The sequence below is a fragment of the Ciconia boyciana genome, chromosome 16 (genome assembly GCF_034638445.1).
Source record: "Ciconia boyciana chromosome 16, ASM3463844v1, whole genome shotgun sequence".
NCBI classification, from domain to species: domain Eukaryota; kingdom Metazoa; phylum Chordata; class Aves; order Ciconiiformes; family Ciconiidae; genus Ciconia; species Ciconia boyciana.
Genome location: NC_132949.1, coordinates 11,593,806 through 11,723,926, shown reverse-complemented (window position 1 = coordinate 11,723,926; position 130,121 = coordinate 11,593,806). Strand labels below are relative to the sequence as shown.

At 49.6% G+C, this 130,121-nt stretch overlaps 2 protein-coding genes across 2 annotated transcripts; both read left to right on the top strand.

Annotated features, from left to right (window-relative positions):
• The first annotated feature begins 26,051 nt into the window (after positions 1 to 26,051).
• Positions 26,052 to 53,799, top strand: TEKT3 (tektin 3). The gene is made up of 8 exons (XM_072881169.1): positions 26,052 to 26,173; positions 46,633 to 47,240; positions 47,795 to 47,878; positions 49,477 to 49,547; positions 49,785 to 49,928; positions 51,188 to 51,410; positions 52,329 to 52,483; positions 53,583 to 53,799. Exons 2-8 carry the CDS (start codon positions 46,662 to 46,664, stop codon positions 53,797 to 53,799), a joined length of 1,473 nt encoding a protein of 490 aa, XP_072737270.1. The 5' UTR covers positions 26,052 to 26,173; positions 46,633 to 46,661.
• A 7,910-nt stretch (positions 53,800 to 61,709) lies between these two features.
• On the top strand, positions 61,710 to 81,150 carry PMP22 (peripheral myelin protein 22). Its single transcript, XM_072881321.1, has 5 exons — positions 61,710 to 61,867; positions 62,828 to 62,925; positions 64,124 to 64,214; positions 75,391 to 75,531; positions 79,530 to 81,150. The coding sequence occupies exons 2-5, from the start codon at positions 62,848 to 62,850 to the stop codon at positions 79,694 to 79,696; spliced, it is 477 nt and encodes a 158-aa protein (XP_072737422.1). The 5' UTR covers positions 61,710 to 61,867; positions 62,828 to 62,847; the 3' UTR covers positions 79,697 to 81,150.
• The last annotated feature ends 48,971 nt before the right edge of the window (positions 81,151 to 130,121 follow it).

Here is a 130,121-nt window from a genome sequence, read left to right as displayed (position 1 = left end):
AACTTGTGTGATGGAGCCTGCAGGCACCTCTGACAGTGTGTCCATCTCTGTTACAAAAGGTCCATCCTGTGCATCACGCAAGGCAGGGTTCAAATTGGGCAAAATGCTGAGAATACTCAAAGACTATACCAGCCTGTATACCTGAGAGGTGGCTTCTCCATCATGAGCACTGGCATGGAGAGCATGTAAAAAGGAGCCAGGAGGCTCTGGAGAGGTGGGATGGAGGGTGCCCAGTTTAGCTGTGTGTGCTGGTACCCCCAGTGTGCTCACCTGCTGGTAGGGCTCTGCTGGGGATGTGTGCCCTCACATTTCTCTGGAGTTTCTAACTCTGGCAAATATGGTTGGGAATTTTTGTCATGAAGACAGCAAAAGACACCCCTTCCTGCAGGGGTGATTCCTTCTAATTTCAGGTTCCACTTCTGCAGGTTCTGAACTGGTGTCAGATCATTTCAACTTTTAATTAATTTGAAATGGTATTTTCCTTGCGATGGTAGAAAAAAAATTGTAATATTTTTCCATCAAAATTAAATTTGCTTGAGGAAGCCATTTGCCCTGGAAAACTTTGCTAAAGTTATAAACAACTTATCTAATAATCAGGAGTATTTGCTGCTGCATCTACTGCGCTGTTCCCAACTGCTGCTGTCGGCTCATGTGATTTTGGCCCAGATGGGGCCAGTGCCACTCCCATGCTTTGGGAAACAGTGTTGGGCCTCTGCAGGAAAAAAAGTAAGTAATTAGAAAATGCAACAAAAAAGAGAAATTACCGCTTTCTATGGATGTATAAATAAACTTGTTCCCTGCCCTATTTTGAGCCCCAGGTTACTCGCAGCCCTCGTGCCTGTGCAGGCATAGACGCAGCTCGTCACGAGCCCTGTGTTTAGCAGTGTCTCGCCTGCCAACCCGCAGCTTTGGTCACAAGCCACGGAACTGGGAAGGAATAAATAAACCTTAGTTTCCAGCTCTTCCCTCTGACTTTTCTGTTTGTTGCGAGGGATCCTGGAAAAGGGACGCGGTGATGTCGTGTGCTTACCTCCTTGCTGACGTGGTGACTACAGAAATAGTTGGGAGCCCCAGCCGGGGCTGTGTCGTCTTTCCTGATCGTGGCTGGGGGGGGCGGTGGGCACTGTCCCCCTGTGCCCCCTTGGCATCCAGCCTCCTGTGCGGGGGGCTGCGTGGGGCACCATCTGTAAGGGGGGGTTGATGGCTTCTATTTAAGAGCGTCCATGTATGTAGTTGACACTGGGATGGCGTTGCACGAGAGTACTGAAGCAAGTGGAAGAGGTGTAAGATGTGCTGTGAACCACTGTCCAAGCTTCTCAGGATTACTGGTTTGCTCTGCAATCCCCTATTCCCAGCGAGGGGGGGTAAGGCACTGATTTCTCTCTGGGTTTGCTCTAGGCTAGCTCTGCCTGTGCAGAGTATGCTGAAGCAGGTGTGAATTGTGCGTGCTTGCGCAGCTCGGGGATAGTGAGAAGGAAAACGCCCACCTTTTGTCTCCTGGTTGCACAGGGGCTTTACCAGGGCTGGGATCTTCTTCATACCTCTGTGTTAAACCATTTTCGCTATTATGCCTCCTCCTGTGGGGAATGGCCTTCTCGTTCTGCAGGTGAAAGACCAGCGTTATTTATAGGCAGTTCTGTGGTGAGAAATGATATAGAGAAGGGTTGAAATCATCCCTAGAGAGCCAGAAATGGTAGCTGAGGTGACTGAGAACATTTTTGTTTTTCTTTTGCGTGTGCAAGCATTTGCACATGTGCTCAAACATGTTAAGAGTTCACTGCGGGAAGGTGTCCCAGGGCATCCCTGCAGCAGCATCTTTTCGGGTGGGGAACCCTGTCCCATGGTCAGTTTGAGGACTGGTGGAGGTGTTGTGGGCTGCTCTTTGCTCTCCTGTTTTCCTCACTGCATACATTAGCTGGTTTTTTGTCTCAGTTTCTCTGTCTCTGCAGTAGGGACAGTAATATGTAGTTGGATTGGATTGTGCACGTGCACTGGAGTCCAAGCATGTTAAAGCTGCCTTGAAAATGTTCTGGCAGTACAGCTTTCTGTGGCAAAATGGCCAGAGGTGTAAAAGTTTCAAGGAATTGAATGATTTTGTCATTAAAAATAGTTGAAAATGCATCATGTCTTTAGAGAAGGTTGAAGTGCTGCTTCTCCATAATGAATTAGAGTAAAATAGAAACAGGCAAACCCAAGTGTTGTAAAAAGCACTTGTAGGAAAAAAAAAAGGGGGGGAGGATGGGACCCAAAAGAAGAAAAAACCAACAAAACCAAATGTGCTGGCTTTGGTAATTCTTAAAATGAGCTTTTCAGTAACTTCATTTTATGGGAAATTTTGACTTTTCTGTTGTTGTCACTGAGGATAAAAGGGATCTCTCCAGAGCTGCAAATTTGCAGAATGGTAATTCTGTTTCAGCTTGTACTGCCCACGAGCATTAATAAAATACCTTGAGGGCTCAGTTCAGCTCCAACTGAAATCAATCGCTATTATTTTGGAGCCCCAAGGCACAGCAATGCATGGCATCGGTGAGCCCAGGGCTGCAATGGAGAGGGTGTAGGTGGCACTGGGGATACCAAGAGGGCTCATCACGTTGGTGAGGTCGTGCAGGCGCAGGGATCCCTGCCCACATGCCGGGTGCTAGAGCAGGGCAGCAGCACAACGTTGGATGTGGCACAGAGGAACACTGGGGACCTGAGGATGGGAGGAGATGTAGGGGGTCTCTTGGGGTTGGGGTGGAATTGACCCCCCTGCATCTGTCAACAGATGTGGCAGCACCTACTTTGTTATCATAATATACAACTGGGGGCCCAGAGCTAATTGCAGCTCTAAATGACTTCTATTATGCTGTGGTTGCTCCTTGCCTGCTGTATTGAAACCAGATGCTCAGGTCATTAAATAGATATAAGCCAGGTGCTGACTGCCTTATTTAAGCAAAATACGAATTGATTTCCTGCAGGAGTGTGTGGTCATACATATGCCAGCACCCAAGAGTGGGACGAGAAGGCTAGGGAGAATGGTGGCTGTTGTGGCTTGGGGACCCCTGGTGAGGCTTTTAGTATTGCTTTGGGACTTGGCTGATGGATTGACTGGATGCGAAGCTGCTGAGGCTTTGGGGTAGTTACTGTGCTCTAGACCTGCTCCCCTGAGCATGTCGCCAATGTGTTGCTATACACTTAGAAAAGTGTCTCTGGATGAGACACCTGCCCTTCTGAAAGGCACATGGATCTGACTGTGGCACAAAGGTGACAAACCCTCAGCAGCATGTGGTGCTGATTCTGGGAGGATACTGTGGTCTAGCCCCTAGATCAGGTCTGTGCAGTGTCTCTGTGCCTCTAGCCCGGTATTTTAACCTCACAGGTGGAGCTTTTAGTTGGAGGATTTGTCACTGAGAACCTTTCATCTCAGAGCACTTTACCACAATCATGAGCGCAGCAGGTAGAAATTAGAGTCGGTTGTGAACAGAGCTAAGAGTTGCCCAGCTAACACCAAGGTGTTTCTGAAATAGTGTTTCTCAACAATTTTGTGCCTGCATTCACCACTGGACTCATCTGTCATCACGTAGCCGCCTGTGCCAGCAGCAGCTCTAGGCAGGGACGTGCTCACTGCCGTTACCCTCTGCAAGTGCTCATGTTTGAACCCTGGAGGAACTGAGCTGCTGCCAGCAGTTACAGTGAGTTCCTGGCTCGTGCCAAACGCTGCCAGCAGTGCTCAACCTGTCCTCACCACCCTGCGCAGACAGAGGGGAGATGCTGCAGGTGCCAAGGTGATGGAGCTGCTGGTGCCTGCTGCTCTCTGATTTTTGCAGCTCTTCACGAAGCCTGTGGTGAGTGCCACGGGTGTCACAGCCTGCTGCAAACTGCCTTATTCTCACCAAGATGTGGATTTCTTTCCTTAGAGGCAGCTTGGGGTGGGTTCTGTGGGCTTATATGAAACTGAGGGGGAAATTGGAGAGAACTACTTGCTATTTGGCTGGAAAGACTGAACCTGGGTACCTGGAAGCCTCTTGGAGTAGTATCAGACCTCAGGTGAGCCTAGGGCAAAGCTGTGACAGCCTGGACTCAGGCTGTGCTCAGTCACTCTTATTGGAATCAAAGGGCAGTGGAAAACCTGCCATTTTCATGCAAGAATTCCCCCTCCCCAAGTGCTGCTCTGTCTGTCCTCCCAGGCTACAAAGATGCTTTTTTTCCTTTCCCCAACATTTATGCTGGGTGCAGTTGTGCTGCTCTGGGTCTCGGGAATGACTCCGTCTCAGTAGGAGCTTGGTATGATGTCAATGTTTCAAGTGGGTGAAGCAGAGGAGGCAAAAATAGACATTTAGACATTTTTCCAGTTATGCCTTTTTGAAAAGGAATATTTATAGCTCGGTGCATAAACACAAGCTCTCTTTGTGAATCTGCTACCAATTGCAATGCCGTGCTCAGCCAGCACATTACCCCTCGGACCCTCGCACTCTCAGGCTCAGGACCGATCTAGGTGGCTTTGACCTCTTTGCAGCGGGAGCCTTCATCTCCCCATTCCACAGCACAGCACTGGAAGTGTTTTCCAGTCTAGGCATGAAGCACCCGCAGAGATCTTGGAGTGCTTGGGGGCTGGATCCCTTGCAGCAAGCTGTCCTGCCTCATCTCCAGGCTGTGGATGCAGCACGCTGGAGTCTGAGCCACAGTTTTGTGACTAACTCTGAAGCGTAATGAGGACTGTGATCAGGATCATTTTATCAGGCTGCTTATCGCTGGGTGCCGAAGGTCCAAATCGCTGCATTCCACTTTACCTCCGTTTCCCCATCTATAGAAGTTGGATAATGGCCTTTAACACACAGTTTAAAGTGCTTTGAGTCTTTTTCACAGCAATGCTACCAGAAGCACCTCTCAATGTCTGACCTTGGTTGCAAGGAGTTTTGGGTCTCAGTTCACATCATGTGTTGTTAAAGCTTTCTAGCTACTATTTTCTCCACTGTTTCAGCAGGAATGGAAGGTCAGATGTACATGGCAGCTGAAGAGGTTTTCAGAGGCTGGTGCTGGCTCTTCAAAAAACGTATTTTTCAAGAAGACTGTCCTGCTGCCACTCTGCAAGAAGCACTGGCTATTTTTGGCAACGCTCGTCATTCCACTCTGCAATCTGAACTGCAGAGAGATGGTGCCCTGAAGGGCTTCACCATGTGATGCTTGCCAGAGTGGCTGGGGTTTATATGTTTGCATTTATGAATCTGTTGTGATACTTTGAATAGCAGCTTGGTGGAGGGTTAACACTGACTTCTGCGGGAGTAAAACTCCCAGGTCTTTGATATGAAAAAGATGCATGGGCAGACAGGTGGGGCTGATAATGTCTAGATGCTGTGGGAGTCTCTGCAGGTGGATGGTAGTCAGTGCCTTGCAGGATCAGGCTCCTAGGATCCAGGGAGATTTAACTTTTGCACCTTAGAGCCTTAAAGGCAGGAAAAATAACCCTAATGAGCAACAGACTGAAAGCCTGGCATGTTCTGTCATGCTTGCCTTGACACGTGGCTTCGAGGGTGTGCCTCCAAAACGCTGCCAGAGATTTCTATCTCACCTCAAACTATTTTTCATCACACCTTGGTCTGATCTCTGGCCTGCTCTTCAAGCTGCTTGAGTGGAACAATAAACTCCATTCCTATGGCTTGTCTCACACTGCCTAGTTATGTGCCATCTCATCAGGTTCCCCATGCGGCGCCTGCAGGCTTGTTGCAAGCTCCGAGGTCAGCGCTGCCTTCCTTGCTCATGCATCCCCGCTCTAGCAGCGAGTGCCTCTGCATCAGCAAAGGCATTTTGATTCCTCCCCTGCAGATGCAAAGTCTGGGAAGGTTTAGTACATCAGCCCTGTTTGGATTTCCTGAACTGCTGTTCTGCATCGAGCTGTAAGCTCTGGGTGCAGGAAAACTGTCTGGGTGGGTCACGTGTTATTTGCAGTCTGTGGGTACTGAGGGATAGCTTGGAAATGCAGTTCTACCCCCAAAACCCATCTGCTCCAGTGAAACCAACACTTCTATGGGGATTTTGCTTTGTTCCCACTTGCATTTGGGTTTAAGGCTCATCTGGATATCGTAGCATGGATGGGGATCATAGGAAGGAGAGCCCAAATGCTGTAATTCCAGTCTTTCCAGGCTGATCATTCTTCTGTTTCTTCTCTCCCTGTCCTCCCTATCTCCATCTTTCAGCTGAGCCGCTTGTTAGCACAGTGAGGACAGGAGCAAAGCTTAAAGGCTGGATGAGATTTCCCTGGCTCATGTAAGGGTGAATCCCTATGTCTCATTCTCACAAAACTCTAAGGATAGCCACCTTTAGTCCCTGTCTTCAGTGGGTGGCATCTGCTTCTTTGAGTCCAACCTTACTCCTGCAGCGGGAATTTTGGGTGTGCGATTTGGGTTGAACAAGGGATTTTTCCACTTTTCTCATAATGGAGATTTCTTACTAGCTAAATGGAACTGTTAGATGCTTTTTTTTTTGAAGTTTTCTTAATGCACAGTAGATGCTTTCTTAAAGGTGTTACAGTTTCTTCTTATAAATCTGAAAACCACAAACTGATTTTGGTTTGGTTTTGACCACAGATTTTCAGTTTTTAAATAGACAAATAAAATACTTCTTCCCAATGAGCCTGGGGAAGGAGAGCTAGACTTTCTCCTAGATCTTGAGCTCTGCTGGTATGAGACTCTGCATTATCTGTTTAGGAAGCATAGCATTGAAAATAAGTGATGCCTCTGCTAGAAAGTGCAGGTGATCCGTTGAGCTGAAGGCGCACAGGCTGTGAGCCAGTTCCAGAACTGTAGTCCTTACTTAGGGAAAAGCTCCCACTCAGTACTATTGCTTTTATTTTTTTCCCAAACAGTGATGATTAGGGTAAGCAGATAATGGATTGGGGTAAGATTAGGGTAAGATAATGTGTGAGCAGGTTCAGCTGAAGATTTGTGGCAAGCCTTGTTTGGAGGAATGCATATGTGGCTGTCCAGGGCAGAGCTGCGGAAGGGTCTGCCTACTTCACCGTCCTTTCCTTTCACAGCAGATGTAACATTTGCTCTGTGGGGAGCAGGGAAGATGGATTTTCCTGTGGTAGCAAAGATGGGGATGAAGAGACTGATTTGGTGCAGTGCAGTAGCATCCCCTGCGATGGGGTGTGCTGGTAGGACTGCTGGGGGCTGAGGAGGTACCAGTCCCTTGCTCCCTGCAGTGTGCAGAAGTGGGGAGCTGCTGCAGGGGGGCTGGAGCTTCAAAACACCAGTGGGGAGAGGGAGGAGGCCATCAGATCACTCGGTCCTTGCCTGCAGAGGTGGGACCAGCTGCCCTTGTGGGGAATTGCAGTCCTACCTCTCCCCATCCGCCTCTGTGCTCTCTGCTTGACTGCGCTGACTGCATGCAAGGGGCTAGTGAGGGGCTAGAGGGGACTGCACATGCAGGAAGAGTGGTGGCAGTTATATTTTAGCCCATGGTCCTCTCCATATATGCCAGATTACTCTTTACAGTCATTAGGAGCCAGAATCAGACCTGTTGCTCTCCAAACACAACTCCCTAAATGCCAGTGAGATGCCAAAGCCATGATGGAGGATGACACAGAAGGCAGCAGCTGGGAAAAGTCTTTTGATTTGCAATCAGGGTTGACAATTCTTGCAGGACCCCTGCTTTGCGGGGGGGAGTGGCTGTGCCCAGGCCTCACACGAGGGCCTGCAGCCTCTTGGTAGGGTGTGTGGAAGGTGACTGCTGAAGGTCTTCTGTGGTCAAAAGATTTCCCTCCTTGGTGCTGGCATCCTGGGCTCCCTTTTAGCAGCCTCAGTAGATAGATGGCATTCCAGCCACCCACAGAAATTGTCAGCTAAAGGCAGCCAGAAGACTGGGGAGTTTATAAGTAAGTCATGTGCCTGTCTGCCATTGCATCCTACACTTGGTGCTGCAGAGCAGAAAAGAGCTCGTCGTATGTTACTTCTGTGCAAGATGCTTTGCCCCTTCGTGGTCTTCCCCTAAGGTGGCTCTTTCTTGTTTGACTATGTTGGACCTCCAAGAGTTTACAAAATGCTTTAAAAAGAGCAAATGGTGATCTTGCCTGCAAAATTCAGCAGAGGTAACGACATCCAGGCCTTTAGAACTTGCTGTCTGAAGGCATGGTGGGGGTTTTAAAGGGAACAGATCCTGCCACTCTCAACCTACAGCCCTGCCCTACGAGCTCAGTAAATTCATCAAAATATGGTATAAACTCTGCTGGGGAGCTGCCAGCCCCATGTATGTGGCTGCAGTAGCAGAGCCTGCATGCACCAGAATCTCTTTGCATCTCGGCACCAAGGCGGTGAACCATGTGGGTCTGCACCGCTGCCGGCAGCCCCGGGCAGCAGCAACTACTGCTAGCAATGACCTGGACTGATAATTTATTTTCTCAAAGGGGTTGTACCTGAATTTGGGGTGCTTTATAGCAGGGTGACAGCCAAGGCAAGCCCTGCTCTGATGCTCACCATGTTACTCCTCTGTTTTCCTTCTAACCATGCGTGGATCCATCAGCACATTTCCTGGAAGATGCTGTAGCAATTAAATTGACATTGATCTCTGAGCTGGAAGCGGGCTCTGCTATTAGCTGAGGCTGTTAGCAGGGCCGTGGGGAGCTCAGCATGTTGGAGCTGAAAAATATGCTTGGGGAACAGAAACTCTCTGTGGCCACCCCAGCTGTCCTGGGCTGCTGGCCAGACTCCTTCGGGCAGATTAATGGCAAAGTACAATGACGATAACAAGAGCTATCCTTTCCAATGGAGAGCTAATCCACAGCAAGCAGGGCTCTAGACTTGCTGATTCACTCTCTAATGGACAAACAGGGATGCTTTGCCCAACTCCAGCGTCTAGACGAAGCGGGGTGCACAGGGAAAGGTGCTGCTGTGAAAAGCCGGGCAGTTTGCCGTGGGGCCATGTGGATGCGTGTCAGCACTTCCACTAGAAGCCCTCGTCCTTGGAGGATCTGATAGCGTAATGATGCAGAAAGGATAGGGTGAGCCTCTATAAAACCTGGGTGATGCAGGAGTTAGAGGAGACTTGTAATGGTGGCCTTGAAACCAGGTAACAGCAGTTGTGGTGTTTTGCCTGTCTGCACAACGGTGCGATTGGAAAGCTGTTTGCTTGGCAAGTGGGAGCAAGCAGAGGCCGGGTCACTCCCCAGGGAGAGAAGTTTACTGCTTGCTTGATTGTTATGGGAAAGGCTTGCAGAATCCAGTGTATGATGCTCTGTTTTGCATAGGGCTTTGGATGCCTAGTAGCCCTATGCATGCCCTAAGCATAGTAGCTTAGCAGGGAAAAATGCATCCTGCTTGGACAGGCTGGTCTGAGGGGACCCCTGAAGAGCCTCTAGTCAGCGGGACAGGGAGATTTCGTAGCGAGTTTGGTGCTTGCAGCCATGCATCTCCATAGTGATGCAGTAGGATGGGTGAAGATTCATGCTTTCTACTGTCTTTTAAAACTGATTTCCACCTGTGAAAGAGGTTTTGTGGTGAAGGCAGTCGGTTGAGGAGCCTGAGTCTGTTCCTGCCCCTGCAACAGAGTCAGTTCCTTCGTCTGGTGTGAGCATAGCCGGGCTGAGATGAACCTGGGCTTCGTGGAGGTCAGTAGCATTTGGCCCGTCCCTGGTGCAAGAGTCTTTGCTGGGACGCAGCAGACGCAGCGGTTTGGTGCCTCCTGGGAAGTCAGGCCAAACTGAGGGAAGGGCCATCTGCCTGGGGCTCGCTCTGAAACCACGAGGTACCCCAAAGCCTGAGACAGATTCTGGTGTCATTTGCAACTCCTCATTTCTAGGGCATTCAGAGTGGTATTGGTACAAGAACATAACATCCAACAAAATGCAATTTTTGACTTAAATACCTGTTTTATGGGGGAAAACCAAAACAGTTTTAATTAAAGCCAAAGCTCAGTGGGATACTCTTCACCACGGATGGCCATCACTCCTCTAGTGACATTCCTGGTGTGGTCATGCTCAGCTTGGCCATGCAGAACAGCTCTAGGTCTCACTTTCCTTTGTGCTGACTTTAACCTTAAACAGCTCCATTTACTGAGCTGCTGAGGACCCATCAGCTTCCCATCCAGCCTCCCGCTTTGCTGACTGCAGGCGGGCTGGCCCAGGGCTGAGCGGGCAGAGCTGGCAGGCAGATATGGCAGCAGTTTCTCCAGCCAGGGATTGAGAGGTAGGATTTGAAGTAGGTGGAGAGTGAGTCTTCATGCAGAAGTGAACTTCACTCCAAAATTTGGCCACACCCTGTGCTTCCAGCACTGCAAATGAGGCAGATCAATTATTCTGAAACAGAAGGTAAAACTTATGGGTTTGATCCATTGAATATAGCTCCCCTGGCTCTGTTCCAGCCTCTCAGTTTGCACTGCAGCTGATGCGCTCCGTGCTGTGGACTTCCTCTGGGATTAAAAGCATCCTGCTGTAAAGCCTGGAGCAAGAGGGTTGTGGCTGACGTGTTTGTTTTGGTGTCAGACTCCCTTGGGCCTGACCCTGCAGCCTGGCTCATGTTAAGGCTGAGCTCCTCCAGCCCCACAAGTTGGGCTGGGGTCTGCTTGGTTGGTTCACGTGGAGAACTGGGGATGTCCCAGGCTGGGGACATCAAGGTTGCTACATGTTAATGCTCTTGAGATGTTGGGTATATAGTCAGTAAACACCAGCTGTAGCCTTGTGAAACTGAGACAAGACCAGAGGTGGGTGGAGGAAGAACCAGAGCCTGTGGTTAAGGATGGGACAGAATAGGAAAAACTGTGTTTAACCCTTCCTTGACTGCATTTGGCTTGTGAAAGCAGCTCAGTTGCTCCCTGGTCTTAGACTGGCATAAATTAACCTTGTTAAAGAAAGCAAAGACATAATGAGGGCTGATGGGTATCTAATAAAAGATGAAAGAGCAGAGACAAACCATGTGTCTGCAAGGAAAACCCCTCAATTTCTCAAGGCTGGCAGCATCTCATGGGGCTCAGAGCAGCGGCAGGTGAGGGCTGGGCAGGAGTAAGAGCTCCTGCACTTGGAGCTTGGTTTTTCAGAGCCTGAGACTTGCAAACATAGGGACTGGAGGAGGCACTTACAGCATTGGGCTTTCATGGTCTCATGTACTGGAGTGATCTGGGTAGTGACCCATGTGGTGGAGGTTGGTGTGGGGCTAAGCCCCAGGCCAGCTCAGTGGTCCCAGTGGTACCCAGCTCTGCCTGGGATCAACAGGGGCCCAGGCAACAGGTGGAATTTAAGTTGTTCATATTTAATTTGTAATTATCTCTTATTACTTCCCCACCTCAAAAGGAAACTCATTTCATTTGATCTGTCTTAAAGGTCAAGATATGCTGGCTGTGCTGTCAAACAGACACCTGGCAGGAGCTATGCAGGTTCCTTTAGGTGCCCCAAGATGCACCAAGTTAATGCATATGGGAAATACTCATTTCTGAGAGTCTTGGCAGCTCTCAGTGCCTCTCCTACCTGTTTGTCTGCCAGCATTTACACTGCATTTGTAGCTGTAGGGATTTTTTTTTCCCATGGTGTGGAAAGAAGCTCATGTCCTGCAGGGTGCAGCAGTCCCAGCAGTGGGATGGGGCTCCAGGACTGCTGGATCCAGCCTTGCTGAGATGGGTGGTGCGAAGCAGGGGCTGTCACGCCTCTCTCTGCCTGCTCTTTCCTTTGGCCAACGCCGCTCAACAGCGCAATGCCAGTGTGAGGGTTGGGGTGTGAGGAGCATCTGGAGATCAGACCTTACATCACTTCAGAGCAATACCTGTCAAAGTTTGTGATACATAAAGCTGGTATTAAATTCATTGCAACAGCTCAGCTACTGCTATAAGCCTCAGTTTCTCCCATATGTGCCCCTGTTGCTACAGGCAGGAGTACAGCAATGGGCTCTCCAGGATAGCCCCTAACACTGTGCCACGGTCCCTCTCGTGCCTGGACATGTCCCTGAGTTCTTTTCTCTCCTGCAGTTTCCTGCTGCTCTCCCAGCTGCTCTTTCACTTTTTCTCTTTTATTTTTCATACGGATCCCTCCACCCCCCCACCCTGAGCCTTGCCTAAGCCTGTGCTTATGCTCCCACAGCTCTGCAGGTGCTGGTGGCACTCCTGGGAGCAACTCGGTGACGGTTCCGAGTGCTAAGATGCCCTCTGTGCTGTGCTCCCTGGGCACAGGGGACTAGGGCTACGTAGGAAGAGATTTTTCTCGACTACTGTATTTCCTGACAGCTCAGTTTCTTTTCCTGCAGCAGGACAGGCTGAGACTGGTACAAGTTTTCTGGAGAAGCAGAGCCAAGACGTAAAGAGGGAGCCCTGCCTGGGAGGGACAGTCCCACAGTGAACTTCTGCCCCCGATCCCACCTCAGGGAGGAGAAACCTTTCTTCAAAGTTATGTCAGAAGAGGGACGTGCTGAGGAGAATTTTCACTTCTTCAAACAGCCGGGTTTTGGACAATTTTCAAATGAGTTCTGGTGATGAATAAGCACTTTTGCTGTGGAAAACTCTTCCTCCCCCTCCCTGTAGCAGTGCAGTCCTCCAAGACTAATGGCCACATTGCCCGAATTCCAGGCGAGCCACCTCGCCTTCCCTCCCCATCCCTTCAGTGCACCATTGCCTGGGGCTGACGCAGCTTTTCTTGGGGACAGAGGACTCCCCGGGGGCTATGGGTGCCTCGCCCCGGGCAGAAGGACCCTCTGCAAGCTCCCAGCCAAAAGCTGCTGCATGTTTTCTGACATTTCTTTTGGTGGGGTTGAACCTCTGGTCTTGTAGCTGGTGACCAGCTGGGGTCACGCCGAGTGCATCATCTCTTACAGTTTGACTGAGGTCATCTTAGATGCGTTTGTGTTGCCTGCTCCTTTCCTTTGTGGCAAACCAGGGGTTTCCTGTTGATGTTGGCGAGGGTGTGGGTGTCCCAACAGCATCAACACCAATATCTCCTGCTCAGGGCTTTTCCCTGACCCTCCAGGATGACTGAGTATCTCCCCATGTGCAACCTCAGGCCATTAAGGAGGCATTTCAAAGGAGGCGTTCTGCCTCCTGTTTGCAGCATCCCGCCCTGCTGTTGTCCAGGCATGGCACCAATGTACTTGCAGAAGCTTTGCTAGGGCTGGTTGGTTTGTAAGATTGATGTTTCCTGGGCCTTTCAGGCTCCAGCTCTTTGCCTTTCCTCCCATCGCTTTCACTTTTGCCTCTTTGTGGTGTGGTGTTGTTTGTTGTATTTTTTTTCTTTTCTTCATCTGAGGGCTAAAAGGGTGACTCCCAGCTGAGGAAAGCTTGCAAGGACATAATCCAGGCCTTTAGAAAAAGCTGTCATTAAACATCTACGTGCAGCTTCCCCTAAAACATGTAATGGCTGTTGCATTAAGAGGTGGGGTAAAGCAGAATATCCCTAGAGCAATATAGCTCTAATCATACAGAGGCTAAAAATGGGCAAGAAAACACTCCCAGGGAGTCAGTCCCTGCTGCAAGTCCCAGCAGATAATTGTTTTTTTGCGACATGCCTTGAGCATTAATGTTAAGGGATATTTTGGATCGAGAACTGGGAACTGATCCCAGCGTGCTGTAGCCTTTGTGAGAACTCCTGGCAAGCACTTGCTCTTCTTGAACACAGAATATTTGCAAGTCCCGCTGAGCTGCCTTCCCGTGAGGAGCGGCGGTGAGGGTGCCGGGCTGCGTGCATGGATATGTCCCTCTCTGCTGGGCTGGACGGGGCTCTACGAGCACCCAGCCCACACTGTTTGTTCACCATAGGGTCACGGAGCTAAATGCTGGAGGTTTTCTCTCTGAAATGCAATCTCCTTATGAAACACGGTTTGTGTGATGGGGGATTGGTTTCCCTGCCATGACCTGCCAAATGGCAGGGTTTGATCTAGGCAGCGGGCTGGGGAGTGGGCTATGAGCAGAGGAGGAAAAGGGGCAAATGGCATGGACTTGCCAAGTGTCTCCTCTGTCCTTGCCCTGGCTGAGGTCCTGCTTTGGTGAAGAGATTTCTGCACCAAACACTCTGGACTCTCATTTTGTATTAATTTGAAAGAAAAATGTGTGTCTAAATCTCAAACACAGGCTCCTTGGTGCCTAAATCCCTTCTGAAAGTGGGTCTGGGGTTCTTCTGTCACTGGTGGGGTGACTTCTCTTCCTTTCCTCTGGCTGTCTGCAGGTCTCGGGTGGCCCTGCAGAGAGGGAGAGCAGGCGCCTCTGCTCTGAGACAGGGAAATATGGCTTGTCTTTGGAAGGGGCTGAAGCTGGGGATGAATGCCCCACTTGAATGCTGGGGTGTTTTTTTTTAATCTTATCTGAAACAAGGAACCCAATTTTGGCCAGCAGTTGGATTGAAACACAGGCTCTGTTTCAGGAGCTGTCCCCAAGAACATCCCCGGTTTTGCTCAGTGGAAAATTCATTAGCAACATGTTTGATGAATGAGGCTCTGTTACGACACAAATGTTTCAGAAACCAGCAAAGCCCCGTTGGGTTATGTAGGATTTCATGATGCTACATAAACATTCAAGAGGGCGAGCGAGCAAGCTGGTGGGTGGTGCTGCCGAGCGTGGCTCTGCGCAGCCTTTGGTGTTTTTCCTGTTACCCTTTTAGACTTCCTGAAGTGCTCGTTGCTGTGGCAGCAAGGGCAGTTTGGGCTGCAGAGTTTGTGAATGAGCACTTTGGTAAGGAACGGGAGGGCGGGAGAGCCCGGCCGGCCGTGCACATGTAGTGCGGGCAGGTGCCGTGCTGCCTGCGCCGCAGCCCTGCCAGCCCCGTGCCCTCCGACCGCAGCCTCCCCGCTGCTCCTGCAGCTCTTCTGATGTGCAGGGCAGGTCTGTCCAGTTTGTTTCTCAGTTGGGCTTTGACCTCAGCCTCCACAGTTTTGCTTTCAGATTCCAACCAACTTGGATAATTTTTTTTTCCAGGCTTTTTTTCCCCTGCAAAGTTTCCTCATGTTAAAGGGAACAGAATCTGGGGTCTGAATTCTTTACTTTCCCAAACAATTAGTTTCATATTGACTTAAGCTCAAATATGCTCTCTGCAATCCAACGTAAAGACCTGTGGAGCCAACAGCTCCTTCAAAGTGCTTTGCAGTGTTAGAATGAAGGACTAGACCCTGCGTCCTGCCCCGATACTTGTGAGCAGCTACTCAAGTGCGTGGTCCTTGAGGACACCAGCCCAGTGTCAGAACAGGTCATCACAGGGCTCCTCGGGTAATTGCACTCATCAGCTGAGCGAGGCTGACACATCAACTGGAACAGAGCATGAGAAATGAAGCTCCTTTCCCTCGAGGTGGTGGGCTCTGCGTTGCGCCGGGGGCTGCTCGGGGCCCTGCCAGCCTGGCTGCTGATGGCAGGTTTGCGTTTCTGTACTTGGCCGCTTTCAGCAGCGTTTGCGTCTGGCCCCGGCAGCGCTGAGCACGCTGGTCGCATTACCCCGACCTTCTCATGTTACAGGGCTTTTTTTTCACTGGAAGCTATAAAAAGCCTGTAGTGAAATTAAAACCACAACGTAACTCCTGACTTTGCTGGAGGGATGTTTCTTTTCCTTTATAAATGGAGCAGAGGATGAGGAGAAGGGGTGTGTGTGGCAGTGCAGGGAGCCTGTGTGCGTGCGTCAGAGGGAACAAAGGCTGTTGGGGCTGTGTCTGTCCATGTTTGACCCCCATGCTCTCACCACCAACTCCCCAGGGAACCATGTCTCCTTACTTAGCAAAGTGCCTAAAGTTAGGTGAGACAAATCTGGACCACTGAGTCATTTAAGTCCAAACTTCAAGTGTCACATAAGCAGAGACCCTCAGAGGTACTCCTGGGTGGATATTCTCCAGCTATGCTTTCCTGGGCATGAGGCATGGCTGGTCCAGACTTGACTGCATCTGCAGGATATTTATGGGCAGAAGGGGTCCCTGCCTGTGTGGCACGGTTTGTCACAGCTTCTACGTAGCTTCTGATGCCTCCCTCTTTCCCTTCCCCTCTGCTGATGTTAGTCCATCGCAGAGGTATGTGCAGATGCACACGTTCACGTGTCGTGGACCAGCTCCGGGAAGGCGATGCAGAGCCCTTGGGACTCCCCAGCCCGCTGGCTGTGAGAGCCCTGTGCCATCTCGAGATGGCCTTGGTGAGCTGGAGTGGGGAGAGCAGGCATGCTTTAATGAGGCAGAGCATGTAAGGAAGAGGGAGGATGCAGAGTGAGGTCCGTTGGTGGAAATAGAAATGAAGAATATAGGAATACGCGTCACGTCTTCCAAAGAGTGGTGGGGTGCCTTGCCGTGTCCCTTGAATTCCCAGGTATTTAAATTAGTGGTGTGTCTTGGAAATAAGCCAAAAAACCCTGAAATTGAGTTGTTGAAAAAGCTTACTAGGATTTTTTTAACCCCTTTGGAAAATGTCAATCTCTTGAACTCTCTCTGACCTAGAAACATTTTTGTCGAGAAGGTTTCTAAGTTTAAGTAGACGGTCCGAGGGAGAGACGGACTCCCAGACTGGCCTTGGGATGGGAGCTGCACCCAGGCGTACCCAGCTCTGTGTCCTTTGAGCTGAGGTCTGCCATGCCCACCTTCGTGAGATGTCCTCATTGCCCTTAGATGTTCCTGGGAGGGATGGTGAGAAGGCCTGAAAAGGGTGAAAGATGTCCCAGATTTCACCAAAAAAGCCCTGGAACAAAACCAAGCCTGGGAACCTCACTTTGTTCCCACAAATTACTGTTTCTCAAGCTGTCAGAGCTGCAACCCCATGAGATGACCGGGCTCAGGAGGGAAGGACTGTAGATCCCCCTGGCCCACAGTGTGGGGGAAAGACGGGGATTGCCCACGTAGGACAGTCTCCGGGAGCAGCCTGGCTGCTTCATGGGTAATGCCCTGCCCCAAGGGATGCCGCAGCATCCTCTTGTCTTCTCCAGTCTCAGCTCTTGTTTCTCCCTGGGCTGGCAGGACATGGAGGTGCTAAGGTGGCAGATTTTTCTCATTTCTCCTTTTCAGACCCTCTTTGCTGCCTCTTTTGCCCAGCTGGGACCTCTTGGTGGTGGCACGTATCCCTCTGCTCACCCGCTCCCCGGGGCACGCTGTACTTCACTTGCACCTGTTGTTCCAGCTGTGTCCTGCTGGCACAACCCAAGGCACAGCTTCATGAATCACCACCCGGCCCGTTGCGTGGAATGAATTTAACTGTTGCCATCCGTTGCAGGGAGATGTGACCTTTGAGGAGGCTTTGTGGGTGGGCAGCGATGCCCTGCAGGGAATGGCATGCCCTGCCCTGCTGACGCTCCTGCGTGCGCTGTGCCTTCTGGCTTCAAACCCCCAGGCACCTCCGGGAGCTCTTGCTGCTCCTGGCCTCTCCGTTCCCATTGCTGCAAGCGTGGCAGAGGGAAACCTCGTGTCTGGCAGCGCAGGATTTATCTGTGTGTCCCGCACGGGGCCGGGGCCAGCTGGGGTGAGAGATTATGGTGCAAGTTGTCTGCTGGGAAGTGCAGAACGCTGTGCATCTTGTGCATTTCTGCACAGGCTTTTAACTCAAAAATAGTTCCCAGCCTTGCTAAGCCACACATCTCCTTCCCACAGAAAGCTAGAAGTCTGCAGCAGAGATCTTGTGACAGTAATTTGCCTCCAGCTGTGGCCTCGGTTACATCCTCTGAGCACCACCATCGGTAGTCTACCTGTGTAGTGCCATTGCTTGCTCCCGTGTGAACCTGCCTTCACGCCTGTCGTCTCTGTTAGCAAATGCCACCATGGGCTGGAGGCCATCGGTCTAAAATCAGTCCCTAAACCAGAGGACATGTGGAAAATTCAGGTGACAATTAGAACAGATAGCAACTAAATGTTCCAGAAATATGGGTATCACTTGGTATAGTAGGGTCATACAGCAGCATGCTGCATAGGACTGACTGGGCTTCCAGCTGGAAAACCTGGGTAATACATGGGATACAGTACTTTATTTAGACAATAAATACTGGTTCTTCAAGAGGTACACAGGGAACAGGGTGGATGCTCTCCACCCTTTTACTCTTTTCTCTTTGAGAGCCTGAATCAGTACAGGCTGTGCCCTTACCAGCCTGCAGGTAGCCCCTCATTGCTGCATCTGCTCTTGAAGCCAAAGGCTGGTTCCACACAAGCTGGGCCCCTGGTTTGCAGTAATGGCAGTGTTGCAGCTGTTATAAAATACAGTATACCTGCACTCATGTTCACGTATCTGATTTTTCTACTTCTAAAGAAGGGGAGGAGAAGTGAATAACAAGCACTGCGAAAGCTCTTGTCGCTTGGTGAGGTTGGAGAGACTGGAAGATGTGATGTGAACGCAAACGTGTCGTTCTTGATTGTAAGGGCAAATCTGTGTGGATACAGCTCTTGGTAAAGTCCGGGGTAGAAGTGAAAGATACTTTTAAAATTAAATACCAGTGCTTTTCAATTGCAATTTAAATTTTGGAAAGGGTGTCTCTTTTCAGTAGTCTGAAGGTAAGGACGTTGTTGTCTCCAGTGTTGTGGGACTTCCAGTGAGCAGGTTGTGCTTCTGGGGCCATTCTTGGTGCTGGAGAAATCCAACCTCCTCTGAACTGTGCTTTTTCTTTCCATCCCATCACTTTCAGGCTCTGTTTTTGCTTAGGACCTGGGTGATCTGGGGAAGGGGTGTGTAGATGGGCAGAGAGGACCTGAAGGACAGGGACAGAGCCTCAGAAGTTGAGACCCACCTTCTTATTTGTGTCTTTTCACTTGTGGTGTCTAAGGGCTTGTTGTCCTGCTATGCTCCGCTAAACCTTTTCTTCTGGTTTCTCTTTCTTTTTTCCTATAAAAAGTTTTGAGGGGGTCAGCTGGACATACCCCAGCATGGTATTGGGGGGTCTGGAAAAGTCCCTAGATGCTTCAGGGGAGCTCCAAGTGGCAGATGTTTTGAGAGCCATTACTGAACCAGTTCCTTGACATGGAGCTAGGGGGAGGTACCGTCTTTCAGATGAGATAAAGTCAAAGTCCTTGTGACCCTTAAATTCTAAGATGCTTTTTGCAAGAATAGAGATGTTACGACTATTTTTATGGCCAAATGCTTGTACACCTTCCTAGTAATTTTGGTCCCAGCTATTGGAGTCTGGTAGCATTATAACATCTGCTACTTCTTCCCCAGAGATGTCTGTGCTTTCTTTAGCATTGTGTGGTGGTTGCAGGAAAGATACTATATTCAGTATCTTTCAAGCAATTCAGGAACCTTTGGGACGAGAGGCATTAATTATGTAAACGACAGTGGTGAGGGATTTTCATGGACAGGAGCAAGTGATTCACTGAGGAGTTCCCTTCTATATCGCCCACACGTGCTGCTCTAGTTCCTGCTGTGGCTTCCTTATGTCAAGTGAGAGGGTTGGTCTGACAGCAAAGAGGTTGGAAATAAAATCCATCCTGGTGGGAACTCCCACACTGGTGCAGGATGGAGATGCCATACCTGGCACTGTGCTCCATGCCTGGCCTGGCTGGCAGGCAGGGAAGGCACATTGTGGTGGCCAGTGCTGCCTGTAGACAACTCCTCCAGATCCTGTTGTGGCCCTTCGAGCAGATAAGGGCAAGCAGATGCAGAAGTGAGATGATTTTCTTGGCCCAAAACATGCTGCATGTCTGGGATTCCCTCTAGAAATGCAAAATCTCTTGCTTTTGCCTCAGTGCAGCTTCATTTTCATCTCTGCAGGAGAACAAGTGATTAAACCCATTAGCACAAAGCATTTAGAAGATGTCACCATGAACTATAGAAGAACCAACACTTAATACATTAGTCCTATCATCCCCCTGTTGAAATGAAATAATCTCCCAACTGGTGTTGTACTGCTGTCGTAACGTTTGAACACCAGCCAGTCTCACCACCTCACTCTTGCAGGCAGCTAGTTTTGATGTGTGGGAGCTTCTTTGCAAGCACAGAGATAGGAGGAAATCACTCAAGTGTGCAGGAAGTGGAAAATGGACCGCGAACTCCCCTGGGGACCGCATGGGTGTGGGATGCTCTGGGCTGCAGCATTACTGCCGGGGGGGAACCGCTGTAAGCGGGCACGATGGGAGAGGTGGCCACAGCACACTTGGCTGAGTGGGAAGGGCAGCCCTGAAGACCAGGACCCAATCTGCATCACCTTGGGACTTCCCCACCCTGGTATATTTTTGTTGTTGTTTCCTCTTTCCCCTGGTAAAACTAATTTTCCTCCAGAAACCTGCATTTCACCATGCATGTGTTTTTAATCACATGTATGTGATGAAGAAAACAACCAGAGGTGTTATATGTTACAGCCTAATTCATGGGCCCCCCCCCCTTTTTTTTTTTTTTGTAGGGCTGCTGTTCCACACCTAAGGCTTCTTGGCTTTGATTTTTCTCTTTCATGAATTAAGCCTTGGGGGAAGGAAACTGTTGGATAATACAACCATTTGTTTTGGCAGTTGCCTGCGGGTGCCGGCCCTCCAGCCTTCCTGAATGTGTACTCAGATGTGAACTGCTCAGCCCAAAGGGGCGGCAGGGCCTTGATCTTTAACCTTAATAAAAAGCTGGTCGAAATAACAATAAGCAAAGGAACCAGTTTGCTGGTGTTTGCTGTGCTCTGCCAGCTCTGAAATGCAGACAGAGGCCAGCACCGAGCCGCCTCCTCCAAGGGAGACCTTGTCTCCAAAGTTGGGGTTCCTCATGCCTCGAGGTCTACCACTGCCGAGCCCCACGGCCAGTGTTTGGCCTCTGCTCAGGAGGGAGCCTTTGCCCGCAGGCTGCCTGCATCACTTTGCCATAGCTACAAAGCCATGCTGAGCATTTCTTTGTAGCAAACACGGGAAACATCCTAATTTCTTTATGACCCCCGGTTCATAACAAAGCTGGGTCCTGTCTGTGTGGATAGGATCAAGTCCTTTTGTAAACCGTTGTTGTCATTATTACTCTAAGCCCTGTTATCACAGTATGAGACAGCAGAAGCCTATAACAGGCTCCTTTCCCCAACCCCTGTCGTTGTGCAAGGCTACCCTGTGACTTTGGGATGCCCGAGCACAATAAGCTCTAAGAGGAAAGGATTTCATTTGTCCGGCCCTGCGAGAACAGAAATCTCCTCCAGAGAAATCCCTCCTGTCCTAGCTTCCTCTGCCCTGCACACTGCAAAAATAAGACACCTAAACTTTAATAAGGATGTCTGGAGTTCCTATCCCTAATCTTCTTGCAGCCCTTTGTGGGGTGGATGTGGTATCTCCTGCGCTCCTACCCTGCAGCACCAGGGATGGGGGTAACAGGGACAACTCATGCTTGGTTAAAGAAGCAGAGGTCTGTCACTACAAGCTGGGAGTCTCCCCGAGATGCTGCATGGGTAAGACTTTTATAATGCTGCCCACACCTCAAGACAGCTTTTTAGGGCTAATGAACTAAAGGTAAAATATTTAGATGTTTCCCTCCCAGGCGGGGTGCCTGGAGGGACCAGCCAAGGCTGTGTGCTGCCCTGGTGAATGGGTGGCTGTGCATGGGCCGATCCTCGCTGGGATCGGTGGGGTTCGTGTCACCAGTGGTAATGCAGGAGAGCTCCCCAGGGAGTGCCAGTGCCTTTGGTGCGACCTCGGTGCGTGCCGGGAGCGTCACTGTGCCAGCTGCACTGTCTTGGAGGCATGCAGGAGGGGCTGGGATTTATGCGTGGGCTCCACCTCCGATTATCCCAATAAACCATTTTGGAAGGCTGATACCGATAGATAAAGTTGCAATTATCCCCCCTCCCCAACCCATTCTATCTGGGAGGTTTCTGTTGGTTTTGGGGTCCTGATCCCATAGATGGCATGCATGCTATTATTGTGGTGCTTTTGTACAGAGATTAAAATAATTTGATTCAGCCATTCCAAATAATGTTATTAGCTGCAGAAAGATCAGAGCTAGTTAAATGTGAATATAATTCCATTAGAAAATGTTTTCATCAAAAATTATTTGGGGGGGGACGACTGAAGAGATGTAAGGTTTAAGTCAGAAGAAAGCTCACAATTTCTTTCTTCTTTCTCTGTGTTTTTTCCCCTGCTTGTTTATCTGTAGAGGTTTTTTAAAGGTGTTTTCACTGTGTTGCATAAAGGCCACTCCAGAAAGCCCTGGTGCAGTTAGCTGAAAAAGCCTGTTATTGACTCTGATGGTGCAAGGTTGGGCCCAAGGCAACTCTGCCAGCTCTTGTTAGAGCATTTTCCCCTCTCTGAGACCCAGACCAATGCTCACTGACAACCTTTGAGCTAAACGCACTTTTGACAGAAACTATTGGTGCAAAAGACGCAGAGCTCAGCAAGCTGCTTCCGAATCTGCAGCGGCGTTTGGGACTGGGTTCCTCTTACTTCTGGACTTGTTTCTGCCCCCGTTTGCATTTTGGTCAGCTGGAAAGGCTTGCACAAAAATCTGCTTGCTGGCAGTACAACGCCCGTGGGCAGCTTCAAATAGCATCGATTCAGATACTAATTGCAAGCAGCCTGCTGCCTGCCAGGGCACTGCCTGCTGCAATTGCAGCCCTGTGATGGATGGCAAAGTAGAGTGTAAGTGAATTAGGGAAAGCAAAGAACATAATTAAATAAAATTGACGGCACAGTTAGATCTGATCTGCATGAATGGAGTTCTGGATGCCAGCCTGCATCCTAAGGCTGTGCTTTGGGTGCTGAGCCCCTTTTTGTGAGCACATAAGAACATACCTGAAAAACAAGGATGCAAAAAGGGGTGTGCATGTGCGTGCTATGGCCATCACAGACCACTTTCCTATAAGGGTAGTTTATTTTTTTTTTTCCAAAACAGGGAAATCCTGTTGCGACATGACTGAATAGCTCGATGCATGGATCCCCAACCTCGCCTTTAGATGTCACCTGCTGTGCCAACACCTGAGACACGCCTATGGGACAGCGTTGTTCTGTTTCCTGTACATCAGTGTCGGAGAAACTTCCCTCCTTGACAACCATTTTCAGGTCAGTGTGTTGCTTATGCTATATGTGGGATTCAGTCGTGAGTGATGGCCACGACCCCAAGCCAGCAGTGTCTCTGCACAGGTCCTGTAAAGGGTCCTAAAGCCTGGGAAGGTCCAAAATGCATTGAAATAACCTTCAGCTTCCTGGTGGTGATGGTGGTTGTTAAGCTTTGGTGCAGCGAAGGCTTTTTTTGGTGCAGCAGGTCAGAGATGACAGTGCTAAAGTAACGTTCCTATGTAGCTGGTTGAAATGCGGGTGAGGTTTCAGGGCTGCAGCCGTGCCTGCAGGAGAAGGCTTTCCTCTTGCAGGACTGGCAGATGTGTGCTGGGCGGCATGTGGGAGCAGGTTTCTCTCTTCTTATGAAAGACCATATAGGAGACCACTTGGCACAGCTCAGGTGATGTCCTCGTGTACCTAGGCTGACCTCAGTGTCACCTTGGGTTGGCAGGGACCTGTCAGCCTATCTGTGTGCCACAGAGGGACATGTGAATCGTGTAGGGACAGCAGGGTGCATCTCTGTGAGCATTACTGAGGGCCCTGCCCTTGCTGGCACCCTCCGGCTTTCTCTTACTTTGCCTGTGACACGCCACAGACATCCCTGGACGAGGTCACGGCTGGAAGCTGGGGTGACGCTGGGCACCGTGTGGGACTGCTGGGGTGGAGCTGTGAGCCCTGCTCCCTGTGCCTTGAGCCTGCTGACATTGTGCAGCTGAGTACCTTGAAGAAGCTGCTGCAACGCAAAAGGAGTCTGCTTTTGCTCTGGAGACAGAGATCTCGCCCTGTGTGAAGCAGGAATCGTGCTGCTGATCTGCTGGAGGTCTGCTGCTGAGAAGCACGGGCAAAAAGCAACACAGAATTTACCAGTGTCTGTGTTTTTGGGTGGGTCAAGGGGCGGATGCGTGCTTGGCACTTGGCTGTGTGTGCATCATAGGGGAGAGCGGCACAGGGTTTGCACCTCACAGCGGAAGAAAAACCCATTTTTTCAGTAATGCTTCAGATAAGTAGAAGCCAAATACATGTCTCTTTAACCAGGGCCTCTTCAGTTATATTAGGAGTTTGGGCTTTATAACATTTTCCACTCTGAAGTGCGTTTCTACGTGCTTTCCATTGGGGTTTCCTAAATGCTCTGCAGACAATCTCTCTCCAGCCCCTTGATGCAGGGCACCGCGTTAAACCCCCTGGCCCTTTGCCCGATCTCATCTCTGCAAGCAGCTCCAGTTACACCAGAGACTGGTTCTGCTGGGCACAGTGGGAGTCCCGCTGTGTTTGTCGTCAAATAGGTGTGTTGAGCACGTGGCAGGATTGGGACCTCCTGCACCCATCAGATAAAGCAGCGTGCCGTGCTTGTGGGAAGATGCTGCTTTATATGATGATGTTAAATGCACAGAGGGAAGAATTATTTCTGATTTAGCCACCTCAGAGCTGGATGTCTCATCCACTCCATCCTTCTGGACTTACTTTATAGTCATTGGAAGGAGACCGGTACATCTATCCGTTTCTTAGACACCTACCAGGTGTCTCCTGGTGGACACTGCCAGTATGGGAGAGGCTGGGGACTGGGCCACCAGCTGCCACGTGAGGCTTCAGTGCAGGTGGCCCGAGGTAGGAGAGAGGAGCCCCACTCTCCCGCTAATGGCTGGCTAGGCAGAGCCCCGTCCCTATGGAGCCCCATGCCATCCCTCCCTCCCCAGCACGGCCGTGGATGCTCCGCCATGCTTTGCTGCCACGTCCTCCTGGCATTCCCAGAGTTGTTTCACTGGCAGAGTCGGTATCCCGAGCCTCCTTTTGGGACACCATCCGTCATCCCCTTACTGCCCTGGGTGTCTCGGCAGGAGCATGGGGCTGGAGGCTGGGACAAGGGTTGCCTCTTCTCTCAGGCCATGGGGCTCTGCAGGAATGCGCTAATTGCTGCTGGAACAAAAGCCGCTTCTGTGCGGCGGGATGCACGGGTGTGCTGATCCTTCCCAGGCCCTGCGCGAATGCTCCAGCGGTTTCTGCCGTGTGCTCCGCACGCACTCCTAGCATATTTGCAAAGGACTTAGATTTATCTTTTCTCGTGCTGTTCTACTTAAAAGGCATACTTGGGGCATGCCAAGAGCTCGCCTGGAAAAAGCATTTCCTTCTCCTCCTCTTTTCAAATACAGAGAGCTGTTCACTCAAATCTACCTTGAATAATGCTACCTGAAATTTCAAGAGGTTTTCTTAAGAAAAAGTACCCCATGCTCTCCAGCCGTTTACTGCTGTCAAGTTTACCAGGCTCCCTGGTGTCTGATGATTCAGCAGCACTCCTTGCTCTTTGATACTTTTTTTTTTTTACCTGTGTTTTTTTGCTGAGGCAGCGTTTTTTCCCTTATCTCTGCACCAGCGCGTTTGGGCAGGTCACGGTGCCTCTCCTCCTCCTCCTCTCTCGGTGGAGATCAGAGGCAGCGGGTGCGGCTGTGGGTGCCCTGAGTAATGGCACAAGCATCCCACAGCCATGCGCTGGGATTTCCCCAGGACCCTGGAGCACTTCAGCAGCCTGTTTTAATCCCCCAACACCGCTGCTCAGGGCAGCAGGGAGCAATTTAGTGGCAGCTTTCTGGAAATTAAAGGATGCAAAGAGGAGTTAGGGCAATGCAGCGGCTTGCCCAGGGAAAAGGAGAAAAATCGCGTGCCGGTTGTGGCAAGAAGGACAGTTTAAGTCACCCTGGGAAGTTTGTGCCAAGCACGTTGGATGTGGCTCTCTTTCCAAACACTCGAATTTTTGCATCGTGGTTCAAAAAGTAGAAGGCATTGGTTGCAGAAAGCCACATATATGGAAATAAAAAGTGAGTGTGTGCAGGAACCAGAGAGCTGGCCCATGGGTACGTGGGCTGGCGGTTCGGCTGGTGCACCCACGCCTGCAGGGCTACTGGGAGGGGACGGGAAAGGGGTGGCTGTGTTGTGCAGGCAGAGGGGTCTCTGGGGAGGTGGCTGGGCTTAGACAACAGGAAAAAAACTTCTTTATGGATGAGCCCTCTCAGTGCCAGACCCACCATCCTGGGGCTCTCGGAATGCCCCAGATGCTGCTTCAGTTATTAAAACCCGCCTCTGTACAGAGATGGGGTGCTGAGGTTTGAATGCGAGAGTCCTGCGTAAATCTCTCACTGTGTTCCCCTTCGCCAGGACGCGTGTCCTCGCAGCGGGGAGGAGGGAGGGACGGGGTGACGCGCTCTTTTGTTTCTATGTTTAAAATTCCGTCAAGCCAAGGCAGGGGCCAGGCAGCCACGGTGCGGGGAGTGCTCTGCTGGAAACGTTTGTGTGTTGTTCCTGAAGAGCAGGCAGAGAGGAGCTCAGCCAGGGTGAAACTCATCTCTGCGAAAGAGGTAAAAGTGACGTTGGCTCTGGCATTGCTCCTAAGCCCTTATGGTGTGTTTTGTACATATGCTGGCACTTTATGAGCCCTCAAAATAAGCTGTCACCAGTCCTGAGATTAGGCTTTATTGCAGGTGGGGCTCATAGCAATGTCGCTGGCTGTGTTTGCCTAACGATGTCCATCATGTTTTTATTTGATTATAATCTTGCCAAAGCGTGGCCATTAGCATTTACATTTTTCATGCTGTGTGTCAGCTCCCTTTTCTCTTTTTGGAAGCTTTCCAGGGAAGGGTTTAGCTGTTGGGAAGAGCAGGGTTGGGGCACTGCCCCTCGTACATCTGACCACGTCGCCTTTCAGCAAGCTCCCTGGCACCACAGTGTGCGGCCCTGCCTGTGTCTGAGTGAAGTTCTGTGCCAATACTTCTATTTTCATAGACTGCTTATAAAAACCCTTGGACGTTGTGCTCCTCACCTGGTTAAGAGCCGTGCCTGAGTTTGCAGTGCCCCCCCCTCGGCGCTGCCGCCCTGCTGGGGCCGTGCTGTTGGTCGCTTTGGGGGATGCAGGCATCTTTCTGTGTGCAGAAAGGCAGAGGCTGCTTTTACTGCAAAATGCAATTTTCCTAGAGGCAGTGCAGGACTGGGCCCTGCCTTGTACTCCATCCTTGTCTCCGTTTTTGGGCTGGCTGGTCACCAAGCTTCCCTGTGTGGGCAATGTGTCCCTTTAAGCTGGCATGGTGCTGCCCCATTTGGGCTGCACCCAGATCAACCCAACCTTGGAGAGTGGTTCCCGGTTCTCCTTTCCCTCGGATTAATGCAGGAATGTCTGTCAGCAGCTAGCATAAGCTGCAGAAAACCAAACTCATGCTTACTTCCTGCAAAAGATAAAGGTTTAGCCGCAGGCTGAGAAGGAAGATCTCCCATGGCCCGGGAAGGGGCAGAGCAGACACGTCGGTGGGATGGATGGATGGGTTGTACAGCAGGGCTGTTCCTGGAAGGCACCAGCCTGGTCTGGCTTTGCTCAACCTGACTGTGACAAATGCAGCCTAATGTAATTTTTTTTTTTTTTTAGTGCAACATCTGGATCTTGCTGTTAGGGAGCTTTACAAATGGCCGAGGCTGGCAGACAGACACACAGATCACTATTGAGCTGCCAAGCCCAGGGGAGAGCATGCAGCGTGTTAGCTGGTGAGAGGGTCCCAGTGCAGCGTCTCTGCCGAGCTCTGCACCGCTGGTGCCTGGCTGGTTCGGTGATGCTCAGCGCAGGGCTCCGGGGTCTGGCATCCTCCGGCAAAATCCCGCCTGCCCCCGGCGTAGCCCAGGGGAGGGTGTGGAGCTGCCTTGCGGCTTTCCCCATCCCGCGCACCAGCTGTCAAACAGGTGCTTTTGGAAACGTCATCCTTGTTTTTTATGGGAAGTTGGTCTTATTGCAGATGAGACCCGTGTTGCGGTCACAGGCAATGGGCTGCCAGGGGTAAAATACCCTTGAAAGGCAGCTTGTTTTGGAGGCGGTGAAAAAAGGTAGCTCTCTGAGTGCCAAATATCAATAGTTGCTGGAAGAAAAGAGCATTTTTGTTGTTGCAAAATGGCCTGTAATGCATAGGTGAGTGCAGGATGTCAGGGCCCTCATGGGAGAGGGCAGGGGCAGGAAGACCTGTGCTGCCCTGCAAAAACAAGCCCCGAGGGCCCCCCTGAGCCCTGAAGGAGACTCCGAGATACCTCCTGGCACCCTCAAGAGATTTGCCCTTCCCTCTTGGCCATGGGGTGTTTCCAACAAAGCGGTGTTTGCTACTGAAAAAACCCTTTGAAGGCAGAGAGAGCACCGAGCACCGGGTGCTGTAGAGCAAACAAAAAGGGAATTTTCTGTCACTACAACTAGTCTGCAGTCCTGCTCCGTTCAGAGGTGGTTTTCATCATCTTTTGCATCCTCAGGATCCCAGCGTGCAGCAAATCGCCCTCACTGACTCTTTCTGCACTCCCTTTTTTTTTCCCCCATGTCTCCTTGTGAAATCAAAGTATTTAAAAGACCTTGTGGGTGTGTATATCTATCTATATATACATATTTCTTATCACGTTGCATCCAGCACAGTCAAGTCACATAACAGGCCTATTGCCTGTTTTGTTGTTACAGAGAAGTAGAGATTTTGCTTGTCAAACTTAGCAGAAGTTAGTTATTTAAGTCAGAGTTGCCCATGGAGAAGTGAATGGGGATGAAATTGCTCTGAGCCTCTCAGTAGCCAACTTTTTCTGTGCCAACTTTCAGGATTGGAGTATGAGGTTGGAAAAACATGGTCTTAGTTTCTGTCTTTGTTGCTTATCTATTGGCACAGCATTTTAACATCAGCAAATAAAAGATGGGTGAGGGTGTTTTGGGGATGAGTAGGATGGGAGTATCTCAGTTGTTAAAGCCACTGAAAAATTATTCTCAGTATAATTTTCCATATGAAAAAGCAGGTTAATTGAACTTGAGCCATGTGGTAGAAATGTGCTGATTCCAACAACATTTTCCAGCAGCAAAAAAGAAGTTGAAATATTTTGTTTGGACAGCATCAAAACTCCAGCAGAAGCAGAATGTATCTGTTCTGTCACTTAAATTAATTTCATGTAATGTATGCCATAAATTTTAATATTTTATTGTCTTTATAGATTGTATAATTCCATGCGCATGTAGTGCGTAATTTAAGAAATGCATAGGAATTAAAGGAATAATGAAAAGAGTCACTGAAGTGAAACACTGTAATGGCCCTAAATTGATTGCTGGAAGGAAATGTTGTTTCTTGGCAAACACAAGTATTCTACTTTTTATGCAGAATCGGAATCAATCTCCCCCTTAATGTCAGGATTTCCCAAGTAATGGAAATTGCAGCTCCCAGCCAGCTCTGCTTAGGATGTCGTCTGTGTTAATTATTCATTGGAGTCAGATAGAATAGGAGATAACTTAGAGGAAACCTGGGATAACACTGCTGCTTTAAAGCCTTGTCACATCCCCAGGCTGGCCGGGGACACGGAGCAAAGGAGGATGCCCAGCTCGCAGTGCCTGGGGATGGACAGGCTCCTCCGACCGAAGGTCGTGGTCTGCTGGTGGAGGGGTGGTGGGTGTTTCCGACCCCGCGGGGCTGGAGGATGCCGAGGCTCTGTGTGTGTCCGCAGAGACCCACTTTGAATGCTGCAAAACCCTGATGTGAGCTGAAGACCCCAACAGCTCGTCGCGGCTCTTGGCTCTGCCTTGCAAAGGTTCAGCCTGCGGCTGCTAAAGCAATAACGGGGCTGCTGCTGCCAGAAGCCAGAATCGGCTTTCGCTTGCTTCGTTTAGCAAAATACTGAAATCCTTACAGAGTGTGCGTGCGTATGAGTGAGGTAGCAGCAGTCCGTGCTGGTTTGCACGGGGGACCCCCAGGGAAGACGTGCGTGGTGGTTACTCACCTCGGCTGAACATTGCCCGGTGATGGGGAAGCACGTAGGAGGCACCCATGGCCTCGGCGTGCTGGTCCTGCACTGGCTCTCTCCGGCACCCGATGAGAAAGAGGCAGTGCCAAGAATTTATTTTCAAGGTTTCCAGAAAAATTGCTGCATTGGTATTGCTGTTGGAAAGGGAAAACGTGGAGGAGGGTAGGACCGAGAGCCCAGGGCCCCCCGGTACTGCGCAGTGCCAGGGCTTTGCTGGGGCCAGGCAAGCCCCGACTGCCACGTTACGGGGTCGGTGCCGAGCCAGCTGCGCAGGGGTCGCAGGAGGCTTCTGCGGAGGAAACACGGCGGTTTGATACAGCCCCCCTGCAAACCGAGCTGCTTCCTTGGTCCAAAACTTGCTGCCTCTAAGTTTCTGCCATGTAATTTCATCTAGCCATTTTGAAGGAAGGTTTCGCTACCAGCTAATTTGATTTTACGGTGAGCACTGAGATGTTTGGGTTTGTTCCTTTCAAGCCCCTGGATTTTGGAGTCCTGTGGCTACGTCAGCACCTCCGCTGCTGTATGAAACCAGCAACCTTTCCAGGTCCTCAGGATAATAGACTTGAAAGACAAGGTGAATACATATTAGTTTATACAGTTTTCCAGAAATCTTACTGCATTGTTATCTGTGAAAAGCCACGTTTATTTTTGCATTTGAGACACCTTTGAACATCTACCTTGCAGCCCTGTGGCTACCTGTAGCCCTGGGGGAAACCTGCCTTAGGGAGGAAATGTGCATTTCGTTCTCAGGTTAAGCTTTGAGTGTTGTTATGTTGAAGGAACAGAGTTGCCTTGTTGCCCCAGGATGGGGTAGGAGAGCCCGGAGGCTGTGGTGCCTCAGCCTGGGACAGCGTGGTCTAGCCTGGAGGTAAAAGCAGTCGGTGGGACTCTCCTCCAGCCTCCTGCCTGATCTCTGCAGGGGGCAGGGGCCCGTGCTGGGGCAGCAAACACTGCCCTAAAACCAAGAGATGTCCCCGGGGTCCGCTCCCAGCTCTGCCTGGGAGCTGCTGCTGTTGGATTCACCCACTCACAAGTGATTCCTGGTCCAGGAGTGATAATTGCATGAGAACTTTTCTGATAATTCTGTGACAAACTTGTATTCACCTTGAAAAAATAGCATCTTTTGCATCAGCAGTACCTTCCCAAAAATGTTTCAAGGAGGAAAACAACTTTAGGTTTCTCATAAAGGCCTCCAACATCAGCTGAGCAGGTTTTATTTTAATTTTTCTTCTCCACAAAAGTTTCCATTGTGTCCAAAAGCCGTTTTCTGTCAAAAAAGGCTTTGATGGAAAATATTTTACTAAATCTATTCAAAGCCAATACAAAGCGTTGCCAAGAGAGGAAATATCACCCGACTTCCCAGAGCCTCAGGAGGGTGGTTGGGTGGTCCTGGTGCTGGGGCAGTGGGGCTGGGCACATCACAGCCCCCGGTAAATGTTAAGCTAACAAATAAATCTGCTTTACTCAGCAGTCAGAATAGAGCCTTCAAACTGGGGTGAAGCTTTCTAAATATCGTTTGGCATGTTTTCTTTAAAGGAAGGAAGGATCTTAATTCCAGCATTCCAGTCCAAAATAGATGTCTCTAAGAATAGCCCTTCCCCATCACGGGGCAGGATGCCGTCAGGAGGAAAAAGGGTTGGGGGAAACGAGAAGTGCTTTCCCTAAATAGCCGGGCTGCAATTGCGAAGTGATGGGTTTCAACTCTGACCATGGGTGATCGCCCCAGGAGCATCCAAGCCCATTGAGATGGCTCAGAGCTGCCGACGGCCCCTTGGACCGGGGACGGGAGCGGCTCACTGGCTCCTTGGGTTGATGGAGCCGTTCCTTAGAGACCTGCCGGCCGCCCTGCAGTGGACGTGCATTGGCGTCCTCCACCCCGCTGCCGTCGGAGCCCATCGCGTGGCCGGGGCGGGCGCACACCCGCGGGGCTGAAGCCTGGAGCAAGGAGACGATGCCCCAGCCGTGCTCGGTGTGTCCTGACAGAGAGAAGCGAAGGCATCCCACGGAAAAAATGAGGTTGGGCAGCGTGACCTACTGAAGTCTCTTCCACCGTGAGTTATCCTATGATCAGGTGCTACCAAGCTGGAAGGCTTGTGTGCGTGGCTGTATGTGTCTGGGGTAGGGAGGACTCTTGTTCCCATCTCTTTCGGTTTAAAAAGTGCAGTGCTAGAGTACCCCACCTCCCATAAAGTTCTACAAAAGATTGGATGGATGGAGTCCGTAGTCCCACCCCCTTTTCTCTAGAAAATACAAGTTTGCATCATTTGAACAGTTTTGACTTTAGTATTACCCTTTTGGGGTCACATTTTCTATGCAAATATGAGGTTTAGAGAGGCATCTCAGAGCAAGAGATGAGTTTCTCGTATAGCCTTATGACCCCAGGAATTGTGGTTTTAAGAAAAATACTCATTTTTATGGAGGTCCTAATGAAACAATAAAAACTGACAGCAACAGAATTTAAATTTCACAAGTTATAAACACCCTCAGATGCTGAGAGCTTAACACCTCCTGGAGGTGCAAGCTGCATCTTCCCAGTTCTGATGTACTGTACTTGTTCCTGGTGCATTCCTCCCGGAATTTGAGGCTTTTCTCTGTGCGACATGGGTGTCGCATTTGGATTGAGCTTCTCCCCAGAAGTCAACAACCGGACTCAGGTGATACTCAACACTAAATAGCATAATCCCAAGTTTTTCAGGAGCATGTGTCAGACCTTAATTATCATGATATCGGCTTTACAGAATTGCATCTTTAGTTTAAAAACAACGTTTTTGGGGCTGCCATGTGCCTGGTGGAGGGTGTCATTTGTCCTAGTTCATGTCTCCATGTGAGCTGGCTGTGCAGGCTCCCTTGGCACTCAGCGGACTCAGGCAATTTTGGGGCAGAATCACTCCCTGCTGTGATGGTATTAAATGTATAAGAAAGCAAATGAACTGCCTCTGCTTTTATAACCCAGCTTTACAACTGAGATGATTTATGTATTCAGGTGGGTTGAAAAATGTTGGCCTAAAACCAGGCAAAACCTGCTGGGTTTGGCCAATTACTTGCTTTGTATTTTGGGCCCTTCTCAAATAAAACTCAAGGTAGGTGTAACGAAACCACAAAAACCCAAATCTGAAAGATAGCTTGTGCAAAACCCTGAAAAGCCCCCAGGAGCTGAATCTCACGCTCCAGAAAGAGGGAAGAATAATAAGGTGGAAAAATGTGAGCTCCACCAGGCTGCAAACCTGAAACCCTTTGGTCCTTGTTTGCGAAAAATCAAGCCAAGGAGCCGAGATCCTGCCAAAATTTCCGCTGCGGAAAGGGCTGGTCCAGCCTGAGCTGCCTCCTTCCTGCTGCTCGCACACACCGAGGAATAAACCCTCTGCAGAGATAAGAAAGGAAGAAACACTGCCACCGAGATAAGGCTTCAAACACGCGTCTGCGAGTCCACGCTGCGCACCCGTCAGCAGAGGAGGTCCACCTTCACCGGTGGGTCCTGGGGCTGCAGCTCTCCCCTCCACGTGGACGCAAAGGTCTCATTTTAGTGACACAAATGGCGTTTGGGGGCATCTTTGTTCAGGGTGGCGAGGGTGACGCAAGCCAGAGTTTGCTTGCCAAAGGAATATGGACTACCCTTGAAGCAGCCAAAGGTTTTTGATCCATGCGATGCTCCTGCCCTTGTTTTCAGACCCAGCTGCCGAAGTGTGTTTGAGAAAACAAGGACATGAAAGTGCTAGGTTATCTCCTTTGATCCCCTCCTCCCCTCCTTTTCTGTTTTGGTTTTGTTTTGGTTTTTTTTGAATCATCTCCAGGAGATCAGTCAGTTTTACTTCTGTATGTCTCCCTTGCAGATCACCCAGAAGATAAAATAAAAACCCTAGGGCCAGCGCATGCGGTCAGAGGGAGCAGAGCCGTGCAGCAGTGGGGTGGCCATGGCATGTATGCCCAGCTCTCGCTATCACCAAGCCACCCACCATTTATTTTTCCCCTGCTCTGAGCCCAGATTTTATTCACCGATGCCTCTAATTGTACTCGGGAATCTCTCTGCTCTCCTGAGCTCCTGAAGAACATCCCTCCTCACCCCCCAGGTAGGGTAACGTGGTGCTCATGGTCTCCAGCCTTGCGCAAGCCCATCTGCAGGCAGAGCTGTAGCCTGCAAAGCAATAGATAAATTACTTATTTCCCAGTATTTGCGCCTCTCTTCCTTATATTTTGTCCCTGAAAGCGGGCATGAAGGGCTTCTCCACAACAAAGCACGTGGCCCCACATGCCTGCGCTGGGTTTTTATAGCTGCTTGGCTCAGGATAAACATTTTTTTCGCTCTAGCCTGGAAGTCTCTTTTTAAGGAGTCGCTGCCCGTAGCTGCAGCCCCAGCAGATATTGCTGCTAAACCAGCATCGCTGAGAAACTCTCGCAGGTCTCGCTGCGCTCAGATGAGTGCTGGCCCCACTGAAAGCCTTGAGTTTTGTTACTGGTTTCTCAAGTTTTACTGGTCTCTATAGGTGCTCTGGCTTCTATAGTTGTCAGTGATTGCAGACAGTCAGGGCAAGCACATCACAAAATCGTTTCTCAGCAAAGGGTGGGAAAATGCAAATTTCCTGGCATACTTTTCCAGCTTTCATTATTTATTGCAAATCTCTTCTGGTAATTATATGCTTCATTATCTTTATCTGGTTTTATCTATTTTCACTTTCCAAGGTGAAATCAGGGTGTTTTGTTTTGCTTTATATAGCTGATGGACAAAGGTAGATCATGTCCTGGCTCGGGCTCGCCAGCACCGGGGTCCCTCCTGCCCACCCTCAGGTTTATTTGTGTGATGAGTTTCTGGGTGCAGGACATCTCTGTCCAACTCTTTCTTTCCGAGGACTGTTGGGGACACTGGGAAAGCCCAGCCTGGCTCTCGGGTCACAGGAAAAGCTGCTGTGGAGTGGGTGCAAAACAGCAAGTGAGAGGCTGCAGGATGCTCTTGTTAACATCAGCTATCCATGTCTTGTTACTCGGAGAGACTTGTGCATCTGTTAGTGCTGCATGATATCAGGCAGAAAGCATTTATGTGCAGGTTTTTTTAATACAGGTTAGGAAAAAAAAAAAAGGTTGAAGAACAGAACGGGTGGTGTCTACCATACAGCCAGTCTGTGTTGGGTAGGGGATGAGTCCCTGCTTGCAGATCTCTATTTAGTTGAGCAGTGAGGACTGAAGGACCCAACCTGTGCAGCAGGTACACTGCTGAGGCTCCAGCACCAGAACTGCAGCCTGTCTCCACGAGGATACCCTCACGATTCCCCCATGGCGTGCAGATACCTGGCACAGCTTCCCCTGCCTGCCTTGGGGAGGTACCTGGAGGAAAGGGCTTTGGGGTCATTGCAGATCTTTTCGTGCACCAGCCAGCTGTCCGAAGGAATTTACCCCGGGGTAAACCCCTGGGGATGGGTTTTGCAGAGCTCCCTGCAGCGCAGCAGAACGAATCCTACTGCGCACCCACAGACCAACAGAGAGGTGGCTTTGGGGAATTTGTGGCAATAAGGAGGTCCTGTCCTCGGGTTGGTGGTACCTGTGTGTAAAGCACGCGGGCTGTGTCTCTGGGGAGGCTGCTCATTCCCCGACTGCTCTTCACCCCCATCCGTGTCCCAGCACTGATGCAAAGCCTTTGTGCCTTGTATTATAATTGTGTAAAGCAAGATTCAGGAAGAAACAATGGGATTTAGAGGAAAACTGAGAGGCTGGCACATCGCTTTTGGGGATGCAGGTGAAAATCCCAGCTGTCGACTCAAACCCCACACCAAAATGGCCCATAGGTACCTTTTGGAGAAAACCTTTATGAGGGTTCAGTGTGCAGAGACCTCAACGACTTTCATCCTCTTACCTATTAGCCTGAACTAATTTATCTCTCCAAAACATGCCAGAATTAACCTTTTTCTGAAGGCTGCTTGGGATGCAATCAGAAAACACCTTTTGCTTAAACTGCTTGAAAATATTTGCCACTTGCAGGGGAAGAAACCCATTGATTCAACCCTGCTTTTCCATTTTCTTTAGCAGGCACCGCGTACTCCATCTGGCTAAGTGGACCACAGTGTTCCAAGGATAAAAGTTACATGTAATATGAGATAAAGTATGAGGCAAATATTTACGTAATGAAATCTTAATGATAGTTCTAAAGATCTGCGGCAGGGCATGGCAGAAAAGAAATGCTCCTCTTGCTGGCTTGTCACAGGGGGAACAGATGCACAATGAAAGACACTCGCAGGGGCAGGGAAAAAGGGGGTTTTATTAGGAAATTTGATCTGCCCTTTCTAGCAAAAAAAAAATAAAAAATCTACCAGATGATATCAAGTAATTTACGGGATCTAATCTGATTGCAGCTGTCTTAATTATTTGTCAGCTTTACATGGGAATGGTTTCCCTTTGTTTTGAAGTAGTAAACGTCCTCCGTAATCCTCAAACCCCAGCGGCTGCTGATGTATGGAAACCAGAGAGTGATGCTGACCTAAGCCACCGAGGGCCCCGAGCGTCACAGGCTGCAGCTGGGAGTGGATCCAAATTCATCCCATACTTCGCTGGCTGATCCATCTCTGGCATCCTGTGCTGGGACAGCTATAAGGGCCGGTCACAAATGTGGTAAGAAAGCCAAATTTTCTGAAAGGAAAAGACGCTTCAGATTCAGGCTCCAATTCCAACCTAATATTTGGCCAAGCGAGGTAGGCTGCTTTATTGTCCTTATCCAGCAACTAAATGTAGTTGGAGTTTTTCATATTGCATATCAAAATGGCTCTTAAATACATGCACATGCTTATCAGAGCTCCCAGTGGCCAAATCTGATAAAAGGAAATTTCGTTTGGAGTTAGACAATCCCTTGAGTGATCCTGAATGATAAGTGATACTGAAATGTGGAATTATTGCTTCATTTTTAGCAGAAGTAACTCTGTAGGTGAGCTCTTGCAGAAGCGTTAAAATCAGTCAAGCACAGTCCGGGCGGTATTTTAAAATGAATTGTAGTTACAAGCACTTAGCGTGTTTTGTGTGTATGTTACGGACAGACCAGCCAGGGCTGCCTGCGTTTTGGAAAGCTCAAATAAAAGCAACTGGTATCTAAATTGTTGTGTTTTGGCTGCAGCCCTCTGAGGTCCCCTGGGCAGATGTATGGGGCTGGAGCTGGGCAGGTGTTCCCTCTGCTTTTTCTCATCTGCGTACTCAAGCCGGAGTATCTAGTTGTATCCTCAGCCCAATGAGGGAGAGGGCCTGGGAGAAAGGATGGGGCGAGAACTGGCCACCTTCTCCCCCTGGCCTGGGGGGGTCAGGTCACCACACACCCACGTCTCACCTTGTTTATCGAGAGTATTTTTTCCTTGAGCAGGCTGTATTTTTCCCAACCTGGCTGTACCACGTGTATCAGCAGAGCCTTGCTCACGGCTCAGCCGCAAGGTGCTGCTGCTGCAGAAACAGAACGGGTGCACTCCGGGAGCTTAAATGCAACATCAAGTGGCTTCCAATGCTGTGCCCAGCAGGTTCGCTGCAACCATTTCTGCAAGGAACATTTGCTGCATTTGCTGAGTATTTACTGGGGTAACTGTGCACTGGGAGATGTTTGTCTTCCCCCTGAGCTGGACCAGTGCGACAGCAGTGGGGAAGGGTACCCCAGACCTCTCCAGTGCCTTGCTAGCACCGCACTGCACTGATGGAAGTGCTACAGGGACCTTTCTCTTTTGGAGCTCCAGTAGTCTTGGGGGTAGCTAGTCTGTTGGGATTATTTGGTATTATTTCCCCATGTAGGCAAACCCTACAGCCCAGGAATCGGGGGCTTTTCTGCAGCAAAGGCTCCTCTCCGTTTGTGTCCTTCTGAGCAGCAGCAAAAGGCAAGCAAAGGCTTGTGCCACGGGATGGTGCAGAGGCGCATCCCTCCTTCGCAACAGTTTACTGTCACAGGGAAGAGTATTTATATGACCGTGCAAAGAGCAGCCTGGCAGTGCTGCAAGGGGAGCTGAAAAGTGAGGAGAGAGAGAATTTTTTTTTTTTTTTCTTTCTTTTTAAAAGCAATTTCCATGAAGGCTGTTTTGTTTTTTTTCCCAGATGAGCTTTCTGGGCACTTCCACAACGGGACTGCATTCAGCCCTCGCTATTTCTTGAGCAGGCAGAAGCTGAGGTCATTCCTATCGGCTCTGCAGACTTTGTGATCCTTTTGCTGTCTGTGAAATAGTAACCTGAATATGATGACAGAGGAAAAAAGAATACAGTCATTCTCCCCTCCCCTTTCCAACCCAAGCCCTTGCCAAAGCAGTAAAAAACTTTAAACAATAGCCAGTCATGACATAAACCAGTCCTTGAGCAGCCTGCCAAAATTCACCTCAAGAAAGTAGGTCCAAAAATAAACACTAACCTATAAAAAGCCCCTCAGACTTAAAGATAGTCTTCCCATTGTGCTAATTGCTTTCACATCTGGCTCAGAAATGAGGAGTGTATACGAGCGTGGAGAGGCCACCAATAACTCACTTCAGCTAAGCACAAAAGCATGTGCGTAGCATCAATCACGCGAGCCATCTATTTCTACTCAGCAGATCTCAGATGCTGGGGCTCAGTTTTAAGTTTGTGTTTAAACTGCACTGAAATAATGGGGCTGGTTGTGATGTTAATACGCAGCACATGGTTAAATGCTTTCACAGGTGGGATATTTTGCCTGGTTTCGTTTCCCTTTTTCCCCCCTCCATCAGTTATCGGACCACAGCGCTGTCAGCTCTGAACAGTTTTTGCCTGGCCTCCTCCTTGGAAAGAAGTCAGCCCCCAGGGTGGTTGGAAGGTTGCACCTTTGATAAATCGAGGGCTACAGCAAGATGGGGCATACAAAGGAAGACTAGCTGGGGACGCTTTCATAAGGCCTTTTCTGTGTCCAAGGAGGTGACCCCAAAACGTGACTTTGTGTGAACTTGGTTGGAAGAACAAAACTCCCATCGGGCTTCTGGCAGGTCCCAGGGAGCCAGAGATGTGGTGTGATGCTCTGCATCCTCTGCTCTGGGCATGCGTTCATCTGTTTTCATGCTGATGTCTAAACCTTTTATATGACTGTGAATCAGTGGGTGTGCACAGGACTGTCTTCTACTTGCTTGTATGCCTATTTGTTTGTGTAGTTGATTGAATTTTATGGTGTGAGCAACCCCTTTGCTTGTGGGATGCAATCTAAAGCACACCTTCCCTGCAGCCTTGGACTTTGCGGTGAGGCAAAATCCCGACCCTGTCCCTGTGAGCCCATGGTGTATTGAAGTGGCTACAGGAAGGCTCTCCCCTAAATCACTGGGTTTTATTTCTGATAGTTCCCGATTGAAAACGATTACATTTTCTGCGATCACAATTGCTGTGATTACATGAGTTATCTGTGTCTTAACCTTGTGGATGTGCAGAACAGCCTGCCCGGAGCATCTGTGGCTTGGTGGTTGTGACTCATCACGAGAGCTCAAGGAGGGATTTGTAATGATTTATTCATGTCACATTTATTGTTTGGAAAGCTCAATCAAACGCTGTTATGGTTAGACTGAATAATTCATCTGCCAGTCTACTTTTTGATCGCTTTATTGGTTTCTCTCTTTGTTAAGAGCCTCATGTTTGGAGGTGAAGATCACCTTAGTCTAGAGGCAATTTTCTGTGCTTGATATCCTTGGAAACCGAAAGTTCAAGGGTAGATTTTCAGTAGGTCTGGCCTTGCTGAAGGACTAGGGGTGTTTTCAAGAGAGTCCGGGTTCATCTATCCTGGGTCAGTTAGATGTCCAAGTCTGGGTATCGCTCTGAGCATCTCCTATGGGACACGGAAGAAATGCACCTTCCCTTGTACTATTTGCCTAATCCTAAAAAACCCGTCTAAGACAGTTTAGCTAATGGCCTCTGGGGAGGCCTATTTCTTCCTACTGACTGTAAAGGAAAATTATTTAGGTTGCAATGTCTAAACTTAGGTGAGGTGACTCCCGTTCAGCATGTCCCCCATGGGCCAAACTGGGGCAAGTGGGCTGCTACTATATGTCACGTGTAGCTCCCAAGCATCCTGAGCTCCACGGCAATTTTGTGTGAGGACAGAGGTATGTCAGCATAAAATGGCATTTGCGTCTCCACACGGCATGTCTCGCTGGTTTAACTCCATCGTTTTCCCAGTGTCTTTGAGAAATTTGGTGAAATTTCTTCCTGTAGATGAGAGCCGATCCCTCAGCTCTGAGGCAGGGCTGGAGGTGGGATGTGCTCACTCCATTAGGAAGGGGGTATGAGAGGGGTGGGAATGGCCACCCCTGCCTTTGCACCAGGGAAATGAGGGGGTCGTGGGCAGGACAGGGCAGAGGTTTTGCTTTGCCTCCCCTCGCTGCAGCCTGCCCTTGTCCGCTTGCAGTTGGCTCAAACATATCCCCTGAGTTTATTGACAGGAAAGTCACATCTCCTTTTCCACCGTGAACTTCGGCAGAAAACGCAGGTTCTGGGAAAACGATCACTAACCCCCTAAAGAATGTTTAAAAAAAAAAAAAAAAGGGCACATGAAACACATACATAAGGAATGATTCACTTAGGTAACTGTCACGATTTGTGCAAAATATTTGGACTGTTGCTCCTGCCCCTTTCAGGGCAACAGGATACATACAGCATGCCTCCACCTCAGAGAAAGAAAAGGTTTCACAACACCCATTTTTAACAGTTTTTCTATGAATAGCTCCTGTGTCAGAACTGAGCCCAGGACGAGACTGCACATACTGATGTGCTGACAACATGAGGTGGTTTCTCAAGCCTTTGCCAACACGTGCAGACAGTCCCGGCTGCACTGCAGCATTAACTGTGGGCTGATTCTTCCCTACCTTATGCTATATTTATTCCAGTACAGGCTCATGGACGTTGCAGAGGTCATCCCACCTTAAACCAGAGCAAAGGAGAGGAGTCACGTCCTGCTGGGGCAACCTGTTGGTGGACCGCATTTTTGTAGCCATTTAAGGATACCAAGGAAGTGACTCGAGTGAGTTGGAATTAACCACAAATTTGAATTTGGCATTGCCCCTTATTTATACGTGGATATGTGCCCTGCTGGGGCTCAGCTGTCTACCTGCAGAGCACAGAGAGGTGCCTGCTAGCAGGCTGGGGAGCTGGCTTTTCTAAGTAGTCCAACCAGCAGGATGGTGGCACTTCCAGGTGCTGCATGGGGCTGTGGAACAGCCGGCACAAACACTTGAGCTTCTCCAACCATGGAAAAAAAGACATAACCTCTTTGAGGGGCTGTTGGCAGAGGAAGGGAGAGCCCCAGATGATCTCCTGTGGCTGCCCATATCCAAAGCTCGCTCTTTCTCCTTGCCAACCTGCTCAGCCTCCTCTCCTTCTCCTCCAGGTTCGGTGTCCGACACCCCAGCCCTCCTCCTGCCAGTCCCAGCCTCCGGTGTGGCAGCGGGGGGCTCAGTGATGGCCATAACCATCTTTTTCCACTGGCCTCATGCAGAGATCAAAGTAGCCCAAGGCCTCACTTCGAGAGTCCTTGGCACTCCGTGTTTTATGGTCAACTCATAACTTTCGCCAGAACACGGGAAACCCAGTAAAACCCTGGAAAGCCTCACACGTTTCCCAGCCAGACGGACCCTGCTGCAGGACCGTGCCAGCAGCTGCAGCTATGCGTGCAGCTCGTCCCTAATAGCCAGACTTGGTTTCATAAATAGATAAAATGTTGAAGCCTGTTTGAATCCCTAAAGCAGCCCTGGGCCAGATGGGAGCGTGCGCTGCTGTGAGCATCCTTGTCCTTCGGCATGACAGCACAGGCTGCACCACACAGAGTTTAATTTTTTTTTTAATTCTCCATTAATTAGGGAGACTTTTGAAAATTATTCTGCTATTGAATAGACAATTGATCCCTTTCAGGCAGGTATGGTGTTTATAGGAGAGAGAGTAATATTCCAAAGTGGTGTGAAATTTTGTGACTGGGCAATGTTATGGGTACGTGTAGGCTCATGACGGATGCTATAAAAGATCTGGATCTGGGTATTTTCAGAAGCGTAGCTTATGATCCAGCGTAATGCTATATTAATAGACAGCAAGAATGTAGAGCTGCGACAGACAGAGCAACAGCTTTTGGCAGTAGATTTTGTCCTTAGGTATCTAAATGTATCCCTTGAAATTCCAGTTTAGTCAAATAGGCGAACCTGGGCTGATGTGCTGAAAATTAGCACCCTTGCTTAACATCAGCCTCACGTTTTCACCCTTGTTTTTCTTGTTTGATTCTGAGCTAAAATGGTCAAGACTTTGGGACAAACTGTGTTCCCACGTCTCCATCAAAACTGGATACGCCCTGCCAGAGCCAGGAGTGGTAGTTTTGTAATTTTAGTGAATTTACTGCTGTTGGAGTTGTACTCGCAATTAAGGTATGTGGTCTAATGACTTGAGTAAGTGAAGGTGATGTGAATAGTCCACTTAATTTGGTGTGGTACCCAGAGCACGAGGGATTTGGGGACCATTTACTGCATGCAATTCATAACTTCTTGCTTGGGAGTCACATAGCTTGTTTTACCTGTGCCGGTTTTCTGTGTCTGCAGCTTTTTAGGTACCTCATTAGCCCTTCACTTGAAAAGCCACCCCAGATGCTATGGTGGGACCAAAGCTTCATCAATTTTGATGTCCCCTGCCATCCCTCTGCATCGCGGTGCTCATGGGTGCTTCCCGAGGAAGTCCCTGGTCTGTGTGCTTTGCAGAGCACCCATGGGCCATTTACAATATTATCTAATTATTATTGCTTAATTTAGCAAATACTTCAAAAACGGTGTGGTTGCCTACAACAATTAGTGGTGTCCCTTGTCATGCAGTGATTCATCTGAACAAAATTAGCTCCGGGCAGGGAGTGAGAGCGGGTATAGATGGAGGCTGGGAGGGTGCAAGGACCAGAGAGCAGGGCTGGTCCGAGGGTGTGTGCGTGTCCTGCTGAGGGGCAGAGGTTGGCTTGCTGTAGTTGAAATTCTTTTGTCTGGTTTAGCTATAGAAAAGCAACTTGCGTGCTGAACTTTTAATTTCAGTTTAAGTTGATTCTTTACCCGGCTAAAGCAAGACGTGTGTTTAAAGTGAAATCAAAGTGTGCTAAACTTTGTATACATGAAACAGTTTGAGTTATCTTTTATGTCAGATCTTTGGCAGCAGAGGCATGGCTTTCTCGTGGAGACCAGCTCCGTATGTGTGTGCACGGAAAGCAGGAGCGGTGGGGCAGGGTGAGCTGCACTCACGAGAAGCTGTAAAACATTTTGGTACCATCTCAGTCTGCAGCTGCAATAGCTGGGAAAACCAGAAGAAACTGAAAAAGGCCATGATAATGCAGATGTATCAGCCCGATATATTTGATGAACCATCCTCATTGCTGACAGTTAATCCAAAGCGGTAAAGTGAAGTAAATGAAAATGTTTCCTCTGGATAAAGTGGGACACAGAGGTCCTCACAGCAGACCTGATGAGCATTTTCAAAAGTTGGAGAAAAACCTCCTTGGGTTAGCCAGAGTAGCTGTGCTAACCACCGGCACTACCAGGCTCCTCCTGTTACAGTGCCTTTTCTCAGTTTAAAGCCTGAAATAACTGGGAAAGGGCCCTCTCCCAGGAAACGTTCCTGATGTCACTGGGTGATGGGTGCACGATGCCATGGTGCTGCGTGAGGCTGTGCCGTGGTGGGGCTCCTGGGGACACCGTGCATCTCCTGGGGACACCTGGGGTGCCATCACCCCCACCTGGGTGTACCTGCCTGCCCCAGCGAGGCCTCCGCTCGGCCATGGGCTGGCCCAGGAGCACCAGTGCGGGCACCGGGTTGCCCAGTGAGGACACTGGTTTGCCCATGGGTAGTGCTTCGTTGCCCAGGGGTGGCACTAGGATGCCTAAGGGTTGTACTGGGTTGCCCATCGAGGGCACTGGGGGTTGTCCAGGACAGGATCAAGTTGCCCAGTAAAGACACTAGGTTACACAAGGTCTGCACTGAGTTGCCCAGGGGTGGCACTGGGTTGCCCCCTGAGAGCACTGAGTTTATAGGATCATAGAATATCTCAAGTTGGAAGGGACCCATAAGGATCATCGAGTCCAATTCCCTGCTCCTCGCAGGACTACTTAAAACTAAACCATATGACTAAAAGCATTGTCCAGCCACTCAACAGTTGCCCAACAGCTGCAGCTGGTTGCCCAGGGGCTGCACAAAGTTGCCCAGCAAGGGCAGTAGGTTGTCCAGAGCAGGAACTAGGATGCCATGTGAGGGTATTTTCTTGCCCAGGGGTAGCACTGGGTTGCCCAACAGCTGCATCATGTTGCCAGAGCAGCTGCAGGGAGTTGCCCAGACAGAACCCGGTTACTGAGCGCCCTGCGCCCGTGGCAACGCTCCCCTGGTCCTGTGTCGCTGATGGCACCCGGGACGCTGCAGCACCTGGTGGTGCTGCTACCGAGCCCAACAGCACAGCGGTGAGTGCAGCCCCCCTCGGGCACCCCCAAGCCTCCGGAGCGCACCCCGCACCCAGGCAGCTAAGGGTGAGCATGTGCTTTAACTGGAGGGAAGGACTAAAAAAGCAGGTATTTCTCCTAATCCCCCCACTATCTCTTATATAATCCAAATGTGCCCAAACTAGGTGGTCGGGGGCTCCCGTTGAGTGTCCGTGTTCAGGGGTGGCAGAAAGTGTCACCCTGGGATGTCTTATCCTGGGGGGGGGTGCAGGGGTATTTATTTCAGCTAGAAACACAGGGAAATGTAACCCTGGTCCATTCCCCAGTTTTTTTTCCTCCCTTTCTTAAACATGTGTCTGTTAGTATCTGAAAGGGAATAATTTATTTGCAGGGGTGGGAGCCAGGAAAGCTGTCTCCCACTCTCTGAATGCTGTTTCTCAGGTATAAATAAGTGGCACAGAGCTAGGGAAAGTGCAGTCGTTTATCCCTAGCAGGGACAAAAGGGCTGAAGTGACTGGTTTGTGGGAACCGGCACACACAGTGGTTTTTGTTGGACCTGAGCACAGACATTTCATCCTCGGTTCTGCCAAACTGGCTCAGAGGGTCGTGTTTGTGAAAGCTTTTTTGCTAAATTTGAGGGTGTGATTTTCCCGCTGCCTATCCCACAGCCTCTTCGGCCAGGCTGGATCCTGGGGTGAGACTCGCTGCCCACAGCTGTGCTGCTCTCAAGTCAGGTACTGGGGCAGCCCATGCCAGCATGGCCAAAATTGGGCAAGGCTTGAAAATACAGTCCTCAAAGTTCAATGATTTCCCAGCTGCAGGCTGTGCACTTTTCCCCTCTGACTCATCCCTATTTTTCTCTGGTTTGCCCTAGCTAAAGGACCTGTTATTCTCCTGCATTCGCAGTTCGTTTATTTAATAGCTGCATTTTGAGACACTGTTCATCTGAACGCATCAAACCATTACAGGAACGGGTGACACACAAAGTCTCTTAGGTCACCTGTCCCCATAGTTGGATGTTGGAAAACGTGCAGTTTAATGAGTTGTGTTGTCTGCTCATCACCTGGTGTAAACGGGCATGGCTCCAAGAAAGTCAATGGGCTGTGAGCGTCTGGCACTGAAGAGGGTTACCCCTGGTGTACGGTAATGGCAGCTCACAGGCAGAGCCTGCCTGTCTCTGTGTGCCTCCCACCTATTGCCTTTTCAGCTTTCCAGTAGGAAACCGTGACTCGTTGGTCCTGCCCTTGTGTAGCCAGAGGCGTTCCTTGTTGCAGAGGTGACTAAAATGAAAGAAACTCTCTTCCCCAGGGGTTTTATGGTTTTAAAAATAAGCCGGCCTCTCTCAGCTTGCCTACACATACAAATTGATCAGGGTAGCCCAGGACGAGCATTTAAACCTCAAATCATGTGATTGCTTGTGTGGATGCTTTGTTCTAGAATAAAAGCAAGTTTATTTCACGCAAACATCCCATTTTTAAAGGAATAAAGTTTATTTCATGCTGTCATAAATGGGATTTAGCACATGCTTCGTGTCAAACCCCACTCCCATGCAGGGATCTTGTAGGGCACTGGTGTTCTAATCTTTCACTGGGGCTCTGAGCCAGGCTGGGAGCAGTGGGGACAGGATGGTGTTCAGGGAAGGACAAGTCCCTGCAACACAGCAGCTGGCTACAACAGCCATAGGGACTTATTCCTGCCAGTGGGTGACACTTGTAACCTTGCAAGAGCTTCATACCAAGCACAACATACCCTCCTGAGTGTTTGTCCTCAGATTAGGTGTGTTAGGTACATTTGGTGGCCCTCTGCATTATATTTCTGATAACAATTGACTGATAACCTCAATCTGAAAAGAGCAATAGCATCCACAGTGCCGTATGCAGTTACTGGTAGCAAAATCTTCCTGTGTAGCCATTCCTCCTAGGGTTACGGCAAGGCTGGCGTTTACGAGCTGCTCTGAAAAGACACCGTGGGATATCTCCTTTCCAAGAACGTTTATTTTACATCGGGTGAGCCACAGACATTTTTCTTCCTTTGCAAGTCAAGAGATGGCTTTTCTTTTTTGGTTGAAGTAGGTGGGGGTTTTTAAAATCTGTATATAGTCCTGCAAAGCTCAGCTCACCTGCTGACTCCTCACTCGAGCATTTAATGCAAGTAAAGATAGAGATGATGAGGAAAGAGTCCCTCACCCACAAGTTGTGCTGGGTTGGTAGCAGCTGTGTGTCCAAAGCTATCGGGGCTGGTAATGGAACTTTTAAAGAGAAAATTACATCTGGAGTACTATAAGATTAGTAGATACACCAGCCAAAAGAAACAAATTAACAACAGAGAATCAGCAACTACAGTTTCACTGGACTGACAGATTTAAGGAAAATGAAGGCATAGTATCTGTCATTCCCCTTAGCAGCCGTGGTTTGTTTCTCTCCGCATTTCAAGACCTGACGCTAGATACTAACAACAAAGTCAAATCCTTATATACACAAATGCTTGGGATGCTGTCAGAAGGGATTTTCTTTCAAGAGTTTTAGGCCTATACAGACGATGTGTGGGTGCTGTGTGCATCACCGTTTGTATTATAAGTTGCATCTGTTGCTGTAAGAAGTAATGCAAGTGCAGGAGCTTACTGAGTGGGGCTGTCTTCTTCTGTCTCCTTTGTGCAGGACACGTACCTGAATAGCAGCATTCGGGAATGGAGCTGGTTGGCTCTCCCTTAACAACAATGTACACCCATCCAAGATCAACACCTACCAAGTTTCTGCCTGCCATCAGCACCATGGCTTCAAGCTATAAGAACCGTTTTCCTTACTACCCCTTGCCTCAGAGCTTCAGCCTACCCTGGATGCCCAGCTCCTACTACAAAACAGCTGCCATCAACCCAACTTTGGCTCCTTTTTCCAAAAGCTCCCAGGGGTTAACCCCCAGCAAGATGCTTCCTTTTGCTTCCAAAAGAACAACCCTCTTCACCCGGTACACCCCTGATGACTGGTACATGTCCAGCCTGACCAACTACAAAGAGTCGGAGACTTCCCGGCACAATGCGGAGCGTCTGAGAGCCGATACCTCCCGCATGATTCAGGATAAATATCAGCAGACAAAGAAAACACAAGTAGAAAGCACCAAAAAACTGGGAGAACGTGTCAATGATATTGAATTTTGGAAATCGGAGCTGTGCCGTGAGCTGGATGAGATGATCGGGGAGACCAAGGCACTCACAGACACCAAGGAACGACTGGAGAGAGCCTTGGCCGAGACAGAGCCCCCTCTCCAGGTAAGCACTGTGTCCAGTGGGCTGCAAGCTGTAGCCTGCTGCTGAAACATCTGCAGCCATTCAAATGTCTAATTAAGTTTCACTGCAGCTCCGTAACGTCTAGAAAGTTTTTATTAAGAAACCATCAGTTAAGTTAGTAATAAACAAATCCCTTGCCATCTGCTGCATCCCCTATCAGCACGAGTTGAGCACATCAGAACACCATTTGCTTAACCAAATATTTTTCTAAGCGGTATATCCAAAATCCTGGTTTGGGAAACAAAAGCCCGTGTCTTACTACGAGGCTCTGGTGCGGTCAGCATCAAGCCTGACACAGGTCCCTGCATTCAGCTGTGGTTGCACCAGACACGTGTGCTCCCTCATGTTGATTTAAAGCTGATGTTGCAGCTCGGCTGCTCATTGTCAGCTAAACCAGCTGCCCTGGGCACTTTTTTCCCATGCTGCTCTCTCTGTGCCCACCTATAATTTATTTTGCCTTACATTACTTGAGATGGGGACCATCCCTATAGGGAGTCCTCCCCCTGCAGCCAGCAGTGATGGCATGTCCCCAACAGGTTGCTCAGGAGTGCTTGCTTCACCGGGAGAAGAGGATGGGCATCGACCTCGTCCATGACAACGTGGAGAAACAGCTCTTCACAGTAAGTTTGGGCAACACAGATCATGTGTTTAAGCTGTTTTTACCCAACCTGCCCTAAAAAGGTTTTGCGGCCCTGTTCCCTAACTGGCTCCTTAGTGCTGGTGAGGTGCTAAACTCTTCAAACCCCCCAAACCTGCTGGGCCAGGGGACGGCGTTCCCCCACGCAGCAGCACGCCCACACGGTGTGGGTAAGACTTGCCCTTACAGAGGAAGAAATAGCTGAAAATCAGCTGTGTGTTTGTGTAGCATATCGGGGTCCTCTGTCCCTCTTCAAGCAGTTTGTGAGACTGTCCTGCCTTTCAGAGCCCTGCCGGAACAGGATCTATATGTGTCTGTATCACATATGTATGATATAGCTATATATCTATATCAATATCATATACGTATATCTCTCTCTATATCTATCACATGCAGATATGGAGATATGGATAACAGCGTGTGCCTGACAGCTTGTCTGGTTTTCCCAACTATGTTAGTTGGTCTAATAAAAGATATTACATCTACCTCCAGCTTTGCTTTGCTCAGAGCAGCGTGGCTGCAGTACGACTGCCACTATGTGTGGTTAGGCAATGTATTTTATAGAAATCATAAAAACATGCACTCCTGCCTGCCTTTATATAGTCTGCTTTAAATTACGAATAAAAAGCAAGCATGACGAGAGTTGGCACAGGAGATGGGATCCTAACGCAGGATACAGTGACATACAATCACGGCAAAGGCATCGTGAAACTGGGAAGGAAATCGCAGCCCCCGGGACTGTAAAGCCACTGCTCCGTTAGAAGATTTTTTCTTATGAGTCAGGCCCTAATAAATTAGAAGATTAGTTTAAAGGTCATGAGATTTTAGGAAAATAATCAGAGCTGGTATCTCCATAATGGCATTTTGGATCTTAAGTGTTTAGGACACATTTAGGCCGTGCTTTTCAGTTGGCTCCTGCAGACAGGAGGGCTTAAAAATTACTGCATTTGGAGCACTAATCACCTGCTTCCAGTAGCTGAGCCTTCACAGATGCAATAGATTTGTGCTGAAGTCAAGTGAGCTGAGAGCAACACATGCCTTCCTCCAGTGGAGCTGAATGTTTCGTAGAAATGGCTGGGGATTTACACCAAAGTAAAGTTCATCTCCTCTTGTCCTGTATGGATGGGCTTTCTCCTGGGGAGGAGAACATTTTAGGAGCAAAAAGGGCAGATGCTGATTTGTGGGTGGGGGTGTGTAGCGCTGCTGGTCCAGGGAACCACTATGCCCGTTCATACCAGGTCAGGATCTGTCCCTGTCCATGCGGTGGAACTAACCAGCACTTGACACTGATGTCAAGATGAAAAAATACTTATCGGCCCACCCTGAAAGTGAATGCAAAGGCCATGGCTGCGGCCGCAGCACCCTTCTGTCCCCTCCCGGTCGCTGCGTGCAGGCTCAGCTGCATGAGTGAGTGTGCTGGGGTTGGGGGGTACTTTCTCCACTCCCTGCCTGTTCGCTTTGGGCAGAAAGATAAGCAGGCAAGTTCTTGCTGTGTGCGGGGTTGGAGGGGTCCGAGGGGACAAGTGTGACCAGGACGACTGAGTGCGGACACTAATGGGGTCATGTTTTGCCTTTGCCCAGGAAGTCGATGTCATCAGGTCGTGCCAGGAGAGGATGCAGCAGTACCTGGATAAGGCGAAAGCCCAGCTCGCGTAAGGAGGAGCTCCTTATCTCATGTGTAGGGCTGAGGTGCATTTGCAGTTGTGATGTGAATCCCCAGCAGACCCCCAGCTCTACCCACACCCCACAGGTGTAAAACCCATGCAGGCCCCATGGGAAGCAGGCAGTGGTGCTCATGGAAGGACGTAGCTGCCCGGGCAGGAGCTACAGGGAAGCGGGATGGGGAGGAAGCCGTTCCACCCATACAACCTCACCGATGGCTGTTGCAGGTCCAACAGGGTGGCCCAGCACGAGCTGGAGAGGGACCTGGTCAACAAGCAGGCGGCCCACCGCATCGACGACAAGTGCCACCACCTGAGGAACACCTCCGACGGCATCAGCTACTACCAAGGGGTGGAGCGGGTCGATGCCACGTGAGTGCACGCCAGGCGGCACGTGAGCACCAGGATGCACGGTGCCTCTCCCTAGCAGGGAGCTGGTTGTCCCCAGCCCAACCTAAAGGCATGTGTCTCTGCGTGGCACGTCCATCCCGCCTGGAGACACCCACCTTGGAGGGGCCATTTCTCTCTGCTCACCACAAAGGGAGCACAACCCTCTGCTTTCAGCTGGATGACAAACATCCAGAGGGTGAAAGTGAGTCCCACCTAATTAAACGTTATATCAGAGTTCAGAGATCAGCCTGCAAATTAATGCAGTTCAGCACCTCTGCACAGCTCGTTAAGTTTATGCATATTTTCAAAGATGTGTCAGTGCTTGCTTGAGTGCTCTTTGTTGACGTAAAGTCTGGGGGGTTCACTCCAGCATGGAGAGGGCCTGGCAGGGAGCCGAAATGACACAGAAGATAAAGAAATAGAGAGCGTGGTCCTGGGATAGAGTTCAGCTGCTTTTGGGTGCCAGGAATTTGTCTTTGGCTCTGCAGTAAATGAATGGTGACCTAAACAGCGCTCGCAGAGATATGCCCTAAGTGGCAAAGGGCTGAGGGAATAAATCTGCTGCTCACACAGATGCATGCAGTTTATGGAGGGGCATAGATGGATTCAGTTTTTCTAATGTTTGAATAATTATTCACAGTCGAGCTCAGACACATTTAGACAGGCAAATGAATTGCAAAGAATTGACGCTAAAATTCAGAGCGGGGTAAAATGTGCCGAGGATCAGCATGTTTCAAATGGAGCTTATGTGGTATTTAAGTCTTTTGTTGACCTTGTTCTGGACTACCACAGAGGCATGAACCTTCATCCTGAATGCGCACACAGGGAATCGAATATTATCTAATGCTTGTTCAGTTTAGTATGAAACTGATATAAGTTATGAGCAAAATGAATTGACTGCAATCTGTGCGTTGTCGTGAAGCTGTGAATCACTTGGCACTTAAAGGCCTCAAGCGTGTAAATATGGGGTCTGATTAAAATCTCTATTTTTTCTAGGGAAATCTTTTGTTTGTCTGAGCTTTCATAAGAATCACAGTTGTCTTCATGAACGTATCATCATTTGATAAGCGTTATTGAACAAATGGTGTCCAGATGTTTCATTTTCACGTGGTTAAATTAAGAGCATAGATTACCATTAAGGCTGTGCTTAATCCACGCTGCTCCCTGGCAGGGTCCATACCTGCCCACGTCCAGCTTCAGCAGCATGGGCTTAGCGGGTGCCTCTCCTTTCCCTCCCCCAGGATCTCGGCGCCGGAGTCGTGGGCCAAGTTCACGGACGACAACATTCTCCGCTCCCAGAGTGAACGGGCGGCCTCCGCCAAGCTGCGGGACAACGTCGAAAACCTGCTGGTGGTGACGGCCAACGAAATGTGGCGCCAGTTCAACGGGGTGAACGTCGCCTTCACCAACCGCATCGCCGAGACAGCCAACGCCAAGAACAAGATTCAGACCCACCTGGCCAAGGTAGCCTGAACCCTTCCCTTTCAGCGTGACACTGACTTCCCCGTGACCCCTCCAAAGCGGGACCCTCCTCGCAGACCTGGCCCAAGCAGAGGAACGGTTGCCACAAGAAGCTAGTTATAGACTCATTTTCTGTTTGAAACTCAAAGTACTGGGGAATTCCTTCTTGGAGCAGGATGAGTTGGCACTGTAATTTCATCTCAAGGGATACTGTATTTTGCTAGGGCATCCTAGCTGACAGCCTGGTAGCACAGGGACTTCCAGCAGAAACTCCAATGCTGGTTGCATCTCCTGGTAGTTACTGCAGGAGCGCTGGCTGCCCTGCAGAAAGTCTTTGCTGGGCCTCTGCTGGGGTGCCTGCCGGGGGGTTCGCAGGCTTGCTTCTCCTCAAGGACGTGCTTTCTGTCTCAGTGCTCTGTGTTTGCTGCACGGGTATCCGTGTGTTTGCTCTGCTAAGCAGACTAAGTGGAGATCAGTGATGGGCACCTGCCTCGGCCGGTAGGTCTCATGGAAAGCTTCCTGAAAAGTGCTCGACACAGTATTGATTAACTGAGCAGAGACTGGGCTTGCAGCACTGTGGGCTGATGCTACGTCCTTAAATGAGGATCCATTAAAAACCTTCCTTCTATTAGTTGCTATTGATGGATGATCAGTTCCTGCAAGCAGTAATTTTGGGAAGCTGGTTCATCACTGCTCCAGAACCTCCTCTGATGTGACAGCAACAGCAAAGAGAGGCTTTTCCCTGAAGAGAAATCGCTGCTGGATCTGTGCCTCATTATGTGGCGGAGTGACAGTGGTCTGAGCCCAGGGTCTGCTTATTGAACTTGTTTTTTTGTGCAGACAGACAGGAGAAAAGGGAAATTATGTGGTCACTTGAGAATATATTTTTTAATTTAGGCATGTGTTTCTTTTTCATGCCAGACGCTGCAGGAAATCTTCCAGATCGAAATGAACATAGAAGCCATCCGAAAAGCCATTAGGGACAAAGGCCCTCCGTTAAAAGTGGCTCAGACCCGGCTGGATGAGCGCACACGGAGACCAAACATTGAGCTGTGCCGGGACACTGCCCAGCTGCGGTAAGGCAGGAGCGCAGGGCCGGCAGGGTCCTTGAGTCACTGGTGGTAGCACTCAGGAGCATCACTGTATGAGAAAATAATTTATGGGTTTTTTTTCTAAATAGTCCTTCCATAAGCGCACTGATACAATCAAAAGCAATGAGCAGGTATCCCAGCCTTTGGGTGCTGGGAGAGCTTTTGCACCCACGAAGGAGGCTGTACACCATGGCTGGGTACCCCCTGATACCACCCCATGAGGGGCTGGATTTTTCCCACTTGGGTAAACCTCATCTTCTCTCCTGCCTGCTTCCCGGTGGTTGGATGTGCTCAGTTTTGAAGGATAAGCCCTTTACTCTCTGACAGGCTTGCCTTGAGAGCACTTAGCTCCTCCTTCCTTTTGGGTAACTGCAAGAAAGAGTGCACCATATGGAGAAGCAGTAAGGGCTGTCCTCCCCTCCCCTGGGGACACTGGAAATCCCTTCAAGGACATAGTGAGCTCTTTGGGATTGCACCCCAAGGGGCTGTGGAGGAGCAGGCTGCCCTGAGTGCCCAGCAGCACCCCCTGTGAGGCACCCCGAATCTCACACCTCCTCCTGGGAGCCCTCTGGGCATGACTCCACATGAGGCCTTTTAAAAGCAATTTAAACCCAGCCCCAGAGCCGATTTAGCATCTCACACACCGTTGTTTTTTCCATCCTCCACTTGTTTCACATTCATTTTTAGCCTCTCCCAGCTGCCCTGTTTTGCTGTGTGTGCACCCGTGGGTGTGGGGAGGACCGCTGCATGGGGAAATCCAGGAGGGTGAGCCAACAAACCCGCAAAACCAAACGGGAGCAGAAAACCACAGCTGCTCATCCCTCTTGTCAGTGGCACGAGCTGCTTTCGGAGACGCGGCTGCACGTTGTCGAAGCCTTAGACCAGACTTAACCATGCCTCCCCACTGAGGTCCGGAGGAGCTCTGCCCTCAGCTTTCCCATGCATCTACCAGAAACAGGGGGTCCAAGTTAGTCCGAGCACACTGAAGGGGGAAATCCTGTGCCCAAGGGGCCCGTCATCAATGCCATGCTAGAAACCACCCCCGTGATGGGACTGTTAACAGGGGTTTCTTGCTGTTTTCCAGCCTTGTCAACGAGGTCCACGAAATCGGTGAGACGATCCAGAGCCTTCAGCAGCGGCTGAGGGATGCTGAGGACACACTGCAAAAGCTGGTTCGTGCCAAGTCGGTCTTGGAGCACGACCTGGCCATCAAAGCCAACTCGCTCTTCATCGACCAGGAGAAGTGCATGGGGATGCGCAAGACCTTTCCCAGCACTGCGCGGCTGGTGGGTTACGTTTAGGCTGTGCTCAGCCGAACCCGCAGTACCTGTTGCGGGAGGTATTCCCAGTTTTGCTAGGATGCATTCCCAGTTTTGCTAAGATGCTTTGAAAAGACATGATTAGACTCTTATTTCCTGATGAAAGCCCTGAGTAGAAATTAAATGATCACTTTGTGTGTTACATGGTCTACCAGTACTTTTTTTTCCCCCCTGTTTTTTCTCTTTGCACTGCTCTTTCATGGTGTGCCAGAGTAGCTGAAGATACCTCGTATGTGACTAAGAGTAAATCCACCCACGGGGATTCATTCCTACCCTTTTAATCTGTGATTTTAGAAGAAAAACTGTTGTGTCTTCCTCCTTTTCAGTCTGTCTGATGTGGAAAAGCACAAGGGGAAGTAAAGTTAGTTGTCAGAGTGATTAGCTGTTGACATCCATATAATGTATTTTTAATGGTGCAGCAGGAGAAACACAAACAATCCTGTAAAGCGTTGCAGTATGTTCTGTTCCTAAACAGAAAAACTTGCATTTTAAGCTGATTTCTAATGATAATTTTCTTGCTTTTGAAAAATTTTAAATGTCATCTAAAATGTCAGTGCTGAGGTCTTAAAACAAGGAAGTACTTTCGACTAGCTAATTGAAGAAAATGCTGTGGTTTTAATTTTGGTGAGTATGGATTGGTTCCTAATTTAACCTCTTGCATGTAATTTGTTGGTGGAAGCACCAAAGCGGATAAAGTAGATAAAGAAACAAATTGGTCCTTAAGTCAGCCACCCTGACTGCCATACCATAGTACCTGCTCTCTTGCTGTAAATCAGACCTATTTTACCAAGTATTTGAATTTTCAGAGGGATAAGTCTTTAATCAATCTGAGGCTCAGTGTGAAAGTCACTTTGCAAATTGTCTCCTTAGACTCATGTGTCACTTAGACACTCTTTAATATTTTAACCTAAGTAGAGTTGAGCTCAGCCTAAAGCCTGTAGGCACCAACATCCCAAAGGAGCAGAAGCTCAAGTCCCTTCTCCTCCTTTGGGAATCCAGGGCATGGACCTCCTGGCCCAGCGTGGGGGCTCTCGGGAGCTGAGAGCATCTTTTCTTGTCTCGCATCCCCAGATGACTCCATCTCACAGCATAAGTCCAGACAGACCTGCCTGCCTTCCCCGCTCTCCCAGGGGCAGCCCCCGAGAGCTGTAACCTGTGCCAAGGTCCTGCCCCGGCCTCAGCATCTTGGCAGGATCTCTCTTCACAGCAGCAGCCCTAAACAGGAAGCAATTTTCTTTTTAACCTTTTTTTTTTTTTTTACTAGCACTCTTGTCTTATGGAGACTAAAAATAGGTTTCCTCTACGTTGTATCTTGGAGCCAGAGTCTGTCGGAGAGAGCAGCCACCCTTTCTAAAGAGAAGATACAACCGAAAGCAGGAAAAACTGTCCAGCTCATCGCACCTTCCCTTTCTCCACGTATCTCCCTCCCCAAAATAAGTTGATGGCATGCTGAACTCATATGGACTTCCAGTTTTTGTTAGCATCCTTGCTCGCCTTTGCGCAGCTTTGTGCTGTAACTCTCCCCATGTTCCTTTGCTCAAGACTTTCACAAACCCTGGTGATTTTGGCTGCTCTGCTGTTTTGAAGCCCTGCTCCAGATGGCTGGTTTTCAGCCAGAGCTGCCTGTTTTCTTTTTTGAGAAATGGGCCCCGTGAATTTGTCCCCAGCTGAGCACTGGGAAGTGGAGGCACCCACAGTCCCTTTCTGAAAGGCTCATGCTTTTAAGTAACTTGAGCGAAGTCCTGGCATCAGCGACAGCTTCACATTCATTTTGCTTCCACCTTCATTTTTGAGTCACATAAAAAAAATCTGAGCTCTGTTTTACTATGAGGGTGCACCGATAACAGTCAGCACCCAAAGTCTCCTATGTTCTCCAATTTTGCTTTCAGAGCACCCCAAACACTCATCTTCCCAACTAGCCCAACTCCTTTAAGGCTTTCTCCTAATTGAGAGCATTTATGTGGTGTTGCAATTATAAGACTCTAAATTTTATCTTGCCATCCTACCCTCTTGATGCTTCTTTACACAATATTGGCAATGCATTTCTTTCCTCCATTTGAGCCATGACCAGAGGAATTTCAGTTGCAGCTTCTCTAATTTCTTTCAAAAATACTTTCCACTTTCCTGCAGCAGATTTCCCAGACATTAGAGAATTCCCAGGTCCCTTTGGGGTTTCATTCTCTCCACACCATTTTTCCATAAATTGACAATATTGATGTTACTACTTCTGGTGGCTGATACTCTAAAATTCCCCCTAAGCACTTTGGTTGTCTAATCCTGTGTGTGCTTCCGTTTGAGTCTTTCTTTTTTTTCCCCCTCTCACAGAGTGTCCTATGCACATCCCATGACAGGAGCCAGCCCTGTCACAAAACTCCTGTAAAATGGGTCTCTAGGGAGAGGGTTTTGGGTGAAATTCCAATAGACACGTGGCTTGTGGCAGGGTCTCCTGCACAGCGATGGATTTCCCTCCCATGACTGAGCTGCTGGTGAGGAAAGCTGCTGGGTTCAATCACTGCAGGGTTGTTTTTGGGGTTGCAGCCGAGCAGTTTGTATGTTTGATGTATACCAGCTGCATTAAACAACTGTCCTGCCTTCCTGCTTCTGATGCGCGAGATGCCTTTGCTTTCGTACCATTGAATGATTTGCTTTCATAGATCACTTCTAAATAGTATCCCCGTCTGCCTCGGCTGTCTTTCTGCATTGGTGTGATGTTTCCTTTCTTTAAATGCCTTCACTCTGAAGAAAGACGTGCCTGCTTTTGTTGCTGTTTATTGCTGGCTTTATCAGCCAAGTTGCTGAGAAATTTAGTTTGTAGAAATTCCTTTGCATCCCACAGCTATATTCCCACCCTCCTGCATCATTCCAATAAACCCTGCAGAGCCGGGTTTGTAAACTAATTGTTTACTGACTGGAGGAAAGAAAATAAATTACTAAAACCAAGACAGCGTTGCTTCATGCAAGCTTCATGTTAGTCCAGGATCCAGTTGAACAGTCAAGGCCAGTCTATCAAGAAGCTATTCAGAAAGGCGGCTTGGGTGTTTTCGTTGTCTAAGAGAAGAAAAATCATTGAATGTCCTGGAGGAGTCTGATATGAATTTGGGTGAAATGAAAGCTTGCCAAAAACCATGTTAACAGTATATTGTATAACTAATGCAGATTATTATGCTCGAGGGAGAGAGAATTCCCAAAACAGCATCAGCAGTCAGAAAAAAATCCAAACTCATTGCTATTATTGGGGGGGGGGGGGGGGGGAAGGAGAAAACTTTGGCAAAATGCTAAGGAAAATTTGGGCAGTGTAGGATCATAGGAATGGCTGTGCTGGCTCAGACCAAAGTCCAGCAAGCCCCAGATTCAGCCCCTGACAGAGCCAACAGGAGATGCTTGGATAAAAGCACCAGAACAAGGCAAGCAGCCTGTGATACTTTCCCAGTCTACTTTCCCAGCTTCCAGCAATTAGTATCTCAAGGACTTCCTGAGCTGACAGGGCTGTCCTTGAATTTAATATCCCCCGATGGATTTGTTTCACATGATCTTGTTCCAGTTGTTCTTCAAGCCCGTGCAGACTTGCAGCATCCGCTGTGTCCCTTGGCAGGGAGCTGCAGGGGACAGCGCATCTCATGCTCAGGGCATCGGCGGCCGCCCTTGGGACCCTGCAGGAGACCGAAAAAGGGGCCAGACCTGGGACTGCCGAAGCCAGAAGTCTAAAACTCAATAGCTTGGGCAAAAAGGTAGCTCAAAGCTGGTTTAGATCTGTATCCTCTGTGGGTGCAACACAGGAGCTCGCAGAGGGTTGGCTCCTTTCATATGCTGTCAGCATGCGGGGGATGAGCACAAATCACGATTTCTGAAAGTATCTGAGTATGTCCTGACACAGAGTCATGTCCCAGCTGGGAACCTGGGTTGGTTTTTTTGGCTTTTGGAATCAGTGGGTAAATGTTGGTTTCATTGAAGCCAGTGGGATTTTCTCCAGTGATTTCAGCCTGACTCTATCAGTGATGACAACTGGCTTGGAGCTGAAAGTAAAAAGTTGGATGAAGTTGGTTTTTGGGCATGAATGCAGACAGGACTAAAATATTTTATAAATTCTTCTTGATTTGGTGGAAAACAAATGTCAGGAAAAGTAAGTAAATGTTTCCAAGATGTATTAGACGTCTTGTTTTACAAGTTTGCTGAATTTAAATGTCTGCCCTTTCATTTTTTTCTGCTTGAAATGGCTTTTCAGATAGCTATTCCACCGGTTTTATCAGAAAAAGTAAAAAACACTTTCTCAGTGTATTTTGATCCAAACAGCATTTTACACTGGAGAAAAGGCCCGTTCCTCTTGCAGCCCGGCCGTGGGGTAGCCGTGCGGCTCAGTAACCCACAGCGGCACCCCTTCCCGGGGCACGGCGCCCGCCTCCTCCCCGGCTGCCTGGCTGAGACCCAGCCGCACTCGGTGCACAGCTCCGTGTGCTGGGGAAAGGGCAAGGTCCTGGCAGCCCTCTGAGCCCTGCTCTCGCTGCCAGCTGGGGACGTGCTCTCAAGGGGGAGAGCCTTCCCCCAGCCCTTCAGCTGGAAATACCTATATAGATAGTTATTTCTCTCTGTGTATGTGCATTTTTTAATATATGTATATGCATGTGCATTGTTTGGGGGAGCACTATAGCTTCTCCATAAAACGCGAGTCAAACTATACATTGCTCTCCTTTTTTCCCTAGTTGCACAGTTGTTTGAAAACAGGATTTTTTCCCCACGTTGTTCTGTTCCCAGCCCCATGTGAGCCATGGGCTTGCTGATGGCAGTGCAGATTTCTGCCCCTTCCCCTTTGCGTTTCAAATCCTCCATTGCTAATGGTCTTAATCACCAGGGTAGGGAATAGGAAGCGAGTCCCTAAAATTGTGATGACAGAGCAAAGTCTTGGGGTTAAACAAGTTCATCCACAAGATGACATACAGAGGAAATCTTGTCTTTTTGTGTAGTTTGAAAATGCTTGTTTTAAGAGTTGTTTCATTCACCTGGCTTGGGGAAGGGGATGGCGTATGTGTACGCTGGACTGATGGCAGCAGAGCCCGTGATGTGCTGGTTCAGGTGATGCTGCAGACACAGTTAAATGGGGCTTAGACCCTTTTCAGCAAAGCCCACAGTCTGTCAGTGCCTTGTCAGATTAGCATCTGAGCCCCTTGAAGTGATATTAAAACCACTTTCCCTTCTAAATTCTCATTATTTTAGTCTAGAAATTCAAGCTGAAGCATTGTAAGAATTTTAAGTGATCCCATGGAATAGATTCAAAGTGAGAAATCCATATTTTTTTTACTCAGTATTTATACAACCCATCTATCTTACAGTATTGCCAGCACAGCCTGTGGTGAATCTTATTTGTACACAAAACATTTTTCAAATTTCTTGTGGCGTCTGCTTGTATTTAGGTGGTGACCACTGCTAGCCACACTCGTGTGGAGACTGAGCTGGGGAAGCTGGGCAGCTTTCGAGCCCCTTGATGGGAAGCACGGTGCGATTCCCCGGCCTCTGCTGGGTCGGGTGGTGATGCCATCTCTCCAGCAAAACCCCAAGGGCTCTGCTGTGAACATCCTCACTTTCTCGCCTCCTCTCCTCCTGGCCCAGACAGCCGCCATCCGGCACCTCTGGTTGATGGAAGGTGCAAAGAGGAGCTTTGCCTCCAGCGCTTTCATGTGAACCCACCACGCCCCGGGGAGCAGTGTGGTCCCCCATCGCCAGAGCTGCCGTGATAGCACGTGCTCAGCAGATGTTTTTCCAAAGCCCCGCTCCATTTGGACAATGCACCTTTCCGAGAAGTGTCTGAGGAGCGCAGGAGTGACGTGCTCTTCTCTCTGGGCTTCCTCCACAGGTTCTAATCTGCAACTCTCAGACAAAACAGCCTTCATTACCCGCAGGCTACTATTTTCCCTGATTTGAGTTTCAGATATTTCTCCTGTGCTTAAAAAGCTGCTTTTGGCACCATTTGCAGAACTGGAGCCGAGGTGGTTTTGCTCTCCCACATTCATGGACGAGCTCGGGTGCGGTATGCGACCCCCACACCTCCTGGCTGCCTTTAACTGCTGTGCATCTCCCCACTCTGCTTTTGGGGAACGGGCCAGATGATTTATCCAGAGACACAGCAGCCGAGATCTCAGGCCTACAAACCCAAATCAGAAGATTGTCTCTAATGGCAGGTTAGATCGCAGACCTTGGGAACAAGACCCTTCTTGCTCTGTGTGTGTGCAGCCCCGAGCGAGGTGGCTCCTTCTGCTCTGAAAGCAGCACAGATGCTCTCAAGGCAAGACAGCCTGAAATAGCCTCATTAGTGAGGAATGTACTGATGGCGGTCCAGATGTTTTAGTCCTCTGGGGCTTGCAGTCTCGGATGGCACTGGTTCCTGATGGCACGTGCAGCAGCCTGCTATGGCAGGCAGCAGCGTCACAGGGTGCAGGGGGTGGCAGCAGCAGAGAAATGGGTGGGTATTTTTCGGAGGGGAGGGCAAATTGCATCCTTTGAAACCAGGCTGGGCAAAGCTGCACAAGGCAGAGCTGGCGCTGCTGGAGCAGAGTTTGGCTCGGCGGCATTGCGGCGCGATGTGCAGTCATGTACTGAAGCAGGGGCTCGAGCACGGTGTGAGGCCGGGGGCCTCGTTTCAGCCACTGGCCCATCTCCCCCCCACCCCCATAGAGCGCTCTGAACCCCCACTTGCTGGCTAATGCGTGTGATGGGACCACTTACACGAGTGCAGAGGAGCCAGCGCCCGTGCTGCAGGGAACACGCCTGTGCTTGCCAGGAGGAAGGAGCCAAGCACGCTTCTCTCCCTCTTTCTCCCAAGATTTACAGTTTTGGGGGCTGGATGCCGAATTCCCTCGTCTCAGCGACAAAGCAGGACTAGTTTGGAGCTGGTGTGTGGAGAGGGGAGAGGTGATGGGGAGGTAGGTGCTAGTGCTCAGGACTCCCAGGGGTGCGCAGGTCTCCTGCGGGGACTGTTGAGGGGGGATGTGTGTGCGAGAGGTTTATTTCAGCAGATTAGCTGTGGCTGAGGAATGAGCGAAGGCTGCTGTACTGGAGCGCAGCCACCCCTTCCACTCCAGCGTTTTGGAAAATCTCACCCTCCATTTAGTGAAAAGTTGCTCAGTCTCACAGGATTTGGCTTTCAAGTGCTAGAAAACTCCAGCCCAAGAGCCAGAATCACATTGCCATCGCAGCAGCAAATTGCAAAGGTGTCACTTTCCCGGACACAGCCACGCCGTGTAAATCAGAGGCGACGTTCCCCTCGACTTCAGCACAGCCAGACGCTCATTCCCCGAATGCTGTCCCACGGATCCCTGGCCGGGGCAACGCAAACTGCCTCCGCCGGGGCGAGGGGAGCCACTTTGGGCAGCAGAGCTCTCTGTCCTTTCCATGTAACCTCGCTGCTGACGATGCCCCCCTCCCCGTGCAACCCTGGAAGAGGAAAGCTCCCTGCTAGAGCTCCCCAGAAGTCACTTCTCTGCTTAGGAAATACCCAGCTGCCAGCGCTGCAGCCGCGGGACACCGGCTGGATCCTGCCCAGGGCGCGCCCCGGCTTCCCACAGCCTCGCACTCCGCTGTGTTACCCGCTCCGAGACACGCAGGCACCCACCCGCGCCCACGCGTGGCCGAGCCGCCTCCCGGCAGTTCCCCCCCTCCCTTCGCCGCGGCTGCGTGAGCAGCGGGGGCTCCCCACGCCGGGGACTCCTCGCTGGGGGTCTGTCGTGGGGAAGCAAGGGGGGGGCAGCCAGGCCGTGGGGTGTCGTGTGTCCGTCCTTCCCCCCCCCCCCCCCCCAAGTCTCCCCGCTGCCCGGCGGGAGCGGCCGTGCGTGTGTGCGGGGGACGGGGACGGGGCAGGGAGCGAGTGTCGGCTCGGGGGGAGGCGGGCCGGGCCCCGGGCGCTGCCGCATTTATAGGAGGAGCGGCCGGCCGCCGCCGCAGGGCCCTCCCTGTCCCGCGGACGCAAGCGGGGCGGTGGCCCCGGTTAAAGGGGAAACTTGACAGCGCCGCCGCCCGCTCCGCTCCGCTCCCGCCGCCCAGCGCCCCTCGGCTCCGCCGCGACGTGAGTACGGCCCGGGCCGCTCCGCCAGCCGGGCTGGGGAGGGGGACGCGGGGGGCGGCTGGCGGGGGGCCGCCGCTGCGCGCTCCCCCCGGGGAGGGGAAGAGCCACCCCGAGGGGGAGAGGGGCCGGAGAGACCCTCCGGGGATCCGCAGGGGAGAGGGACTGGGGGACCCCCCCCCCCGCCCCCCCCCTGCTCCGGGGGTCCTCTAGGGAGACGGGTCAGGGCAGCCCCCCTCCCCTCTTCTCCGAGGGTCCCGAGGAGAGATGGGCTGGGGAAAAAGCTACCCCACCCGGGGGAGAGGGGCCAAGAGAGCCCCTGCCGGGGGTGCCGAGGGGAGGTGGGCCGAGGAGACCCCTCCAAAGAAGAGGAGCCCAGATAGACGCCCCCCCCGCCCCCTCCCCGGGGGTCGCCAGGGGAGATGGGCCGGGGAAAGCCTCCCCTGGGGACAGGGGCCGACAGAGTCACCCCCGGTGGTCCCATGGGTAGGTGGGCAGAAGAATCCCCCCTCCCGGCGGAGAGGGGCCGGGGTAGCCCCTTGGGTGAGATGCGCCGAGATAGACCCCTCTCCCGGGGGTGCCGAGGAGCCCACCCCCTCGGGGAGAGGGGTCGGAGCCCCCCGCTCGGAGGAGAGGGGCTGGGGGACCCCCTCAGGGAAGCCCCCCTCGGGGGTCTCCAGGGGAGGGGGGCCGGGGAAGCCCCCTTGGTGAGAAGGCTTGGGGGAGCAGGCTCGGGGGAAGGGCTCGGAGGACACTCCGGGGGTATCCGCGAGTGGGGCCGGGCAGAGGGCTCGGACCCCCGCTCCGTCGGCGGGGCCCGAGGGAAGAAGCCCGGGAGCCGGGCGCTGCCCAAGCATCCCCCGGAGCCGGGCGGGCTCCTGCCGTCGGCGGAGCGCCTCCTGCTGCCCTCGGGGCCGGGCTTCACACGCACGCACACTCAGCAGCATCCCTCTCCCCCTCCAGTCCTGCCCGCCGCCGCCAAGATGCTGCTTTTGCTGCTGGGAATCATCGTGCTCCACGTCACCGTGCTGGTGCTCCTCTTCATCTCCACCATCGTTAGCGTAAGTACGGACTTTCCTCCGGCACCGGGCTACCGGCGAGGCAGGGAGCGGCCGGCGGGGTGGTTATGGCATGGCAAGACCAGAAGATGTTAGTTTTCTTTGTGGTTTATCTTCCAGCCTGCCTGTTAGCAGGAAACCTTTACTTGCCGATTGCTGGTCTTACTAACAGTGGGATTTTGGAGCATTTTGCACAGAAAGCTCTTTCCGTATTTGTGCTGCCAGGTGTAACTGGTGGGTTGCTTGGTTGTGTGCCGCAGCGGGTGCTCAGGGCATCCCCATTAGTACAGGGGAGAGTGCTGTTGAAGCCCACCTCCTCATCGTCCCCATGCTGGTTCACACCGCGGAGCAGCCTCAGAGCACCCAAACTACCCTCCGTGGGCCTGAAACTGCACTCCCCTTTCATAAAGGAGCTCTACCTGCTAATGGGCTTCAGCCCACAGGACCAGTACTGCCAGTCTGAGGGGTCAAAACCCCTTGAAATGGGACTGGCTTGGGCACTGGCTCCTCAGCACCAGCAGCTTTGGTCTCCAGCTCTGCTCCTTTGGGGCTGTGAGTTAGGCACAGCCTCTCTCTCCTAACCCAGACGGGCTTCTGTTGATGATTTTCAAGGCTTAAGCTTTGCAAGCAGTAGGACGATTGAGGGTTGGATGCTGCACAGAGGGCTCCCAGCACCGTTCTCAGTCCAGAGCCCAGTTAACACATCATCTACTTAGGAAGAGGTTTGACTTGGTTTTAAGGCAGCAGTTTTGTGGAGCTGGTGAGTTCCAGGCTTGCTTCACCAGGTTCTGCTTTCCCTTCTTTTTTTCTTTTTTTTTTTTTTTTTTGGGTGGTAATAGTAGCAGAATACGTTACAAAAATCTTCTGAGTGGTTAGAAATCACGTGGAAGCATTCAAATAGCCCGGCCAGGCACCAGGTGAGGACGGCAGAGGGGAGGGAAATGTGCATCCCCCGTGGGACTTGGTCCACGTTTAAAGAGAATAAAGAGCTTCTGTTTTTCTGCTGTTGAGGTGAAAGCAGCTAAAAGCAAATATCAGTATTCACTTTCCAAGCCCCTTTCTAAAGAAAAGCATGTGCCTGGGAGGGCCTGGCCGGGCACACGCGTGCCGGTACACACTGGGGCTGCTCTGTGCCGAAGCCCTGGGGGGGCACGCGGCTGCCTGCCGCCTCCCTGCTCACGGGGCTGCGTCTCTCTTGCAGCAATGGCTGGTGAACGGCGGGCACGCGGCAGACCTCTGGCAGAACTGCACCTCTGGTAGTGTCTTCCACTGCCTGACGTCGTCCACGAACGGTGAGTGCTCCCCAGCAATCAGGGCTGTTGCTGCCCATCGCTTTTCTTCTCCTCGCCGGACTTAGGAAATCAAGGGGGATTTGCCTGTGCAGGTTATTTGTGATTCCCTCTTGCTTTTCCCTGCACCCCTCTGAAGTTGTTCCCTCCTGCCCCTTCCCCTTGCCTCCTCTGCTCTGTCCCTGGATGGAGAGGCAGGGCTCCACCGTGTTCCTGGTGTCTTGGTGGGGGGACACAGGGCTGGCCCAGCAGCGGGGGGATTGTTCCCCCCCACCTTATCAGTCCCTGGAGTTGTGATGGGGCTTAGTGTGGGTACCAGACCCAATGCCCATTGCTCTGCCCTGCTGCCCTCAAGCTGTGGGGCAGCTCCTGGCAGCACCGCGGCAGGGTGTTCGGCACACTCAGCCACAGCGGAGGTGACCAGCTCGAGTGCTTTTTGGTGGTCTCCTGTCACTAGCCCACTTTGATTATACTTGGGTGTATAAACACGAGGCAGTCCTTGGAGCAGGGCTCGCTGGGTGCCCATCACCCTGCTGGGAGCAGAGGGGCTGTTTTTGGCAAGCTCCCCTCTTGCTCTGGTTGTGAGGGTGTTTTAAAGATGCACATGGTGCCCCGAGGACAGCCTGTCTCCTGTCTAGAAAGCTGCCTTGGTTTTTTTGCTGCTGTGACAGGCTGAGTTTTTGGGCACGCTCGTCACCATGTGGTTCGCTACCGAGCATCACGCATGGGATGTGCTGAGCTCTCAGGCCCTGCCTCATCCTGCTGCTGAAACGGTTCCTATGGCACCTGCACATCTGGGGTGGCTGAAGAGCCACCTCTGGACTAAGCTGGGTGAAGGCTGATGTCATGCTGGGTGACATCACTCAGTGACCTGTTTGCTGAGGTCAGCAGGGGAGGAGTGCTTGCTAAGATGCCGTGACGCAGAGTTTCCAGGGCACCTAGTGGTACCAATAACATGAAATCTGTGCTCAGGGAGTCAGGCAAGCCTGTGCCTCAGTTTCCCCAGAAGGCAGGGCTAATGCCAGCGGTGCTGTGTCCAGCATTTGTTTTCAGTTAGCCTGGTTTTCGCTTTTCTGTGGAAGCAGATTCTCCCAGTGAAACCAGTTGTGAATCATTCCGATGTCACTGGGAGCACAGTCACGCTACGCTGGAAACATGGTCCTGGCATAGGAGCAAACTAATGCCACGTGGTCTTGGCAAGTAGGGAACAGTCGCAGTGCAGAGCACTAACTGCTTTCAAAAGGTCTTGTGGCGATGGGCTACTGTCAGAGTTTTTTGGAGATTCGGGTCACCCTAATCCCCAGCCTGTTGGGAGCGAAACGCTCGTGGGTACCCCGCGTGGGGAGGTGGATGCAGATGCTCACTCTCCCTCTTATCTTCCCTGCGCTGAAAGCAGCGGCGTGTCTCCCTGCTTGGGCCCAGGCTCCGGTTTCGGTGGGAGCGGAGCCACCGCCGCGGGTCTCTGCTGACGCCTGGCGGTGTCCGGGCTGGCCGGGAAGCGGCTGGACCCTGTCCCAGCCGAGGAGCCTTCTGGAGCCATGTCCTTCATCAGCAGTTGGCTGGTGCTGGCTATCTGCAGCGTAGGCAGGCTGCTTCACGGCCATTCATGCGTGCTCCGAAACTGCTGGCCTTGCGCTTTGAAATAAAAAGCAGCGATTGCCTCCCGGAGTCCCAGAGCCGAGAGCTGTAAAGTGTCTCCAGATCTTTTGCTTTTCAAACCTGCACTGCTTTTTCTGCGTGTTTGCAGGATGCTGCATGTCGGGGAGTTCTCAGTGTTGAGCGGGGCTTGTCCAAAACGTGGTTGGGATGGTTTCCTCCACGTCTGACTGTCCTGCTGGGTGTTGCGAGTCTATGTTGCCCTGTTCCCAGAAGGTGCTCAAAGAGGGGCTTCCCTCTGGATCCTTTCAGTGATTAATTTTTATCATTATAGGGGCTATATTCATGATGGCCCTGTGAAAAACACGGTCAAGCCAGCTGAGTGTGGTTGATAAGGTGCCCCAGTGGGCTGCTGTTTGAGTAGAGGTGCATTGTGCTCGAGTCTTAAAGAGCTCTCTGACAGCTCTTATTTGTATGAAGGTTCTGCTCTAGCATCAGGAAAAGGGGGTTTTGCTTGGGTGAATGCTTCTGCCCCCTCCACCCCGTGGCAGGGGTGTGGGGGGAGCAGTGCTGCTGAGGACCAGTCTTCATCTGGTGGGACCCTGGATACAGGATCCAGAGCTCACCGGTGCTGTAGGAACACAAAATCAAAAGATATTTCCTAGGCTTATGCAAGGCTTTTAAAATCTGTTTGTAAAAACAGAATAAAAATACCACACAGCATCCTTTCCCGTGGATCTCTGCACCCTCCCTCCCTGCTGCCCGTCTCTGAGCCCCGGGGTCCTGCTGCCCCTGTGCTGGCAGCGGAGCTGCGGTCGGCCACTTATCGGAGTGATAGCGAGGACACGGGGCAAAGATGCTGTGGCAGGGCCACCTCTGAGGCTTATGCTCATCCCCTGCCTAGTCCTTGTTATGCTCCTCATACTCTTTTTGCTAGGAATATGCTTACTTTCAAAAATATGAGAGATCCTATACCAAATACCGCAAACTGTTCTCATTTAAATCTCTTTCAAAACACAGGCTGTGCATGCTACACTGGGTTGTAGAAAGCCTTAAGAATTTGTTTCTCTGTGCCTGTGCCAAGGACGATGCTTAACGGTTAATCGCAGAGTGCCAAGGTTTGCTCTGGGCTGAGAGCAAGAAATCCTCGTTTGGGAATTTTGGCAGAACTTGGTCTTTACGCAGAGGCAGTTTTTCCTCCGGCCATCGCAGTGGCTGCTGTAGTGCAGTTATTTCTTCCTCCCTTTTTGAAAAGGAGCGGTACTCAGTACTCGGAATATGTGGAATTTGGTAGGGCTGGGTCTGGTGTTTTCAGCACTGATGGGGGCTTTGGGGGCGTTTGCCGTAGTACCAGGGTCGTGGGTTTGTTGTGCTGTGATGGTCCCCTTGGTCTCAGCATGTCGGGCATGGATGAAGCCTCCTCTCGCCCAGCGTTCTGCCGCACAGGGACCCTTTTGTTTAGATGACCGTTACTTGGATGCCCAATGAGAAGTGGAACTTGCTAAACCCAGGTGCCAGCAAGATTTGCTTGCGTTTAACACTGGGGCAGGTTTGGGACCGTGCTCCTAACCTCAGATTATCTTGTGGGGATTGAATAAGCAGCAAAGCAACCTTAGGGTTGACCACAGGAGGACTGTTGGACCGTGGCTCCCCAGGATGTTGGCAGACCTTGGGCGCAGGATGCAGTTGGCCTCGGTGGAGGCTGAGCTCCCACCTCCCACATTCCTCTCGGCAGGGCTTGAACCCCCTGTGTATGTGAGGGCTGAGCGGTCCTGATGGGAGCGAGCGCAGGGAGGGAGGAGGAAACGCCGGGTCGGGGGCAGATGCCTTTTACAACTGCCTGCTTGTTGCTTTGATTTCTGCGTTTGCTTGTTAGAAAATGAATTTTATTTTTTTTTTCAAGAGGCCGAGAACTATGGAAAAAATGTTGCAATCTTTGCTTCGTTTGCGCTGTCAGACATTCCTGGAAAAGACTTATCTCAAGAATTCAGCTCTGAATCCCAGAATTGTGCGTCGGCACGGCTGCGTGCCAGCCCCCAGCTGTGCAATCCTGCTGCAGACAACGGGGCACACGGCTGGACCTGAGCCGCTCAAGTGCTCTTAAGTAGATTCCACCCCAAATTTCCAGACAGCGATATTTTTTCCTCCAAAAATGGCCTTTTCTTTCCACAACTGTATTTTTTATGCAGGCAAGAAGATTTTTTTCTGCTACTTTCTACTGCTCTTCCTCTGATTTTCATGGGAATGCTGAATGTGGGAAAGCAATAGGAACCTCCGTGGGGATCCCTACATCCTGTAACGTCAGGAGATGTTTTTCCTGTTGTCTTCTTACAGTCTCTCCTGTTGCTGCTCTGTGGCTTTCGCATGACTGGCTTGTTCACAGGCAGGCTGGTATTTTTTGGCTTTTTTAAAGGAAAAAGAAAACCCCAAACCTTGGGAAATGTACAGGCTGCCAATCCACATGATTACTAAGTGCTGTGGGCCGTATGATGCACCTGCTAATTTGCTGATGTGATGGCCACAAGCAAAGCCCAGGTGGGTTGCCCAGAGTGGAGATCTCCCCTGGACTGCCCGGGCGGGCAGGGATGCACCTCCCGTCCATGGGGCAGGCACAGCCATGCATCGGGGCACTGCCCTGCTCTGTGCCCTGCACGCAGACCTTCCCTCTTCCAGAGCCCCTTTGCTCTGGCAGATGGGACCCTAAGCAGCACTGCTGGTGCTTGAAATGCATTTTCTTTGCGCTGGAGGAGGAGGCAGGAAAGATCTTTGTCCCTGGCATGAGGCAGGGGCATCTGTGCCCTGACCCATCAGCTGTTCCCAGGAGGAATTGTGCTGCTTCTTCTCCACTTTAAAATTCATAACAGAAACATCTGAACCCATTGCTTTTGCTCTGTCAGCCCCTGCAGCGCGGCTTTGCTGGCCTTATTGTTTCAAACTCTTTCTTCCAGCAATGCTGGACTCCCATGACATAGAAAAGGTATGGAGAGACAGAGGTGCCATTTAACTTGCAGTAATCCTTTTTGTGGCTGAAAATAATGTTGCAAGGCTTCAATGAAGCCTTGTACCGAGGTAAATTATTTCTCAATGTCTAATTTCATTATCAATAGTGAGTATAAAATATCAACAAAAAGAGATGGGAGCAAATTCCCCTCCAGCCCACTGGAAGAGCTGAGACTGCACCAACTGGATCAGGACTTGGAGAATTGGTCACTGGTGAGGGGACATTTCCTAGAGCAGGAGGGTGAGATGGAGGCAATAGTCCAGTCACCCCTGCAAATTAGATGTTCAAAGATTTAAAGATTCTAAGATTTTTAAAAGGGTTTCAGCTATTTATTGAATGCTAAAGTAACCTTCTGCCCTTATGCTGTGTTGTCTTGCTGAGTCTGCGGGCACAGCACTGTTGCAGCCTTTTGCTATATTTCTGCTGGGCAGCTGCAAACTAGCAAGAAATTACCCATATTTAAGGATGCTGAGTCTGTTATAATGAAGCCCTGCAGTAAATACTGGATAGCCTGTATGTGTGTTAACGCACAGCATTTATACTTGAAGTTCTAGCCGTCAGCTGGCCCCATTCAGCTTATGGACCACGTGTACAGATACATTGGGGACATCTCTGGTCCTTCAGGGTCTTTGCAGTTTGCAGCAGAGTAGCAAGGAGCCAGCTTTTAATCTTTTTAGCAGTTTTAGCAGTTTTCTTTTAATCTTTTTAGCAGTTTGTGGGTCTGGGACACCCGCTTTACCATTAATGATAGATAACATTGGCCTAACTCGGGAGGGTTGAACCCCTCTCTGCTAGCTTGTGGGTGACTGTAGCTTGCCCCTTAGTTGTCTAAAACAAACTGTGGGGTATTCCAGGAGAATATTTTGTCATTTGGATCAGTTTCTGCCATAACCATGTTGCCTGCGATATGAAAGGGATTTCCTCTGCTTAAAACCAGGTTTTTATTGTTGCTTTTTCTTCTTACAAAGAGCATCTGATAAGGAGAGGCAGAGAACTAGTGCTGTTTTTTTCTCAGATGCTCCAGAGCTCTTTGGTTTCCCTATTTCTGCGTAGGGGAGGGTCAGTCGGCCTTCCCTGCTGGGTGGGGGCCTTTGGCCCATGGAAGAGGAGCGAAAGGGAGGAAGAAGGCAACATGCGGGCAAACGATGACTGCAAAACCAGAAGAATGGGTGGGGGAGTTCACTGTAGAGTGCAGTGCTGGAAAACCCTTAACCCAACATTTTTTTGGCCTTTATTGGCCTTTTTCGGCCATGCTTAGGGACATGGTATGGTGGTAGTCTTCGTAGTGTTAGGTTTACACTTGGACTCGATCTTAAAGGTCGATAGGTTATAAATAGAAATATTTATATATATTTCTATTTATAACCTATATAATATATAGGTTATAAATAGAAATATATAAATAGGTTAGAAAACTAACCTATACGATTCTGTGATTCTGTGATTTATGAGACTCTTGGGTGTCCCCGTGGCCACAGGCTGAGTGTACCCCAGCAGCGTGCCTGCAGGTTCTGCTCCCCATCCCTGCTCCTGGTGCCTGGACTCGAAATCAGTGGGACTTGGTACCTAAGCCCTTTGGAGGACCTGAAATGATGTATCTACCACCTCAGCTCGCTCTCACACATGAGCCAAAAGGAGGTCAGAGCCACCATGCTGAGGGTCTTGGAGAGGAGCCAGCTTGGGCATCGTGGAGCTGTTGGAAGGTGTTTTTCATGGTGCTTTCATGGCAGCTTTCTGCTGCCTCGGCAGCATCAGAGGTTGCCTCTGTGGGATGTGAGCTTCGATGGTCAATGGGACGGCTGCTGTGGCCTCACAGCTGAACCAGAGAGATGTGGAGGACAGGCCATGCTCTGAAAACCACTCATGTTTGAATGTGGCAGCTCTGGAGAGCTATGGACCTTCTGGCCTCAGGGACTTCTTGGATGGAGCTTCGAGGAGAAGGCAAAAGGGAGGACAGCTGAGAGGAAAAGAGGACAAGAGGAGAAAAGAGGGTTTTGAGGGTTTCATCTCCTTCTGAAGGGAGCTACAGAAGAGGACCAGGAAGTCTTGGGCAGAAATTGCAGCACCGTGTTCATTCACTGCCTGCCTGCAGCCCCAGTGTTTCCCACCTGCTCATCCCCCTTACAAATACCTTGGGAGCTCTTTAAAATCCCCTCTTTTCTGGTGGGATTTCCAGGAATACCTCGATCCAGCACCCTGTGGTCCTCTCCAGGGAGTAGACATAGGAGGATAGGAAAGGAGCAACTGTTGGGTGAAATACCTGCTTTTCCCAGCTTGAGCATCCAGCAGCCCAGAGCGCGGCCGGGGAAGGTTTGACCTCATGCTGGTGGGAGGTCTGGGACCGAAGCAGAAGAAAGTTGTAATGTCATGGAGCTGTTTTTTCCCCTGGAGAGCTTAGCGGCTCTGCTGGATGTGGCTAACGAGCCGTGATGCTGCTCTCCTCAACAGGAGAGATGTTTGCTTTGAGCAGTGGGGCTGTGGGTGGTGGCGGGGGGGTCTCTGCTGCTCGGAAACAGCACTGAGGGTAGCTGAGCTTTTTCACCCTTCTGGGTTGCTACAGCGAGTTGCCAAGGGGCAGTGATCTGAAGTTCAGCCCCAGAAGAATGATGCAATTGAGCTAGTATTTCTGCATCTTCAGTTCACGCTTTTTCAAATCTCTTAAGGGGCGTTTGAATATCAAGTTTTAAAACCATTGCCAACACCAGTGCTTGTGATATGACCTGTCAGCTTCATAGGTGAGGATGCAAGTTGGGTTCAGGTTCTTGATCAGACCTTGAAGCCCGAGAGTCTGCTTTGGAAAAACTCTGCTCAGAAAACACAACTTTTACTGGCAGGCCTTTGTGCCAGTAGATGCACGTGCTGTTCCTGACTCTGCTGATACTTAGTGTGCAGCACTGAAGGAGCAGGTTTTACCATGCAGATGGGGTCATGAATTTCCCCTCCCTCTAGTTTTGTATATATTATATGCTACAGTTACCTCCTTAGTGGATGTTTTCTTCCTGAGAAGTGGTTGCTTTTTAAGTGTGCAGCGCATACGCAGTTTGCAAAGGGAAAGCTATACGTGCAAAATGTTACCATCAGCTGCAGGTCACAGCACACAGGTGTTTTTAATGCATAGCACTAGTTCAGTGACGTCTTACAGCGAGTGTATAAGCTGATTGCTCAAATAAGTTTCTTTTCAGTTTGCACTTTATTCTTTCTCCTTGGCTGGGTCAAAAGAGGATAGGGTGTCTACCACAGAGCAGTGGATTAAACCCTGGGGGAGCCAATGCCTGTTCTTTAAGGCCCTCTGCTCCTGGCCAAAGGCATATTTCTGCCTGCCCCATCAATCCTGCTCAGCTGCACCCCTTGTCTGGGGTATAAAACCTCCCTGCAAGCAGGGCTGGGGCTTTGCTGGAAGGGGTTGGGTTACCTACTGTCTTTCTGGGGGGGGTTCAGCTGCAATTTCCACTCTTGGTTTCAATTTCTGCTCTAAGTTTCAATTTCTGCTCTGGGTTTCTCTCTTCCACGTTAGATTTTAGGGCAGTGAAATGTGGTCTTCGGCACCCCAGGGGTGAAGTCTTTTCCATGCTGTTATAAGTGGTGGCATGAGCACATCAGGGCTTGCACAGCTTAGTGAAGTTTTCAAATTTGTTTTGTAAAAACTTCTTACTTCATTTCTGACTGCCTGAGAGGGCTCTAAAAATGCTCCCGATGGGTCCTCTCCGGAAGCGGCATGCAGGGTGTTATCTGTCCTTTCCACCCTGTTTCCTTTTCTTCCTCCTCCTGAAGAACAAAGATATAAACACGGAGCTGAAGAGATACAGAAGAAAAATGGAGTAACCAACTTGTTGCCCAGGGGAAACCACAAATAACAGCCTGGGAGTAAACAGTGCTGACAGCCCTGCAGTACAGCTCGCGGGGCCCAGACCTCCCTGTAGGAAACTGGCTTTATTTTTAAAAGCCTAGAGGTAGGACACAGCGCTAATAGCAAAGGAGTTAAAAGCATACGGAGTTGAGGAGGTAGCAATCCTATTTGCAGTTATAGCAGTGTTTTCAAGTGAATTAAAGGCAATTAGCTAGCCTGATACAGCTGAAGTCTGTGGGCAGCTGGGCTTGGATTTAATGGGAGTATAGCAGTTTGCGCTCGTGGGTCTCCGAGTCATGAGCAAAGGGCTGGATGTGAGCAGCCCCAGAACTCTGGTCTGTGGGATCATCTCTTGATTTCCCTGCTCACAAGCTCGTGCGACTGCTGCTCTCTGGCTGCAGCAGAGCAGCACGGCTGCTGCCGAAACCGCGCTCTCAGTGCCTGCCTTTATGTTCCTCTAACACGGCTCTTTATTACAATGGGATTTTGAAAAGCTCATATAAATCATTCACATTCAGAACCAAAAAAGAGGCATGGGGAGGCGGATGTAATTAAAAGGGCAGCTCGGCTCAGCTTTCCGTCTAGACAGCCTTCTCCTAAAATAACCGGCAGTTGGAGCATCCACCTCCGAGCAGAAAGAGCTCCTCTCCGGGCCGGATCCCACGGCCTTTGAAATCACAAAAGACTTGGCTTCCTGGGTCCTGGACCAAACTGCAGGGCTTGGGGCCGGGCAGGCTTTGGCTCCGCTGGTTCATACAGCTGGCCCCGGGTTTAGGGCTCGGGAAGGGATGAGACAAGAGCTCAGCTTCCCAGACCTGGGATGGGAGCCCCTTCCGTGCTGAAGCGTGGAAGGAGATTGCAATTCAGGAGCTGGCCATCCTCTAACCGTACGTCTCTGACCCCATCTGAGCACTGGTTTAGGACTTGAATTTTAACAGCACTTGAGCTGCTTCATCCCTTCTGTTGCCCACTGGTTTAGCACGGCCAGAGCTGAAGGGTCAGGTGTGTCTGAGGCAGGGGGATTTCCCTGCCTGGTCAGTTGAGATAGATGAAATATATGGGACTTTTTTGTGCACATCAGCGTGAAAACCACACTGGGATTTCCTGGAAGTGACAGCAGTGATAGCTGCTCCTTCCTAAGGAACAGCAGCAACTGGTGCCCATGGATGTAAACCTGGTGGCATTGCAATGAGCGAAGCGCAGCAGCTCTTTAGCAGGGCCCATTAATGCTGCATAGCAGTTTGGCATGGAAAGGATGAGAAAGAGGGGAAGGAAAAAGCTGTCTGCAATGAGCAGAGGCCACTCTGGGTGGTTTCAGTCTGCTTTGGCAAGCAGGGCCTGAATTTGCTCCATTGCATGAACATCAAGAGGCAAGATGCAAAGACAAGGGGTAGAATTGATGGTCCAAAGTCAAACATGCCAGACATTACTAAATTGCACAGGATGTTCCCCGCAGGCATGGATTTGCTGGAAGGGCTCAGGCGTGAATCATCATTACCATCCCAGTTGAAGGCTGTACCTCGCTCTCTGGTTCAAATTGCGCTTTCTCCTCCATGAGTGCAGCTTGCGAGGATTTGGTGGGGAAGCGTGATCACTTCTCTGGGAGCAGATGCGGCTCTGGGCAGTCCCAAATGGCCTCATTTGCGGCACCAAGTACTGAAGGTTGCTAAGCTGAAGCGTAGCTTTATTTAGAAGTTTTGCTACGTTTCAGCTATTTGCTGCAGAAAGCCGTTTCTTGCAGTGTGCAGCCAGGGGAGCGAAGCTGGTAGGAGTAAAACTGTGGCAGGAACATGGGACTGGGACTGAGACTTCAGTGCTGCCTAATTCTCATCTGTCTGAGGATCCAGCCCAAAGCATGATTTTTCTGCCTTTCGCTGGGTGGTTTGTGCCTTAGTTTACCTGTACTGAGTCCTGCCTGGCTTTTGTGGTGAATTAATCAATGTTGCATCTTTAAAGACCTCTCAAGGAAGGCTGCGAATACTCATTTTGATCTCAAACTTTATAAGGAAAGGGAAGGGCAGAGGTATTTGTGGGCACGGCCCCGTCCCGGCGCTGTGAGGCACTGCCTCTTTCTGTCAAGCTGTGGCAGCTCATGGGATGGAGTGGCATTTTGCTTGTTTATTTATGTTTTTTTTTTACGTGGAGAGTTACACACCCACGAAGTCTGGAAATAGCTGGGCAGTGACTCACGTAGGGGCTGGTTTAGCTGGTCTGCTCTGGGAGGCAGCTGCGTTTGGCAGCTGGGGAAGGCTCTTTCCAAAAGGTTTGACGCCACAACAGCAGAAGGTGTTTTCACTCGCTGTGTATTTATTTTACCTCTGAGCTTGGCCAGCTCAGTGTCTCACGGCTTGTTGCACAGGGCTTTTGTGTTTCTAGTGCAGCTGAACTCCCAGGGCCTGCCATGAAGCTGGGGGAGATTTCTGCAGCGCTAATATCTCTGCTCGTATTTTATTATACATGCTCCCTGAGAAAGTGCATGGCCCTGCAATTCATTTTAGCCCAGCACCCGGTCCATGCACACGTCATCCTAAATCCCAGGCAGCATCGTGCCCGTGCTGAGGACCTCACCTCTAGTGGTGCAGCACTAGATGTGGCCACATCCCCCAGCTGTTAAGAAACTTAATAGGAACGAGGGGTGGGATGTTGGCACGGGGGATGATGCCGAGGCCACGGGCTGTGGTGAGGGCTCGCTATCTGTGGTGCCCGCACTGAGGTTTCTGTCTGTCTTTCCCCAGAGTGGCTGCAGTCTGTCCAAGCGATGATGATCCTCTCCGTCATCTTCAGCGTCTTGTCCCTGTTCCTGTTCTTTTGCCAGCTGTTCACGCTCACCAAGGGCGGGCGGTTTTATGTTACTGGAGTCTTCCAAATCCTTGCTGGTAAGTGGGGGCTGATCGATGGGGCTGTCACTGGTGGGGAAAGGGCTTTTAAGCAAAGGAGAGGGTAATGGTGGAAATGAGCATGCTCTTGGGTACTGAAGCAGGAGGACCACTGAACTGGCTCCTGCATGGGTCAGTGAAGGGAAAGGGGGATGAATAATTTGGGTCTGTTGAGGTCTCTCGCCCTGGGATGGGGTCTGGCTGTCAGGGCACGTTACGCATCCTATCTCTTCTGCCCTTGCATCATGGAAGGTGCAAGAGGGTTGCTGCCCCGGCTGGGAAGGTTTCAGAGGGGCAGGGTGCCAGACCCGCCGAGCCAGAGGCAGAGCTGTGCCGGTGGTCCCGGGCGGTGGGGCAGGCAGGGCACGGGGGCTGCCGGACTGAGGGCTCTGCCTCTTCTTCCCGCGGCTCGGGGTGGGGTGCTGATGGTCCAGGGTGGCTGCGCTGGCTCTGGAACCCACCTTCGCTGGGCTGGGCGAGGTTTCCGCAACTGCTGGCAGGGTCGGGGAAGTAGTGACGATCCTCTTTTGGCAAAAGAGGATCCGATGATTATTTATAAACTTGCCATAAGGGGGCCTGGTGCTTTCCACATCAGCAAAGAGCTGCTGGAGCGTGCATGGGTGAGCCAGCTGACTTTGAACTGTCAGCTACTATTTTTAACTCTTAAAGAACTCAGCACTGGAAATGAGCCATGGTTCATGTCCTACATTACAGTTCTCCAAATATAGATGCTGTAAAGCCACTGGCTCCATTTACGTTTCCACATATGAAAACAGTGGAGAGGATTTTCAAGCATTCACACTAGAAAAATTAAATAGTGCAACGAGGTTCTGGCTAAATTATGACATACTGTCTGGGAAGGAGAGTAATCATTTGCTAGAGCTTTAGATGTTACACTAAAAGCCACCCTAGGTCCTGCCACTAAATCAGAGGAAAAACTCATCCACTGAATGTAGACAAAGTTTCTGAGCATCCTCTAAGCGACTGACCTTCACAAACCCTGGAAAAGTTTAGAGCTAACCTTTGTTAGCAAGTGTAGCGGGAAATCTATTATGAGTGTATCTGCTTGGCCATAATGCAGGTGATGAGTTCAGATCAGTTCACTGTCTCTGGAAAGACACATGTGTAGAAACCCATTACAGCCATGGAGACAAGGAGGGGAAATGGGCATTAATAATGCAATTATCTGCCTGAGAGCTTGTCTAATAGATCTGGGAGCAGAAGGCTTCTCTCTCCTGAGTGATTGCTGGTGAGTCTTCATTCTCAGAGGAAGAGAAAACAGGATTGCAACCCTCCTGTCTAAGCTGTGCTGGGTGTCCTAAGGGGATGCAGGGTCAGGCCATAGACCTACTGTCTCTTTCCTTGTTGGGCCTGAAGCATGGGTCAAATCCATCCCCAGCCACTATGAAGGACAGGAGAAGTGTGACCTGATCCCCATGAAGCTTCCCCATGGCCTGGGGGACTGGTAAGCAGAGGTCTGAGTCCAGATGGACCATGCAGAGGTGGGCACTGGTGGCCATCCTTGCTGTTCTCTCTGGCGAGGGCTAGAGGAGGGGGCTCAGGGCAGCTGTGGTCTTTGTGACCATAAATTTCAGGATTGTTGGTAGGAAACAGGACATGGCTGTGCCAGCACTGCCAGGAGATCCCACCTGGAGGTATGGATGGCTCTGGTCAAAGGAGCTGAACCTGATTTGGTCTCCTTGCAGCTTGCTGTGGAAGGCCACGGCTGTCTAAAGCCAATGGAGGAAATTCCTGTGGCCTTCAGGTTTTGCAGGTGTTCATCCATGCCTTGCAAAGCCCTGGCACGACAAAGCCCTGCTGCAGGTCTGCTGGGGACAGGGTCTTACCCCCTTGAGCGCTTTGTTCTCAGCTCCAGCAGAGCTGGAGAGGACCTCCCTCCATGTGGGAGGGGATGAGAAGGCTCTTCCCGAAGCCCTCCATCACCCTGCACCTTCTCCCGGGGTGATGCAGCTTAGCAAAGCTGAGGGTCTCCAGTTTTGGAGCCTGACCAACAGCAATGCTGGACCTGAAACAGCGGGTTCCAGGGACAGGACCACTGGGTGCTGTTGGGTGGCAGAGCTGGGCAGCGGTGCCCTGAGATCCAGGGAGGAGGGCAGGGTCTGGTCTCCACTACAACTTCAGCGGTGGCTCAGGGGAACTGGGGAGTGCAGGTAAGGGCAAGAAGAGATGCATGAGGTCAATTGGGTCTGTTGGGCAGCGGTAGGGTAGGATGCATCCCCAGCACTTTCTCCACACTGATTAGAAACGTGCCCCGTAGTCTAGCTGAATTTGCCCTGATGGGATTTCAGCCATCACAAAGGCATCAAAAGGCCCCTTGACAGCTCCCCGCCATCCTTGGTGGGTCCATCACATCCACGGGTAACTTCTCATAGCTGTGTAAGCCCAGTATGGGAGAGATGTTGGTTGGGGCCTCTCAGGGTTTGACCCAAGTTCTCCATCACTCTCTCCAGCCTCAGCATCATTTTTATGCCTTTTTTCTCATCCCTCCCACCCTAGAGCTGCTGTCCCTGTGGGGTGGGGAGGGTAGGCTCAGCCTCGAGGGCTGTGCCTTCCACGTGTCCCGCAGCTTTTTGCAAAGCCCTGCGTTGAAGAGCTGACCTCGGGCATGCACCAGCAGCCATCCCAGCTTGTCTGCAGGACCAGAATGCACAGACCTGCAGGAACAGATTTTAGGTAGCATTTGCCCTCCGGGCCTGTCAAAGCAAGACTAGAGTGTGTTCTTAAAATCAGGCTCTAACGTGGTGATGCATTGCTTGCATCGGTGCAAGCAACTGAATGCAGCTGTCCTTCAATTCCTGAGCATGTTCTCCAGGCCAAAATCCATGCAGATGCTGCAGAAACCATCGCCTCCATTTTGCAAAATTCCTCATGTGGACAATCGCTGCTGTATTTTCTGCTGTCTGTAGGTGACCAGCGTGGCCGCATGCCTGTTCTCTGTCCCACCAGCATCCGCAGACAATTGTTTTGCTCTCTTTGCATGGGCCGGGGCAGTGGGAGTTGGCTCTCGTGCTTAGAGAATGGAAACTGCACCAGCGGCACGTTAATGAAACGTATTCCCACTTCTGCACTTTCCCAGAACAAAGGAGCAGTGTCAAGTGGAATTACAGCTCAAATATCACGGTGGTTAAATGTAGGTGGTCCCGAGGTCCGTGGAGGGGATTTGGAACTCAGCTCCGACAACAGCCCCGCAACTGTATAATAGAACTGCTGGGATTGACTGAAAGAGCTTGTTTTCAGGCAGAAATAGAGGTGGCTTTGTGTTAGCTCTGGGCAGTCCCCAACGCTGATGGGTTGTTTTTGCAACAAAGCTAAAATGCTGCCTACCGGAGCTGGGCCTGGCCGGACATCCCTCGGGGACCTGCGCTGGCCCGTGGCTGGCGAGGGTGGACATCAGGAGCTGGGGAAAAGGGACGAGCCGCGGGCGCAGCAGAGTTTGCTGAGAGCAGGGTTTGCAGTTGAGCTCCTCGTGCAGCCCCGGAGGAGGACGGGGCATCGCAGGGCACAGACCCTGCCCGGCCAGAGCGTCCTTGGCCCCCAGCTGTGCTTGCCTGGGCAGGTGATAAAGAAACTTCCATGCTTTAAAAAAAGCCAGGGTTTGTGTCTGACCTCTTGCAGCACCTCTGATAGGGTGGTTCAGGCTACAGTCTGGGTTTTAAATAAGCTACCCAAGGGAGTTTGGCTGGTCCGGAGCAGCAGCCTGGAGCTGGAGGATGGGTTAGCCCAGGCAATGCTCCGGCTTTGCTTGCTCAGAGCCTGACAGAGATATCCCCACTCACCTGCAGTCAGGGCAGAGCCCACAGCATCACACCCTCCAAATCATACCGTAGTTTTCCAGGAGATAGGATACAAGGGGGCAATAATAAAAACAGTTTTCCATGCTGGCGTTGGGTATTACCCTCTCCGGCTCTGGGTTTGCAGCAGGGAACTGTTCCATGCGTGGCATCGCTAACCCCTTTCTATGTGCACTTCCCCGGCAGGGCTCTGCGTGATGAGCGGCGCGGCCATCTTCACAGTGAGGCACACGGACTGGCACCAAGCCTCGGAAAACACCTCCTACGGCTTCGCCTATATCCTGGCGTGGCTGGCCTTCCCCCTGGCCCTCGCCAGCGGCATCGTCTACATCATTCTACGGAAGCGCGAGTGATGCCGCGGGAGGCGGCATGGCGTGACAAGGGCACTCATGACGTCCATGGAGGAGACGGAGGCGGGGGAAAATAGACGAGAAAACGGAAAAGAAAATTAACCAAAAAAAAAAGAAAAAAAACAAAAAAAAAAGAAAGGAATAAACCCTCCCACCAAAACCAAAACCAAACCCAACTGACCCCAAAAGGAAACACTCAAAGGGTTACTTGTTAATTGAAGATGTATATAGTATCTATGGTTTAAAAAACCTATTTATAACACTTTTTACATATATGTACATAGTATTGTTTGCTTTTGTTGACCATATGCTATGTTTTAAAGCCTAAAGCAAGTGCCTAAGGAACTATTACTCCTAACAGTGTAACAAGAGCGCGGTGATTTTTCTCTCATGCAAAATCCTCTGACCTGAACTCTCCTTCCCCATCCCAGCCCATTTCGAACCATCAGAAAACCCCAGCTCTGACTGGTTTTAGGCTGGCGTAAATCGGAGTTATGCCTGTTTATGCCAGCCGGAGGGTTGGTCCCCACGCCTGCCACATGCTGTGATCCTGATAACTGAAGTGCACGTCCAGATCTGACGGGAGACACTTCCGAAAGGTTTGAAGGATTTTGGAGCAAAGGCTTTGATTGCCCCAAGTGCCTAAATGACTTATGTGCCTAAGTCCCATTGCCTTGCCACCACACCCGCTGGGAATTTGGGCTTTTAAATCACTTAGGTGGAATTGCAATCCAGCGCGGGCTGTCCTCCTTCACCCGCGCAGTCTCTGGGGGTGCCCCCGATGCCCATGCTGGCGGGGCTGGGGTGTGTGCCGTGCCAAGCCGAGCCGAGCCGAGCTGCCGGGGCACTGATGCTCCCAACCGTGAAACGTGCTTTATCCTTGCCGTGGAGCTAAACTACCGATGAGAAAGAAGCAAACCCAGTATATCTATGAAATCAAATACCAGATATATGAAATGGTGCTATCTATTTACCATTCCTTATATTGCTAGCCATTTAACCTTATTCACTGGAAATTCAGTTAACAATCTTGAGGTAAACAACAAAGCTAGAAATGAGAAATAATTCTGTGTAATATAAATGAGCTATAACTGCTTTTGTACTTAGACTTGCTCTTACTATTATTTTTAATAAAGCATTTATAACCGAGGTTCCTTTTTTTCCCCCGTGGTCAAGAGGAACAGAAACAGCTCTGGGTGGAGCCCTGTCGGTCTTCGCCGCCGGAGCGAGATGCCTGTCCTCTGTCTGTGTGTCAGCGATGTGTCTGGCCATGAATTGAACGGGCACCTGCGCAGATCCCAGGCTGCCTCCTGAGGACTCCAGACACTGTGTTGCTGTTGTTGTTTTTGTTTCATTTTGGGGTATTTTTTGGTTCTTTTTTTTTTTTTTTTTTGCTTTGCTCTTCTGATTTTATACCGACTGTGTGGACTAAGAAGCAATGAAATAAAAGTCAGAATAACTCAGTTGCTTCTGCTTTTTGGCATTTCTGCAGGTTAGAGCCAGGCTGCGCTCCACCAGTCTGCTTGCACGGCCATCCCATGGAAGGTCTCTGTGATGCCGTGTAGTAGATTTGTGGGCTAATTCATGCCCTTGAGAGAGGCTCTGAGCTCGCTGGGCTGTCTGCGTGGCAGAGGTACCTGTGCCGGAGGGGTAAGACTGCACCAGGATTAGCACCGGGGCCAGGAATGAAGCTCATAGTCCCGTGCCATAGCGCTGGTGCATGCTTATCTTTCTGCCTCTGTCCTAAGATGCTCCCATGATGTGACCACCAGACAGCAGCTGGCAGGACCGCACTTATCCCCTCCCAGTCTCCTGGACAGGGATGGTTCAGGTCAGCATCAGCTGCCCCGGGGGGATCCGGCCAGCTCTGCCACCCAGCACAAACAGCAGAAGCCTTTCAGTCCTGTGCGCCAAAACACCCAGAGCCTGGGGGGTGCAATTACGGCGGGGGGGATTAGCACATTGTGCACAGTATGTGCAGCCTTAATGGCTGGCACGGAAGCGTTCACACTTCCGTTCGCTCATTCATTTGGCTATTAAATATCCGAGCTGATGTAGCAACTGGTGCTGGCAGAAACACAATGGTTCTTGCAAGGTCGCCTGTTGAGGCCAGTTATTAACATCAGGCCAGATCCCAAAGCCCTCAACCCAGCCACATCCCAAAGGAAAAGAGCAGGAGCTGTCTCAAGTCTCCTTGGCTGCTCAGCGCAGAGCCTGGGCAGCACAGTGTGACCACCCTGGCATCTCGCTTGACGGCTGGGGCTCCTGGTTGTGGTCTTCCGGCTGGCCGTACTTCCCTGTGTCCTCATTTTGCTGAGCTCTGACTAAGCCTGGGCGGGTATCTCGCTTGCTGAAGCAGCATTCAAGCCCCCGTGAGCTGCAGCGCTGGGCCACATGGTCATCCTTGGTCCTGCTGGGCTTGGCACCGTGTACCTGGCAAAGGGGGCAAGTACTTCCCTTCTGAGGAACAGGTAGGAACGCAGGTGGTTTTTTTCCCCTCCTGTGGGAAAATTAAAGATGCTCCTTCTCACTTTGGATCAATATCTCAGAAGGCAGAAAAAAGCTGACTGGTTCACTTTTGCCTCTCGGCGTGGTGCTCTTTGTCCGTTCAAGGTGTAAACAAGTGAGCAGCATCAGTTCGTATCAACATCTCAGTGTTGCATAGTTGCTTCGTCTCGGGGATGCATTTCTTGAAAGCAAGCAGAGCAAGATGACTTTTGAAGTGGAAACAACGCAAAGGTTTGAATACCTTCTGGAAAGGGTCCAAAGGGGAACTGTCACCAATTTGCACCGGTGTTGACGTGTCCCCTCTCTCCTTCCCCAGACTGTCTCATTTGGGTTGACTCCGTTGGCTTGGAAAATGCCAGATCCTGTTACCCTGGCTCTCAACCACGGTTGCAAACATGCCCCACACCTTGGTGGCCTGTGGGGACGGGAGCTGCTGGGCAGGACCTGGCAGTTGCGTCTGCTCCCTCGGCCAAGGTCCCTTTCGCAGCATCGCGCTGGCCTCGAACGGGCTCTTTTAACCTTTTTTCACCTTAATTCAGTCAGCCCGGGCCTCTCCGGTGCACGGGGGACGCAGGAGGAAGCGGGGGGGGGACCCAAGCTGCGGCTCCGGCCCCAGCCCCGATCGCGGTCCGCGGCCGCCGCCCGGTGGCTGCAGGCGGCACGGCGGGACAGGGACCGAAGCCCTGCGGGGAAACCCCCTCCTGGGCACCCCAGCCGGGCGGCAGCCCGCTCTCCTCTCGGGGGGCTGAGGTTTTGAGGGCGCACAGTCAGGGTGTCCCGCTGGGTGACGATGGGACAGGGCCGAAGCGGTGTCCCCGGGGTGGGAGCATCAGCCATCCCTGCGGCCGGCCGGTGGGTGATGGGACGCAGCTCCCAGCCCTCGCCTTAGCAGCATGGAGGGCTGCCCCCCCGGCATCTCTTACTGCCCACTGGGAATGGCTGGGTTAAAGTGCAAATAATTAATAATAGGAATGCAGGGAGCTCCAGAGGTCTCTAGTCCTGTCTCCTGCTTGGGGTAGGACCATCACCAACGCTAGACTGGGCTGGGCTTTCTTTAGCCAAGCCTTGAAACCCTCCAAGCATGGAGAGTCCCCAACACTCCCCTCCTAGTGAAAAAGCCTTTCCTAAACATCAGCCTGAACCTTCCAGGCCTCAGTCTGCCCCTCATTACATCAAATGGCCACAGTGACCATCCTCTAAACCCCAGCCCAGGAGCCCAGCTCCATGAGGGATGTGGGGACCACCGGCACGGGGGCTGGAGGTACATCACCCACATCGGGTGCTCCGTTCCCCACAAACGGCTCTTCCAGCTCACAAGATGACAGAAGACATTAAGGCAGCACCCAGCATTTCTGCCTGATCAGCTGTAAGCACACTTTGAGCTAAATGGAACTCAAAAATTTCAGTGCACCCTGGGGCTACAGCCCAATTAAAATCAAGGCAGCCCATAAACCAGCTAACTGAACAAAACAGCAGCAGTATGGTACGAAGTGGCAGAGGGGTGAAAAAAATATTAGGGAGGTTTCTTTAATGTGTGTTTTATCATAAAAGCAATTGTTTAAATGGCTTTTCTAGCGCTCTCAGCAGTAAATACTTCGAAAAATGCGCTGAGCAAATCTCATCTTCCTCTTTCATTTACTGCCTTGTAAATTGAAAAATTATGGTAGGAATAAAATTCCTCGGTGCCCGGGAGCAGCTGTTTTGTTTGCAGCCCCGCTCCCCGCCCAGCCCGGTGCGGCTCCCGGACGCAGCCGGGCGGTGGCAGCTCGGGGCCGCGCTTCGCGGAGCCCTCCCGGCTCGGGGAGCGGGGAGCGGCGGACGCCGAGCCCGGCTGGTGCCAGGGCCCCGCTCCGAGGGACATGTGGAGCGAGAGACGGTCCCTGTGCAGGACCTGGCTCTAACCCGGTGCAGGCAGGAGCAGCTAAGCCTGGGAGAGAGCGGTTCGCAGCGCAGCTGGGTTTCCCCGCAGCCCTGAGCAGGCAGAGAGTGTATGGACGGGGCTCGGCCGCGCTGCAGGTCCAGGTAAGAATGGCCGGGGTGTCAACCAGCTGTCCTTGACCAGGGTGTCAACCGGATCTCCTTGGCCAGGGGGGCAGCCAGGTCTCCTTACAAAGCTTGCAGCAGTGCTCCCCTCCTGGGCACCCCTCCAGGGCACGTTGGCCACCGCTGCTCTTTGGCTGCAGTTCTGAAGCCCTCTGTCTTCTGGCACCAACATGGTCTTTCCACGTATAGGTAAGGCAGGTGCTAGCATGCTGACTACACTTGGGAAATCCAGCTGCTACAGCCATCGCTAAGTGCCAGCTAATTAGTTAATTCTGGCTTGACTTCTTTGGTCTTTGTTGCATTAATTCATGTAGGGAAGGTTTTCTTCAGACCATAGTGGCTGACAAGCAAGAGGCTTTAGTCTGTCAAAATGAACAAGTCAGCTCATTCAAGAGTCACTCAGACAGGGAGTGCTCAGATGTAGACACATGAAGATGAAGCGAGTGGGAGCGAGCACGGTTCTTTGCAGAGACCCAGGCTCTTGGGGTCATCTCAAAGTCAGCTCAAGATGTTCCAGTCCCTTCTCATTCTCTTGGCTGGAATCTGTTATTGAACAAGGAAGACACCTGAAGCAAATCCAGCATTTGTGGCTTTAAGTCCATGTCAAGGGCCAATACCTTGCAGAGAGTGTCAGATATCCTCATGACAAACTCAAGTCAATTAGCAAAGTGGCAAAGTCTGTTAGCAACATGCAATTAATTATCCTACATAATCTGCGTGGAGGAAAGTACAGGCAAGTGACCCTGGCACTATAAATCGAACAGCCTTGATACAAATCATTGCTTTCATTTTCTTTTTTACCTTGACTGCTTAGTCTGTTTTTTTTTAACTAAATAAGATGAACCACATCCCCGTTCATTTATTGCTGCCATTCAGCAAGAACTGAGGTGGGTGGCAATTTTTTTCCCATCGTTTTTATGTGACACAAATAGTGTCAGATAACCTGTCCTGGATGGGAGGGCTCCGAAGCAGCCCACTTCAGCCCTGTTCAAGACTAGCAGAAGAGACTCAAATCACCGGTGAGTTGAGCAGGTTTTATCACTACTTTGTAATCAGGTTAATTAAAACGAACATTGTAACACCACCACCACTATGACTGGGCTTTGAATAAAACGATCCACTACAGACCTCCCTGCCAAACTCTCCCAAGCACAGGGGTGCTGAGGGCTGGATTTTCCCCAGATGGGTTGGAGCTGGGATATGGTTAGTGAATGTATATTTAGAGCCATTCAGGACTTGGCTGGAGGAGTCTCAGCCTGCTTTCAGAGTCTAGCAACACTTTTTCTTTTGCATCCATTACCTATCCCCTGAGCCCTCCCATCCCTCCACTGCCCTCATCCTCCAGCCTGCCCTCAAACCTCTCCCTCCCATCTCTGCCCTCCGGCGCTGACCCCACAGCCCTCCTATTCTCACTTGGTCAACTTTTTCCCCCGTAATTATTTAACATGATTTTTGATGCTTCCCTGAACACAGCCTCTTTGTGCGGTGATTTATGGAGCGCTTCCTTTGCCGCAGCTCCCCTCTCCCCTTGTGGGGATGGGCCCATCAGGGGCTGTGGTCATGAGGTGCCACTTTAGCCCAGGTGCTGAGCACCAAGTCAATGTGTGCAAGCACTGAAGTCCCCTGCCTTGAAGTCAGGAGGTGCCTGAGATGCTGCAGAGACACCCAGGAGTGTTTAGTGGGTCTAACCCTGATTTCAGCCAAGGATGAGCTAGGCTGGGGCTGAAAGCGGACAGCTCTGGGGATGCTCCCACAGTGTCTGTCTCTGGTGTGGTTTCGTAGCCCTTAGCCCTCGCTGTTGTCTGCTATTGCCTCCACCCAAGGAGGTGCTGCCCCTTCCCTGGAGTGGGATGGCGAAAGGGCGGCTGCGATTGCCCAAAGCAGCAGAAAGAGGCTCAGAGCTGGGCTGGAAGCTGGCAGAGCTCCTGGGCTCTGGTCTCTGCCTCGTCCACAACGTAGAAGGGAGCAGGTCGGTGGTTGCACTCCGGGACCTGGCCCCCCCGCTTTCCTCCCTGCCTGCCAAGGGGCCACCGTGCTCCGTGCCCCGCATCCCCATGGCTGTTCACTTGGGTTTACATTCTCCCTAAGCTTCCCAGCATTAACAAGCCACTTCTCCCCAGACTGATGAAAGGATAAAAGCACCTAGTTGTCCCTGGTTTATTTGCTTCCTGGGGGATAATTCAACACCTTTAACTTTCCCCAAAAGGCATGCTTTCCTGGGGGAATCTTTGGCTAGCACTTTGCAGGATGATTTTATTGCTCCTCTGCAGGCACTGGGTGGAGACAGGCTTTATTTTAAAGTGCTTTAACTGCTTCATTTCAGTCTTTGTCAGTTGTGTTTCCTTTCATATATACTTTTTTGGCTTTTATTTCCCAGGGCTCCCTCTTATCTGCCTTTGGAGACAGCCCTTGTAAAAAAAAAAAAATCAAAACCCAAAGCACTCTCCCTGGGATGCTTTCAAGAGAAAGGCCCCTGCCCCCTTTCAAACCTCTTTTGAGAAAAATAGATCCTAACCCTGTGTACGCCACAGCCTACAGGAAAGTCTTTGAAGTAAATTAAACCAAATTAATGTCTATGATATAGATGAGCAGAGGAGCTCCCCACTGCGTCGCTGGCCTGGCCCTTTGCGTAATCTTTAACCCCTCTCCCTTGCTCCGCGCTTGCCTCTAATTGACCGTGAAGCACCTGGGGTGGTTTGGAGGCGATCCCATCTGCCCTCGCAGGGCAGGATTTCCTACCGCCCTCACCAAGGGGATGAGGAGGATTTAATGGCCCTGGGAGTAAGCCTGGGATAATGAATTACTTTCCACCTCCCTTCCCTGTGTTCCATATCTATTTTTTTTTCCTTCTCTCTTATTCCCTGCTTAATGAGAGACCCCCCTGAGCCCAAGGGCACCCCAGCACTGCCCGGGTGCCCCCAGCTGTGGAGGTGGGGCTGCACCTGACCCTTCGCAGCTGAGGAGCAGGTGGAGTAGGAGGGTCCCGAGCCCCCGGTTGTTAAAGCTCTGCAGGGTGTGCTTTCCCAATGCCCCGTGCAGCCCTTTGTGTGCCTGACCTGGGGCTCGGGGAACCAACTGAATTTGGCCATGAACTGGGATGAGGTATGCTGGTGTTTAACTTAGTCAAAAAAAAAAAAAGTAGTGGTTTTTTGTGTGTGTGTGTGAGGGGGGAAATGAGTGTTGGGGGAATTTGAGCCTCCTTTGGCCCCTGTGTCATGCCTGGAAGGCAGCACGTGGCCTTGCAGGCTGCAAGCTGGGCAGGGTCACAGCAAGGAAATTGAGAGATACCTGTGTCAAGAGATAATTGCATGTGCAAATTATGTGCATGAATATGCAAGAAAGCATTGCATATGCAAATGACCCACTGGTGGCAGGAGGTAACTATCTCTGATTATCCTTCAGCAGCTGAAGAGGCCCATGGTGCTTGACCTGGGAGGGTCCTGCTGTGGGCTGGCTCCAGTCCCCATGGGGAGTCCTACCTGGCCTCTGGGTCCTGCTCCAAAAATGCACTGCCCTCCTGGAGGTCTTGAGGCACATCCCCAGCCCTGGCTGGATGCCTCAGGCACCGGTGTGCGCCTCTAGTCTGGGCTGAGCTCCGGATATCTGCTGGGCATGGTCTGTTAACTGCTTCTCCCGGTATGTTCAGTGCCCTTTGAAAGATGGCTGCAGGACTGGTCCCTCCCAGGAGAGAGCAGGGAGCAAACACAGGGACCGAGCTCTGCCTGGGTGCTCCTGGAAGGTTTAGCTCACGGTCCTTTGGGCAGGATCTGTGCCAGAGAGGAGTTTGCATTAGGTGCTTCCCACACCTGCCCCTAAGGCCTGTCTGGATGCCCCTGAGCCACCGACATTTTGGGGTTCACTAGAGTGCTCCTTTAGAAACCTGCAGCAGGGCCACCCACCCCTTTTCCTGAGAGGCAAACCCTGGGGACTCCTGTGGGACAACTGTCATTGCGCTGAGACAGCTTCCTGCAGTGGCAATTGTCTCCAAAGAGCTTTGAGCTCAGATGGTGGCACCAGCTGCGTTTCTTCTGGCAGGGAGTGACCAGAAGTGTCTGGACATGGCCAGTGAAAGGATGGGAACACAAGCGTGGAGTTTTGTGTTAATACCAATGGGCTGCAAGACTGAATGTCCTGGTCTAGGAGAGGGTGCTCCACAGTCCTGCAGCAGCCTGGGAGCATTACCTCTGGGGCTGTTCGTGCCCAGCAGTGTACATGGAAATTATTTTGGTCCCTGTAAGCATTCACGTGGACAGAGGTTTCAGAAGGGGCTGCGTATTTTATAAGTGTGTCTATAAATAAATCACAGCCAAATTAAATCATGAAGCAAAAATAAAATCCCATGAAGCTGACAGAATCCCATGAATCAACCAAAATCCCTGATCCCTGGAAACGTACAGGAGAGGGCGGTAGGTTCTTACAGCACTTGCAGCAGGCTGCTAGGTCCAGGGTCCTAGGGAGCTCCTGGGCTGACATAACTCATCTTGGAGTGGAGCTGAGCATCCACATGGTCTTGTGGATTGGTTTGACAAAGTCAAGCTGAAAAAAGTGCTGTGCAATGCATTTCTATGGGCAAGCCAGTGCTGCCTCTGTTTCCCCACCTGCAAGGCACAGGTAGGAGCGGTGCGTACCTGCCAGCCTATGTTGCATAGTGGGAGGCTGGGCTTGTCCCCCGGGATCCCTGCATGGGGGAGGCAAAGGGTGTCATGAGGCTGACCCAGGCTCCCGTGTGATGCAGAGGCACCGATGTGCAAGCCTCCCATTGCATTGAGCCATCACTGCACGGAACAAGCACCCATAGCATCCTCCCCCTCCTCCTCCTCTGGGCTGGCTGAATAAAGCCAAACCCAAGCATTTGGTTTTGCTTATTATGTATAAGGATTCATAGGCAGGACCAATTTTACTTTAAAACATCAACTTTCCGGCTCTAGGCTGTGGATTCACTTTGACGCAGACCAGCTCAGACTGACGCTTAGCGGTCAGCACAGTGTGTGGGATTGTTTTTGGGGATGTGGAATTAGTCCATTTGCAGAGTGGATTTGTGCCCTCCAGAAGCCTGGTGCTCAGCCCTTGCTGGGGCTCTGTGGGGGACTTGCACAGATTATTTCCTTCAGTCCTGGGCTTCTCTGACTAACGCCTGGAAAAATCAAATGGTCCCGCAACAGGGCTTAATTCAGGCCAAAAGGAAGAGCCAATAAATCTCTATGAATGTAAACGATGTCATCTTTAAATGAAGCTGTGTAGTGGGTGAAGCTACTACGAGGAGGGCAGGCGGCTTCATGCTGTAAGGTCAGACTGGGTTATCTGATGCCCTGAGCAAGTTAATGTCCCTTGCCTTTTCCCACCAGCCTTGTAATATCAGGCATGCCATGAGACCTCCCCTGCATGGAAAACCTGAGTTTGTACCTAGGAAAATGCAAGGAGAGGCTTTTTAGCTGTGAATCAGAGCAACGAAAAGGAAATTCTTGTTGCTGGGGGTGGTAGGAGGAATTATTTGCTGTTATCTTTTAAGTGGTCTTACTGACTGCTTCAAGTGCTCAGAGGAAAAAGAGATGAGGCGAGAAAGCAAAGGACAAGAACAAGAAAGACTGGCATTTTCACGTGGCTTCGCAGGGTTTCCCAACGTGCCAGGGTGACAAGTTATTCATGTCATGTTCTCAGGCTTCATGTGCGACCGGGCGGTGCTGTTGGTGGCTGAGCATCCCGCTTGTTTTTCCAAAGTGCTCCCTGTGCTTTCCACACCTCCTCAGCCTGTCTCTTCCAGCCCAAACCAGTCTCAAACCTACCTCTTACCACCAATACAAATAGATTCAACTCCTTTGGTCTATCAATAACTGTGATGAGCAACCAGAGCCCATCTAGCACAAGTCCAGGCATTCAGCCAGAGCTTCATCCCACCAGGATAGCAAGATTCCTCTATCCATTGCATCCCGAAGAGGGGGTCTCATATCTGCATTTCTCTGATTTCATATAGCTGTGGCTGTTCTCCAAAAAGAGTAGCATGGATTCAATATTTCCCCCCCCTTCCGAGAGGCCAAAATCTGGGATTACTCAACTACTGGAGGCTGTGCTAGCAGCAAAAGGGAGTTGGACTGGCCCGAGGGCAGCGCTGCCTGAAACTCTGCCCTCCTCTCCCATGCAGTGCAGGTGTGCTGGGATTTGGAGACTCTGGTGCTGGTCCTGGGATGTCAGAGCATGCCCTGCCCCTGGACCAGCAGAAGCGTAAGGTATGGCTCTCATTGCAAAAAGCAGAGTGACAGCAATTGCTGCAGAGCTGGTCTTCCCCAGGGTTGCCCGTGCATTTGGATCCTGGATGCTGCCCTCTCCTAACAGCCCCCAGGTGCTTTGCGTTTAGCCCCGGGGCTGTTGTACCACCCAGGTGAGCAGGGTAGATAGGCACCGTGACTGCAGGTGAGGATTTAGGAGGTCCAGGCTGGGATCTCAGCCTCGTGCCTGCTCTACCTCGTGGTGCCACCTTGGTTTCCCCAGCACTGCCTGTACAGGCAGGGCTGTCTCTGGCTGTGCGTGGACCCATTGAAACACTGCGGCTCTGGCCAGGGACCTGATGGCAGGACAGGGCATCTGGCAAACAGGTACCATGGCGTGGAAATCAGGTGAGGAAGCATGTTGGTGATGATGGCAAACTACAGCAGGGCAGGGAATTCAGCGGAATCAACCCTCTCCCTTGTTCTTTGTTTTATGGGCTACAGTCTTATTATAAATAATAGATGGGGCAGGCAGGGAGTGAGGCGAAAGGATAAATGACTTGCCCAGGGTGGCACTAGTTCCCCGTTAAACAGCTGTTTGGAGCACCCCAGTGCCCTCAGTCCACATCCCAGGGACTGGGATGGTGCGTCCCCCGCTGCCTCCTGCGGACAGCCGGATCCCAGCAGTGCCCTCCAAAACCCAAAAAGGGATGCTGAGGCAGTGGGGAGAAAGACTGAGGAAGGGTGGGGAACCCCAAGTGCTTAAATATTCTAATCACTCTATCTTCTGGGAGATAATACTTTTAATTTTCGTCACACAAAGAATATGTCCTGAACCAGAAGGGGTTTGCCTAATTCATCATGCTTGCTTTCCACACAATACCAGGGCTGACAAGCATAACACTTTAAAATGAGAGAAGTGGACATAATTAATGCTCATGAATTGCAAACGCTCCTTTATTAAAGGGCTTTCGCTTGCCCCTGGACCATCTGCTTCGTATCACTGGGCCGGGGTCCTGAGGCTATAATAACTTGCAGCTTTAATAATTTTACCTCTTAATTAAAGCTCATCTCAAAGTGCAGGAGCACAGACATGTTCCCAGCCCAGATTTGATTTTTAACGGAGGAAACCTTGAGGGATGGGTAATAGAATTTGCATCCTTTCCTTTGAAGCATCCCTCCGACGAGGGCCGTGGCCCTGCATGAGACATCCCCGTGCTGATGCTGGCTTGGAGGTTGCATGAACCTGCTGCCCAGGGAAGACCATGGGGCCAGCGTCCTCCAAGATTGTGGGCTTTCTAGGGACTGGAGGTCTGAGCTCTGGACCTCTGCTCTTCCCATGATGGCCATGGACCCAGCGCATGGGTGCAGAGCAAAGGGGTCACTGCTGCTCCCCTGTCCCTTGAGGGATGTGAAGCTCTGGGTGGTGGGGCTGGCGTGGAGTGGGAGACCTCTGAGGAGCAGCCCATGCATGGATTCTGCAGGGCTTTGGAGAGGCCAGGCTAAGGCATCAGGCAAGCTCCTGCCTAAGCAATAGGAGGGATGATGGCATTTTTACCCTGGAAGGGGATCCCCAGCCCGTATGCGCCAGTGTTGGGTTAAATAAGGCCTGGGGCTCTACAGGGGAGATGACCCTGGGCTTTACCTGGTGCCACTGGAGCCTTGGGGTGCCCCATGCAGTGGACCCCAAACCCTTCCAAGGGCTGCAGTAAAGCCAGCGCCATCTGCATCTGCTCTCCCCACAGATTTGGGTGACCTTTTGGGGGGCTGTGCTCCATTTAGATGGGATGAGTTGACAGTGCGTGAAATATGGTGCATTAATTCACACTTCATTGCTGCGAGACATGAGGCTGAAGGTCGAGGTCCATTAAGATAACTAGGTATGAATTAATGCCCCTTAATTCATGCAGCACAGGCCTTCCTATGGACAGAACATTTTATTCTAAAATGTTGTTTTAATTATTTATGTGTTAATTGATTGCTATAGAACTGGATTTACCAAAGGTGCATTAATGAGGAAGAGTTTGGTTTTTGAATGACACTTTGTCCAAATTGAAAAAATCAATAAATAACCAAAGATCCAGAGAGACATCTTTTTTTTTTTTTTTTTTTTTTTTAAAAAAAATCTTCCTAGTGGCTGAAATGCTCCGAGTTTGTCAGAGTGATCTGCTTAACTCCATCAGCCTTGGAAAGAGCGCCACGTTCAAGGTGGGGGAGATGGAAATGCTGGTCCAAGTAATTGAGAAAATGCAAAGTGATTGCAAACATCTATTGCATAGCCTCTTCCCCAGTGTGTCTCCACTAGCTGAGCCAGGCTTGGGGCTCCGAGGGTCCCTTCTGCACCCAGCAGCAAGGCAAATGCTCCCCATGCACATAGTGCTGGGTGACTGCCTGGAAGGGCTTCAAATCCAATACCTGCATGAGACAATTACTGTCCCGATGTGGGTTTGGTCCTTGAGAGCCTGGGCACAGGATTTTTTTTTTTTTTTTGCTAATGGAGAGCAGTTACCCCATCCTGCTGAAAGCACGGCACACCCGGAGCAGGAAAGGGCTGTGGAGGTCTGTGATGCTGCAGGCAGCAAATACTCATCGTCCGCAGCAGTGTCAAGCGACTTGAATACCAACTACCATCAGTTGAATCATGCCTTTTCTTTATATTCTTGGAAGTTCAGAGAAAAACATTTATTTTTAGTTGTTGCAACAGTTTCCTTTTGTTTTTGCTGTACTGACCAAAGCAGCTGGTTTTCAAAAACTTTTTCAGGACCATTCTTCTGGTTTTGGTTACAGAAAACAAAACAAAGAGCTGCTTTTTTGTAACCAACATTTACTTTAGGGAAAATTCCTGCTTTTAATGAAAAATGGGAATAAATGATTAATCATGGTCTTTCTTTTTTTCCTACAAAATTTTTAATTTCCACTGACATGTCTCCAGCCAAATTTCCATTTTGATGGCGAGCACGCAGCCAGCTCTGCCTCTGAGTTTCTGTCTGCCTGGGCTCACCCAGGAAATTAGGCAATGTCTGGGTTCAATCTGTGACACTTGCAGGTTGCTAGGCTCAGCAGGGTGCAAGCAATTACACAAGGGAGAGCCTGTGCCTGCTTGCTCCAATTAAAAATATCTGCCCATACGGTGCAGGATGCTGAAGCTGAGCACACAGGAGCACGGCTCAAGGGGAAAAGCACACATGGATGAGTAAGTGTGGCACAGCACTGAACCAGGCTGCAGTTCAGAAATGCATTTATTTATTATAATTATTTTTTCCCCTCAAAGGGAATCCCCCTTGAAAGGGGATGTACAAAAGACCTGTTTCCCTCCCTGGCTTGGATCGCTTGCTTCTTTCGCTGGTGGCACGGGAGCAGGGATTCACAGCAGCTGACTTCTTCTGGGCTCCTCGTGGGCTTTTGAAGCCTCATGTATTTATGGATGGACCTGGGTGAGAAGGGCTGTCCCCCACAATCTGTAAATAAGCCCTGATGTGGGCCTGTATCTGTGTGTATCTCTGAGAACCTTAAATCAAATTTCAGGAGAAACCTTCCCATCACATCTATTTATGCTTTTGATCTCCTATGATTGTTTGAGACCTTTTGATTGCTGTTGGGCAGGAACCCTCATGAAATAGTGGGGTGACAGTCCCTCCTCCTGCCCTCGCAGGGGCAAAAGGGGAATGTATCAGTGGGGAAGGGCCGTGGGGCAGAGGAACAAGCGCCCTGTAGGGATTTATTTATATATATTACTAACCTTGGAAGGCTTCGGAGCTGACACTTTGCATCCTCCCTCTTCTCTCTGCCTGTGACCTTAGGCATGTCCTGCTGTCCCCAGGGTGAGGACACTGCAGCAAGCCCAGGGGCTGCAGGGAGGGCTGGGTCCATCACCTCTGCTCAGGCAAAGGGCAGTTATCCAAGCAGCATTTGGGAGCCAACTTCTAGGCTGTGCTTTCCAATAACTGGGAAGGCAAAAAATGAGTTTTATATGTTTCTGGGAAGCTTAGGTTCTTGAGGACTTGCCGGTCTCTGGAAGCTGAAGAAAACACTTATTTTGAGGCCTGTGATAAGCCCACGGTGTTGGATATAGAAGTGGGAGAAGGCTGGGAAAGGGCTGAAGGCTCTGTAGGGAGGAACAACTGCACTGGGATTAGGAGGAAAGGGGTAGATGTGAATACATAGTGTAAGGTTTATTTCCAAAATGACTCTGCAGACTGATCCAGAATCAAAGCCTGAATTCTACAGAAGTGAAGCATCCCCAGTCCTTCAGGTAAAGCACACCCAGTTCAGCAGCTCCCCCAGCGCAGCCCAGACGAGCTATTCCCAGCAGCTGCAGGCAGCCCTTCCGAATTTTGCAAAGGGTCTCGGGGCTGTGGGGACGCCGGAGAGGGTGGGTACGACAGACAGCAGGTCTGTCCACGCCGGTGCCTTTCCTCCCTTGCACGTGTGGCATCCCGGAGCCCGTACAAAGGCAGAGCCCGGGCTCTCCGAGGGCCGCGCTGCCGCCACGAGAGGGTGCGTGTGTTCTTACGGTCGGGCTCGCTGGGGGCGTCAAGAGCGTGCAGGGGAATTAGCGCCGGGCCCTCGGCAATGCGGCGCAGCCGGGGTCCGTGTGTCCTGAGGAGCTGGGAGGAAGTTAAAGACCCCGACCAGCTCAGTTGCCTCTTGGCGCTCTGCAGAGCCAGTCAGTTAATGTGCAAAAAAAAAAAAAAAATCACTGCCGAGCACCGGTTTCAGCCTGGTTTAAGCCACAGAACTGTAGTGAAACCAAAAGAAAATTCCTTTGACCCCAGTGCCTGCACTTGAGTGGTTTGTGCCGAGCATTTCAGGGGGGTCTCAGCGTGGATGTTTTATTCCAGTAAAAAAGTATGTGTTAACGGGGTGACTGGCACCTGCTGCTAAATGATGCAAACACTGAATAAACAAGAACGCTGGAGCAGAAAGTCCTGCCACGTTCTGGAGGGGCTGTTTTCTCCATCCTGCATAGCACTGCGGTCTGTGCGCTGGTGTATGAGACCGCCCGAGCTCGTCAAGCTCGCAGCATGTGCTGGTGCTCGTAGGGGTTCAGCTTCTCTGTGCAGACCTTGGGCATTGCTAAAGGATTTCACAAACAGTCCTGTGCCCACTTCTGCTGCATCCCAGCTCAACATCATAGCCCCCAAAATAGCCTTTGCTGGTTCTAGCACCCCATGCTGCAGAGGAGACACCTGTTTGTGTGATTCTTGCTCATGCTGATGACTCCAGACTTAGGCCCTGGGTGTGCTGCGGTGGTCCCAGCATGTGCTGACCCTGAATTTTGTAGGCTGGTAAAACCTAGGGGCTAATCTGCAGTTCAGGTGTAATCTTAGTAATTCAGGGGACAAGGAGGACTAACTGGCTTTTCATAACAGCTCTGCTTAAATGCGGAGAGAAGGTACCTGTTTTGCAATAGGCAGGCTGCTGCAGTCCTGGAAGATGCCCTGCGTGTCGTTGTTCACGGTCACAAGTTGCAAGCGCTCTTCTGAGCAACAAGCAGCACTTTTCCTGATCATTCAACTTTTCCTTTAAACTGTAGCCTGGAAAGAAAGGGAAATTTAGGAAGAAGAAAGAAAAGAAGCATTTGGCTTTTAAAAAATCCACAGCGTTTCCCCTGAAAAGTGGTTTGCATTTTTTCCATTGCACAGACTCCAAGGGCCTCCTCCTGCACAGCCTCGCCGGCTTGAAGATGTCTGGGAGCAGACACGACCGTGCTGCGTTCCTGATCACAAGCTGATGACAGATGCCTCCTGCAGACTCGGTAGCCAGATTTCCATGCCAAGATGCCTTTGTTGTTCTTGTAGTAGCAGGCAAATGGGCTCTCACTCCTCTACGAAAGAAAAGGTAAAGAAGTGGTGCTGGGAGGATGTGGGAGACCCTCTGTGAATGGACTCCAGTCCAAGGAACTTCACATATGAGATGATAATGAGCAGGAGGGGGGTCCCCCCAAGCAAGACACCCCTTTGGACTTTCAGCTGCCCAATAAATGCAGCCTGGTGCTCCAGGGAAGCAATCCGCATGCCAGGGGCTCAGACAGATCTCACCCCCAGCTCTCAGGAAATGAGTGATTTCAGGGTGAAGGCTGAGGGGTTTGGTGGGGTCCATATTGTGGTTGCAGTGCCAGAGAGTATGGAACAAGGCTGAACAGGGTCTGTGCAGGACAGGCAGCATGGACAGGAGGTACTTTGTAAAAAATAGGGAGGGAGAGAGGGAAATGTTTCACCATCAGACATTTTCTAAAAAAACCTTCCAGATTAAAACCAAAATCCCATAATATTGTCAAAAAAGGGGTATTGCCCATAGACATGTCTCTCAAAGGATGGAAAAAGGCATCTATCAAAGGAGCTTTTCAGTGAAAAGCCTTTGCCCAGCCCATGCTCACACCCTGTGGTTCACCTGCAGGAGCACGCCTTGGCCAAAGGGGTTTATTTATCCAGCTGGGACACAGATCCTAAACCTTTATGTCCAGGCCAGCTTGTTTAGCCCAAGTGTTTTTGGGTGACTGAAGAATTACACCATGCAGGGGATAGATGCCCTCAAAGAGATGAAAAACAAATGCATTGGGCATGGTCTCGAGTTTAATATGGGCGATATTAGTTCTACTATTTTGTTGTGTCAAAGGGACCCGGTTCAGGCATTAAGAGACGGGAGCTGGAAGGACATCGAACAGAGGATGGAATTACAGAAGGTAAATGAATCTTCCCATTTCTCTCCAAATGAGTTATTAATCATCTCTCATTTACATATTCATTAACCATAATACACACCATATTTTTATTAATGTGGCAAAGAAACAATTATAGGTGAAAAATGGGTTGTCTGTTTATTTTATACATGGATCTTGTTCCTCATTTGCATGATTTAAAAAATGATGTTTCTTCTTGCCACACAAAAAAGAAGCTGGCTGCTCGGGACATGTTCCAGCCTGAGACTATGGAAAAGGCTGTTTGGATGAGCAGCTGGGAAACAAGAAGTTGCACGCACCCACCAGCAACTGGCATTGGGGGATATCTTTTTTGCCAGGACCAGGTTATACTAAGTCAATCCTGGGCTGAGACAAGGGAGAAAAGACTGGTTCAGTCTCATGGTCCCTGGCTACCTCCTGGTCATAGGGTTCAGAAGGTGCTTTGTGAAGGGACTGCAAACCAACACAGAAGTCCTCTCTATGCATTTCCATTCAAGCAAGCAAAATGTGGGGAGCAGAAATAACAAATGAATATTCAAAGCCTAATTCTGAATTGATTATAAAGGGGAGCCATCAAATGGCCAATAGTTTCTTTTATTCTCATGGAAGTGACATAATTTTTGGTTTAAAATGCTTGAAGGACGATATCCTCAAGTTCCTTCCCACTTCCTTCCCTGCAGTTTTATGGTGAATATTACTGGATTTCAATACATTTTTTGGTAAGCCAGACATGAGCCACCAGTTTAAAGGGGAAGGTTTGCTCTTCCCACTGCCATTTCTTTGGTCAAGAAGATTAAGCTAGAGTTAAGCAAAATGATGTTGGAGAGAAAAAAATACATTGTCAATTAAAATCTCATATTGTAAGTTACTGTGGGTGAGCAGTGCAGTTCGGAATGTTGTCTGGATGCTTGCTGAAACCAGACGTCAAATCTGGCTTTGGGAAGGATCTTTCCCATCCCCATCCCCATCTCCCTGGTCACACTGGCAAGCGAAATAAGAGCTGTTTGCCTCTCCCTGTAGCAAGGGGAGCAACGCAGTTTCTGGGGTTCTCACTACTCAGGGGCTGAGGCTCAGACACAGGCTCCAGCTCAGCAAATTTCCATCCTGGTGACAACTGGGAGCCCAGGGCTGTCCAGGAGAGGCAGGGCTGTATTCTTGGCTTGCTTCCTATAAACCTTCCCTAGGTGTAGGCATTGGGCACTGCTGGACACTGCATACAGGGCAGGATGGGCCCCGGGTGCACATGGGGTGTCTTCTCTGCCCTGCATGCTATATTCTCATCATTTGGGAAAAAATAAGGTCTTTGAAACTGTCTGTGCTCTGGGAAATGCTGTTTGCAAATAAAGAGCATTTTACCACAACACTTGATGTTGCTGACATCGGGAACCAAGGGAGCACCCCTTGCAACTCCAGGAGGGATGCTTACAACTGTCAGTTTTGTTTGTGAGATCAGAGACCTTCCTGCAAAAAATTCTCCCTATATCAGGAGAAAATCATGTTTCGAGTCTGCCTGGGGAAAGGGAAAGGGAGTCCAGGCAATCAGTTGGTCAAGGGACATATATTTCTGTCTGTCCTCGTGCCCCTTCTCATGCTTGAATGCGCTGCCTGATTTCAACTGAATTTGACAGGAAGGTAAATACCTAAATAACAAATTTGTGTACCTATATGGGAAATTGGCTGCTGAGGGGGGAAAGCCCCAGATCCCATTGAGGTTTGGACAGCCTCGAGTTTGCTCTAATCACTTTGGCCCAATTCCCGCAGCCGAGCACGGCAGCTGACATGTCACAGCCAACTTCTCCTGCGAGGGGGGTTGTAAAAGGAACAAGAGAGGAATTTTATAGGCGTGGGCAGAGATGACAGAAATCTTAGCCTAATTCAGTTACAAAATCAGTCGAGGGAGAGACAAGCATCCGTAGGAAAACAGAGTACGTTCACTCTGCTGTTCACAGGACTGCCGGTCTCCCATCTACGGGTAGGAGTTGAAAACACCTTTTTGTTCTCAAGAAGAATGTTGTATTTATTTCTTATTTGATTTTTTTTTTTTAAAGCCCCTGATTAGGAAGGGGAAGTTTCTTTCAGAGACCATCTGCGAAGTGGGTGAAGTTTGGTCCGTTCCCATAGAAGTCCAAGTCTGCCAGCGCAGGGAGAAATGGCAAAGTTTAACGATGAATGAGGAATTATAAACATTTGTCAAAAGCACCTGGCTCTGAGCATAAGCCTTCTTTCAGTGTACTCCGGTGGTTTCACGCTGCCCTGCTCCCCTTGATGGCATGTAGCAATTCATGACACCTTCCATTTATTGCGAGCAGGCAAAGTGCCCTGCAGTGTCTGTGGTTTTCCATGAATTTGAAAGAGTCTGTTCAGTGTATTTGTTCTCCTTTATTGATGATATTTTTGATAGACTTCTGTTTCTCCATTTTCTGGCTTGCATTTCTCTCCTTTTTATTTAATGATTATTACTACTTAGGAGTGCTTTCCCGCCTTTGGTGTTAATGTATCCTGGAACTGCACTAGAAGTAGGCTGCACAGCCCCAATTTCTCTTTCCCCAGTGTCACACAAGGTATGAAAACCAGGCGATCAGAGGTTTTGAAAAAGACTTCTATAATAAGTAAATCAAAAGAAATCACACCAAGGGTACTTGGTTTAAAATTCGGGGAGTGCTGGAGATGGAAAGCACCACATGGCTTGCTCTAAGGTCCCCTGCACAGCTGAGAGCTCCTGAAAGATCATCAGGGCTATATTACATGAACATCAGTTCCTCTTTCAAGAGAGAATGCCTATATCTTATATAGCTATATCAAAGCTATACTTGATCACAAGGTTTTGCTTTAATTAATTATAGCATAACTATTTTCCTGCAGTTTGAACCAGCATATGCCAATATTGCACTACTGATAAAAACACATTAATATGACACAGTGCTTTTCAGTATCTGCTAAAAATTGATGGGTATTGCTATCCTCATTTTCTAAACGGGAAACTGAGGCATGGGAAAGACTTTGCCTCGCCTGGGAGAGTGAGTGTGCTTCTCTCCCACCTCGTTTCTGTCTTGATGGCATAAACTAGCTGGGGCAGGATGGGTCTTGGTGTGTCTTCACAGGACCTAGCACAGCTGCACCTTACCTTAGCTGAACCAAACTGGTCTCCTCATAAACAAGGTGGTTAGCATGACTAACCCTGAGGGTTTTTCAGGACTTGCTTACTCTGCTTTTATTCCAGTCAATCCATCAATACTGTGAGAGGGAACGATTTTATCTTCTTTATAAAGTTTAAGCAGCTGCTGCCATTGGTCTTTGCACCACTGGGCTACCTTAGCTTCAAACCTGCTGCCAAGCCTCCTGCCCTTCTCTCCTTTTCACTTTAATATTCCGCCTCTGGCTCTATACCACAAAACACCCATCTGCATCCCCGGTGGAAGCAGTCACAGGCTCACAGCTCGGCACAGGAATCTGTTTTAGCAGGATCAGGCCCCATCTTCTCAGAGCCTTCAGAGCGCACTTTGTAGAAACAATGCCTTTAAATAAAGCTATAAGGAACGTGCCTCTGTCAGATTTTCTGCCTGAGTCATTCATAGTGAAGTGCAGAGATTTATCAGCAGTGAAGTCGGGGGAGCCAGTTTTCAGCAACTCCATTTCTGCATCATAATCAGCCGTGTTAAAATCAAGTCATCTCCCCCAGACCATTGCATTCAAGCATTTCTTCCCTCCTTTGTTTCCATCAGTGCTTTTCTTCTTGCCCAAGCCCTTAAACAACCTTGACTGCAATGAGTTGGTGATCAGCAGAAAACCCCATCCGTTCAAAGTGAAAATATTGATGCTTCTGCATCATTTCATAGCACATCTGGGGTCCCTTGGGTCCACATACCATCACTGCCCAGCACACCAGGCCAAGAAAAGCATGAGGAAGAAAAATAAATGTGATGACAGTTGGGCTCTTGCAAACGAGTCTTGGTCTGAAACAAGCCAGAAAAGAATAAACATCTTGCACCGACTCACATACGGAGCAGAGCTAGCAACGGGGAAAGAGGGAACGCGCAATGTTCACACCATCAGGGCAAAGGTCTGCAACATGAGCTTGCACCACTAATACAGGCAGATTTCCTGGCTAATAATGCTAAAAAAAAATATCTGGGCACTTGCTGATCAGCCGTGTTACAACGCCTGCGTGTGAACCAAGAGGAGAGAGACAGGGCTGCTAGGGGTGGCAAGGGGCTGCTTCACAGAAGCTCCTCCAGCCCTGGTTTTCCAGGCACAGCTCTTGTCCATGCATGTGTTCAAGCTTTGGCAACTCTACAGGTGTACCTTAGGTCTTGCTTGTTTTTTAGCCAACGTGCTTCAGCTTGAGCTGTCTTGGCATAAAATCCATTCTGGCCGGGTGCACAGATATATGCTTTGAGTCTGCGCTTGGGTCCAGTGAGCTGCTTCTAGGGTGACTAAAATTTGCTATTCACAGGGGCTTAAATTCACTGTTCAGGGGCTCAGGGTTAAAGGACAGACTCCTCTTGAAGGCAGGAGAAGTTCGACTCCATCTCCTTTGCAATGAAGAGTTAACTTGAATCTGAACAGCATATTTTGGGTTTTATTGTCCTCCAATGCCACCATGCAATTCCCTGGGCTGCTTTTTGCAGCCTTTTTAGCTATTCACTTTCCTCTCCCTTCCTGCATACCACAAGTCTCTGGGTGGTTTATACACACTTGGCTGTGGCTCAGTTCCCTGTGGTCCTCTCCATTCCTCAGCCTTGGGGCTCCAACATATGCACTGGGTTCTGGTTAACTTCTGCTCCACCAGCAACCTGGAAAACTTCTCCAGCAATGTCAGAAATCTCCAGCAGTTGATATTTATTAAGGCTTTTGCTGTCTGCATGAAATGTGAAAGCCAATCCAGGTGATTGATAGGCCCGATCTGCATTGCTCCGTGTTTCTTAGCCAGGTTGAGATTTGGCTTGAATGAATGAAATCTGGAATTCTCTTCTGAGCGGCAGCACGGCTGGCCGCAGCTTCTGGCTGGGTTGATAGCAGAGACAAAATAAAGGCATAGCAGGAGCAGGCCTGTGAGAGCCAGGTAGACATCTGGCATCTGAGCCCACGCCTGTCTTGCTTGCACAGCAGTGGCCTCCAGGGACTGCTGGTCCTTCCCTTCCCAGCGTTGGTCAGCTACAGCTATGGTCAGCAACAGCAGTGAGTTATTTAGGGTTGAGTTCTGGCACCATCTGCATCTAGAGATACATCTGCCCCTGCTTGTTTGGGAACAAGCCATAACTCATGCCTTCAAAGCAAAACCAAACTGCCCAGTTTCGGTGCAGTTCCTCGTGTCCATTAAATCTGGAGAAAGTTCTGTGACTGCTGCTATACCCCCTCCAAATCCTTTTGATCACAGCTGCCCTTCCCACAAACCTGCCACAGCAAACAAACGACCTCAGCCAACACGTAACGTGTGCCCCACATTAATCCGTACAAGGCATTTTGTGAGATGTGTCAGAAAGCTCCCTGCAGCTCAGGACTTGCAGGGATGCATTGCCAAGAAAGTATCTTTCAAGCAAAAAAAATCTCGACACATTTCTACTGCATGCAAACACCCTGGGGTGGGGTGAAATATGGGAGCAGAAGGCAACTTTGCATGACAGCAAACAGAGATGCTGAATCACAGGGCATCCCCTTTCAGCACTGGGGAGGGAGTAGGGAATTCAAGAGGCTTTTCTGGGTAGATGGCAAACTATTGGCACACTGCAAAGTCTCGACATGCTGGATTGTGTCTGGGCAGAAACCCTCGATGGAAAACAAAGCTGCAGAACCACACGTTTCGGAGACTTGGAGTCATGTAATCAAGAAGAAAAACTGTCCAACCGTGTTTGCAAGAATAATACTGCACAGTAATTTGTAAATGTTCACTTACTTGGCCATTGTTTGGTCTATTGTTCCCATGCTCTCTCCTTAGGTAAATATTGCCTTTTCCTGCCTCAAATCAGATTTCAAATATGATTCTCCTGCTTGTATGAGAGAGTTTATAAAAAGGATGGAAGCATTGACCCTGAGGTGACTCATTGATATTCCTTTGCTGCTCCAAGGCTGCAAGCTGGTGTTTATGGGGCAGCAGGTACCAGATTTTATATTTTGTAACTCAAGAGTGAGTTTCAGGTGTCATCTCCATGTCTCTGCAGAAACAGCCTTGGAACAGGCAATGACAACCAGTCACATCTGTAAATAACAGTGTTGAGGCATTATGCAGGGCAAGGCTGCAAAGTCTTTGTGGAGAAGCTTCTATTGTGACCAGGTGGGAAAATTAGGGCTTGGGTTAGGAAGCTCCTTGCTATAAATCACAGCAAACCCAGGTGAAGGTCTTTGTCTCTGTGTTCACCAGACCATGCTACTTCCTTGGTAGTCATCAGGGGAGGTTTTGGCTCCTGGGGAAGACAGAGAACTGTGACTTTAAAAATCAGGAGCAGAGGGAAATGCTCACATTTTCCCACATGCTGGAGCCAAGGAGCTGTTAAGCCGTGAGGTCATGCTCAAAAGGGGATGGTTGTCCCATGAGCTCACTCTCAGCCGGGTTGGCAAGGCTTGCGGTGGGTGTGCAAGGAGCAGGTGGCTCTGTTTGACAGCGGTGATGCAGATGGGCTGCAGGCTGTGCTCCTCCCCAGCCCAAGCTGAATCCTTCCCTTGCAAAAGCCACCAGAGACCCAAGGAGAACATCCCAGGTAGAAGGTACTTGGAAATTTTTCACTAAAATAATAGTTTTTTTAAAATAAGAAATTAATTACCAGCTAAATGAGAAGATTATGGTTGAAAATGGTTTGGGTTTTTTTCCAAAAAAAATTCGAAATGGAAAATGGGAGTGTCTAAACAAACACTAAAAGCAAGACATAACTTGGAAGCAGTGTTTAGATTAAATTAAACAAGCCTAATCATACTGGTCCATTACTTTCTGACAGGAGAGATAAATAGTTCCTGATCATCTCAGTTGCAATGGGCCTGTTGAGTGGAGGCTGAACTCTGTATAACAATTTGCTCAAAACAATGAGATCATGTATCTGTCGGCACGGCCTCCGCATCTAACTTCTGCACACGTGTGTGCGTGCTGACAGCGCAGTCCCATACTTGGAGCCATTTGGAGAAACGTCTCCTGAGAGGCCATGCAGAACTGCACGTTACAGGTAGATTTTGCTCTCAGACTACATGAGCAGTCATTGCTTGCATGGTTGGAGCCTGTATGTACAGATCTGGGAACAGGGTTTAGACTGTTTTCAACGTTTTCTACAGTTTAGGCCTAAATTTCAGGCTTTATGTTTGCCTTGCTAGATTTGCTCAAGAATATTGTCACCTAAACAGCACTCATTTTTGTTTGCACCAAAACCAAGGCAACTGGCAGCATCTATTGCATGCTGTGAATTACATGTACAGGGAAAATTACAGATTGTGCTGTCCCATGGCATGCACCTGAATATCAGTGGTGGAAACAAAAGAAAGAAAGGCCAATCCATCCTAACAATACACAAATTTCTACAGGGGCTTGGTACTGCAATGTGTAATTTCAACAAAAGAACCTTCCCTTCTTGCCTCAACAGCTGAACAGAACATGATAGTCTGATGTTTTCCTTTAGTGTCACGAGCAGACAATAAGAGCAAAATGCAAGGGTGCACCCATCTGGGTTGGCTGTTTCTTTATATGATGGGTGCTATGATGTCTTGGGATTATTTCCTCAGGCTCCAGATGATCAGGTGGAAACGTGTCAGATTGCTCTTTTCGGCCTGCCTTGAGGACATGGCTCAGGCCAGCTTCATGCTTCCAACGAAATTTAGGTTAAATAGCTTCTTTCTGGGCTGGAATATGACTGGGAGTAGGGCTGAGATGCAGGGTGTGGGCTTGGCTCCCCTCAGCCAGCTGCGTGGGGACAGCAGTGTGTTGCAGTGATTTCTGGTAGGCAAGTGTAGCATTTTGGGATCTGCTGAACAGAATAATTTTAATTTGCATTATTAAAATGTTTTGCATGACATCTAATGCTGGGGATGTAATTTGGTAAACAGCCTTGTAATTTATGCCCAAATATTACTTGGCATATTGGCTCCTCCGTGACAAATGGAACTGATAGGGATACAATGGCATACCTTCTTCTTGCTCCTCCCACCATCTGCTTGCAATAGTCATGCCTGAGCACATAAAAAACATTAATGTCCATAAGAACTGGCCCATCTCATCAAGCTAAATATGAACAATGTCAGAACGATTACAAGAGAACTGGGCAAAAATTGCTTAAACATATAGCACTCATCATTAATAGCTTGTTATTGGCACAACTGATGTGTATTACTATCACATACTACACTGATCCAGTACATAAATGTTTTCTTTAGCATATTTTTAATGTTGCTAATTTATCTGTTACTGTCACACTGGGGCTGTTAGCTTTGAACAAATGGCTGTTATTAATCACTGGAGAGCTATTAGACACCACAGCCATGGTGTTAAATCAACTCAGGAGTGGCACTTGTAGGAATATTCAAGCAGAAATTTAAAATTGCCTGGGTACTGGTCGTGTGGTTAACGCCTCTGGGATCAGAGCCATTGAGTGCCTGCAAATACTGCTCCTGTGTGTCAAACTCGCCCAGTGGAAATGCCTTTCTCTAAAGAGCAATTTCAGTTTAAGACCTTATTTATTATGAAGTTGCTTTGGGGGGAAAAAAAAGAAAAATTGCAACTGTTGGAGCTCGGCAGTGTGGTGTTTACACCCTGGGCGTGCTTTCCCCTTGGTAGATTTGGGGCTCTCTGAGCAGCAAAGGGTTTGCTTTCCCTGAGTTACCTTGCTAATTTGCTGATGCTGGGGGGAGGTCAAGATCCACAAGACTGCCTGTCTCGGGGATGAGAAGAGGGTTGATTCTTTGTGCTAAGCATCACTTTCTTGGGAGGTAGAGCCAGTCTCCACATCCCTCCTGGGCACAGATGATACCTCAGATGTTTGTGGGACCTGAAGAGCAAAGATCCTCAGTGTAGTTTAGGCTGCAGGAGAATTTGGATGAAGTTTTTGCTGTTTTCAACTTTATTTTCATCAGGGGAAACCGAGCTACAGGGAGATCAACGTTATTTAACAGCACTGAACTAGTATCAAACCCAGATGTGTCCCTTTCAGTCCCCTGCTCTTACCAGTGTCCCGGGTGAGCGGGACACCCCCGTTTGTCCAGCCCCTCACATGACAGGTTCTCCTTGGGATGATGGCAACAAATAATAATGATCTAGGTTACACCTACCCACTCAATAGCCTGAGAAGCATCTCACTCTGGTTCAGGCACTTCCCAGGGCTGAATGGAGATGAAAGAAAGATGGAGCTGAATGGAAGGAAAGAAACCTCAATGAGAGCTCTTTCAAAGGGAAGGTGTTTTAGACAAAACATTTGGGGGCTTAATGAACTTGTATTTTCCAGCAAGACTCTGATTCATGAGAAACCTTTGATTCATGAGACCTGCTGGACTCATAGATCCATTAAATGTACGGACTTGCTGGCTGCTGTAACGGAGCTGCCAAAAAGCAGCTGTGAGTGGGAGATCTCTGGTGGTCACCTACCATGCTCCACAAATGTTTCTTCAAATGAAAACAAATATAATTTGGAACAATTTTATTGCTGTTCTGGAAGGGCTGCTGTAATTTGTATTTTCTGTATCATTTATGTAAGCTAAGTCACCACACTTTTGAAAGTACAAATCTCAGCAGCAGAGTGGTCTCTTCATTAGCCTTGTGGTAGACTTCAAAGGGAAAACTTTGGAAGGATTTTTGGATCCTGTGAAAACGTATTATCTCAGATCTTGCAGATTGTCAGTACAAATCCACTGTAACTTTACAACTTTCTGTGCCTTCCTCTAATGATGGCTATTACATGTACCTTCTCAGAGCATTGCAAGGGAGTCACCCAGAGGAATACCACAAAGGACTCGTAAGTAGTGGCAGTTATATGTTTATAACTGCACCACAGTGCACCAATCACAAGGGGCTGCTGCTGAACTGACTGTGGAAAAGGGAGTTTTCTGTCCTTTTTGCACTTCCTACAGTCTTTTTCCATACCTTCAATGGCCTGGGTGAACATGTGAGTTTGAGAAGGCGTGCAGCCACTTGAAAGGCACTTCCTTTCAAAATGGTCAGATATTCTTACTGGCATATCATTAATGCTGAGTAGTCATCTGAACAGAGGTGTAGATCATGGCTTTATATTGCCACTAACTTCTACATATTTCCCCTGTGTTTTTGTCGCTGATTGGAGACCTTACAGCTGGGTTCTCACATTTGGAATAAACCTAATGGGTTGCCTTTTGCAAAAACCCCCGTGCAAGGCCAGAATGGACCCCAGGGATGATCCAGTCTGACCTTCTGCATAATTCAGGTCCAAGATTCCCACAAATTATTTCTGTGTTAAGGTGCTCATGCAGGTCTGAACACATGTGTAGAGACACCCAAGATTTCTGAATTTGCACTTATTTCCAGGCAGTTTTGTTTAACTTTTGGTTGACAGCCACTAAACCTTGCTGTATCTTTGCCTCTTGGTTTCAGAGCCTTCTCTGGAGGTTTTGTGATCAAGTCACTTCTCCCACGTTTTCTTGAATAAGCTCAGTAAATAGAACATCCTAAACCTCTCACTGTTGGTCCTTTGCTGTCATCTCTGTTTCACATCAAAGAGCTTCCCACACCGGACAGCTGCCTACCAAATCCTCATCTGGCCATGCAATTAGTGAAAGGTGGCAGAGGGTGTTATTTTTTTCCTTAATACATAGTACCAATTTCTCCCCTTGAGAAATTAATTCTGTGTTGGTTCCAAATGGGTGTCCCCAAAGACTGCAACCCTCCACTAAACAAGATCCCCTGGGGTTCCCCAGCCATCAAACCCTTTTCCAGGCTGCTAGACTGGCGTGCCGCAATCTCGGTCTTAGAGCAGAAAGGGCACAGGGACAGTCTCCCTCTGTGGCCAGGCTACTCCCTGGCAGGTTTGCCACCAGTACTAACCTTAACAGGGCATCAGAAGGGGAGAGTGATGTACCCGTTCTTTAAAAAAAAAACCTCACTGAATTAGGTATCTGCTGAATTCACACTGAGATGCTCCCAAAAAAAGAAAAAAAACCCCAAGACATCATTTGAGCTTATAGTCTCTGTGTGCTCCCCTGGGACCAGCCGTTTCCCAGCACCTTCGTATTTGAGACCAGTGTCAATATAAGTGAGCTTTGCTAGTGAGGTCTTCAATTCTTTCTCTCTTTGGGACCACATTTCTGGCAACTTGCGCTGAAGATCCCAAAGTTATCTTTTCTGGTTGATGAGATGAGAAGTTGCAGGCAGGTAAAATGCAGACAAAACAGATTAGCTGCCTCATTCCTTTATGCCCAAGCTCTTTTCTGGCATGTAATGGAAACCTAAAGCCTGCCTTTCTCTTAACTCAGATCTAAACAGTAGCTGCTATAAAGTATTAGGTTGGAATATGAACTCTGTATGAAAGATGAAGGGGGAATGATGTATTTTAAAAAGGATCTTAGTGGGTCCTAACTTAAAAGCATCAGTATAAATTCATTGCAAGTAATACTCTCTTAATTATTCATTTTCCTTGGCACCAGTTAAAGAGCCAAGTAACGGCTTCTGTCTCTTTATATTTAGTCTATTATTGTTTGAAAAAGGCCAGGGGGAGGCCAGCACTGTGCAGAAATGATATTCCCCCTTATATATACACATACATATTACCAGCAGCCATAGTAAAGGGGAATATAATCAGCAGCAGCTGAGAGACAATGACATTTTTATAGACCTCCTGGCAAATCTGCAGTGGGAGACAGCCTGACAACTCTTTGGCTTTCGACCACATTCCTCCACAAGCTCTGCACAGGGAGCTCGGGCGAGCTCCGAGTCGCTCCCCTCCCCAGGAACCAGCTCCCATCAGCCAAACAGCAGCTGCCTCATTAGGCTGAACCGTCCCCCCTCCTTCTGCTGGAGGAGAAGACGGGAGCGAAAGAACAGGGCAGCTTTGGATGCAGGAGAGGGTCTTGCTGCCGAGACAAGATACTGGCATGGCCAAATTTTAGAAAGCTGGTTCAGCCAAAGTAAAAGCAGCAGGGCTGTCTGGCCATTGCAGAGCTTGTTTGGAGGAGGCAAGAAGTCATCACCTGCATTTTTACAGCAGACCACCCTAAGAGCCTCCATGGTGAGCAATCGGCCTTGGTGGTCTCCTTCAGCCCAATATGGTCCTGTCCTTAGGCAGGTGAAGGCTCCTGCTGACTCCAAAGGACCTGGGGACAAGAGCATGGGCATGCTTTGCTGAAGAGGCCCAGGATGGAGATTGCAAGCTTGCTTTTTCACTGAAGCAGAAACAGTAATGGGAATTTAGTTGATCTTGAAAAACTCGAAAGGATTTTTCAAGCTCTTTTGCTCGAATAGCAGAAGAGACCTCCCTGGGCCTGAACACGTGGGGCACCTTCTGGGATCTGAGTGGGTAAACTCAGTTCTCTCCTTTGCTTGGTTTGATCTGTGGGCTTGATCTTGGGTCTCTCAGCACCGAGTCAGTGCTGCAAATGCTTGCCCCTGTTTCTTACACTCTGGTGGCCTTTCATGTGATGTTGATAATTTTATTTTATTTGGGCCAGACAGCAGCAGGGTCAGTAGTTTCATCTTTGCACTGAAAATCAGAAAACCATCCTCATCTGTTCAGCCATCCTACCCAGGCTTCCAAGCACTGGCAGTGAGGAGGTCCTTGCTCCCAGTTTTCTGGACACAACCCCCATAAGCACGTGTCATGGCTGATGTCCTGTCAATGCCATTCACCTGAAAGAGCTGCTTTTATCCTGCTTTTTGCTATGAACAGGGTCACGTTGCACACATATTTCTGTCTACTTGGGTGTCCCAGGGTATGTGGGAAGGATCTGCTCTGTGCTAGCTGCTGTCCTCTGCAAATAATAAATATTAAAGCCTTTGCAGTCTCAAGCAGACGCAGTCACCCCCACTCAATTCAGAATAGATGAGATGAAGACAATTTCTAGGGGGAAAGAAGTTGATCAATTGTAAATAAAATTAGTTGAGTTTTGTCTGAATGCTAGAGACTAAGTATTCCTGGGTTTTGGCAGCTGACAAGTTAAACATTTCAAGCAGTTCTCTGGTAATTCAAATAGAAGAGAATTAGCTGCCTGCTCAAAATAAATGGGTTTTACTGAATTTTTCCTTTGATTGGTAGGCATATTTCATTTTTCATCTGTCAAAGTCCTGAAAGATTTGTGCTTTGATAGAAAACCCTCAGAATATCATCAGGATGAGCATTTCCATTGGGTCAAATGAGTCTGGTTTAAAAATGTCTTGAATTGAAAGTTTTGACTAGATCCAGCTGACAGACAGGGCGCTGAGTTTCACATCGTTGTTGCTTGAAATCCTGACTTCCCTCAGGTTTACTCAATCCCATGCCTTTTCCCTGAGAACAGCTTGTGTACCTCAGGCAGCTGAGGTTGTGTTTAAATCTCCCCTGAAAACAGGCAAGTTTTGCCAGTTTCAAGGGTGTTTTTTGTTTTTGGTTTGTTTTTTTTTTGCTGGAGCCTCAAATGCAGCCCTCAGAGGTGGTGCCAAACAATTTGACACTGGCACTATTTTTCCCAGCTAGCGCGTGGGAAATCTGGGGCACTTAATATTCACACTTAATATTTAGTGTGAATAGAGTCCTGGTGTCTGACAGCTCTGCCTACCCACTGCAAAATGCAGGGGAAGGTGTGAGAGCAACACCTTTGGGCCACTGCACTATGGCACTTTGCAGAAAGACACCCAGGTATGGACGGGGTGAGGAGCCCCCGGCCTTGCAGAGATGCCAACACAAAAGGGCTGGTCTCAGTTCCCTGCTGAATACACTAATTAAAGAAATGAACTTTCCCAGGGTGCTGAACCCAAAGACTTGCTTGCACATCGTGTTCCCCCCATCTACCTCCACGCATGCCAGCCACTGACCCCCCAGCATCCTCCCACCCCTTCCTTCACGCTGGTGCCTTATCTTCTTTACGTCCTTGGACTTTTGTTCTCTCTACACCAGAGGCTCTTGGCATCCTCCCTTTTCCCACCACACCATTATTTCCTGCTTCACCCCATCACGCTTAGGGCCATGCTTCATCCTAGGACTCCCACACATGTATGCCCCCTTCCCATGGCATGGCAGCATGTCTAATTAGCTGAAGAAGGGGGAGGATGTGTCTGCATGGGCCTCTTTCCCCTTCCCTAGGTGTTGGATCCCTCAGTTATCTCCCACCAACTCCATGCAGTCCTTACCTTTGGTGACCTCTTATCCTGAACTACCCTTTTTTCCCTACTATTTTGAATTTTCTTCAGTGTTCTTTCTTTTCTATTTGTATTTGCCATGAAGTGGTCAGGCAGTTGGACTAGATGATCGTTGTAGGTCCCTTCCTACTGAAATATTCTACTCTATTCTATTCTATTCTCATCACGTGCATGCAGGCTGCCTGCAGGGAGACCTGTCCATGGCACAGGAACAGGGTGTCCTCAGCACATGATGGTTATAGCTTTAGTGAGCAGAGGTCCAGGAACCCCTCTGGCCTCCGTTTGCTTAAATTTTCCCCCGGTTTTCATCAAAATCAGTGAGCACCTGTCCAAGGAGGCCTAGATGATTCTTTGAAACATCATAATTGTAGGAATATTTCCCCCTGCTTTGGATAGAAATATTTGATGAGTGCAAGAACAGTTTTTAGTTCATCAAAGACACTTTTCTGCTGCAATTAGCTCTTTTTCAAAGTAGTAATGATTATTATTACAATTTCTCCTATATTATTTCCAGCTTTGATAACTACAAACTAGTTGGAATGAGATTCCTTTAGCACAGCCAAATGACAAACAAAATTAACTGAGCCCTCCCCTCTGGGAACTGCTTTCCCTCTGCTCTGCCCACCAGTGCTTTAGCATCAGAAATCTGAGGAGCTGTATCTTCACTGAAATGAATAAGAGGACTTTTTCTTCTTTAGGGTTTTGCTTATGAGCTATCTAAGTTGTATTTATAATTTGTTTTATTCCTGCTCTAAACATGGGCCAAAACGGAGGAATTGCTTTTTAATTCTGCAATTTGTGCACAATTAATTTAGGGAAGAGACTCTTGCTGACATGTTTTGATGTGCTGCTAGGAAACTCAAACTTAAGTATTTCGGTTTGAATCATTCTGACGTTAAATCTTGTCTAGCTGGTGTGCCGTGGTGCATCGCAGTAATTGCTGCAGTGCTGCACGGGGAGTTCGTGTAGTTCCTGAGCACAGGGTGTGTGCGTTGCCTCCTTGGCTGGCACACAAACCCCATAATAGCCTGCTCTTGCTCTGACAAAGCCAAACAGTCCATTAAAAGAGGTATAAGAGGGGAATATGATGTGGAAAATGGCGTTTTCATGACTGGCACATTTCTCCCTAGGAATTGTTGTTCAGACTGCTGAATTTCCCATCACACTTAGCTAAGTTTTGATTTGGCTGTTAGAAAACTGCTGTAACAGATACCTGGAAAGACAGACTAAAAAACCTGGAATCCTTTTTACCTCCTTACTTACCATGTCATTCCCAAAGTCCTTCTAAGTTTTCCCCCTGGAAAAGGTGGGTGAGAGTCACCTTGAGGAGAAAAGCGATGATGGTGGCTATGAAATGTAAGGTTGGATGAAATCAAGTAAATTATCCTGATGCAACACAACTTTCACTGAGCCAGTCTTCAGCTGGCATGTGTCAGCATAGTTAAGCTGAAGGCAGAGGGAATCTGAACAAAAAGGGGTGATAGCAGCGTAACAGGAAAAACACTCAGCTCCAGGGTAACGACAGGGGCTGTCTGAGCAGGGAAAACTTGGTACTTCCAGAGATGTGTTTTATATTGCAAAAGTGGGATGGATTCCCATAGGTAACAGTGCAATAAAACCGAACCGGGATGAAAGGAATAGAGGCCAGCTGAAATGAGCGTAATACAGATCTGTAGAAATGAGCCTACATATATATCATTTATAGCTAATAAATTCCTTTCTGTATCTGCATGGTTTCTGAATACTATTTTATAGAATTCTCTAGCAAGGATGTAATTCTCTCTTTTCCCCCCTATTCTTTAGGTTGTCCTAATTCTTGGGCTGATGATTATTCCCTACAAGTTCTTTTTCAAAGAAGTTAGAAAATTTCTTTGGGGCCTTTTTAATAAAGTGCCATTGGCATTTCATAACTCACAGTGTTTCATAAGGTACAAAATGAAAGCATTTAAGAAATTCACGATCAGTAAGGCCTGTAGGAAAGTGAAATTTTATTTTAAATCCATTTGTAAATCCTCCCTATTTATCATTTATTTCTGGCTTTGACATGCACTACGGTCAGTGTCCTGCTTTTTCCCGCTCACAGTGCCCCTTTTATGCAGGAGTGGCAGGGCTCTGCTTTGCCGGGCTGGGTGGATAATGGCCATATTCACCGGTGCATTTTTCCAGCAGATCTGACAGCTAATCTAAAGAATGACGTTGCAGTAAGACACTTCAGATAAATGGAAAGAAACAAAAACAGAACGGGAAATCTCATCAAGCCCAGGGGAGCCTCCACTGCCTGGTTTTCTTCAGGAGGCACAGGGCAGATCATGGTGTTAGTCACGAACACCAGCACTCTGGGAAGCAGCAAACAAAGCCTTAATTTTATACGGTGGGTGATGCCTGGTTACACCAGGTTATTTTCTTTTTAATCATTGTAGCTGCAAGGGTTGGAGATCTTGGTCTCAGTCACTGAGAGTTCAGTGGTTTGGAGGCAACCTATCTAAGAGATCCTGGTGCACATGGGGTTGGGAAGAAGCATGGCCAAGGTGTAGCCACCTCTGCAGGAGACCCCTCTGCAGTTACGGTGGAGCTGCTTGGTGGGAGAGCTGTAGTCCCCACCTTTCGCCCTGGTGCTCAGTGCAAGACTGCCCAGGTACCACTGGTGTGGACATTTAATAAGACAAAACAAAGCCTTCCCCAACACAGGAGGATGAGTGAGGAAGCCGCACGGAGCAGATGTGAGTCACTCTGCGAGCTGATGGCTGGGAGGTGCTCAGCATCCTCAGCAGCCAGGTGATAACCGATGTAATGTGCAGGCATGATTCAACACTGGAGGGGAGTAAGATCTTACTATGGGCTCTCCACGACAGAAGGCAGTACCTGCAGGTTTGTGTCTATGTCCAGGCCTGATCTGCAAGACGCCAAATGCTTCATGTGAGTTATTGAGTCCACTCAGCCTCTGGATGCCTCCTTCACTCCTTCCTCACTCCCTCCTCTGCTGGGTGCACAGCAAGGAGCGGAGCTTCTGGAAACACGAGCCAGAGGAATCAGTTATATGAAGAGTATCTCAACATGGAGGCTTCTGGTGCTTCCCAGGGTGAGAATGAAAGCATCTTCAGAGAGAGCAGAGGGAATTTGTGATGTCAGCCCATAAATCTCCTGTCTCTTTTCCATCTTCAGTTGAACACAGAGAATCAGTTTCCGATAACATCTCCAAATTGCTGGGAGCAATTTTGCAGCTTGTGTTAATTGCGATCTTCTGTTGAATGCCTCTGAGCTCTTAATAACTTTGTAATTAAAGTGCAATTAACAAATTAACTTGTATATATCAAATGGAATGCTAATGTTGTTGTTAATGAGGAGATAATTATCTGGTGTCATGGAGAGACTCATGGGGCATCTTCAAGATTCAGAACCCTTTTGGCTCACATAGGAGGTTAATGGAGTTTGCTGTGAATGAATGAATGAATGAATTGTCCTTTGATGACATGCAGTGGAGCAGTCGAAGATAGCCAGGTAACCGATGACTCCACAACCAGAAACAGAGGTTTCTCATTCAGTCATTTTCTAGGCAGCTGGCCAGTGTTTTACAAAGGTTTTCTATAGCACAACTGGAACACTCATTAAAATACACGGCCGGGCTTTGAGAGGGGCTTAACAGGTGATGAAACCACTCAGCACCGTCCAGGCCTGGAGGCAACGTTCCCACTCCAAAAAAGCCCTGTGCAGCTTGTGAGTGTTTCACTCTGGCATCACTAGATGAGATGCAAACCCCAGGACACTGCCTGCCCCATCTCTGCAGGACACAGGTCCCCTCTCCAGCTGCCGTCATGCTTTGTGACTGTATCCTGGCAGTCCAGCAAAAGTGTCCATATTTGTTAAAATTGACTCCAAGAGTCAGTCTCAAATGGAAATTAGGTCTGGGCTGTTCCCTCATACACCTGGGAAGGCGCAAATAAGCTTTGGCAGAAAAGGGTGTGAAGTCAGAGGAAGGACAGCAATGCTCCATCAGGGTCCCTGACTCACAAGTAAGAAATTTTACCTGCTGTGGTGGTGGGTATCAGGTGAAGGGGAACTGCAGGGGAACTGTGGGGCTATGGCTGAGGGGCGCACAGGAGAAATCAGTGGATAATGTGGTAGGACCTGAAGTTGCCCATATAGTGCGTATGCCTGTCTGGGTGTAGCATGCTGCTTTTACAGCTTTTGATTTGTGATCTTAAATTTCCTATTAGTTGCTGAATCCTGAGGGTCAGACCCATCAGGTCTAAACACATTCTCCATGGCTCTGGGTGAGGATGGAGGTCCAGACTGCAGGATGTGATGTGGGTGGCTTCTCACAGTCAGATGGTCCTAGAAGTACTGGCAAGGAGAAGTGAGGCCCTATAACTGGTTTGCTGGCATTTCTACATCTCCTTTTGGGTTACTTTCCATTCAGACAGACCACTGATCTTCCTCAGTCCTCCCCAGCCTCCGCGCAGCACCTCCATTAGCTGAAAAATGCTCTGTTGAAGGGCTTTTTTTAAGAAAAAGTGCCAAGTTCTCCTGCCCTCTGTTTGCAGGCAGGAACTGGGACTTGAGGGAGTTACCAGTAAAATAATGGGGTCCCAGCGATACAGCTTATGCTGGGGTGCTGCACGCACTGCTGTGCTCGGCCAGCTCCGGGCTCGTGCAGGGGCCCTGTTGACTTTCTACATTAGGACCATGCGGTGCATGTGGGGCTGTGGATGCTGTGCTGGGACGGGCGTACTCTGTGCTGGGGCACACTGAAATGCCTTCCTTGCAGTTCAGCTGTCCCAGGCTGGCTCTCCAGCCTGGATGTGGTCTGGGAATGGGAGATCTCATTCTCGAGGAATTTGCTCCTGTTATTTGGCCTTAATTTTCCTTTGCTCAATTTCATCTCATTACCCACAGTTACACCCTGCCGGGCCATGTGGCAGCATTCTAACAGGTATTTAAAATGTTACAGAGTGAGCCAATTGGTGTGTTTAAAATCCATTCCATACCATGACATAATATATTTTCAATATGCTCAAATTTGTCAAGATACATTGGGACTGAAAAGAGAGTGGCCAATTGCATGGGAATTTTCTTTTCGCTTGCTGTCAGACGGATGCCGTGCCCCCCACCCTGCACTACCCACAGGTGTCCTGGGGCTGCAGGTCTGGCTGGTCTCCTGCACACTCTGCCAGTGCCCATCAGTCCAGAGCCACAGCTCCATGAGCTCCTCCAGCCGTCACCCATCTCTGCCAAAACACATGAAGCTGGGTCAGCAGGTACTGCAACGATTTTTACCAACCTGATCTCCTTCTATGACAAGGTGACCCGCCTAGTCGATGAGGGAAAGGCTGTGGATCTTGTCTACCTAGACTTCAGTAAGCCTTTGACACGGTTTCCCACAGCATTCTCCTGGAGAAACTGGCTGCTCATGGCTTGGACGGGCATACTCTTCACTGGGTAAAGAACTGGCTGGATGGCCGGGCCCAAAGAGTGGTGGTGAATGGAGTTTACTCCAGTTGGCGGCCGGTCACAAGTGGTGTTCCCCAGGGTTCTGTGCTGGGGCCAGTTCTGTTTAATATCTTTATCAATGATCTGGACGAAGGGATCGAGTGCACCCTCAGTAAGTTCGCAGATGACACCAAGTTGTGCGGCAGTGTTGATCTGCTGGAGGGGAGGAAGGCTCTACAGAGGGATCTGGACAGGCTGGATCGATGGGCTGAGGCCAATTGTATGGGGTTGAAGAAGGCTAAGTGCAAGGTTCTGCACTTGGGCCACAGCAACCCCATGCAACGCTACAGGCTTGGGGAAGAGTGGCTGGAAAGCTGCCCGGCAGAGAAGGACCTGGGGGTGTTGGTTGACAGCCGCCTGAATATGAGCCAGCAGTGTGCCCAGGTGGCCAAGAAGGCCAATATCATCCTGGCTCATATCAGGAATAGTGTGGCCAGCAGGAGTAGGGAAGTGATCGTGCCCCTGTACTTGGCACTGGTGAGGCTGCACCTGGAATGCTGTGTTCAGTTTTGGGCCCCTCACTACAAGAGAGACATTGAGGGGCTGGAGCGTGTCCAGAGAAGGGCAACGGAGCTGGGGAAGGGTCTGGAGCAGAAGTCTGATGAGGAGCGGCTGAGGGAACTGGGGTTGTTTAGCCTGGAGCAAAGGAGGCTGAGGGGAGACCTTATCGCTCTCTACAACTGCCTGAAAGGAGGTTGCAGAGAGGTGGGGGTCGGTCTCTTCTCCCAGGTAACAAGTGATAGGATGAGAGGAAATGGCCCCAAGTTGTGCCAGGGGAGGTTTAGACTGGATATTAGGAAATTTTACTTCACTGAAAGGGTTGTCAAGCACTGGAACAGGCTGCCCAGGGAAGTGGTTGAGTCGCCATCTCTGGAAGTATTTAAAAGACGTTTGGATGAGGTGCTTAGGGACATGGTGTAGTGGTGGTCTTGGTAGTGTTAGGTTTACGGTTGGACTCGATGATCTTAAAGGTCTTTTCCAACCTATATGATTCTGTGATTCTGTGGTTCTGTGATTTCAGGATCTTGTTTGCACAACGGCTGACACTGGGATGTGTTGGGATAAACACTTTTGATTTCATCCCAGGGTTAAGATTAAACGTCATTTCTGCTTGATAGTACTGCAAGCGCTGTCTTTTTCTATTTCCCATTTTCTTTTTCTATGTATTTATATGGCAACAACTCTGTGTTGGGAACTATCAGGAGGAAAAACCACAGATGACAAATGTAAGGAGAAATAGCAGGAGGAGGAGAGTAGCCAAAACTAGACCTTTTCCCCACAAAGCTGGACAAGGACCCGCTGCACGTGAAGAGGGGGGTGAAGGGTGTAGGTAAGGCTGGAGGATGGGGACTGCTGTTCCTACTGAAGCAGAGGCTGCAGTTTCTGCCCTTGGGGCAGGCTGCAGCCCAGCAGAAGCATCACCCAGCCCTTGCCCTGCTCAGCAGCAGCCTGGCCCCCCAGGGACACCACCACCGGCAGCACGGCTGGGCACATCTCCCTTCATCCACCTCCCCAGGCTCCTCTTGCTTGTGATGAAATCTGCCCTGTACACAGTCAAACTGCTTTCCAGTTTCACTGCAGATCAGAGTTCCCTTCCCCATGCCTAAAATGATGTGACCTGACTGAGAAAATCCCGCCGTTGCTGCAGGCAGAAGGTCCAGGAAGGAAGTTGTGTCAGTGCAATGATGCTGCCCCTATAGTCATGCTCGTAGCAGGGTGACTTTCAGACATCTTTACATCACTTTTGTGTAAAAAACTAGGCCTGAATTCACATATAACACAGGCAAATAAGCAATAGCTGGAGAAGAAAGAAACTGCTTGAGGTCTGAAGCCTCAGTTCAATTTCAATGACTTTAAATTAATTATATGCCCCATGCTTTCCTGAATAGCGATGCTTTCCTGAAACATGGTCTTAGGTCTGCCATAATATCCTGCAGATAAACATTTTCCCCCTCCTTGGATCTACAAAGAGAGGTAGCTTTGGACTACATATTTATAGACAGACTCTGAGCTATAAATTGGACATTTCTGCCGCACGCATTCCCTTAAGGGCCAATAAGACTACACACATCAGCTAAGTAATATTTTACTGGGATTTTCTTTAATGACTTCAAGAGTGCTTATTCTTTCCCTCAACCAGCATTGCATGAATAACGTAATTCTACAATTAATCCTGAATTACTCATACTGTGGACTCCATTTTCCTTTGCATTCAGGACAAGTTTTAAAAAGTTATTGCTTTCCCCCTCCTTTCTCTTTTTTAAAGACTTCTTTAATCAGAGCAAATGGGGCTTAAAAGTACTGGAAATGTCTGGTTTTCTTTCATTCTCAGCCTGTTCAAAATCAAGCTAATGACAAAGGACAAGAAAAGTGCTTTGCATTCACAAGCTGAGAAAAGGGACATGAGGGAGAGGGACTCCTTCGCAAGTTGCTGATGCTCGCTTGTGGACAGGAATTTTTGAGCAACTGTGTTGGATTGCTGTGGAAGGACAGAGGTGTTTCCTTTACGTGTTAGACCTACATTTTGTGATTGCTCTCCACAAGAGTGACCATTTTAGGGTGAGTTTAAAATGCATTGAAAGGTGAGTGGATGCTTGAGGCAAGTCCTGAAAAGAGAATGAGATGGACTTGAGGAAATAGAGTGACCCCAGACCAGCCGAGTGCTAACAAGTGCCAGCTCCCCCAAGACATTCAGCATACACAAAGCCAGGCAGGGACAGCCCAAAGCTGGAGCTCTACCATTTCCAGATGTTCCTGGGGCTTTTTGGCCCTTCTCTGCAGTCTGGTACTAAATGTTTGATCTGCTAATCGCCAGCAAAGATGGGGAACACCTCAAATCTCCTAATATTGTCAGTTGCCAGCATTTCTTGCAGATAGCTTTGCACTGTCTTCATCACGATACTAAGGGAAAACACCCAGATGGGCGTAGGCTGCTGGGGAGCAGCTGCAGGCTATCTACCACCATGTGTGTTCACCTGTGGACCATGGAAACCTCGGTGAGGAGATCCTACTTTAGGGAGTCCTAGGGAGTCTTCTGGTTTGGCTGACAACAAGGGGATAGCAACAACAACAAGGAGAGGAGAGAACTGATCCTTGTTCTCTACTGAGTAAGGTAATTCCTTTGCTTTCATCTTTTTTTACAAGAATTTGAAGGATTTACCTTTAGCAGCAAGTGCTTGGTCCATGAATCTACCTGGCTAGGGGGCTGGTTATAAAATAAAGAGATAGATTTGTATGTCACTATTGAATTTGCCAAATACCTTTTTAAAGGCAAGAAGAGCAGATGTGGCAAGAAAAAGCTGATGGACTAAAAAAATCAAAACGCTTTATTTTGAAAGAGCTGAAAAAAGGTTCTTTTTATTTATGGGATGCTGGGGAGGCCTGGGGGCAGCATTGAAACAATTTGATGCAAAAAGGTCATCCAGGTTTACAGGCAGCTGCCCTATGACCTGTGCAATGGTGACTGCTGTTCCCTGCCTGGGTGATGGGATGAGGGTGCACACCCATGCACAGGGATGTTCACAGCATCCATGAAAGCAAGCCTGTGATCTCAGGAATATGCTCAAATACCATCCCACGGGGAGTGTCTGGGCTGAGAAGCTGGCAGTCCTCTCTCTCCACATCGATGCTTTGCTGGCTGACACCAGTTGTTTGCGCTACACTCCATATATCTGCATTAGCTCAAACTACCCGCTGTAGAGTCAGCTAATCCTTTGGGAAGTGTGCAGGGCTAAACTCCTCTGTGTTTTTTTCTGTTTAGTCTAGACTATTAGACTTAGTGGCGCGGCGACTTCATGGATCGGTGATAGATTTACTGGAGCTGGGATATGGCAAACAGTGGGTATTTATGCATGTGTGCTGATGCACCCACAGCCCCCAGTGAGCATATTTCAGGCATGGCTGTTGAGCCCTCCGCAAGCTGCTGTCTTACCTTTATTGCCTCTCTCCCTGCAAAGACATGAAATGGCTTTTTTGGGAGGCTGAGGCATGGGACCTTTTTGGAGCAAATCTATTCTCCATCCTTAGGGAGCTGGTGAGAAGTGGGAGAAGCTTTCTGGGTGTCCTTTCCATGGCCCTTGGGCTGTGCCGCAGTGGACTTGGAGAGGCCAAGGTCACCGACTAGTCCCTTCCACTGCTAAAGTGCCTGTTTTTCTGCCTTATCCAGGAACTATTTACTGCTCCTTAAAGACCTGAGTTGTGGGGTCCAGGTAGGGAGAGGCTCTATTTCTCAGCTGACACACTGCAACGCCAAAGAAATGGCACTTGCACTGTCTTGGTTTTTGTTTCCATCTGTATCACCTGCTAAGACACTGAAGAGTCCAATTGCATTGCCATGGACAAACGGGACGTATTCAGCTACATTCTCATTCCTCAGCAGAAAGTTGCAGGGAAGGTAATATTAGGTGACTTTCAGCTACTAAAAAAGCAACCTCAGGCGTCAGGCTCCAATTGAGGCATCTCAAGGAGGTCCCTAAATATTAAGGTGATATGGGAACTCCAACTTGAACATCACTCTTGTAGCTCTTCTGAGCTACCCAGATCTTCTGTCCCTATTGGTTTTCCTTGCTCCTCACTTGACACCTTGCACACAAGCTGGCCTTCACTGTAGCTGGGCTTGCTATGCGTGAGACCAGTACCCAAGCCCCACACGTCAGTCATGTGATATGTGCTTCATCCCCTGGGATCCAGGATGCCTTGCTCGGAGCTGTACATCAACATCAGCACTCAGAGCCAGTCATGGTGCCATCAGGGTGGCACTGCTGTCCCTCTACAGCAACGAGATGGATGCTCACCACCATATTTCGTGTTGGCCTAGAAGCTGTCCAGTCTGTTTGCCAGGATCAAATCACGATGAATAACATGGAGGTAAGAGATGATGTCTCTTACTACCAGGGTCCAAAACCTTCCAGTGACCTGGGGGATAAAGTTTATAACATACAGTATATATTTGACTGTTTGCCTCTGTGGAAAGGCCAGTATGTCCCCACACACGCTGCCAGCAATCCATTCATTTAATCACAGCATTGTTCGTTGAAATGCACATAAAGGGAATAAATTTATATCTTGACAAGAATAACACACAGCATCCGCTGCTCTTCCTGAACTACAGCCAGATTGCCCAGTGAGCATTTAGATGGACCAGTAATTATTCCTGCCTTGACTTAAAATAAATTTTTCTGTTTCCATAAATGATTTAGCAATGTAAACATCTCCCCTCCCTAAGGTATTAGGGTTTCTTTGTCTTTTTTTTTTTTTCCACATCCAGTCCCTTCTCTGCTGAGTTTCAGGTTTAGCACATTATGTTCTGCAACCACTTTGTTCTGTGCAGCCTTTGTTGTTCCCTGTTCTTCCTCCAGGCAATCCCCTGCTTTATTTACAGGGCATCTCCTGTACTTTACACACCCACGCTGCTTCCTGCTTGCAGACACACTCTACAGAGGGACCTTCTAAAGCACCGCAATTATTCTGTCATGCATAGCTCCCCTTTTGCCACCCTGGAGCTGTTATAGACCCAACCAAAAAAACCCCCAACAAAATCAATAGTAACTAGAAAGGAGAAGTCTGGAGTGTATACATAAAAAGAAAAAAATCACCATGGGAGATAAACGTGGAAACACATTCTTCCTTTTTTCCCCCTCTGTTAATGGGAGCAGGAGAGGAAAGGACTAATCCAGAAACATCCTGGCAAGAAAGGGTAGGCACAATCTATTTTCTAAGTCTCCTTCTTCATTGGCTTGAAGGTGAAGGTGCTCCTGATTTACCCCTACGTAAGTAAGAGGAGGATCAGGCCTTTTAGCTATTATTTTCAACCAGGTGGGAAGCCCTGGGAGGTGCCATGGGAAGGGCAGAACAAGTATGTCTCCTTGTTGTACCCGCTGGATCTACAGTCACCTCATCCCAGGCTGCCTTTTGCTATTCCACATCCAGTACCTGTGTCTAGCCAGGCTCCTTTTACATGTCTGCATCAATGCAGATTCCAATGGCACTTTCCTGATTTATGGTGGTGCAAGAGGCTGGCTTGAATTTTTAAGCAAAGCCATTTAATATTGTGCAACCATGGCCTTAATCCTGCCTCCCGTGTTCCCTTGCAAATCCACTGATGTTTCTGAATGTATTTTGATTCAGACAATGCAAAAGCCTCTAGGGGTTCAGGCTGTTGCAGACACAAGCTGCCCCTTGCTTGATGGCTTTCTCCCTGTCCCAGGAATTTGGAGACCTTCTTCTCACACATCAGGTATGAGCCCACAGCACCCAGCCTCTATCACCCCAGCCTGTGGTCCCACCTGGGATCAAGCAGGTGAAGCAGTAGTGTGGATGTGCTCCAGTGCTGCACCCAGACCCACTCCCTGAGTTTCTGTCTGTGGTCCTCTTCTCTGCCAAACCTGCTGCTGGTGCCCAGAAAGCACCAGGAGCAGCCACCCAGTCTGAGTCCCACCCAGCGACATCAGGGGTGGTGAGGTGGGAAGGGTCCAGAGGTGGGACTTGCTGGGGCAGACAGGACTGGATGCCCCACAACTCCTGGAAAGCAACAGGCAGCCTTGAAGCAAGAATGCTGCCAGGTACCTGCAGAAGCCATTTCTCAGCAGCCTGGAAAACATATGGTTGATCCTCTTGTTGAATTGCTGGGTTTTTTCACCTTGCCTGGAAAGCCACTAAATCTTGGTTGAATTCAGTCCTTCCAGCAATTTCCTCTACGTGGACAAACTTTGGCATAGGAATGGCAACAGTGAGCAGAAATAAGTGGCAAAAATTAGTCCCTTTACAGTGGATGCACACGTCTTTATTTTTAAAGGAACCTCAAAATTAGGTCTTGGCAAACGTGTTCAACTGAGTCCTAATTTAAGAACAATTGAGCAAGATTCTATCAACCCCCCTGATTTTAGAAAAGACCTTAGGGAAAACTGTGACCTTCCCTGTTAGGTGCTGGGCTCCTTGAGCGGCAGCTCCCTTGGTTGCTCAGCCAAGTTCACCCATCTCACACACGTCAATGTTTAGAGTCCTGTATCACTATTAAATGATAATCATAGTTTAGGATAAGGAACACTTTAGGCATCACCAGGCCAGTTGGGATTAGTTAAACACCATGCTTTTGTGCCTATTCAAGTTCATGAGGGCAGATAGCCCTTGCAGGCTGTCTCCTTGTCTCCTACATACCAAACTTTGGTTCTGTGCAGGTTTTCAGGACCAGCCCTTTGTCCTCCAGAAAAAGCAGCACCCAGATCCACCAGTTCCCTCCCCAGCACCTGAGCAGCAGGTTCATACCGCTTCTCTCCTGAAGTTGCTGACTCCCCATCCCCCTTTTCCCTTCCCCCACCTCCCCCAGCTCCAGTTCTCACATCCCGAGTTCATCAGTTTAAATCGCATCTTGGTGTAAATTGATTTCATTCCAGCCTCTGCTTCCACCTCTGCCTTGCCTTTAAATTGTATCTAGTCTTAAATCAATCTTATTCCAGCCCTCAGCTGCTGTGCTCTTAATTCTTCCACTTCAATTGCAACTGTTCTTAAAGGGCCCAGCTCAGAGATATGTTTTTCTCTCTCAGCCTCTGCTGCCTTCTTGTTTCATTTAAATCACCCCCAATATTAAGCAGGGACATCTTCCCCCTCCTCCCAGCCCTCACATACTCCCTGTTTAGCCAGTTAAAATTTCCCCTTTGCGGCTCATCTGGTTTTAAACCAATTGGATTTTTTTTTCATCTCCATATCATTCTTTATTTTCTGGCCTCTTCTGAACTTCCTCCTCCTTCCTCCGTGTTTCAGTCCATGGTGGCAGTAGTAAGCAATGATTTCAGAAATATGATGTGACAGTTGCTGGTTCTCAGTTTGCAGGGCAGGAGGACAAACCCCGTCTGTCCCAGCAGAGCTGATGAGAGAAAAGACATGCTCTGGGACTGTGGGAGAGGAGAAAGGAAGAACCTCTTCCTATGTTCTCAGTCTCATTATAAAGTGAGTTAAGTAGCTGCAAACAGGTTTGGGAGGCCAATGATGCAAATAGATGCCTTTTGGGATTTGCAAGAGTCTGACGTGAAAATGGCCTTAGGGTTTTCAACAGCTGTCTCGCCAAAGCTGACTATGAAGGGACCGAGCGTTGCTGATGTTCAGAGAGCTGGAAGCAAAAAGGTACCGAACTCCTGTTGGTTTTTCAGTGAGGCCTGAGATGACAGAAAAGCTATGTGTTTTAAAGCAGGTCCCTGCAGGCTACTAAGCAAGAAACATTCATGAACACTAGAGATGGCAATGTGCCCAAATCCCATAGTCTTTCAGTAATAATCAGGTGTCTACATGGCACAGTTGCCTCTGGAAACCTCCTTCCAGTTGTTTGTGTTTTGAAATGACATTCAGGAACCTAAAGTTGCCCAAGGAGCTTCCTTAAAACTGCCAAGGACCTAAATCAGTGGGATCAGTATTTGTTAACAGCCCTGACAGACCCTGACTTCATTTGTCCATGGGTGTATGTAGATATATTTTTAGGAAAGAAGGAAGTAAAATACCCCTTTGTTCTTTTCTGCTTAATGTCCATAAGGTAGCATCTGGACACAGCCATTCTTCAGGACCCCGGTGGCAGGGCCTGTTCGCTAACATTGCAGCATTTAGTGTGAATGGGCTGGTCTCTGCCACCAGAGTCATCCTTGAACATGGTCACCAGTGCAGCTATGAGCTACACAAGGGTCACCATTCACCCCGTGCATGGAGATGGCTCCTGGTAATGGCATTCAACAGCTCCTGGCCCAAGGCTTTGAAAGGTGACCTGGAGGGTCAAAGGTTTGGTGTTCTGCGTCCTGGAGGAGACATTGACTCTTCTCCATGACATAATACATTCTTTTCTCCTAAGAAGAACCCACTGTGTTTTGAGGCTGTCCCTTCCACTGGCTGTGGTAACCGAGTGGTGCCCTGAGCCATTACTGTCCTCTGACCCCTCCATCACAGCACAGAAGACACAAGCAAGATGATGCTTTCATTTGCTGCCCATGGAAGAAAGCTGCCAGTCTCAGAGTAATGGATAGAGTTTAGAAGTGGAAGCATCATGAATCAGATGTGTTTAGGGAAGCTGTTTGGGTGATCTGAGAGGTTATGCCCCAATTCACGTGTTGGTTGGTTGTAAAGTACCTGAAACTTTTTTTATGATGGAAAGTGCTGATTAAGAAACTAAGAATTTTCCTGGAAATTGAGTGGGGCTTAGGCTTTTGGCTTTTTTCTTTTTTTCTTTTTTTTCCCCCCTCCTGTAAAAGATGACTGGAAGCAGAACAGCTAATAAGCAAAATAAGTGTTTGCCTGAAATGTTTTAGACCTAGTTTCCAGTAAATTTGGGCCTATGTTTTTGTCTTGGTTTTGACTGTCAAAAATGAAAACGCACCTTTCATGATAGGTCAGATCTTTTAATTCTGAAGGATGTCTCTGCCCTGCCAGCTCTAAGCAGCAGTGCTGCCCAGTGGGACACATGCACGAGAGCTCTGCAGATGGAGGGCACAGTGAAGCTAACACAGGGCAATTGTGGAAAACTGATCCAGCTTCTTCATTATCATTAGATTGCAATTAATTTTGGCTTTTCTTGGTAGATCCCGTTTCTTAGTCACTTTTTTAGCAGGAATAATATTGCTGGTTTAGCTTTGATGCTACCAGGCGCTTCTGAAGAATATGGTCTATATAGCAGGTCCTCAGGGGTCTGGGTTTTATGGCTGTCAGGAAAACTCGTAGAGCCTCTGGATAGTTCAGTCAATGCAAGCTTGCTTTGGAAAGGAAAGAGTCCAAAGATGCCGGAAAAGGAAGGGCCGAACTTAGTCTTTCCAGTTTCAAGCTGCAGACAGTTCATGCAAAACCAGGTTAATGTGGACTGTTGCCTTGGGAGCCTGTGTCAATCCCTTGAAGTCTTCAGCAAAATTCTCATTTCCTCCAATGTGCTTTGGATCAGGTGCTTGCCGACGCACCCAGAGGAGCTGCCTAACTCAAATGCTCCAGGGTGAATGCAATTGGTTAGGATGTCTCTGTTCCCTGTGCTTTCTCCCTTAGGAAGGTAAAAGGTGCAGTTGCTGTGTTAATGAGCAGACCTGGTGAATTTTTCGGCATGAACAAGACAATTAGAGTAGTCTGTGGCAGATCAGCAGTAAGTATTCCCAGACCCACAGAGGTGCTCTAATTGAATCTTCACTGAGTCCCTACATCCCAAAGGATCTGGAGATGGTGGTGCTGCACAGTGGGTCCATCCCTAAAACATATCCTTATTTAATAGAAAAATAATGCCCATCAGACATCTGGCGGAGAAGTTTTGGCCTCTCTATGCCTGAAATCAATGTATGCATGATGATGTTGATGGATTCAGAAGCCAGAAAGACCTAATGGTAAATGCCTTTCATTTCTGCTAATGAAATCCCACCCTGGTAATTAAGATTACCAGATAAGTGTGTAGTGTTGCTCTGTAGTGATTTTTACTGTATACACTGATTTACGGTAGCTGAAGGTTGGGCCCAGTTTGGGGTTTTTTGGACTCATTGGTTCATAAATGTTGTAGATACCCAGCAGTGACTGGAAAAAGGAACACTTGACTTCCTAACGTGGCCAATGTGTCACTGGTGCAACGAGGCCTGGCTGGTCCTGGACATGAGCAGGGCTGTGCCTAGAGCTAGAAGTGTTGCTGTGGGTCATGCAGAAAGGTGATGTCACTGTCCATGTAGGAGAAAGTTAGATATTAAGTGCTGTATCCATCAAACTATAATGTCACTGGAGATATTTGCCCATTCTCAGAAATATGTAAGACCAGGTGCAAACCTCACAAGGCTGTGCTCTTTGGAAGGGCAGCATTCCTCCTGTTGGCATCCTCAGTATCGCTGCGATTGTTGTCCCCTGTTGAGTGGCATCATGCACCTTAGAGCTAAAAGCAGAAATTAAAGATGTTGGGAACATGCTGTTACAACTCAGATCCTCTGTGGCTTGGTACCAGGAAGGCTGGTAACATGCATGCAGCAGTAAGGTGCATTGGTATCTCCAGTCCTCCATCTGAAAGTTGTGTTGTGCTGGGAGGTAATTTTTATCATTTGTAGCTTATGGCTAGAATGCGATTCTTTTCTTAGACTTGAGCCACAGGAGGCTGGGGAGAGCTTCGGCAAGAGCGTTCCTGCCTGCTGCCCCACATTGGGCTGCTCACGGCAGACAGGGACATCAGCATTTCTGGCAGGGAGCCGGTGACTACCTTGAGGACTCCCCAGGGTCCGAGCTCTGACTGAGAGGTGCTGGACAGGGACTCACTCTGCTTGCCCCCTTTCAGATAGTTTGGTCCATGGGGAAAAACAAGAGCCAAGTACAAAAAAGTTGTAGCCAACCTGGCCAAGGTCTGGGATTAAATTAACACTACAGAGTGTAAGAACTGCAATTCTCATAATTCTTGGTTTGCATTTTGAACAAGCACATCCCAGTGAATCCCTTAACCCACAAAGAGTTGACACTTCTAAAGAGGGGCAAAGCAGGAGGGAGGAAGACAGGAGACAAGGTAGGTGGGATTTTAGCGAAAGAAAATGCAGCCCAAAGGCAGGCTTTGAGCCAGTCACCCAAGCTGTCAGGCCACGCTGCAAAATGAAAACAAAGCAACAAAGGAGAATTCAAAGTTCAGAGAAGCAAGTTATAGCAAATAGGTTATTGTCATAGGCATTTTTGCTGGGATTTACACATGTGGTTAGCATCAGCTGGCTAGACAGTCTCATACCACACAGTGCTCTCTCACTCAGGCTTTGATCTTGGAGTCAACTGCATGCACCACCACCACCCCCCATGGACCCCCCTGCTGCAGCAAGGGATGAGCCCTGTGCTGGGACAGGGGATGCCAGGTCCAGCAAAGACCTAGTGATGTCTAGGGCTGAAGATCTGGGCATAAATCTTCAGAAATTAGTGACACATAAGAAGGAGTCACTGAGGACTTTCTATTGTCTAAACATTCATCAGCTTTCCGTGAGTTATTTTTCTTCTCTGGAAATTTCAGGAAACCTGCTCCATTAGAGACTGGTCACTCAATTTTCTTCTCTGTTGGGGTAGGATGCTGTGGTATATCAGGTCCCACAGTGTTCATGCAGGTGTGAACCAGGAGTCCAACTTACAGGATGCTTTTCTCGTCCAGTACCTATACGGAGTAGCTGGGAATGGGAGAAGCTGCAAAGGGAGCTTGTACCCATCACAGTGATTTTCGGTACCTCTGGCTCTGCCATACCAGGCTGGAGGTGGTTTCCCTTTCCTCTCTCTGTTGATGGCCCATTAGGAGTAGGCATCTCCTATGATCCGCTTCCCCAAACCCTCCACTTCAGTCTCAGAGAAGTGATTTCTCCATGCTCTGTCCTGCTCCGCAGCGGATGGGAGTAGAAAAAGCATGGGAAAGAATGAGAGGGAACGTTGTGCAGGCATGGGAAGTGGTGCCAATTAGGGCATTCAATGTCCATATATTGAATAAGTACATTAGCTGTAGCTGGACAAGGCTGCAAAATTTGGCTTGCGCTGACTGATTTTTGCTGCTTTGCCGAAAATCTAACGGGATCCTTGCCCAAGGAGTTGGACAGCCCTGATCTAGAGTCTGCCCTGTTGGATAGAAGCTCTTTCTGTTTGGTTTCCAGCGAATTGTTCTGTGTCCTAGCCAAATCCTGGGTCTTAGATTGAAAAAGACAGTAAAACACAAGTCTTCTGCACCCCCTGTGTCTTCTATGCAGGCAGACTGATCTGCTGTGCTACCCTTCATATGTTTTCTGTTTTTTCTTTCTGGGGGGGGCGGGGGGGGCAGGGGGTTGGAGGGGAGCATGGCAGCACCCCAGGAATTTCAGACAGAAAGCACTGTCCTTTCCCCCAGGATTTCTGGAAGCCATTGGCAATGGTAATCTGCCCTGTAACATATGTCAGAGAGGTGGGAGACCCAAAGATGGGGAATTTTTCAGTTGTGTGAGAATAAGCAGGTAGCCAGAAGAGATCCACTAGCAATGGCCCTACTAGAAGAAAGCCAGCAAAGATTCAGTCTTTATTAGACACCAGAAACTTCACAGGAAGACTTGTCCTTGGGGACACAAGTTAGGTTTAACTGGTTTCTCCACTTGGGGAGCTGTTCCTTCATATCACATACAGAATTACATTTACTCTGACAGGGAAAAATGTCTCTGAGATGAATTATTCTGTTGCAGGAATGCTCAGGGCTGTTGTTACCCTGAACCCAGACCATTTTACAGTCAATCTCCCACTTAATGGGAACTGTTTCACTAGCACAGAGTAAACTCTGCATCT

Excerpts from the sequence above, each read along its gene's own strand:
- TEKT3 (XM_072881169.1), top strand. The coding sequence starts at position 46,662 with ATGGAGCTGGTTGGCTCTCCCTTAACAACAATGTACACCCATCCAAGA. Across the intron at positions 47,879-49,476 it reads TGGAGAAACAGCTCTTCACA|GAAGTCGATGTCATCAGGTC; the intron begins GTAAGTTTGGGC and ends GCCTTTGCCCAG. Across the intron at positions 49,548-49,784 it reads AAGGCGAAAGCCCAGCTCGC|GTCCAACAGGGTGGCCCAGC; the intron begins GTAAGGAGGAGC and ends TGGCTGTTGCAG.
- PMP22 (XM_072881321.1), top strand. The coding sequence starts at position 62,848 with ATGCTGCTTTTGCTGCTGGGAATCATCGTGCTCCACGTCACCGTGCTG. Across the intron at positions 62,926-64,123 it reads TCATCTCCACCATCGTTAGC|CAATGGCTGGTGAACGGCGG; the intron begins GTAAGTACGGAC and ends TCTCTCTTGCAG. Across the intron at positions 64,215-75,390 it reads CCTGACGTCGTCCACGAACG|AGTGGCTGCAGTCTGTCCAA; the intron begins GTGAGTGCTCCC and ends GTCTTTCCCCAG.